The sequence below is a fragment of the Halichoerus grypus genome, chromosome 7 (assembly GCF_964656455.1).
Source record: "Halichoerus grypus chromosome 7, mHalGry1.hap1.1, whole genome shotgun sequence".
Classification (NCBI taxonomy): Eukaryota; Metazoa; Chordata; class Mammalia; order Carnivora; family Phocidae; genus Halichoerus; species Halichoerus grypus.
Genome location: NC_135718.1, coordinates 154,011,157 through 154,133,052, shown reverse-complemented (window position 1 = coordinate 154,133,052; position 121,896 = coordinate 154,011,157). Strand labels below are relative to the sequence as shown.

Below are 121,896 nucleotides of genomic sequence, written 5' to 3'. Positions count from 1 at the left end.
AAACAGAGCCCCCCCTTCCACCAGAGCTTCCAGGCCCAGAGGAGGCAGGGGGAGGGCAGGGGCCCTGACGTGTCACTTGGATGGAGCCTCTTCTTTCTGGGTGGTGGGCCAGGGGAGTCCTCACAGGTGGAGGCCTGTCGGGGGGACCCTCAGAAGGGGAGGACTGTCAGGATCTTGCCCTCTGCTGGACCAGGGGTGGTAGTACCAAGCTGGTACCTCTAGTTATTAAAATATAATGATCTTTCCATACAGGTTGGCAAACAGATGTTGCCCAGGTGTCTACTCTCCACAGGCTGGCCCAGCTATTCTGGCCCTTCTGGGGGTTCCCTCTAGACCTCCTGACATCCAGTAGATCCAGTGGAGGTCCCTCTAGACCTCCAGGACCCACTGGACCCACCTGAGTCATGCATGTTGATTAGAATCTCGGGTCATAGACCCAGGCCCTGGCCCAGGGTTGGTACTAAGCGAATAGTTGTTGGATGCATGAATGAACAACAGAGGAGGGGGAATCCGAGATCCAGAGGCATTCAGAAACTAAGAGAGACAACAAGTGAGACAGAGAGGGGAGGCTCCCAGAAGATGCTGGGAGAGCCCAGCCCACTCCTTCTTGCTCTCCCTGGTTCTTCAGCTTATGAGTGCTCTTCCCCTTGTAGGGCCTGTCCAGACCCTGCCTGGACAACCCGGAGTGCCCCCCACTCCCAGACGGTGCCCAGAAAGCAAGCCGCATCCCTGGGGCAGAAGGCTGGGCCTGGGAGGATACCCCAGATAAATTGTCCAAGAATCATTATCCAAAGGCTGCTGACCAGACATCTCCCACCCACCCCCAACCCCTGCAGAAGGGGCTAGAAAACAGCCTTCCTGCTGACCAAGTAGTGATAGAGAGCCTCTGGGCCAAGGGCCAGGGGCCACTGAAGGCCAGAGAGCCTGCTTGGCCTGCTGGGAGCCGAACCACAGAAGCTGACCCCTGCCCTTCCAGGCCTGCTTGGCTGGGCACTGACTTAGGTCAGGAAGCTAGACAGCTAGAATCCAGCTGTCCCCCAGAGTCCACGCTAGGCTGGAGGCTAAAGCCCATGGCAGGAAGGGAAGAGGAGATGAACTGCACAAAAGACAGAAGGGGAAGCAAGGAGGAGGGTCAGGGACTGCACCGTCTCCCCTGTCCCTGCGCATTGCTGGCAGGAGCCCCACTTTGCATCTGCCCTGGGGGGTGGCTGGTCGCTGTGAGCCTAGACAACATCCTCTGGGAATGGTAGCTCTTCCTTCAGACAGGGGTCTGGTACTTCTTTGCAAACACCGAGAAGCCCCTCCCACACAACAGCCCCCTCAGACTAGGCTGGGCAGCAGGGTGGACGGAGGGCTTCCCCTCCCACCAGCCCCACTGAGACACCCCTCAGCTTTTCTTCCTTGAAGCCCCTTGTGGCCCGCAGGTGTCAGAACCAATAGTGCCAGGGTCTTCCAGCCGTGAGAGCCCTCCAGGGGCCCCACGCGCACGGGGTAGAGGCCACGCACCTCAGCAGCGCTTTCAAGGCCTTTCTAGACTCCCCCCGCCCCAGCTTCAGTCCCTGAACACACCGGACACTCCCATGGCAGGCTTCTGTCTTTGCAGGTCCCCTTCTTGAAATGTCCCGTCCTCCTTCTTTGCTTGCCCAATTTCTAGGTTGTCCTTCTAGACTGCCTGCAGACACGACCTCCCAGGAAGCAGCTCATGTCTGTGCCCACCTTGATCCCCGCTGCCATGGGTTCTACTGCCTCTCCTCCTGGGCCCCAATGGCCTCTGTACCTCCTAAGGTCACACATTCACCCCACTGCGAATTCAGTTCCCTCCTAGGTGCTGGTCTGCCAACTGCACAGTGGCTCCTGGAGGGAGGGCTCATGTGGTTCATCTCCAAAGCCTGGCTCTCAGTAGGCGTCAGTCAGTCTGTGTCCTTACCGTCTCTCTCTACCTGGACCCCGGCCGACGTAGACCTTGCTCGTGTTACAAGTGGCTCCTGACTCCGGGCCGAGAAGACCCTTCTCCATCCAGCTTCCTTTCTTTCCAGCTGCTGAGGCAGGCCAGGTCTCCTCATACCCATGCAGGCGTGCAGGGAGCCCAGCTCTCAGCCTGGCCAGCTGCTGGGCGTGGTGGGAGGCCTAGGAGGCTTGGGGCCCAGGGGAGAGACTCTGCTGCTGAGGCCGGGTTAATCATCAATGCCTGGACAGCGCCTCTTTACCTCCGTTCTCCATCTGGCTTTTTCAGTTGGGAAAAGATTGAGTAACCCCTCAACTGTCTCTGGTGTTAACCCTGGAGGGGCCAGGCCCAGGCCTTAAACAGCCTCTTATTCCTTGGGAAACACTCTCTAAACTAACACCACGTTTGAGGGGCAGGGTCCTCCCCCATCCCCCCCACTCTCACCAGGTCCCTCAGCTGTGCCCCATCAGGGCAGGTCACAGGCCATCTCCAAGGACCTGTCCCAACCCGAACAGCGCGAGGGCCAGCTGGGCCAAGGGAGACAGGACCTGGGGGTCCTGACGCCCCCTCCCCGCCCGGCCCTTGCCCCACCTCAGGCCTTGGGCCCAGGCCCTCGCCGCCCTGGTTCCGCACCTGCCGGGGCTGAGTCTACGCGTGGGCCTCCGTCCGGCTCCGGGGGTAGGGGCCTGGCTCTGGGGGCGGGGCTGAGCCTCGGCGTGGGGCTGGGTTTGGCCCTGGTGGGCGGGGCCTGGCTGCGGGGGAAGCTGCCCGCCGTGCCCGGGAGCGTCTGCACCGTGCGCCCCGAGCCCGAGCCGGAGCCGCGGACTGGAAGGCCCTGTCCATGGCCGGGTCCGCCCGCCGCGCCGCGGGCCGGCGGCTGCAGCTGCCCCTGCTGTGCCTCCTCCTCCAGGGCGCCACCGCCATCCTCTTTGCGGTCTTCGTCCGCTACAACCACGAAACCGACGCCGCCCTCTGGCGCTGGGGCAACCACAGCAACGCGGACAATGAATTTTACTTTCGCTACCCAAGTGAGTGCGGGTGAGGGCGCGGGGAGCAAAGAGCCCGAGGTGCGCGGTGTCTCGGGGTCTGTATCCACCCCAGGAGGGCACCCCTCTGGCTCCGGGAGGAAGGTGCCCCAGATTTATAATGACAGCCTTTCTCGGTGTCTGCGGTGTCCCGGGCACTGTGCTGAGGGCGGCACATGCATGATCTCACTTAGCCCGTAAAGTAGACAAAGATGGGGAAACCCAGCCGCGAGGAGATTACGAGGCTGGGTAAGGTTCGGGCTGTCGGAGTTGAGGGAGCTGGGATTCAAACCCAGATCTGAGCTTGAAGTGCTCCCCGTCTCGCCTCCCACTTGGCCTAATTGGGCTTTGCAGGGCTGTTCCAGAGACTGCCTTTCGAGGGCCCCCACCCTGATCACAGGAAAGAGAATCCTCCCTGGCAGGGGAGGTAGGGAGTGGTGTGCAGAAAGTGGTAATGGCAGGTACTCGCTATGAAGGCAGCCAAGACTCGTGGCGCTCAGGCATTTCCTCCCCAGCCACTCAAAACGGGCCCTTCTGGAGTCAGAGTCAGAGCACAACCGCAGAGCTTCGGCCCCCGGTCCTGAGAAGGAAGCATGGCAGGGTCATTAGCCCATTTCCTAGGGGAGGAAGCTGAGGCTCAGAGGGCTTGTGACTTGCTCATGATCGCCCACCGCGTGAATGGCAGAACAGGGACTAGGACTCGAGCATCCCAAGCAACATCCCCTGCTGGGGACAGAGCCTCTCCCAAGAGATTGGGGCCCCCCCTTGCAGCTCAGGCCCTGGGCAGCTGGGACCAAAGATACCAGATCTCTAGACTTCATCACCACTGCTGGGCAGGACTTCTCTCAGCCTCAGTGTTCCCCATCAGGGCAATGGGGAGAAGGATGCCTCAGTTTGAGGGATGTACATTCAAACAAGGCCCAGAGTGTGAGTCTCCTATAAAACTCCAGGTTGTCATTACCCTGCTTTCCATATGCTGAGCTGGTGGCAGGCTGTCCCCACTTGACCCTCTCCCAGTCCCAACCCCGATACAATGAGGTTCCCGATGCTGAGGACATAGAGGGTGAGAGGCACTGGGCCTGAGCAAGAAGTGCCAGACCGCCAGACCCCCAGACCCCCAGGCCCCCAGCCGTCCTCGGCAGAGGGTCTGCAGCTCCTCCCTCCCGTGTTTCACGTCAGCCCTGTCTGCACAAGGTAAGCCACAGAGGCTGGGATGGCAGACTCCTGGGGGGTGCATTTGTCCAGACAGGTAGAGAGTTGGGAGGGAACAGCCCCCAGGCTGAGAGAAGTAAGCTCTTGTCCAAGTGTCTGACCTGGCTGCCTGCCAGGACCCCGCATTTGCTCCTGCCCTGGGCCTCACTCAAGGCCTTGGGGCCCTGCTTGTCTCAAGGTTCCCCCGGAAACGCCCCAGGCTGTCGCCCCTCTGCTGCAGCGGGGGGGCTCTCCTGGGACATGCAGCTCTCCCTGGGCTGCAGTAAAGGGAATGGAGTGGGGATCCTACCTCTTTGCTGCACTAGGTTTCTATCCTTGTGGACTTGGGACCCTGGTGTGGGGGAAGGTCGGGGTGGAGGGAAGCGTGAGGTCTCTGGAGCCTGGGGCTTTGATGAGCCGGGTCTTCCCCTGCCCCTGAGTCCAGGGGAAGGGGTCAGGGCCAGAGGGAGGTGTAGCCACGGCCCTTTGGTTCGGGAGATGAAAGGGAGTTCTGCAGCTGGTGTGGGGCTGTGGGACTAGCCAGTGCCAAGGGCACGGCTGCTCTGAGGCTCTGTCTGGCCTCTCACTGCAGGAAGGGCCCTCAGAGCCCATCTGGTCCACTCCCCTCAGATGTGGAGAGACGGCCAGAGAGGTCATGGGGCTAGCCAGCTAGCCAGGCTAGATCCAGGGCTCTTGGCTGCCCAGCTGCGCAAGCCCCTCCTGTCCCATGAGGCAAGTCATGGAAAATAAGAAAGAGGAGAAAAGACAGGTTGACGGGACACAGCAGCAACCATGAGAAAGAGTCTAAGGAAGCAGCATGGACGGGTCCTGCGTCACACGCCTCTGAGACCTTACCTTCGGGGAGAGGGGTTTAGGATAGATGGAATCAGGATCTTCTTGGAAGACGTGGGGGAAGGGGGATGTGACCTCTAATAGGAGAATAGGGCGGAAGGGAGCAGAGTGTGAGAGGAGGCGGCCTCCCCAGCTCACCATTCCCTTTTCTCTGCTCCTCATGTTTATAGCCCCACTTTACAGATGAGGAAACCAAGGCTCAGGAGGTTAAGTGGCTTGTCCGTGGCCACACAATCCAGCTTTAACGGTCCCCTTGTTCCTTGTTATTTTGTTCAGGAGCCATCCAGTGGGTCGGGGAGAGGCAGTAGGGAAGGAGGGAGGGTAATGGGTATCTCTAGGGGACTTTTACCTTCTCTCCAACCAGAAGTGCATGGGTTTGGAGGCCACAGCCGACGGACAGTCTGCGGAATGTTCCCCAGTGAAGGAGATTTCTTAGTGTTTAGACTCCAGTTGAAAGGTCAAGGGACTGAGTTTTGATTGAAAACAAGCCCAGGGTGGGAGATGTAAATATTATTGCCACTTAAGACAAGCTCCAGGGCAGTTTCTGCACGTCAGGGGCCCAGAGCCCGGCAACCCAGCCACCTTGCTGTCCTGCTGTCCTTGGACAAAAGAACTTTACTGTTTGCACAAGAAGAAAAGAAGCCAGACAGCGAGGCCTCAAAGAACTTAGGTTGCAGGCTGACTTATAGGTGATGCTTCTCCTTTTCTGTTGGGTTTTAAGATCTGAGAAGGAAGAGAGAGCTGGGTGATTCGGGAGTGCACAGGGCTGGAGAAGTGGCACGGTGTTGGGGACTTTTAGCAAGGCCAGTGGGCCTCCAGACCCTTATCCCCCATGGCAGCTGAGCTGCAGACCTCCGCTTCCAGCACCAGCCCAACTCTCTGCCAGGGGCTTGCAAACCCGTTCCCTGTCAGCCCACACCCAGCACAAAAAAGCAAAAAGAAGTTTGCGTCTCTTGAAGTTACGGGTCACGTTCTACAGTTCAATAATACATTTTTGGCCTGTCAGTGCTTCTTCAGATGAAACAAAAACCATAATTTTTTTCCCTTTATGATCTGCCTCTTTCTACAAGAGGTTTGAGGTCATTTACAACAAAAAATGTGACGAGTACGAGAAAAGAAAAGCAGGGAAGCAGAACATAAATAATGAAGAACAGTAATGAGTAGTGAGTGCCTCAGTCGTCCCAGCTGCGAGGCCAGTGTGGCTCCGAGCTTCCAGGCAGCCAAGAGAAAAGGGAAATACGATCAATCATGTGTTCTCATCAGAGGCTAGGAAGGCTCGCGTGAGTGGTTCCCTGGGTCCCTGAGGTCTGTGTTGCACGCTCCATGAGGGCAGGGACAGGGGCTGCGGTGACAGCCGTGTCCCCAGGGCCTGGCACTCCAGGTCCTGGTAAAGCTCTGTCGCGGGAATGCGGGGAAAGCCGCTGGGTTTCCTGGGGCAAGTGACATTTGCCAGCACTAAGTTCCAAGAGAAATTTCTCACGTGGAACTACAAAAGGGGGGGTTAGGGTCAGAGTTGACCCTGTTTCTCAATAGCTTATTTACACTGTGACTTCTGACAGCACTCATGAGACTCCTTCTCTAGCATTTCTCAGTTAAAGCCAAAGATACAGCACGGAATTACTCTAGGCAGAGAGCACAGGGCCAGGCGGGCTGAGGGTCTCACTAGGTCACGTCTCAAACCCTATTTACACGGAGGCTGGGGGAGGGGTGCAGAACACACGGACACTGAGGCGAACTCCCTGTACGTATCTCATTTCCAGCATCACCGTAGATGATTTGTATTAGCCTCGTCTATCACGCATACATCCTAGAGAGCAAACAGAAAGGCTCCGATCTCCCTGTCCAGGAACCTCATCGACACTTAAAAAAATTCAACTAATTCATCTATAAAATTAACATATTCAGATTATAGAAAGAAACGCACGGAAAAGCAGAACCCTCCTTCCCAAGCCTCCATATCGCACAAATCCGGGGCTCGCCGATAGCCCGGTGTGCCAACAGCACCTCACCCCCACCCCTCCGTTCCGTTCCCGTCCCCGAGGAAATCTCTGTTCACAATTAGAGCTATTTCCAAAAAAATAAATAAATAAAGCTATTTCACAAATTATTTTTAAAAAGTTTAAAATCCTCAAAATGGAGAGGCATGGATTCTGAAGTCTGATGGATGTTAGACGTGGAGGAGGACTTTCCAGCAGAAACGGAGAATTGGACCAAGCCCGAAGGGGGAGACGATTTGGAGCTTGGAGGGGCAGAGACCGTAGCAGGAGAGAGCTTGGGCAGGACTTCCCGCTGGGCAGGTGTAAGAGACCCAAGGACAGGCCAGAGAAGAGAGCAGAAGGCTTGGCTCCAACATGGGGACAGCAGGGAGAGTCTGGGTCCCGCTGCTCCGAGCCGGCTGGCTCTGCACGGGTGACCCAGGCTGGGAGGCCCTGCCACAGCTGGGGAGTTTCAGAGGCTCTGCTCCAGCCTCCGGGCGGCCCTGGCTGGTGAGAGTTGCCCGCCCCCCTCGGCAGGGTGGCTGATGGGATGGGTGGAGGCCGGAGCAGCCCTGAATGTCCCCTGCAGGTTTCCAGGATGTGCACGTCATGGTCTTCGTGGGCTTCGGCTTCCTCATGGCCTTCCTGCAGCGCTATGGCTTCAGCAGCGTGGGCTTCACCTTCCTCCTGGCCGCCTTTGCCCTGCAGTGGTCCACGCTCGTCCAGGGCTTCTTGCACTCCATGCACCGGGGCCACATCCACGTCGGCGTGGAAAGGTGGGCAGCGGTGGCCTCCCCGGCTCCTCCCCGGCCCTGGGCTGGCTGGGAGGCCCCTGCCCGGCGGGGGGAGCCAGCCCCAGCCCCGTCCGGCGGCTCCCTGACCCGCAGGGCATGTGTCCCAGGCACTGCCCGTTCCCAGGGCCGCCCACACACTCAGCCGCACCTGCCCGTTCCTTTAAGCCCCTTCTTACCCAAGAGCTGTTGGGCGGATGGAGCTTCCTGGAGAAGGATGGGGTTCGGAGGCGCTGGAGGTTCAGGATCTGGTTCTTCCGCCCCCTGTGGGCTTCGCTCTCTGTGTCACAGAACCTCCCTGAAAATGCTTTCCTCTTCCCTGAGCAAGGCAATGTGAGCCCTCCCCGCCTACCAGGGAAGAGCCCGGACGCCTAGGCTCCCTGCCTCCTGCCCTGACCCAGCCCCGCAGAGTCACCCGTGCCCGCCCCTCTTACCCTTCCATCCCGCCTCCCCAGCATGATCAACGCAGACTTCTGTGCTGGGGCTGTGCTCATCTCCTTTGGTGCCGTCCTGGGCAAGACTGGGCCGGCTCAGCTGCTGCTCATGGCCCTGCTGGAGACCGTGCTGTTTGGCATCAACGAGTTTGTGCTCCTCAGTCTCCTGGGGGTGAGTTGGGTGGGGCTGGCGTGAGGGTGGGGACGGTCAGGGCCAGGCCCCGAGCAGGGAGAGCATGGGGCCAGGGGGTGGCGGAGGGCTGCCCCTCCACCTCCGCTCCGTCTCCCCAGGTGAAGGACGCAGGAGGCTCCATGACTATCCACACGTTTGGGGCCTACTTCGGGCTGGTCCTCTCGCGGGTCCTCTACCGGCCCCAGCTGGAGAAAAGCAAGCATCTCCAGGGCTCCGTCTACCATTCCGACCTCTTTGCCATGATTGGTGAGGCCTGCCTGGGTGGGGTGGGGGCGGGGGGCAGAGAGGACCACCTCCAGGCGAGGTCTCGGGGTGCTGCCTACAGTCCTTGGGGTCCCAAGAGCCCCACATCTGTGCTCATCATTGCCAGCAGTTTTTTTGACAGGTTCTTGGAACTCAGCCCTGGGGTATGCACATGCCCCACACCCGTTCCTGGGGGGGCCTTTCTGAACCAAGTCTGACTGCACCAATCCTTGCTTAAAACCCTTCAGCCCCCACCCCAAGTCAGAAGCCAGACTCAGCCGCCCCTGCCATTCTCCCCATCTCCTACCTCCAGGACTCTGCCCCTCTCGCTGCCCCCCAGGCGATTTCCCAGAGGCCCCCACAGGTCCCTCCTGGGAGCAGTTGGGTCTGACCACCCCCAACAACTCTCTCTTCCAAGCATGTGCCCCTACCTGGGCCTCTGCCCCCCTCTCTGCCTTCACAAACGAGGCAGGAAAGGATATTGAGATTTTATTTTTTCATAGGTGGTCCTGAATAATGACCAAAGTGCCCATTCCCACACTAAAAAGAGAGGCTGGTTTTGTATTTCTTGCTCACCTCCAGGTTTTTGGTGAAATGAGGTGGATGTTTTGGCTAGAAGTCCGGGGGCTCCCCAAAGAAGGCGTGCTTCCCCAGGAGGCTTACACCCCAGCTCTCCTCTGTCCCCTCCTTCCAGGCAGGAAGCCCTGCCTCTTCCTCGCTCCTCCTGCTCGCCCCTCAGAGGACACATGTGTGAGTGTGCTGGATTCCACCGCAGACCATGGGGCTGCAGGGAGAAGTGACCTTGCACACCCGAGACCACTCAGGACAGAGGGGCAGTCTCTCAAGCCTCCCGACCCTATGGGGTCCCCAGCCTTCCCCTCACCTTGTCCCTTGGCTCCGCCCCGCCCTCCGGGACCGGCCTGGGAACCCCACACGGGTAGGCAGGACATATGGACCTCGGGTTCTTCCCCCGGCACGCACAGGCCTGTCCATCTGGTGCCCCACAGACAGAGGCCCCCTCCTGCACCTTGCAGGGCCCACCTCCCCAGGGGGTGGGTGAGGCTTTAAAGCACGTTATTTCCCTGATATGAATGTCAAGTTCCCAGTTTGGTGCCTGACATGTCGCGCCCTTGGCCTGTTTTTCTTCCCTGTTCTGATGCTTAACAAGAAAATGTCCGCCGTCTGTGGTCCTCGGGGGAGTGGCTCTTGTCTCAGTACCCCTGGTTGAGCACTTCGTGGCCGCTAGGCCATGGGCTGAGCACTTCCTACACGTCACCTCTGTGGCCCCGGCTCTGGGGGGTGTTAGCCCCACGTCCCAAGTGAGGACACCGAGCACGCTCAGGGCCAACCGGCTGCCTCTCACTCTGCCGGCCTGCCCCTCATTTAGGCACCATCTTCCTGTGGATCTTCTGGCCCAGCTTCAACTCTGCGCCCACCACGCTGGGGGACGGGCAGCACCGAACAGCCCTCAACACATACTACTCCCTGACGGCGAGCACCCTCGGCACTTTTGCCTTGTCGGCCCTGGTTGGGGAGCACGGACGGCTGGACATGGTAGGGGTGGAGGCCGAGGAAAGGCCGAGGGATGGGTCGGGGGAGGAGCGATCTGAGACCCAGGAGGCCCATTTTCCAGGGGAACAGGACAGGGCACAGGCCCGGGGCCCAGATGTGCGGGGTCCTCCCAGGAGGAGACCACGGGACAGCAGGAGAGTTAGAGATCAAATAGCAGAGGGACTTCCAGAAGCAGGAGATGCCGCTGTGGTGGACGGGGTGGGGCCAGACTGGGTGTGCGATCTGGAAGGGCCTCCCATGCCCCCCTCCCCTGTGCTCCCCCAGGTCCACATCCAGAACGCCGCACTGGCCGGAGGGGTTGTGGTGGGGACAGCAGGTGAAATGATGCTGACACCCTTTGGGGCCCTGGCAGCTGGCTTCCTGGCTGGGACAGTCTCCACGCTGGGGTACAAGTTCTTCACGGTATAGACACCTCCCAGGCCCTGGGCAGAGCAGGGGGTCCTCAGCGCCTTTCCTCCCACCTCTCCACCAGCTGGGGGGGAAGGGGGGAGGGGCACTCATGACTGTGTCCTGTCCTCCAGCCCATCCTTGAGGCGAAATTCAAAGTCCAAGACACATGTGGTGTCCACAACCTCCATGGGATGCCTGGGGTCCTGGGAGCCCTCCTGGGGGTCCTCGTGGCTGGGCTGGCCACCCATGAAGCTTATGGAGAAGGGTGAGTCCTCCCCATCCCTGACCCTCCCTGAGGTCATTATCCCCCCGGGGTGACCTCACTCACTCTCATCCTCCTTTTGTGGACCAACACAAAAAGCAGTGTCTATTTTCATTCGTTCATCATGAATAAGGACAGGAAGAGATAACACCCTTAGGATCAGTTTGCACATCGGGGGTCAGAGGAGATGGCAGGCAAAAGTGATCCTCAGACTGAGTCTTGAAAAGCGTTTGGGTGTCTGCGGGCCCATGAGGGTGAAAGGGTGTTCTGGGCTCCCGTGAGTCCTTTGGCCGCTGCGCGAGGAGCGCAGTGCGCTGGTGCGCTGACCCGGTTCTCCAGCCCCGGGTCCCCAGCACCCCCTCTCCCTGCAGCCTAGACAGCGTGTTTCCGCTCGTCGCCGCGGGGCAGCGCACCACCACGTCCCAGGCCATGCACCAACTCTTCGGGCTGTTTGTCACACTGACGTTTGCTTCTGTGGGGGGGGGCCTCGGAGGTGAGTGACCTTGGCTGGCGGTGGGGGGCTGGCAGGAGTTCCGGGGGGCGCAGAAGACAGAGGAGGGTGTGGGGGGGAGGGAAGGGCCACCGGATCCCACCTCCCTGACGTTCATTTGCTCACATAATCATTGAGCACCTGCTTTGTGCCAAGTGTAGGCTGGGGTTGTAGAGTTCAGGGGTAACCTCGTCTGGAAGTGGGCACCTGTTCCCTCTGGTGCGCAGAGGAGGTGGGGGCGCGCTAGGGGCCGAGCTGGGTCCCTCTCGGGATCTGGGCTTCCCTGTACTGCCCGCTCCGCCCACCAGAGGGCAGCCCGACCTCAGGGGAGGCTCTGGAGGGGCGGCTGAGCTCTGTTCCTGGTGGGGGGGGGGGTTGGGAACACAGATCCGTCCACCCACGCAGACTGCCCAGTGATGCCCGGTCAGACAGTCCTTCCCGGTGTCTGGCCTCGCTCCTCGTGGCCTTCAAAATAAAACCTGTGATTCAGTGTCCCCACCCCTCCCTGCTCTCCCCCCCAGATTCTCATTCCCCAACGAGATTGGATTCGTTCCCTCATGTCATTCCTTATTTACTCAGTCAACACTGCCTGCCCCCCTCCTGGGGAGGAGGCCACAGAAAGCTCAGGAACTGTGTTTGCGGCAGCATCACAAGTGGGCCCATGACCGTCTGTAGGAACCGGCGAGGCGCTGGACTTCTCCGGCCTCGTTCCTTCACGGTGACCTGGGGGTCAGGTCCAGCTTGCGGGGCTGCGGTGAGTGCTCAGGAAGGGCCTTGCTGAGCCCTTGGCACAGAGCCCGTGCACAGTAGGTGCTCCCCAAATCCAGCTGTGATTTGTCTGTGGCAGGTGTCCTGTGGAGACCGCATGCCTCCCAGCCCCTCACCCCCTCCCCTACCCCCACCAGGGCTCCTGCTGAGGCTGCCCTTCCTGGGCTCCCCTCCGGACCCCCAGTGCTATGAGGACCAGGTTTACTGGGAGGTGAGCACGCCTGCAGCCCCTCAGACCCGAGCCCTCCCTCCCGGCCTCCCCTCCTAGGATCCCACCTGCCTCTTTCCTTCCGGCTCGCTCAGTCTCCTCTGGGGGACCCCCTCCCCCCCAGCTGTGGTCTTCAGCCCCCCGGGAGCTGCCCCTTCACCTGCTCCCCCACCGCTGCCCTCCAGGTGCCTGGGGAGCATGAGGATGAAGCCCAGGGCCCCCTGAGGGCGGAGGAGCCAGACACCCGGGCCTAACTTGCTTCCAGCCCTCGAGAGAGGACGCTCTCCTTTTAGCAGATGGTACCGGCTACCATAGGGAAGTTCCTTTCTAGCTGCCATCCCTCCTGCTGCAAGAAAGGCTGAGTGTCTGCGGCTCTGGGGGCAGGGCGGTGGAAGGTGGGGAGATGGGGGGCCGCACCTGGCAGAGGTCGGGGGAGAACTCACAGCCCCCCCCCCCACACCACCACCCCTCGGGGCCTGTTTAGCGAGGCATCCGATGTGGCAGTTACAGTGAAGTGCGCCAGGCCCTGCAGTCGGGGTGATAAATACCACCCGCACCAAGGACTCCGACTCCTTTTTGTGCACTGGGAATGTGGGGAGTTCCTCTCTGGCTCTAACGCACAACGTTGGAAACCCGGGTGGGCTCGGGGGCGGGGGGACCTCGGCGCCAACAAGCTCCCGCCTCACTGGGCACATGGTGCTCCCTCGAGAATGCCAAGTTCCACCAGGTGGGTGCCCAGTCTGGGCTTGCTTGCCTCCAGGGACAGGGAGCTCATTCTCTCCCAGAAAGTCTGTCCTGGGACAGCCGCACTGCTGGCGAGGTCCTCCTGCCCCAGAACGGCAGCCGCTCCCACTCCTGACTTGGGCGGGAGCCTGCAGGGGCTGAGAAGGGGAACAGGGGTTGTTTGCCACTGAGTCCCTGGAAGTAGCCGGCCTCCAGGCACGCCTTCTGCCCCTGTGAGTGTGAGGCAAGGGTAGTGGGAAGCGCCAGGAGCCTGGCTGCCGGAGGGAAGGCAGCCCCGGCCGCCTGACGTCTTCTGGCCACCAGAGCGCGCTCCAGCCCCGGCGCAGGGCCCTTGGCCCCGACCCTCCGCCCTCTCCCCAATCCGGCGTCCTTCCCCCTGCTTCCGCTCTGCGGTCCAGCATTCGTGCCCTGGGCCTGGTTGAGTTCCCAGCCCCCCCCCCCCGATGGCAGGCGGGTTCTAGGGCTTCAGGTCTTGTGCAGCACAGAAGCACCCCCCCAGCCTGACCTGCATCCCTCCAGGCTTCTGGCGGGAGCTGGGCCCACCACAGACCTCTCCCTCAAGACCAACAGCCATTCAGACCTAGGGACCTGAGGGGTTGAGGTTCCTGGGGCCTGGCCCTGGGTCAAGGGCAGAGGGCACCCCCAGTGAGGAAGCTTGGGGGACTGAGTTTGGCTGGGGAAGGAGGCCAAGCACAGAGCTGAGGGGAAGGGGAGAAACAGGGAGCACCCCGAGGGACAGGCGCTGCAGGGGCCCCATCCCTGCCCACGAGGCCCATCAGCTTCCTCCTTCCTCCTCAGAGCCCCCCATGGCTGGCCGGGGTGGGTGTGTCGTGGGGAGGCCCCTGAGCTGGGGCAGAAGGGTGACTGCCCAGATGGCAGTAGGGTCTCCTGTCCTGTCAGCCCCTGCGGGGAGGGAGGGGGCTTGGGGGAGAGCCAAGGCCACATACCCCCCTCTGCCCCCTGGGGCCTCAGCAGCTAAACTGGAGCCCCCCCCGCCCCCCCGGCCCCAGCAGTCCTCAAAGGGACCTGAAAACCTGTCAGGAAAGGGAGGCTCAGCGAAAGGACGAGCCCCTCGTGCCCTGGTTCAGTCTGGGCAGAATTCCTGCACGCTGCTGCCACATCTCCTCCAGGCTTGAAAACATGGCCTGCTCTATCCCATCCGCTGCCCCCGCTCGGTGGAGGAGGGCTTCCTGGAGGAAGGGACAACTGAGCCCTCTCTGGAGGAAGGCAGCTAGCCAGCCAGCTTCCAAGAGAGAAACTGTGGGGTGGCCCACCCAGAGGTCCCCGAGAAAGGAGGGGCAGGGCAGGGACCGCCCCACAACAGCACCCTGGGACAGAGGGTTCCGAGCTCCGTCACCCCCACAGAGCCGCCCATGGTCTGGAGACAGTGCTGAGCTTGGCTCAGGGGACTCAGTCCGGGGCTGAGCTTCCCCGAGCCAGAGACCTGGTTTGTCATTGCTTCTCCTCCTCTCCCTCCGGCACTGGGTCCTGAGTGCCAGCAAGCTGCTGGGCACCCTACAGACTGCCATGAAGCCAGCCATCACCTGCGGTTTGGGGATGGGGGCAGGAGGGGGATGGGAGATGGGAGTGATGGGGAACAGGGGTGATGGTACCATCACTGCTGTCAAGCGGGGAGCTCAGAGGGCAGGAAATACAGGTGTGTCTGGAGCTCCTCCTCCATCTTCCCTACAGCCCGGCTCAGCACCTCTGGTCCTCGGCACGGTGGCCCAACCATTCAGGCTGGGTCAACAGGGTGACAATGAGCAGGTCAAGGAGATGGCAGGGACAGGGGCCAAGGGGGCTCTTTCCTCACCCCTTCAGGACAATGAGGCCTCTGCCCCTCAGGAACAGCCCCTCTGATCACCACAATTATTACTCTCAATGCGGGACAATCAGATGCTTGTCCACTCATGAACTCTGTCCAGCCCCAGCGCCTGAGCTCTGGGGACAATGATGGACGAGGACACTGGGCCCTCGCTCTCTCTCCTCCAGGGCCCCACCGATAGGGGAGACTGGCGGCACTGAGGTCAGCGTGGAAGCCCGCAGGGAACTGAGGGAAGGGCTTCTGGAAGTGGCCACTGTCCTGCGTCAGCGGCAAGGGGTACCTGCTAGGTTCCCGGCTGCCTGCGGGCCTCTGACCTCTGGAGGACCTGGCCTGCACCGCACCGCCTGGGAAAGGCCTGAGCTGCGCCGTTGGGATTCACATCACGGCGCGCGGCTCCGGCTCGGGGAGGAATTAGACACGGCCTGGGTGTCCGAAGTGGGGGTCGGTGGCTGCACCGGGGCAGACGGACTCGGCAGGCGCCCCGCCTCACCCCGATATTTCTCTCCCACCGTCAGGACCCCTACCCGCCGCCTCCCGGCTCTGCGCCCCGGCCCCTTTGTCTGGCCCCGCCGCCCGCCCCGCGCCCCGGCCCGTGCTCACCGCCGCCAGCGCCGGCGGGAACAATGCGGGCCAATGTCTCGGGCGGGCGAGCGGCTATGCAAATGCTCGCGGCCGTGAGAATTCCCCTCGGCCGCCGGCTTCCGCCGCCTGAAAGGGGCCGCAGCCACTGCACGCGGAGCCGCCGTCCCCAGCGCCCTGGGACAGAGCACCATTGTCTCCAACGTCTGATCGCCAGCCCCGGCCCAAGGCAGGGGTGCCCCAAACCTGTCCCCTCCATATCTACCCTTGCCCCAGAGAGGCTTGACTCGGGGGTCAGACCGAGGCGGGGCCCCAGCTTCCCTCCCCCGCTCACTAGCTTGGCCTGCAGGGGCGCCTTCCCTTGCGGGGCACACCTGGGCCCACGGCTGGTGTTCTTCCCACTCTCCCGACCTGCCCACCGAGCCGCTCTCCCCTATCTCCATCCATTTTCTCACGTCACAGTGGCCCAGTGGACTTGCACAGGTGTTTCTGCAGCCGATTCCTGTCCAGAGCCCCGAGGGAAATGCTCATGGTTTCCCCAAAGCAGGTTACTGGACAGAGACACCCCCAGGGGTCCTCTCTGACCCCCGAGCCCCAGGCCTAGTGCAGGCCTCCCTCTGCTGTCGCCACAGTTAGGGGCCCTGTCTGGCCTGGGAGAAAGGCGCACCATGGCAGGACTGAAAGAAACTTGTCCGATGACGGAGACGCAGTTGTCTCCCACAAGTGAAAGAGGAGCACCCCTCTACCCCCAGCCCAGGGGCCTGCGTCCCACTAACACACGGAACTGGTCAAACCCTGGATTGAAATGCTCGGACAGTGGGGGCGCCTGGCTGGCTCAGACTCTTGATCATGGGGTCCTGAGTTTGAACCCCACGTGGGGTATAGAGTTTACTTAAAAAAATACTCAGACGGTGGGCGAGGGAGCTCTGGGAGCAAAGTCCGTCCCAGTGAGGAGCCTGGAGCCCTGCTCTTGGGCACGTGCTGCTGAGCTCCGGTACGCGGGCTTGAGGCCGGACGAGGTGCAGGGCCCGAGTCCATCTTTCCTGAACCTCAACACAGGTTCATGATTGAGAGCGAATGCGACTCGGGTGAGAAGCTCTTTTAAAGCTGGTGCTGGGTCCTTAAAACAGTGATTCGTCTGGGTCTCCTCAGGCTCTCAGGGCAGAATCGGTCAGGCCAACACCAAAAGGAGAGCTGTCCTAGGAAACCCAGGCCTCCTCTGGTCCCAGGAAGGCAGGAGAGGGCTGGATGGGGGAGGAGGGAGAAGACACTGGCGGAGGGTCCTACCGCCCCCTCCTAGGCCTGTTCCTCTCTGGGCTGGCCCAGCCTTCCGTCTCCAATGCAGCTCTTCCCTTCTGTGCCCCTGGCCTCCCTGGGGAAGCAGGTGCAATGTGCACAGTAACCTCATCCTGGGGGTGTAGGGGGCACCCTGGCCTCCTCGGCTGGCATTTGGGATGCTATTAGATAAGAGGAAAGTCAGGGTCGGGGGACCAGGGCTGGGAGCTGAGGGCTTTCACGGGGCCAGGGAAGCAGCCAGACTTCTGCCCACCCCCAGGCCCCCACCTTTGGAAGTGGGCCCTCCTCAGCTCCTTACCCAGCTGCTCTTTTGTCCGGGTCTCTGGTCCGACCCAGAATCCCTCCAGAGCATTCTGACCTGGGCTGCCCAGCCTCATGGAAACTCCTCTCGCCACCTCGGGAAGAAGGCAAACCCGTGTCCTCACACATCTCCACACGTGGCCGGAGCCCCCACCGGCCCGAACCCCAGAGCACACCTTCCCTCCCACGAGGGTATTTGTGGATGGCGCCCTTGCTTTGGGCAGAGCTCCCCGCCCCAAAGCGGCCCCTTCCCCTCAGCTCGGACTTCCGGGGCTCCCCAGGCCTGCTCGGCTGGTCTCTGGGACCCTGAGCAGGCCCCGCTTGGCTCGGAGGCTGAGAGAGGAAGCGGCTTTGTTGTGCCTGGGCATCGCCTGGGTTCTTAAACTCGCTTTTCCCACCCTGCTCTTCTTGGCAGGAGAGCCGTCAGCTGGAGGGGCTGTCCCCCCCCAGCGTCCCCTCCTTCCCTGCTCACACCATCCACCTCCTCCGTCTCCCCAGAGCGAGGAATGTGGCTCCAGGACACTGTGGGGCTTGTTCCCAATCCCCTTCTAGCTCATTTCACTCGGGCTTTTATAGACTCGCCTTCATCCCACGGGCTGTCGTCTGGTTCTGGCTCTGAAGGCACAGAGGTCTCCCCCCTCCCCGCAATTCCTCACGCTTCATTTTGTCCCAACACCATCTGAGGAGGCTGCCCCACGGGGGGTCAAGGAACCCTGGAGTGCGAGCTGGCGGGGGGCAGGGTCCCCATTCTCCCCGGCTCGGCAGCCGCTCTGGCGGGCTTCTGCCGAGCGGGACCCAGCGCCGATCACGGTGCCTGCCGGCCATCCGTCCACGCCCCGCGAGCCTCGATTATTGGTGGAATTAGCACTGGGCTTCTGGTTGGCAGTTGCTAATTAAGACCATTAATAAACGCGGTTATTGATGCCACCAGCATCCATGTCCTGCGCTGCGGCTGGACGCCGGCTGCCTCCATCTTGGGCTGCTCCATTTCACCGCCCATGACCTCGCCTCGGGCCCCTCGAGCAGGTGCTGGTGGCCACAGAGGCTTGGAGGGGGTTAGCTGGGCCTTCCAGAGGAATGGAGGGGCAACCTTCACTCCAGGGAGCCCCAGGACTGGAACCAGGGCGGCCACTGTGTGTGTGAGAGAGAGAGGAACGGTGTGAGTCACGTGACGTCAGCACCTTTCTTCCCCAGAACATTCGGGGGTGACTTGGGATGGAGGCACGAAGACTCTAACACTTAACGGGCACACGGGCGCCTCTGCGCCCAGCAACCCACAGCCCTCGGTGTCCCCGTTTGCCTTAAACCAGGAGGCACAGTATTTGACTTTCTCCTCCTGTGGCTAGGGGACCATGTCGGGGAGACAGTGAGACCCTGTGAAAGGGGATGATGTGCTTGAGTGCCAGGCCTTCGGGAATGCCCATACTTAAAAGCCGGCCATCTCTTCCAGGGGAGGGTTCCTCACCCCTCCAGACTGCCTGGGGTCTGCCTCCTCTGTAGACCCCCCTCACAGGGTGTTGTAACGAGCTGTTTATAGGTTCACCCCAAATGGACTGTGGGCGGCTCGAGGACAGCGCCTGCCTGGTGCTCTGTAGAGGGACATCCTGGACCCAGTCAGGGGCAGGAGAGCCTGCCGAGCCCTCAGCCAGCACTGGGGGCAGGTGGAAGGTGGCCTGGCAGGCAGGGCTGGGTGCCCCTCTGGCCCGGCCCGGCCTCAGCACCCCCTCCCCGTGCACTCATGCCCTAAGAAGTGGCCCAAGGCAGCCCAGGAGAGCTTGGGAAGAGACCCTCCCCCACACACCTGCTTCCACCCCCATTCTTCTCCACTCGGACTTCAATGTCTTGACTTTTTCCTATAGCTTTTGAAGGAAGGATCCACCAAGACTTTAGTCTGCCCCAACTCAGAAGAAAAGAGGGGGAAAAAGTCCTGAAAACAAAACCCCTACAACAACCTTAAAGTAGGAGAGATTGGCTGCAAGGCTTTTAATCCCTTAATCCCTCTCAGATGGGCCTTGAGACGCTAATGATTTTCCTAATTATTCCCTCCCATTTTCCCATCGCTCTGTAAGGGCTTTCGAGAGGAGTGAAATTCTGAGCAAGGGGGTGGGATGAATGGCGGGCCCACCTCCCCCAAATCAAGCCCCAGTCCAGGCGGCTGGAAAGGTGGGGGAAGGGCCAGGAGGGCTCCAGCTGGGGGCTGGGGCCCCCCTGCCGCTGGGACAATGGGGCGGTGGAGTCGGCCGCCTGAGAGGGCCAGGTGTGGGGCTGGGGTCCCCTCAGTGTGAATGGCCCATTATCCTGCCTAAAGGATGGGAGTTGAGGGTCTCTTTATGTCCCCTAGGAAAGGCCCCTCTGGGTGATAATCACCCTGGGAGGGAGGTGGAGGTGGTGATAAGGGTCTTTAAAGGGGACCAAGCCTCTTCAGAGAACAGTGGCCATTCAAGCTCCGGGCTCCCCTTGTCTCCAGCAGCCTGGGATCCTGTGGCCCATCCATGGGGTGGGGGTGAGGGGCGGACCACGAGCGTGACCGAGCTTGGGGCTCAGCCTCCTCCCCATCACTGCGGCCTGCTATCCGGGGGTAGCCTTGTCTTGGGTGCCCGGAGGTGGGGGGTCTAGTCTCACCTCCACCGAGTCACTGAGTTTCTCTGGGGTCAGACATGCCTGAGAGCTGGCCCTGGCCCTGCCGCGAGGCCGCACTTTTGGTAAACCCTCTCAGGGAAACACACTCCACCCGCTCCTCCAGACTCCCTGTGGGATCAGGAACCAGCCCCCTTTCACAGCCGGCAAAACTGAGGTTCTGAGCAGTTAGGAGACTCGTGAAATGCTACACAGCCCCTGAAATTGGAGCTGCTCTTCCACATCCCAGGCTCATGGCTCCAGGCTTGCTGTCCCTCTGCCTGGAGCACCCGCCTCCCCAGTGGCCCCGTGGTGCCTCCCATTGCCCTGCTGCTTCAGCTCAAACCACACCGTCTGTGAAGGGAGAGGCGTGGGGTGTCCTTCAAAACCTCGGGTCTGAGCCTAACCTGGGAGCTGGGGGGTGTGGGGAGTAGGTGCCGAGGGGAGCCTTGGGGTCCCCACACTGCCCTGCACAGTTTCGTGTTTATGGACAATTTTTCACAAGACAAAGTTGAACAAAATCTGGCCTGGCCTTCCCTAAGCACCTTATTTCAACTTGCGATTTACCTCCTGACCCCGGCCCTTCTGGTCGCTCCCCTTTTCCTGCTCTATTTTTCTCCAGATCCTTTATGACCAGTGGATGCAGGACGCATCTCACCTATTCGTTTGGGTTCTTGTCAGTCTCCCGCACTGGCCTCAGGAGGCCCGAGGTGCTGGGGGCTGGGTGCGCCAGCCAGGGCCCCCCCATCACGACCCAGGTTTGCATCTGCAGGCTCTTCGCCCCGCCGAGGCCGAGAAAGGGCGGCCTGCCGCTGCGGGGTCCTCAAGCACCTGGGGCCAGAGCCAGAGGGTCCTTCCTGGCGCCCCCCAGCCTGGGCGAAGCCCCCAAGGGTCCCATTATGCACATTCACTTCCCACTTTGTGGGGCCTTTTGTCAGTGGGCCTGGGAGTGTGAGGGGCTATTACCACGGCCTCATTATTCCCAGCCGGAGCAGTAATGAGGGGTCCCCTCCACCGGCTCGCGCAGTGCGCAGGGTCCCTCCCATTTAATAACGGCAATGACAGCCGTCGCGGAGCCCCCCGCCCGGGCCGTGCGGTGCCAGGCACTCCACATCCACTACCGCAGTTAACCCCCAACCCCGCCCTGGCGGAGTGCTACCCTCTGCAGCCCCATTTTCCAGACGAGAGTGCGGAGGCTCCGGGGCCAGACCCCCTTTCCCCTCAGCGCAGCCGCCCCGGGAGAGGAAGGGCAGGGATGCGCCCAGGCCCCGGAAGGAACACAGATGTGCGGGGAGGCCAAGTGGGCCCACGGCAGGCTGGCAGGGCCCACGCCGGCCAGGCGGCAGCGACGGGGGCGGGGGGCAGGGCCGGGAGCCACCAGGCCACCACTGTCCCCTCACAGGGCCGGTGCCAGCCCAGGGAGCCCAGGTACCTGGAGCTAGTGAGAGTCCAGGCTCCGCCGTCCACGCCAACTGGCTAGGGAGGGGGTGCCGCCGCTCCGGGGGCCAGTCCTGAAAGGCCCTGGGGGGACCCAGGCAGAGCACAGGGCACACTGACCAGGCCCAGGCACCCCGGGGGGAAGCAGGCGGAGGCCGGAGGAAGGGAGAGGCACACAGAAGGAACTGAAATCCCACTCTTGCCTCCCAAATGAGGCGTCTCGGGCTTTGCTTATGCTCTGGCCTTTGGGGTGAGACGCTATCCTTCCCCAGCCTTTCAAAAAGATGCAATAATTAATATTTTAAGTTTAATTGTTTCTGAATAATTCCTTCACTACACTTTGGAGGCACAAAAGGGTAAACTATATAGCACACAGTTTCCCTCGTGCCTCAGTTTCCACCCCAGGTCCTGTTCCAGAAACAACCATATCCCTGGTTGCTCAGGATCCTCCCAGAGCTACTCCGGGCCAGGCCCTTCAGTTTCTAGAAGTAAACACCATCCCTGTGTTTCCTGAATGTGTGTAACACCCTCTCAGCCAGAGATAACCCTCAACTGAGGGGAGCCTGGGGATGGAGGGGAGAGGAAGACCTCTCAGAAGGGCAGAAAAGGAGTGGAGGGGGCGCCTGGGGGGCTCAGTCAGTTGGGCATCTGCCTTCGGCTCAGGTCGTGATCCCAGGGTCCTGGGATCCAGCCCTGCATCGGGCTCTCTGCTCAGTGGGGAGCCTGCTTCTCCCTCTCCCTCTGCCCCTCTCCCCTCCTTGTGCTCGCTCTCTCTCTCACACTCTCTCAAATAAATAAAGTCTTTAAAAAAATAAAAAAAGGAGCAGAAGGGCTGGCCCTCCAGGAGCAGAGCAGCATGTGCGAGGGCTCAGCTCTGTGGCACCTTCCATGCCCATGTTTCTTTTTGCACGAGAGTCAGGGGAGGAGGCTGGGCCCCCATAGCAGGGGTTCGGGGGCTGCACCCTGCACGCTTGGACCCTCAGCCTGGGGTCTCTCAGAGTCTGGAGAGGCTTTGTCCCTCTGTCCCTTCCTGGAAAGGACGGGTCTGAAGGGAGCGGCCCCTGGTCGGTGGGACCCCCAGCTCCGGAGTCTCATCCTGAGGGGGACATGGCTTTACTGTGGTTGCGAGGATTATACATGTTTGTAAAGTACTTAGTACAATGCTTGACAGAGTCCACCCTAACCATCCCCTGTCTTAGGGGCTCCTTTCTGTCGGGCCCTAAGTACCCCCTTTGCTCATTCCTGGCCCAAAAACCCTTCTCGTGCCCCCAAAGCCCCGTGATGCTGCTTCATCTTGGGTCCTTGGGGAGGGCAGCAGGGGGTCTCTGTGGTGTAACCCTGGGGCTGGGGTGTTCAGCGTGAGGCCCCGCCCCTCCTGGCCCCTGCACTCCGCCTCTTCCCGCCCGCCCCTCGAAGAACCCACCCCCGCTCATTAGAGCCCCGCTAAAGCGCTGGTGCAAGGCGGCAATTAGATCGTTAGCACCAGCCCCAACCCACCTGCTCGGTCTGCAAACGCCTTTTAATTGTAATCCCTTAATCTCCCTCAGATGGCTAGCGAGGCTGGCTCTAGGGCTTTTGCCCCAACAGCCCCTTCCCCCCCCAGTTCCCCCAATTAAGGGGTCCTCTAGGCAGAGAGCGCCTTTCCCAGGCCTGGGAGGAGCAACATCCCGCCCTGTCTCCCCGCCGGTGAGAAGTGGCCCCAGATGGCGGCCGGCCCACCTGAAGTTCCCATAGGTGTAGCTGAACCCCCTTGGGCTGCCTCCTGCCCGCCCCCCCCCGCCCCTTCACAGTGAGGTCTCCTTTCCTGTCCACTCAGCCCTGCCCGCCGCCAGGCCAGCCGGCTCCCCTGCAATCCCGCGCGGGGGCCGCAGGCTCTGCTGCGGGTGGAACCTGCGTCCCCCCTGGGGGCAGAGCTGGAGGGACCCCCGGCTGCCCTCCGCAGAGCACGGCCTCGCCCCCAGCCTCCTGCCCACTCCGGGTTCTGGCACCCTCGGCCGCAGAGGGGCTGGCAGAACACGGGGCCAGCCTCTGTGCCTGAGCTCTGAGCAGGGCAGAGACAGGAGGAGGGACAAGATGACCCAGCATGGGGCCCAGTCTGAAGCTGAGCCTGGATGAGGCTCTTTCCTGGGAAAGTTCTGTCACTAATTGACTTGCAAATGCCTTGTTTGTCCCCAGATTCATAATTAGTGCGAAGGATTTCTAGGGCCCCATCCTGAAGGGGCTTTTTTGGGGCAGCCTGCCCCTCTCCCCTCTCTGAGGTCGGCTGGGCTGGGGGTGGGCAGAGCCGGGCACCGGTGCCCAGCTGCCGCCCAGCGTTCCCACGGCCCTGGTGCCAGTATGTGAAAGGGGAGGCGCGGGAGGCGCTGGGCCTGGGGCTCCCCGCCATCCTCCAGCCGGGCCTGGGGCCAAAGCCCCGAGGCTCCAGGAAACGACCGAGCTGGGGAGTGGGCAGCGGCGGCGGGTGGGGGCCGACTGGCACCCCCAGGAAGGAGAGCCCAGCCGGTGCCGGGGGCTGGCATTGGTGGAGCCTCCGGCAAGATGAACAGGCCAACAAGGGGCCTCTCTTCCCCGCGGCTTCCCCACAAAGGCCTTGGCTACACCACTGGATGTGGGGGGCCGGGGGCCACCGGAGGAAGAGGAGAGGCTATTCTCAAAGACACCCCCACTCTAGGCCTCTGCACTCCCAGGAAGGGGCCGTGGGCTGGGGGCCTGGTGCCCTGGGGTTCAGGCCCAGCTGGGACTTGGATCTGCTGAGGGAGGAGGGCAACCCTCCCAATCTCCTGGCCTCAGTTTCCCCCACTGCGTTAACCCTGGCATCCTTCCCCACCCTGATGTCCCCCTCCTGGTATCTGTCCTCTCTGCTGCTCCCAGCAGCCCGCCCCACCCTCTGCTGCCAGTTCCCAGTAATTCCCAGCCAGGGCCCCTGCGCCAGACACAGCCCCGACCCCGAACACCTCTCACCCTCCCTCAGGGTAGGAGGAGCTGTCCCGGGTCGGCCTGCCTGGAAGGAGGGGGAAGGTTCTAAGCTGCCGCAGAGCTGGATAGGCCAGGGCCCTGCCATTTGCAAACAGGGGGTCCTGCACGTTTCCGTCAGCCTGGGGGTCCTCCCTGTCTGTGAAAGGCTTACAGGGCGACGGGCAGGAGCCGAGGGGACCCAGTGGGCCTGGCACAGAGTGGATGCCCAGCCCCCAGTCCAAGCTCTTCCTCTCGCTGCCTCACTCCCAGCTTTCTGCCGGCCTGCCTGTTCCCCTCTGGCTGTGTTCTGTCATGGTCCGCCCCCATCTTTTTTGGCTGGCTTGCCCCGCCGCCCCTCTACATTCCCCATTTCCTCTCCAGCTCCTTTCCCAGAACAGCCCATTTTCCTTGGGTAAGTCCTTCCCGAAGTCTAACCTTCTGTGGCAGGTTGCCTCTCCCCAGCCGGGCCACTTCCCAGGCTGCCCTGCAGCTGGGGCCCTGAGGGAGGGGGTGGGGTGGGCTCTATGGTAACCCTGGGAAGAGAATGCCCTTTCTCCTCATCTGCATACAGACGGCCTCATCTGCATACAGACGGGCTCATCTGCATACGCTCAGTGGGACTCTGAGAGCACATTCCGGAGTGTCCCGCCTGGCCCCTCCCAGCCCAGTGCTGGCATCCCGGCGAGGGAGGGCCCCCACCCCTCTGCCCCCGTCTGGGTCTGGGTCTTTCTGCTTCCAAACGGCAGCCCACCCTCCATGGCCCCTGTCACCCCCGCTGTGCCGTGCCCTGCCCTTCCTTCCTGTGCCGAGCCTGTCCCAGCACCTGCACCAGGAGCCTCCTTTCCAGGCTGGGGGGCCACCGGTGCAGGCGCAGGGCTGACCCCAGTCACTGGCTGCCTCCCCCACCCAGGCCCCCAAAACCCAGAAGGGAAGGAGGCTGTGAAGACTGATGCTCAGGCCGGCGGGTGGGCAGACCCCCAGCAGCTTCCTTCATGCTGACCCCAGGCCCAGACCCTGTCTCCGTTCACCCCTCCTCCCCAGAGACCGTCCCGGGGGTGGGGGTGCTGCGGGGGGTCCTTGCAAGGCCAGACAGCAGGAAGGGTCCTGAAAGGAGGGCTGGGAACCTTAGAAGCGCTGGCCAGGCATGGGGAGCCCAGGCTCAGTCTCAGGCTCTTCAATAAGCCACATCATGGTACAAATGGAATGGCCTCTTCTTGGCTGCGTCCTGGGCCTTGGTCAGCCCTCTGAGACCCTGTCCTCGCAGGAGGCCCTGGGCTCCTTGGTGCATGTGGGCGGGGGCGGGGGTGGGGGCTCCACCATGCTGAGGGTCCTGGCCATAGCCCTTCTCCTCTCTGGCGTCCATTTCCTCTGTACAATGAAGAGCGGGACTAGACCAGGTGGTTTTCATGTGTCCCTTCTTCCTGGAAACAGTGTCCAGGTGCCTAGCCAGGATTCTGTATGCAATTTCCGCAGCTGCCAGCGTCCCCTGAGGTTCATCTTGACCTCAGGCTAGGAGCCCTGGTCTAGGAAGCTGAATATGCTGTGGTCAGTGTTGAGATGGAAGGGGGGTTGTAGACATATGTGCATACATGCATATGGAGTATCTCAGGGAGGACACGGGGACCGGTGGTTGCCTTTTGGAGAGGAGGTGGGTGGCTGGGGACGGGGTGGGCAGGAGACATACTTTCCCTTTTGTGCTGTTGGAAGTGTACCATGCTTCCTATCTTAAGCCTTTTTATTTAGAAAGATTCCAGGTTTCAGACTATAATTCCATGGAGGGGCTGTGGTTAGATGGAGGAAGAACTTCCTAGAGGGTGATAGAGATCTCAGAAGGTGCTGATAGTCTGGACTCTAACGCTTTATAGGAGGAGCTCTGTAGAGTGAGAGGGGCCCATCTTTGGGGAGAGCACATTGGATATAGACACATCATGGGGGAAATGGGGTCAAGAGCACAGGCCCAACTCCTTTTTACTGCGGGTCCCCTGCCCTCGGGTTCCCACCAAGGTCTTGTTGGGAAGTCCTACCTGCTGTCTAACCTGAGTCCCTTTTGCTAAGTATATTCCTCCCCTTCTGTGTCTACTGAGGAGGGACAGAGGAAGCAGAGTGGGTGCTCTTTCTCTGTGATTTGTCCAAACACAGGAGGACGTTTGTGAAGAAGGGCCCCTTTGTGGGGGAGACAGAGGGCCACCCAGGGACCCCTGGCACAGGCACTCTGGGCAGCAAGCCCAGCCTCTCCCACTCTCTTGGTCCTTGCGGTGGTAGCTCCTCAGCTGGGAGCATCTGCCCATCGCTCTGAGTTAGGACTGGCCAGAGCCTGGGTGGCATTGCCCGGAGCCTTGGGGCCGCTGGGAGAGGTGGAAGCAGCCAAGGAAGTCTTTCGTCCCCACCCCACCCCCACAGGTGGGATCTGTGTCTTCCCGAGGCTTCCCTCTTCTGCTGTAACGGTGGCCCCCACAGCAAGGGTCTCTCCGGGAGCCCTCCCAGCCCTGCCCAGGTATATCACGACCACCAGGACTGGTTCAGCGTTCAGGAGTCTTTATTAGACATGAGATGGGACCTCCATCTCAGAGGACTGTCAGCTCAGACGACATAGGAGGGATCGGGATGGGCCAGGGGGATAGCTGCAGACACGGGAGCATGGTGGATCCAGGGGGGATAGGCAGCCCAGGCTGGAGCCAGGGCCTGGCCACGTCCATCCTGCTCAGGGGCCTCCTGGAGCAGCCAGCCAATTGCTAGAGTGTAGCCTCATCTTGGGTCAATCCAGGAGGGCTTCTCAGAGGGCGCCCACGCCAACTGGGGGAAATAGGTCCTTCTTTTGGTCTGAAAAGAAGAAGTGTCAAGAGTGAAGAAGGTTCTCTTTGGATGGAGACCTTGGCAGGAGGCAGAGGACAGAATTCCAGGGAGTTCGTCCAGCGGCCCTCGGGGCTCCCCTCCACCAGAAAGGCAAGGGCTGGGAGGCTCCATGATAAAGGGCTGAGTCTAGGCATCTCTTCCAGGAGCTCTGCCCAGGGCCATGACAGGACGGGGAACTCAGATCCCCAGCAGGTGAGAGATGAGGCGGTGGCCCAGGGGACTTGGCCGAAGGTGGGGAACATGCTTCCCTTGGCCGGGGACCAACCTGGGAGAATTCCAGTGGCTTCCGCAGCATCTGTAGCCTCTTCCCCGGTCCTGTCTTCACCCCCAAGGACGGTGTTAGCATCCCTCCGGTCGTACCTGAACACGGGCTGCTAGGCCTCCGCCCATCTGCTCCTACCTCTCAGTCGCTCCCAGTGTGTTAGGAACCTGTTCCACGGGAGCCACAGGGGAGGGAGGCAGCGTGTGCAGAGGACCCACCAGGCCTCATCTGAAGCCCCAGCCCAGCTTACTAACCCCTGACGCTGGGCAAGTCACATGTCCTTCGTCAGGCCTCGACTGCCCCTTTGCAAAGTGCGGGACAGTACAAGCCAGTTTCCAGGCCTGTTGGAAGACTGATGGAGAACATGGCTGAGCGAGGGGGCTCGCATGAGCAAGCGGGTGCCGAATCCAGGTGGGCCCTGGTATCAGGAGCACCTCTGTGGGCACGCGTCCCTCTCCTTCCCCGCAGGACTTGGGAGCCAGCAGCTTTAGGAGTCCCTGAAGTTCACCCATCTGACTTCTCCAAGGGCTTTGAAATCTGAAGAGAGAATCTCCGGAAGAAGAAGGGATCTGAGCCATGCCCCAACACAACGTACCTCTGCTCAGATCAGATGGTCCAGCCTTAGTCCCCCCTGCCCTCAGTTCTCCACCCCATGACCCCAAACCTGGCCTTTACAGGCCACTAACCTTGACTTGGGCCGTACTGTGGAGGGGTGTGATTGGGGTCTGCCTCACCCATCACACTGGACTCAGTCTCCCTCAAACCTGGGCTCCTCGAGGCCCTGACTTCCCTTGGCCCTCATCCTGCCCTGGCTCCCAGAGGCCCTGAGGTGAGCCGGCCGCCCCTCAGCACCCCAGCTGAGTCTGCTGGCCTCTCCCTCCAGGGCTCCCGGTTGGCTTCCTGGTCCCAGATCCTCAGCCGGCCTGGGAGCCCCATGAGCCCCAGGCTGGCCGGATTTGGGGGCCAACAGAAGGGAAGGTGTGTTGGGGTCTGGGGAGGGGTAATGGGTGAAGCTCAGAGGAGGGGAGGAGGGGTCCAGATGGAGCAGCCTCACCCTCCCACCCAGACACAGATAGCCAGCATCTCCTAGCAACCGTCCAGTAGTGGGGGGCGGGGAAACAATGATGTCGTAAATCATCCCCAGCCCCTCCCTGCCAGCCCACCCTGCCTCAGTGGAGAATGGCCTCCTTTCTCTCTCTCCACCTGCCCCTCATTCAGGATTCCCCCGGCAAAGCTAGACCCTGCTCAGTGCCCCTTCGGGATGCCCCTCTGGGTCAAGGTGACCATCCTCTGCCTTCTGCTTGAGCTCCAGAGGGAGGGAGTCCTCACCATCTCAGGATCTCTCAGGGACCCTGTCAGAACCTCCCAAACGCTGGGAGCAGGGAGACTGCCTTCCTAGGGGACCCCCCCGCCGACCCTGAGGGCCTGGGACACTATCACTTTCCAGTGGCCTCTGGTTCGGGCTTCTGTCTTCGGGTGGGGATGGGGGCAAGGGGAATTTCAAAGCATTTTGTGACACAGACTCCCCTTGTCTAAGCAAGATTTTATTTATTATTATTATTATTATTATTATTGTAAGTAGGCTCCACGCCCAATGTGGGGCTTGAACTCACGACCCTGAGATTGAGAGCCACACGTTCTACAGACTGAGCCAGCCGGGCGCCCCTCTAAACAACAGATCTTAGACTTGGGTCCCCAAGTCTCGAAGGGGCTCTGGGACCTCACCAAGCTGGCCAAGTGCCAACAGCTGGAGTCCAGGAAGCCCCGTGAAGTGACTGCCTCTGTGTGGCTGTGTGTTCCTCGCTCTTCAAAGTAGCCATGTCAAGCCAAGGGTCGAAGAACAGGTGCTTGGGCACAGATCGGGGCCAGACACGGGCAAGGACTTCCCAAGACAGGAATGTGCAGGATCATGGAATCTCCTGCTGGAGAGAGGAAAAGCCCATCACAGAAATAAGAAACTGGGTGGGAACCGTTTCCATTGATCACGTGAGTGCTTCCTCGGCCATATTACATAACACACGGGGAGCATTCAGCACAGAGCCTGACATACCGCTGGCCTCCATCTTGGCTATTTTTAAAAAATCATATGTTAACATTAATTTTTATGGGACGGCTAGCAGGAGGAAGGGATCCATCCCTGGAGACCTATCTCCCATCCTCCGGGAACCCCATGGGAAGATCCAGACAGGAGGTACTGCCCTGAGTCAAGATGGCAGCCAATTGCTATGGCAACAGCAGCAGGAGGAGTACGGGGGGTTGTGGGGGCAGCGCTGGAAAGCCAGCTGGTGCCAGATGGACAAAGCCGGCAGAAGGTAGCCCTGGCCGGGTGAGGCTCATGCCCCCGTGCCCAGGGCTGTCCCTCCATATGCCAGCCTCAGCCTGGCCCTTCCCTGCAGGCTCCAGGCCCCACGGATATCTGTGGGGATGATACCACACCACTCCCCCTCCTAGCTCCTGCTTGTACCACAAGGAGTGACCGCTTAGAGACAAAAGACCCTGCTGCTCAGAGGCTTGCGGGCCCATGGGCTGAGGGATCTAGAGAAGTCTGGACTGAGCTCACTCCTGGCAACGCTGAGTAGCATCGGGGACCGGAGAGAGTCTGGTGCAGCAGGCTTGGAGGCGGCTCTTGGACACACTCACTGAGGGGCACGGTGTCTGGCGAACGTGCCCTCTGGAGAACCCCACCGTGAGGGCCGCAGGGCTAGGGCAATGTGGGGGAACTTCAGCCCTGCTCCCCCCAGGCCTGCGGGTCAGTGTTTACACAGGGCCAGAGGGAAGGGTGAAAGAAGCTGCCGTCACGGGGTCCACCGTCTAGGTGTTAAAGATGCTCGGCGGCTGGAGGCCACGAGAGCTGCCGCCACGCTCCTCAGACAGGCCTCCACCACGGACTGCACCCAGTCCCTCACCCTCCGCCCCGGCGATCGCACCCTCACTTCCAAGCCATGGAAGCCTTCCCTGACTGTTCCCACCTACCTGCAACGGCCCTTCTAACTCTGCATCCCTTTTAGAATTAGCGCTGGACATCTGCATACAACCTTACAAAACACCCTCATTCACACGGACCCATCTGGTCCCTCAGGACAGCTGTGGAAGTTAGGATCCAAAGACCTTAAGTGACTTGCCTAAGGTCACCTAGCTTGTAAGGGAGGGAAGCCAGGGTTTGCATCCTGACCAGCCTGTCCAATTTCAGGGTCAACAACCGAAACCTCCTGTTGTCCATCCAGTGGATGGAGCCCTTCTACAGAATGTGTGAGCAAGCTGCAAGCTGACATCCTGCCTGCTGTTGGCACCCCAAACCCAAACATTTATGAGAAGGAACGGTGTGCACAATGAGGCAGGGGCGGTAGGGACGGTCTATCCATGCTGCTGGTCAGCAATAAGTGACACGGAGACCAGGCAAGGAGAGAAACCTCCCCCAGGGACGGCAAGACTGGGTGGAGTCTCAGGCAGCCTCGGGACTCTCTTCTTTCCACCCTCCCCACGCAACCCTCCCTGGGGGGGTCCCTGTGCAGGAGCTGGGGAGCACCATGGAAGGGAAGCTATGGCTTGGGGAAGGGAGGCTGGGGGGGCTGGCAGGATGGGGAGCTGCAGCGGGGAAGAAGGCCAGCAGCAAGGCCTCCATGCGGGGACCCTGGAGAGGAGCCTGTCCTGAGCCTGTCACTGTGAGAGCCTGGCCAGATCTCAGCTTCTCCATTTCCTTCCTGGGTCTGGTTAAAGCTTGAGCTACCCCTCAGTCCTCCCCTCCTCCAACACCCTTGCACCCTCCCCCACCCGTGGGCTCTGGGAGCTAAGCCCCCTCACCTGACAGGGCCCCTTCCATGGCCACTCACAGAGAAGCCTTTGTGCAGAGGCTGGGCCTGGGGGCAGGGTGGGGCCGCACCCCTACTTCCCTTCCCCCGCAGTGGCCAGCAGCAGCGCCTCACCTCCACAGCTGCCTCCCCAGCCTCCCACAGCCTTTCTCCAGGAGGGACCCCCTCAGAGCCCTGGCCCACCCCCTACAACCCACCCTGTCCCTCACCCCCTCTGCCAGGGATTTCCCAGGACCCAGTGTCTTCTCTGCTCTTCACTCCAGTCCCCAGCTGCCCGTCTTCTTTGCTGACCTTGGGGCACCGCTGCTGGGCACCAGCCCTGGCTTCTCCACCTCTCTTCCCAGAGAGCTCCCACAAGCCTACCCATGTGCATGTGGATGGTGGGGCAAGGCCGGGGGCAGAGGCAGAGACCCCTCCTCAGGTGGCTCCCAGGCCTTAAACATGTTCCTTCATCTGCAGACCTAACCAGGAGCTCGTGAAGCATCCAGCTGGGCACTGGGCTGAGTAGGCAGCTGGACGCACGTCCTGCTCCCTTCTGGGAGTGGTCATGTGCTGCCCCTCAGCTATACCCCCGCTCCCAGCATCCCTGAGGCTGTCAGCCAGCTCCCCAGTACCCCGTCACATCCAGCCTCCCTGGTGGGGTCCATGTCCCATCTCCTCCTGGCCCAGAGTCCCCCTAACGGACACCCCGACCCTGCCTGTCTACTCTCCACCACCCACTTCCTCAGACTTTGGACTTGATGACACTCTGTCTACCTTTTATCACCTTCACCCCCCATGTCACCACCTCGCCTCTGGCCCCTCCAGGAGGCCCTCCCTAACTGCAGCACCAGCGAGGTCTTCCCCGTCCTGTGAATCCTGTGTGTCTGCCCTCCCTGCCGGACCATTAGCTCCTCAGAGCAGTCCTGGGTCCCACCTTCGTCTTTGGCACGACCCCGGCACATAATAAGCAGGCAGTAAATGCCTGTTGATGGGATGAGCGGACGTGGAGGCCCAGTGAAGGGAGAGGAAGGTGTGGGTGTGAGGGGCACTACAAAGGGGGGAGATGGGTCCTGGTGTGAGTGGTGTGGAGGGGGAGGGCCTGCTCCCGATGGGACCTGAGGGCCTAGGAGTTTGGTGGGGGCAGGAGCCCGGCCAGACCGTAAGCAGGGCTGAACCTGTGAGCATCTGGACTCTGGACCACGTCTGGGGAGCGGCAAGCAGGGGAGCCCTCCCGGCCCTCCTTGCAGCTCGGGCCTGGGCATCCATGATGCGGGTGCACCCCTCCAACCTCTGCCCCGGGAGCTAAGGGCGGGAGCACAGAGAGCAGGTAGGGGAATGGATCTGGAGTTCAGAGAGGCCAGAATGAGCAAAGTGGGAGAGCGTCTGGAACCCCACGATGGCTGATGGGATACACTAGCAGGGCTGCAGAACCCTGGGGAGCACTCATGATGGAGACCTGGCCAACCCGGACGGAGGACCGAATGAGCAGAAGCCAGAACGCATAAGCAAGGATGTAACAGGACAGCCAAAGGCCACGGGAGCAGACAGGATGATGCCAGCAGGAAATGCTCTGTAGGGGTCGCCCAGCCTGAGCAGGGACGGTGGGCAGAGAAGACTCAAAGCTTCACCTCAAGTACACAGCAACCTGGCAGGTGGTCCTGCCTACCCACCACTTACCCTCTCCTTCCTCCTGCTGAGATGCCCAGTTTGACCCCTCCAGGATTTTTACATTACCCGCAGTCCATCAGATCCTCGGCCAGGTCCTCTGACTGCCGGGCTCACCAGGGGTCTGGAAGGAAACGGGAGGCCTCTCTACCAGCCCTGCCCCTATGCCAAGCTCATGCCCCTCTGGGGTTGCCATGCCTCATCCCTCCTGCCTTCCCTCTCTCCCATCCTCTCTTCCCAATTCCAGGAGCGGGAACACTCAACCACGTTCTGGTCAGCCAGCCAAGTGCTTCCTGTGGCCTCACCCCCGTCCCCCCCTCCATGTCCATCCACCTGTCAGAGGTGGACATCTTAGGGGCTCTAGCTGCCTAAGATGGCGGCCTCCCTCTCCCTCTGCTTCCGTTCCCACAGCATTGCCTCCTACCCCTGTCTCTCTCTTTCTGAAGCCTGAGCCCAACAAGGTGGGGGGCCAGGCTGGGGAGCCAAGCCCGGAGGAAGCAAGACAAAAAAGGACAGAAAAGCCGGCCCCTTGGCATCTCTCTTTGGCATCTGAGTCCAGCTCAGGGAGGGACGGCAGAAGGGAAGAAAGAAAGTAGTGTGAGTTTTTATTTCTGTCCTCTTCCTGCCACCTCCCCCCCACACACACTTTGATGAAAACAAAATCTCTCCCCTTTTCTCTCTTCTCCAACCCCTCCCCTTTTTTCCTGGCTCCTACCATGAGCCTCCTGGAATGCAAATGAGTTGTATTATGCAAATATATGCAAATCAGGCTTAACGAGCGGAAGGAGGGGGCAGAATGCCTAATGAGTAATGGCGGAGGGTGCAGATGGAGGGTGGCAGAAATGACCCCCTCCTCTTCTCCTGTTCCCACAGCCTGGAGGCTTGCTGGGGGTAGCAGGGTGTCCCTCACTTCTGGGAAATACTAGAAGGTCAAGGCCTCTGTCACCTGAGCTGAGAAGGCCCAGGATGGCCTGGGCTGTAGGTGAGGGACAGGAGAGCTTGAGGGGAGAGGGTTAAGTACAAGGGAGTCCTGCTCACTCGCACAACCTTCCCAGCGTCTCTGGATGCACCAGCCTCTCTGCCTGCACAGCTCGGCTCCAGGGCTGAAAAGAGCGTGATGCTCATGCATGCCAAGGCGTGTGCATCAGAAAGGAGGATTCCCAAGGGAAGATTCCCAACCAGACCCAGGTTCTTCCTGGGGGTGGGGGTGAAAGCTGTCTCTCTTTGTGCTTAGGAAGGTGGGGGTTGGGGCGGTTGCCATGGCAACGTAGCATGGAACACCCACCTCTCCAACATCCAGCCCCAGAGGACCTAAGAGTTGAGGGGGGGGGATAATAGGTTGACACCCCCTGATGCCCCCACCACCTGGCACTGCCAGCCGGAGATGGAGGCATCACATCCTAGAGAGAATGGCCCCTTTGTTTCTGGGCTCCCGGTGTTGGAGAAGCAGGCCTGGGCACACAGAAGGGCCTTTCCCAGGCCCTGTTCCAGTTTGCGTGACTCTTGCTGGCCTCTGGAGACTCCTTGTGGCCATCCGCTGGCCTCTGTGCCCTGGCAGATGGTTGCCCCCTTGCCTTTTCTCCCATGGGCTTACCAGCTACTGCTCGGTATGCCTTCCCCTGTGCTTCTGTCCGAGGCCTCCCCCCAAACCTCCACGGACAGAGAGAGAAGTTGGCCCCACCTCTTCCTGGCTTGTGTGGACACCTCACATGTCCACGCATGCCTCCTGTCTTTTTTTGTGCAAGGACAACCTGTGAACGTTCTCTACCAGCATCGGCATCCCAACAAAGGCAGGGAGGCCCCACAGGATATATCAGACACGGTGGGCAGGGCCAGGCTGGAGTTCAGGAGGCTTCATCTTGGCATTTCCACTACCCCGCTGAGTGACCTTGGTCATAACTCCTCCACTCTCTTGGGAATCTGTAAAATGAGGGATATAGGGCGGAGGCTTATTCTAGCTCTACCTGATCTCACAAGAGCTTCAGTTAAATCCTTCCTGAAATCTAACTCTCATCCTTCCTGCTGCGGCAGCGGCCCCTCACTCAGACTCCCCAAAGAGGACAAACACGGTTTCCTGAAGATGGAATGCCAACTGCCCTCAGCCTTTTCCTCTTCCCGAGACTCCACGGCTGCCCACAAACAAATCCCACAGATTACACAATCTAGAGACAGATAGAAGGACCCCCTCCTCACCCTCCCAGAGGGGGCCTGCACGGCCGGCTTACTCACCACCCGGGAGCTGTCCGTGGTGCTGGATGCGGCTCTGGCTCACGCGTGGAGGAAAGAGGGCGGGAGGGTGGTGGAGCACCCACCCGCCCCAGGTGAGAAGCTAAAGGGAAGAGAAGAAGCAGAAACATTTTGGAAACTTGTAAGCAAAGGGGCAGATAATGCAGAAGAAAGTTTCTCCTCTCTGAAGATATCCCAATTGCCAAAAGGACTTGGGGGGGAGGAAGAGCCCAAGAGCCAGTGCAACTCTGAACCTCACACCCCTTCATCCCTAAGGATGTAAGAGCCCTAGATTAGCTCAGTCTTCATCTGGATCCTGTTTGGAAATCCACAGGGAGATAGAGTCATAGTTCCTGCCCTTGGGGAAGAGCTCAGGTTGAGGTAGTTGATGGGGTGCACACCTCTACATTCCACCCTAAATTCTACGGTTCCCACAAGGAATTTAGTAATAAAGATGAGACAGATACTCAGGTGCCCAACAGTATTACAGATACGGAGAGCTGGAGAGGAAAAGTAGGGAAGGTAAGAAAGGGCACAGGTCTGCCTGGGTGCCTCTGTGTGTGTGCGTGTGTGTGTGTGTGTGTGTGTGTGTGTGTGTGTGTCCCAGGCAGAAGGGTAAGCCAGCCTCAGCGGTTTTTAACCCTAGTTGCATATTAGAAATATCCAGAGAACTTTCCTAGATACTCTGATTTCATCAGTCTGGAACTAGACCCAAACATCAGTATTTTTTTTAAAGCTCCCCAGGTGATTTCAGTGCATAACCAAGTCAAGAATCACTGGCCTGGAAGAAAGCACCTAAGAAAAAGTACAGGGGTTAAGCCTGATCAGCCAGAGGAAGAGACAAAGCTAGGGCCCTTGAAGAAGTAGGGAATGAATAGGGAAGAGAAGGACAAGCATCTAACTTCCCTCTCCTGGGAACTCTTGGTGGCCCCAGGCCCCATCTGGATGGGAGACTGACTCAGGTGTTGGGCTTGTCTCTTCTGTGTTGTGGAAGCTCAAACCATCCCAATGACATCAGGCAATGAGATGAACTGTCTCCCCAGCACAGTCCCTTGTGCAGAGACAGGGCATGGGTGCAGTAACCCTGAGGGCATGCTGCTCCCCTTCACCCAGAAGGTCCCCAGGGAGGCAGTTGTAGAAGGTAAACAGCAACAATGGTCTCTTTCAGTGTCCAGATTCCAACCCTTCAGTCCAATTAGCAGACACGGCAAACAGCAATTCAGCTGCCTTCAGCCGCTGTCATAACAAACTCAGAGCAGCCTTAATGGGGGGATTAGGGCAGGAGGAGGGGGGTGTCACTCTGAGCCTTGGGAGAGCCTGGGTGGCAAGGAAGGGTTCCCCTTTTCTCTCACCTCTCTCCTATCTAAATATGCACCTACGCACCTTTACCTTCCATAACCCTGCTTCTCATTTTCCTCAAAGCTCTGAGAATGTTTTCATAGTTTTGTCTACTCCTTCTTTTCAATGATTTTAAAGCATTAACCTAAATGCATTTTTCTCCTAAGGAAGTTGGCACACCCTGCCTCTGGATGAGATCGTGCCATAACCCCCCAAGATCTCTGAGGTCTCGATAGCAAAGGAAGGAAAGAAGGTGAAAAGGTCAATCTGTACCCAGAGCACTAAGGTGGGAATGAAGTGAAGAAATAAGTGTCAGAATATTCCAGTTCCCAAACCCTGGGAAGGGCAGACTTCAAGTAGGACTTCTAGACCCAGAAGAACACAGAGGGGCCTGTGTTTCTCTGGCGGGTTACTAACCTGGGGAATTGATTTGGCAGTCAGAGAGGTGGGAGGTTGGGAGGCAAGAGGAGAGAAAACACCCCTTCTTAAAGTTGCTCCGTGCTGAAGAAAAGTCTGCACGCTGATAGGCAGGTCTCCATTTTGGTCTGTTTATTATACCCACTGCCTAACGGGTCCTTTACCTAAATAAACTGTGTTTTTAGTAATTCTAGAAACTTAATGGAATAAGCTTGGAATTATCATCTACTCATGCCATATTTCTCTATCTACATAAGTCAGTTTACCAATCGTAAGTACTCTACCAATAGGTGATAAGATCTGTTGAGAAGAGAAAATACGATGGCCCTTCTGTCCCAAGGGCTCTAGGCTCTTCCCTGAATGGGCTGTTCATCCTCTCACCAGCCTTCAGACACTGCCTACCCAGGTCCCCAGCAGTCCCTCCTCTACTCCAAAGCTGGGAAAGAAGGAAGGAACTTCCTCAAGTTGAAATGTCTTGAGATCCTCAGTCAAGAACATACCAAAGAGCTGTCCTTTTTTGCATTCTGAGATCGATCATATGCTTTCAGATCGTTGTTCTGAACTGTAGCAAAAAAATGACTCTTTGCCCATGGATATGATAACATATTACAAGATCTTTTACATAGAATTCTTTGTTTGCTCCATGTAACAAACCTGGGGGCATACATTCGTCTCTCCTTTATATAAACATCCTGCTGAGGCTCAGAGATGTTGCAGCTGGTAAGTGATACACCCAAGCACAGACCTTGGTCCAGTCACATATGCTCTTTGCATTTCTGTCCCTCCCCAGGCTTGCTGACGGTGATGACGTTTATGACTGGGGAAACCTTTCAATGCCCTGAATTGGGGAAAATCTGACCCAGGGTGAGGGTGTGAGTGATAATCAAAACTTGAGTCAGATATTTAGGAGAAAATTGCCTTTGAACTCCTGGACTCAGAATCCAATAGGAAGGCACTGGAATGAGGGTGAGGGAGGAAAATGGGTGAAGAAACCAGCTTAGAAACCATACGAGTAGAAATAGGTGGATGTCGCAAGATCAGAAGAATAAAACTAAAAACTCGTGAACACAGAGGTGTGATGATACCAAGCCAGAAATTCGCTAACTGGTAATGGGTGAAGCCCTTGCGAGCCCCTTCAAGCCAGCCTCCCTGCACCCCTACCCGATCAGTTTGCCTAGTGGGCTCAGCTGGAGGAGGTTTCATCCGGAATAAAAGTTGGGGGAGGCGGGTGGCAGGACTCAATGGTATCACTGTGATGTCTGCATTTGGTAAACCCTCCCCAACCCCAGAGTGTCTGTTCCTCTACTGGATTTACAGTTATGCCTAGTCAGGCATCCCTGATCGGACAGCCAGGCCTCCTGCCCACCGTGGATCCATCACACACACACACACACGTCCAGCGTCACGTCGGGTCACTCAGTTTCTCACCCTCGCGAGCAGACACAGACAGCTCCCAGCACAGGCTCCCATCGTTCTCCTGACAGCCCTGCCCACAAGCCCACGCTCACCGGCCACGTACACAGAAGGCAGCACACCCCCCCACACACATCCCTCCCGGCCTCTACCCGCCCCCGGAGGAGGTGTTTGTTCTGTGTAGGGTGTAAGCCCTCCACCCAGCCGCTCCCTCAGGCCCTCTAGTCTCCTTGGGAGACCCAGCGGTCAGATGTGCTCATGGGGCCCCACAATAACAATATAAACCCACTGTGGTTAAAATATAAGTTCTAAGTCTTATGTGGATGAGTCTCAGCAGATCCCAAACATGCATTTCCAACCAGCTGCATGAAGAGTTAAAACAAACAAACAAACAAACAAAAAATGGGAGGGGCGCCTGTGTGGTTCAGCCGGTTAAGCATCTGCCTTGGCTCAGGTCATGATCCCCGGGCCGGGATGGAGCCCACCCTGCATCATCAGGCTCCCTGCTCAGCCTCTCCAGCTCCCCCCCTGCTTGTGTTCCTTTTCACTGTCAAATAAATAAATAAAATCTTCAAAAAAAAGAAAAAAAGCCTGTCTTTCTTGGTGCTCCTCCTCCTCCCCCTCCTCCTCCTCCTCGGATCACAACCAGGCCTAAGGCTCTCATCTCTCCTGGACCTTACCTTTCCCCTGATGCCCCATCCCCTCCCTTCTCACTCATCCTTCATCCGCAACTTAGTCTCCCCACCTTACCCTCTAGTCCTTCCCCCAAGGTTTGAAACTATTCAGGGGCATTAGCTTCCCACTGGGGTCTGTGGTTCCTCATCTGTAAAATGGGGTTAATAGCAGCCACTTCCCAGTGTCAGAGGATCAAAGAGAAGCACGTAGACAGAGGCTGTTACCAGGGGGTACGGTGTTAGGGAGTCTTAGTCCCTGCCCAAACCTGCTCCCTTTCTTCCTAATCCTGTCTCCACTGCCCCCCTCCAAAAATACCAAATTCCGAACAGCTGAAAAAAGTGAGAGGCAGCTAATCTCTCCTTCCTCCAAACCTGTGAAGGGAGGAAACGTGTGTGCTCTAGGCTCTCTGAAGCCTGACTGTTTTAGTTTGGATTCCCCAATATTTCTCCCACATAATATATAATTGAATCATAATCTCCTCGCTGTAAAAATCAGTTCCTGGAGGAAACTGTAAATTTACACAGGGAACTGGAGTCTGTGCAAGGTCATTTTGTCCAGTTGTCCCGCCCTTTTTCTCTCCCTGCACTCTGGACTGCCAGCCGGGTGGGGGGGAGGGAACGGGGAGAGGGAGTAAGTGCAGCGGGGCTACTTCTAGCTTTGTTACATTTACTTTTATTTTACCAAGTGACTCTGGACCATCCTTCTCCCAACTGCACCGAAACATTTTTGCTTAAAATATTTAGGTCAGGCCAGATAAACGGATTCTTTTAGGAAAGGCCCTGATTAATCTCTCTAATTCTTTGCTTTCTCTGGGCAGCATAAGTACTAAGCTACAAATTCCTTTGTGTTTGAGCTCCTTGAGGCCATTTGCTCTTGGAGATGATTTCTAAGAGAGTGAGGATGGGATAGCAAGGTAAGGTGTCTTGAAAGACCCCAACTCAGCCCATCTGGTCAGTGAAGACAGAGCTTCCATGAGTAGCTTTTCAAGACATCAGACTGAGGTCCTGAGCGGAAAGAGGAAAGAATATGGAACAAGGGAGCTGAGAAACACTCTGCACGCCCCTGCCCCAGAACCCAGCCTGTGTCTCCAGGTCTACCCCCACTTGTCTCCACTCTCATTCTCAGCTCCAGCTCAGCTGGGCAGACCTACAGGGCTTCAGGGAGTGGATGAAAGCAAAAACCCCAGGTGGGGTCTTTGCTCTTTCCTTTTCTCCTTGAGAGGAGGTCTGGGGGGGGGGAGGTACTCCCCCAAAGCCTCTCACCCCAGCAAGAGCTGTGCAGAGCCTGCGGGAAGCTGTTCACCAGCGCCCACGGGAGACGCCTGGGCCGGGAGCCCTAGGCACTGTCCCAAATAACCCTGCAGCTAGATGTCAACGGATCTCTGCCTCGGAGCAGCTTCCCCCGCAGGGGCCCACTCCGCATTCTGCCCGGAAAGGCCCCATCCTGAGGAGGAACCACCCTTCCCCTTTCTCGCCTCCTCCCAGCTCATAGGGAGCACCTGGCTACCGTGAGCCCGGGCGGCGCCTCCTACCTGCCTGGCCCCGGGCTGGGGTTCGGTCTTGAGGCCCGCGGGCCACCGGCATCTCTTCTCGCCCGCGCGGCCCTGGGGTCCTCGCGCCCCCAGCCCCTCGTGTATGCCTCCCCCGCCCGCCCATGCGGCCGGCTTTCCCGGGACCCTCTGCGCAGTGTATGGGGTTATTTTTACTTTCGGTTATCTAGCTTTATGAAGACTCCACACCACTCATACAGCTAGATAACCAAAGATAACAACCAACCCCGCCTCCTGGCTGCCGCCGCCGCCTCTTCCACGCAGCCTCCCGGCCGCCGCCGCCGCTGCCGCCCGCCGGTGGAGGTGGGAGAGGGCACAGGGGTGGAGGTGGGGGCGGAGAGAGAAACGGAGTCCAAGACGGAAGGGACCCCGAGTACAGGACACAGACACCACAGAGACCGAAAAGGGCGTGGGAAGGACGCGAAGGCCGGCGGCGTCGAGGTCCGGGGATGGCTCCCGGGCCCCAGGAGCTCCGAGCGCCTCGATTCCCGCTCCCATCTGAGCCAGAAGCGGCGGCTCCGCGGGTCCTTCCGCAGGAAGAGGGACTCGCGGGCTTTTCGCGCCAGCCGGGACGACCGCAGGGACGGCGGCGGAGGCCTCGACAGCCCCACGGGGTCCCCACCGCCCTCCTCTGGAAGCTGCAGGGCGCGCCAGACAGCCCAAGCCTCTGCGTGGGAGCCGCGGGGACCCCCTGCTCGCGAAGGGCTGGAACAAGGGCGCTGACTAAAGCCGGGGGCGAGCAGCGAATCGTGGGGGAAAACCCCCGGCGGCGTCCTGGCAGGGAACAGGAAATCCTGGCAACCCGGAGGGAGGCAAGCCGGTGCGGGGTGGGCGCCCCAGGGCCTCCCCGGCGCGTCTCGGGGAGAGAAGGAGAGGGCGAAGACCCCACCCGGGCGGGGTTCCGGGAGACCCCCCACGAGATGGGGCAGGCGGTGCAGGTGAGGCGAGTCCCAGGCCCCGCGGGACCCCCAGAGAAACGGCTTTGTACAAAGAGGTCCACAAAGCACCCAAGGCTGTGAAAATGGTCGGGGGTCCGAAGCGAGAGGGGCTCTAGGGCTTGGCTGGGATTCCGATCGGCAACGGGAGTCGACACGGAGGTCCCGGCAGCCCGGAGGAGGGTCTCGGCCGGCCCCTCCGGGCGGACGCGCAGGCACGCTGGACGCCGAGGCGCTCGCCCACCTGCTGCCCCGAGCCGGCCAGGCCACTTACATCGAGCCCAGGGCGCCCATCGTGCTCTCCAGCGCGGTCCTCCCGGCGCGCTCCCGCTACGGAGAGCCGTGGCCCGGGGTCTGGGGTGCCAGGGCTCAGCGGGCGCCGCGGTGCGGGCGCCCGCCGGATCTCAGCCTCCGCCGAGCCGCGGTGAGCGGGGCCGAGCGGGCCTCGCCTCTCCAGCTCCCTCCTCCGCCGCGGCCGCCGCTCTGGCCCGGGCGCGCTCCGGCTCCGGACTTTTCATTCATCCTTTCACGCTCCCTCCCCAGGCCAGCCTCCGATTGGCTCCGCAAAGTCTGACGTCACCGCCTCTTCTCCCCGCCGGCCCGCCCCTCCCCTTCCAGGGAAGAGCTGGAGCGCGCAATTGGGGCGCCCCTCCCCCCCAGGAGCGGGGTTGGGGAGGAACTACCACGTCTGTGTGCTGACCCCCAGCCTCCTGCTGCCTCGCCCACCCCGAGGCTCGCCTGCCGTCTCCCGCCATTGCCATTTGTGGTTTTAATCTCCATCCTCACTCTTTGTAGGCCCTACATTTTCCATTTGGGCCCTAGGTATGTTGCGCCAGGGTACGGGGCGGGGGGGGGGGGGACTCAGAGATATCAAAAAGAATCAGATAACGAGATTCTGCCCCTACCTGCCTCCTCTCCTCAGGATATTCTTTGTGCTTGTCGTGTTCTGATCCCTTCCAGACTGGGATCCTAACCTTTTAGGATGGGCGGGAATCTCGCTCTTGTTGGTTTCCAACCCAAAACAGTGAGGGAAAGATTCTGGAAGTTAGGGACTCCTACTGGGAGACGCGGGGTCCGATCGAGGCTGGGCCTCCCTAGTCGCGGAGCAGAGACGGGAATATCTCTTGACCCTGCTCCCTACACCAAGGTTGGGGGTGGGGAGGCTGGTGGATCTCAGCTGGAATTAACCTGGGCAGTATCCGCACATTCCACTCAGCCACGGAGGCCGGCCCCGCGCGCCTCCACCCCGGCTCCGTCTCCAGTGACGCTGGAGAGCTGGGCTCAGAGGGAGAAGGATCGCTCTCAGCAAGGTTTTCAGTTCCGGGCTTTCCTGACCTGGCTCCCCATCTGCCCCGAGAATCAGAGTCCAGTAATGCCGCTTCCCAACCCCGGCAGCTCGCGCCTCCCCGCAAGCGGGATTCGGATTCTCGCTGCCTGGCGGCACTCTCCCAGAGAGAGCTGTGGGCCCCTGGCTGAGCCTCAGTGTCTGCCAGGGAGCAGTCCCCAGTCCCCAGGTACCCCGTCCCTCCAACCGCCCTACTCTCAGCCCCTTTTCTGAAAAATCCTACAACCTAGATACCTAGAGCCTGGGTGCCTGCTTAATACCGGCCGATTCCTATCACCTGGGATCCTCGAACACTGTGCCAACAGAGGTGCGCCCCTCAGTTGCCAGCAGGCCCAGCCAGACTGTTTTATCCACTTGGGGGGGTCGCCTCTCTGCACCTTCTAGGACAAAGCCGAACCTGGATGCTCTTCCCCCTGGTTAGATGCAAGCCCATGGCCAATGGGTTTCATTTTATGCACCCCCTTAAAGACTGGAGAATGTCTGAATAGTTGCTACACTATTGTGAGGTGGGGGACACTTTGAAATAGGACAAAGCCCTGGGGCCTGCATTTCCCCAGGAGAACAGCAGTGTGGAGCCTGGCTTCCCCAGTCTCAGGGTCTTCTCAGGGCTGTGCTTGGCACAGCTCCCGCCCCCCCTCCGTCAGCTTCCAGAGGGTCTCAGGACCTTTACCCAAGGGAAAGGCTTTCTAGAAGCTTCCACAGCATCCATTCTTTACCCTCTCAGAGCTGGGAGCACACCAGCCGAGGCTGTAGGGAAGGAAGGAAAGAGACAAAGTGTCCGCTGCCTACTTTGTTCCCGCCCCTCCCGCCCCTACAGCTCAGAACGGAGCCATGGGGGAGCACTGGGGTCTCTGTTGCCCCAGTTCAGATGCAGAAAAGTGGAATCCTCCCCAAACACTCTCACAGACAGACTTACCCTACTGGCACGCTGCTAAATGCATTCTCTAAAGGCACCCTCCATACCAGGCCCGGGAGAAATGATAGGCCCCTCCAGCCTTTCAGCTTCCTGCCTACAAACCTCCTCAAATAATTCCAGGTACTCGACTTCGTACCTCTTTATACGAAACCCAACACCCTGCAGACATTCCAGCAACCCTAGATAGGGCCTATACTTCTCCACACACACCACCAACTTCCCCTACAAATATTCCCCCATTTGCCCCCCCACATGATCCCTTAAAAGCACCTGAAGGGCACTTTCGCCCCCTCCTTCCTCCCCCTCACCCAGCGCCTGGGAGGCTGGGGCCAGCAGGTGGGGAAGAGCTGGCCCATCCTGCTAGCCAATACCCTCCGCTTTCTTCCGTCACCAATCCCAGCCAAGTCCCCTACTCTCAGTGGGCCCAAGCTCGTCTCCACAACCCCTGACCCTGGAGCCACCCAGTGAGCACAGTGAGAGGCAGTGGGGACCAGCGTGAACCTTCCTCCCCTTTCAGCCCCTGCTGTATTTTTGCTGGGGAGGGTTAGACACAGAAAGGCTTCTTTGCCCAGTGGAGACACTCCCACCCCTATGGGCCAAAATCAGACTCAGCTGGACCTTCTCAAAAACTGGGGTCTGGAAAGAAATGGGTACATTTCCAAAATCCCCCCCCCGCCCCCCGCGAATAGCTAGATAAGGAGCTGGGTCCTCTGCTCCTTGTTGCGGCTTTGGGCGCTGCAGAGCTTCCGGAGCCTAAGCAGTGCCCAGTGTCCGAGGTAAGGAGGCCCCTACAGCAGAACCTGGAGGTGAGTTTGCTTTGGAATCACCCTCTCTAGCCAGATTCCGGATGGGGCCATTTTTTGTTGGTTTTGTCTGGGCAGACTTGACAACCTGACCTCCCAGGGCTCCTGCTCAGGGATGGAGGTGAGTGGGGCCTCTGTCTCCATTCCTACGGGCGTGGAGGGTTAAGCCGGGAAAGAAGCAGAAAACTCCCCACCAGCACCTTAACTGGGCTTGCTTTGTATATGAGGCCATGCTACTCTGGTTTCCAGAAGGAGAGTGCGTGGAGGGGAGCAAATGAGACAGCCCTCCAGGGCAGAGGCAGCGTCACACATATTGGGGCCTAGGGGATCTAATACTACGCTGAAAACAAGGTGGGTGCCCAGGAAAGAGTGGGTTAACAAGGGTATGTGCGTGCCCGGCTGAATTTGCCCTCATGTGCACTGAGCGCGAATGGGTGGAGAGGGAGGGTGTTGACCAAGTGTGGGTCCCGCATGGGATCTGCATGGGAGGGGAGGGGAGAGGCGTAGCGACCGCGCTGCGTGTTAGTGACTATTCGGCAGTTCCTTTGACCACAAGAGACCCTTCCACTATCTAGAATTGGAAACAGCAGGCCAGAGAGAGGCTGCCAGCTGGAGCAAAATGGGTGCATTAGGTCCCCCCTGTGCTTGGCCTGCCAGCCTCAGTCTCCCCAGGAAGGCCTCCGCTGGAGCCCCCAGTACTCTGGGCTGAGGTCGGTGTTCTATAGAGCCATGGCCTGCAGACCCCACCCCGAGTCCTTCCAGGGAAATTCTGGGGTACCTTGGGGAGAGCCCCCCAAGTCCCCAGTATAGATCTGAGTCTGCAAGTGTCTTCATTAGCTCAGAGCCTGCCTTCTTTGCCCGTGCCTGTCCCCACCCCCATCCCTCCGGTCCTGATGCCCACCATTGTCTGTGCCTGAAGAGGCCCATGTATAGAAAAACATGGCCTGAATGAGGCTCTCTGGATGCAGCTTTTGGACAGATTTTTATAATTTGGGTCCAAAATACATTTTGGCATTAGGCCACTCTCTTGAAACATTCAGGTAATTAAATAAAAGGCGTATTTTTTCTTTGTTTCAATTATCGGATTAATTTGCCTTGAAGTTAATACAGATGAAAGCTGCATTTGGAAGAAGGTGGGTTCAGGTATTTATTTCTGCCTTCTAAGTGCATCATTATTATGAACATTACCACACATTATTCTTTTGCTATAGAATATTTGCATTGTCTGTGGGATAGTGACACATAAAAGCAAGAATTGGCAAAAAAAAAAAAATGCTGAAGCAGTGACAAAACAAATCTGTCTATCTCCATAGGGGCAGAGGAGGTTAGAGGGCATGGGGACAACATGGAAGATTTTGTCCCCGGGGATGCCACCCTTCCCTCCCCATGAGGGTGGTTTTCTCCTGTCGAGAGGCCAGCCTGAGAATCCTTGGGCCTCGCCGATCACTGCCTCCCTGGCCGCTCCCAGTTCTTAGATCCGTAGCTGAGCTGAGCGCCTGCCTCAGAGCCCTGTGGAGTCGGGGAGGTGAGGACAAGGTGACGACGGAGACGGGAGAGGGCCCACCCTCAGCGAGTGGCCTCCTTGGGGGCAAACGCACGGGTGGGCAAGGGTGCTGAGCACGCACACCCGCGTGCAGACGTGACCCTATGCACCAAGACGAATGCCACCATCTGTGTCCACGGCACTCCCGGCCAGGGCCTCCGACGCTCCCGGGGGCTCAGCCCGCACACACCCTCAGGGCGTGCGTGCCTCCCGACCCCTGCTCCCCACGCCCCACGCTGCTCTCCTTTCTCACCTCTGTGGCCCCGCTCTGCAGCCACCCGCCTGCCTCCCGGGGTCAGCCGCTGCCGCCCAGCCCCCGGGAGCGTCTGAGAGAAGAGGAAGCGTCCCCTGACGCCCCAGGGCCTCTCCTCCCTGTCACAGAGCTGGGTGCGGGGGTCTCTCGTTCCCACCACTAACGGCTCCACAGGTCTTACTACCATCAGAGGGGAGCACAGTCAGGGCCCCAAAGCTAGAAGAGGCCGGGTGGGGAGAACAGGAGGCACGGAGGGGATGCGGGATGCAGGGCCAGCTCCGCCCCCGCCCCCCCGCCCCCGCCATCAAAGCAAACAAATAAGAAAATAAATACCCTAAAAGCCAAGGTGGCCCCCCACGATGACACCAGAAGCGGGGGCTGCTGCTTCTTGGATGCCCGGCCCTGTCAAGGAGGAGAATGTGAAGGTTAAAGTGGTTCCAGTTCTCTCCCGCGCATCCCCCTCTCCCTGCCGCCCGCCCTCCTCGGTCCGTCCCTCCTCCACAGGCCAGGCTGCCCTCTTCCCTTGCAGGGCTCCAGGCAGCACCAGCAGCCGCGGGGAGAGAGCAGCCCGGATGCCTGGACGTGCAGGCGGGCAGGGCCCCCGCCAGCCCCACGCTGCCCGGACGACGGCGCCAACTCAGCCCCCGCTCACAGCCCGCGCTGCCTCCGGCCTCCAGCCGAAGCTAAGGGCCCCTGGCTTGAACCTGGAGGAGTAGTCCCTCGCCCAGTGGACACCCTCTCCTCACGGCTCCCGGCTGCTCAGGGCAGAATGAGGGATCTGGGGGCAAGGAGACATGTTTGTCTGTCTAGATCTAACTGCAGCGTATCTGTAAAGTCCTCGGCACTGAAGATACGGCCAACCCTGCTAGGTCTCTAGCTTTCTCACCCTTCCATCCAGGAGAGCAGATCCTGGAGCTGCCCAACGTTCCCCTGGTCCTCTCCTTCTCTGTCTCACAGACACAAAAGGTGAGAATACAAAGCAGTTTTTTAAATGTTAATGTTGGGTGTGGAACCTAGTCTCAATATTTTATAGTCTCACCTTCCCAGTATTTTGCTTTCAGGCTAATTTTGATTTAGGGGAATGACGTGGGTGACCCAGCTCCTGATATACCAGGAGAAGTGTATTCACGCGTGTGTATGCGGGCGTATTCGTGTGCGTGCGCGCATGTGTGTGTTGGGGCAAGGTGGTGAATCCTTCTACCTCAAACTCAATCCACAACTACTCCACCTTCTTTCTTTAATCAGGAAGATAATCTGCCTTAATGCAGAGGAAATCATAAACAGGCAGGGCTGGGGAGCAGGGATGAGCCTCCCATCCCAGCCCGATTTCTAGGAGGGGTGCTTGGAACGCCCTGCCCCACTTCTCAGGGCCACAAATGCCCACTCGCCTCCCAGCCTTGGCTCTGCCAGCCCACCCGTTCATAAAGGACTGTCTCGGTCTGAAATGGTCCTCACACCAAAGAGGGGCCAACCCCCACAACTTGCAGACTGGCTAGAAAATGGACACAAACACAGCTGGGGGACCTTTGGCTCCTGCTTTCCCCCCATCGCAAAGGGGCGTGGGGTCCCTGGAGCAGCAATGGCTCTCCCTGCGGAGCCCTGCCCTGCACCCCCCACACACACCGTGCGGGGAGAGGGGAGCATGGTGACAAGGACCACGCCCCAGGAGGCACGGAGCATGTTTGGTGACTGGCAGCCTCAGCCTCTCCCAGAAATCTGGCCTCTGGGGGACCAGAAATAGTCTGCGGGGCCTCCAGCCCCCATTGCCCCACAGGGGTCCCAGCCTGTCGCCCAGGGTGGGGACAGGAGTGAGAATTGTGCCTTCTCTCTATTCCCCCGGCCCTTCTTGAAAAGCAAGAAATAAAAACGAGCATCAGATGGGGCTGGTGAGAGCTGCAGTGGGGCTCCTGCCCCTTCTGGAACCTAAGCATCTGACCCCAACACCTCACTGGCCTTTCAGCTCCCCTGAGCCCCGTTCCCACCTGCCAGCTCATGGGAAAAGCAGGGAAGAAGAGGAATTAGATTAATCTAAAGTCTATAAAATGCTTTGGGGTTTTTTCCTAATTCTGGTCCCCACCTGTTTGGGAATGTGGTTCCTCCCCACGCCTCCAGCCCCAGGCCCCAGCTCCTCAGACCTTGTCCTCCCCTAAGAGCTGAAGTCCCCGGGGCAGAGAGGAAAGAGGTCAGGAGTCCAAATACAGAACCATCTTTCTCTTCCCTCCCATCCCCGCTAGTCTTCCTCCCTGCCCCTCCTCTGGTACAAGCATTAAGATGTTGGCCGTCTGCTGGAGCGAGGGAGGGGCGGATTAACAGGATCAGTAGTACCGTGACCCTAAAGCCCCCGAATCCCATTGACAAACTTGGTGAGCTGTCTCCCGTGGGCCAGGCTGGGGAAGGAGGGGACCAGGAGGCGCTCCGGGCTCTGGTGGCGGGGCAGGGCCACTGCCTCAGCTCCCTGCTGCTGCCCTGGGCGCCCCGGAAGCAGGAGGGGAGACCCCGCTCTGCCGACTCCCCCTCCACACTCACGCCCCACCCCTGTGGGTCACCCCTACAGCTTTCATCAGCCCTTCCTTTCTGGGATTGTTGCGTCTGCCTCCTAATACTAGCCCGTGGGCGAAGTAGGGCGCCCCGACTGGTTTTAGGGGATCCCATCCCACCCCGGCCCAGGTGCCTGAGGGAGGGAGGCCCGTCCAGAATGGCCACTCACCCGGCTTCTGTGAGGAGCAGAGCCGCTCAGCGGCCCCAGCGCTGGGCTGCCTCTCTCCAGCTCCTTCTCGGGGCGGCTCCAGTGACGTAGCATCTGTCTGTCCATTCAGGAATTCCGCTCGCCTCTCTCTCTCTCTCTCTGGCTGCTCTCCCTGGAAGGCAGCAAAGAGGGGGTGCTGCCCCTGTCTGGAGACACCGCGACCACCAAAATGACAGCCCGCCTGGAGGAAGCCCCCTCCCCTCCCGCTCTGAGGCCGGTGTGGGAAGGGGTCTTTGTCATCTCCTCTGTTCCCCACCTCCTTCTCCGGCCTTCTCCAACCTGAGGCAGGAAGAGGGGGCTCAGGAAAGCTATTGTTCCCCCAGGCCACCCGTATCCCCCAAGGAAGCGCGAGAAAGGGTGTGACAGACACGCACCGTCCCCAGGCTCCTGCCCGGTCCAGCTGACCTTCGGACTTGAGAGCGCGGCTAGACGACGCGCGTCCAGGGTGGGGAGCGGAGTGGAGAAGGAGGCACAGAAAGAGGACACTTCGCCATTTCGGGGTGTCCCCGAGCCCCCTTCCCAAGCCTCCCCCAGCCCCGGGCCCTGTCAGCTCCACAAATCACAAATCCACATCCTAGCTGTGCAGGAGAAAGTGACCCTTGGGAGACACTGCACCCACGGTGGGGACGGGAAGGCCAGCGCTTGGAAGGCTAGACGGGAGACGGGAGGGGTGGGACCACGGATTCAAAGTGGGCGATAAATTATCTCGTTCTCAGAGAAGGGAGAGCCATTTGGGGGCTGGTTTCCAGGGCTGGGGTCCCGAGATTTGCTGGACGCTGGGGCCCAGAATGGCACAATGGCCGGTCCTCTCCGTCACCCCCACCCCGCCCCTCCCTCCCCTCCCTCCCGCTCTTCCTGGCCGGCCTGGGAACTCAGTCTGAGCTCGACGTGACAGACAGCAGGCCTGCATGCTAATGAAGTTTGTCCCAAGTTCATTGTCAAAGCCCCCCCTTCCCCAAGGCCCCCTCCCCTCCTCTCTCATACACAAATCTCCCTCCAACTTTTGTCCCACAGACCTGGAGGCCACTTGAGTCCCTGCCGGCTCCCTCTCTCCCCCTCCCCCACTGCTTTCAGTGTCCCCCTGCCCATTACCTCCCTCAGCTAGGGCGGGGGCTCTCTCCTGTCCCCGGTGCCTTCCTAGCCACCTTCCGGGCCCGCGTCCCCGAGCTCTGAAAGGGGGATTCTGAGGGCTTGGGTCAGAGTCCACGGGCCTGATGCTTCCTTCCGTACCCCGGAGTAGGGGGACCAGGGGGAGGTGGGGAAGGCCAGACTGCCCCCCACTCCAGCCTCGGCTCCCCTCCCCTCATCCCTCCCATTATGATTATTTTGCTCTCCCCTTGATTACATCTGCTTCACTAGCTCAGAAATAAAGATCCTTTGAGACTAATTTTGCGCCCCCAGCTCCCCACCCCTTCCCTCCTCCTTCCCTCTAGGCCTGGGCTCCCTTTAGCTCCTTTCTCACCGGCTGGAAGACATTGAGCTCCTTGTCTGGGGGCTGGGGGGCTGATGGGAGGGGTGCCAGGGGGATGGAGGGGGTCTCTCCAACTCTGGGACGTGTCCAGCAATCCAAACCTGTCCTCCCTTTGTTCCTGCAAAGCTCTTCACACTGTCCCCACCCTCTGGAGTCTGCCTTTCTCCCAGTAACCAGGGGCTAGGGGAGGCAGGGGAGGAGGACCCTGAACTCACTCCACCCCTCAATTCCAGGGGAAGGGGGGGGAGAAAAGGGAGAAAAAAAATCGAATCCCCCCCTCATTAGCCAGAAAGGAAGCGAAAGGGGATAATTATAATTAAAAGCAGACAGCTGTGGATCTCATCTTTTATGTTGCTCCAGGCCTCCTCCCACCTCTGCCACCATCCCCCAAACATCTGCACGGCTCCCAGAGCCCGGAGCAGGCGAGGAGGCTGAGGTGTGGGGGCAGCTTTGGGGAAGGGGGCCCCATAGCCAGCACTTTCTTAAACATCTCAACAGGCCCAGCGTAGGGAGGTGGCCTCTTCCCGTGCCCCAACCTGCACCCCAAAGTCCGGGCCCATCCGAGGTGAGGGCATTCAGGCAATAACTAATTGAATGATTTGGGGGAAATCTTTGATTTTCCTAAAACCAGTAATAATTTATTCATAATAATATCAATACAAAAAATTACATATAACCCAGAATATTTTCTCATTCAGGCCGGTCTTTCCTCCTCCCCCGTCTCCGAACACTGGGGGGGCAGCCGAGAGCCGAGAGCCGGAAGAGCTAAGGGCTCCCAGGGCCATGTTATAACAAAGAGAAGCTTGTGGATTTAGGGGACACATAGATGCACACAGACACATACTTTATAATTTGGGGTGGTGTTGCTAGGCCTCGCTCTGCTATCCATGTATTTATAGAACTTGATCATAGGCCAGAACAGCAGGGTAATTATAGCATTATTAGCATATATGCAAATCAAGTAACCTATATACACTGAATGGAAGCAAATTATTATTTATTTCTCTCCCCCTCTCCTTCCCTCGTATCAGCTCGGGCTCCTCAGAGCGGCACACCAGCAATTATCTGACGCTGGCGGAGGGGGCCGCAGTCCTAGAGGAGGGGGCCGAGGGAGTGGGACACTTTGCTTGGTGTCATTCTGGGAAGGGTGGAGAGGGGCTCCGGGAGAAGTCTCTTAATTCACAAAGGGGGGGTGGGGAGAGCGTGGAGAGACAGAGACCTGAGGACAGAGGCAGCAAAGCTGTGAAGAGTGACAGAGACAGGGAGACGGACCCCCAGGGCCCAGGAGCCGAGAAGCAGCAGGGCCGGGGCGTGGGGTGGGGGCGGGGGGGGGATGGCGGGGGGGGGCGGGGCGCGAAGGAATCCAGGCTGGGAGAGAACACCCCCGCCGGCTTCTCTGGAGGGAGGGGGCAGCATGGGCTCTGCAGGTGCGTTCGGTCGCGGGCATGGGGCCGGCCGCTGTCCCTGCTGCCACCCTGCCGGGAGCGCACCCCACCCCCAAGCCCTCCGCCCTGCTTGCACCACCTAGTAAATAGTCACAGGATCCACGCAGAGGCGTTTGTCCCTGGTGTCATATTCCCGCTGCTGCCTGGTGAGCGCACACGGGGGGGGGGGGGGAGGGGGGAAGGGGGGACAGAGGCGGACTCCAGCCCCTTCCCCTCCCCCTGGGTGTCTGTCACTGTCTTCACTGTTGGGCTCTCCACCTAGATGTCGCCAGGTGCCTGGGGCTCCCTTCTCACACCCTGCCTTCTCTTACCCAGACGTTATTTCCGCCACATCTGGGGGTGGGAAGTGGGACCTGACAGGACTAATTGCTTTTCCTTCATATTCTTCGCAGGACTTGCCCTGCTGACTTGGGTCCCTCTTCCCCTGCCTGGCCAGGTGGGATTGCACTGGCCCTTGGCCGCGGGTTTTAGAGCCTCACCCATGCCCTTCCCTCTGTTCCACTCAGAAGAGGCCTCCAGCCCCTCCCCTGTTCTGTTCGAGGGGCCCCACAGGCCTTGTCATGTCCTTAGAGATACTTGCCTCCCCACCAAGTTGCCAACGTCTCCCTCCAGGCACTGCTCCCAGGGGGGCCCTCCAGCCGTCTCAGCCTCAGTAAAGCGTTGCCCACCTGGGGCAAACTTCACTGAAGGCCATACTGGGGGGCAGGAGGGTTACCGACAGAAACTGCGGCCAAGTCCAAGGGCCCAGACTGTTCTTGAGTGGTATAATGAAGAAGGGGAAGGGTCCTTGAGAGACAGAGAGAGACCCCCCTGAGAGACAGTAGCCGAAGGACTGAAAGAAAACAAACTTTCAAGGCTGTACTTGGATTTTTGCACAAACATGAAAATGCGCTATCACATAAATACACAGACACCAGCAAGAGGATGGGCTTTATCACCAGTGACCTCCACATCCCCAGAAGACGTTCGTGCTTCTATCTGCTCCTGGGTCCGGCAGAGTTTCTCTGTGGCCCTATAATACAGAAGAGTAACGCACTGAAAGGCAGCCAGAGAGAGGGACCGAGAGAGGCCGAGAGCGAGATCTACAAGAAAGGCACTGGGAACCCAGTCAAGGACAAGAGAGTGACAGCCAGCCAATCCCAGGGGCCAAGCCTGCCCTTCTCTATCCCACCCAAGAGACCTGGGACGTGGCCCTTCCTCCTCCCTGTTTCTCCTCCAGGCTCAGTCCAGAAATCAGTGAACGGTGAACGGATCTGCAGCTGCATCAGGCACATCCCCCCTGCATGCATCTGATGATGTTTGGACAATGGATTCCGCACCCCCCCCATACCCCAGGGCTGCCCCGGGGAGACCCGGCTTCAGGCAGGGACTCCCTGGGATTTCTCTTTCTCTATGCACTTCCCCACTTCTGTGGCTCTCACGTACAAGAACTGAGCTCCAAACCTAGGGAGTCCTGTGTGTGCACATAAACATCTCCTAGCCCATCTTCTCTCTTACAAAATCAATGTCCCTGGCAATCCAGATGGACATCTGCAACCACACACTGCCTGCCTCGTGCCCGGTATGGTTGTCGGCAGCTGCGTGTGGAGCAGGTCCGGGTGTGACTTGATCTCATCGGGTTTGTGTTTCCATCCTGCACGGTCTTCGTGGACCGACACCTGCCTGTGGTCAGGCTCCGTCGTCCGCCACATGCTGCCGCAGCTGGGAGCGCCTTCCAGACCCAGGACTTCTGGGGCACAGCCCCGCTGGTCTTTTACCCTAGAGCTCATCCCCAACGCTGCCAAAATATCCCTTTTGTGTGTGTGATTTGAAAATAGATCTGATACATATGGTTTCCCCACAAACCAGCCTTTCCCCTCAGAGCTCCCATGGCACCCATCCCATCTGCCCTGGAAAGAGCCCCAGCCCTGGCCGCAGAGGTTCGGGCTAGCGTGCCCGTCGTGAGCTGGAGACAGAGTTTCTACTTTCCATCCCCCTAGGTGTGTATTGGTACCTATATTTGTATACATATGTTACTTTTATTCCTAGAACCACACACATCTTTTCTGCTCCTTTTCACACAATGATGGTCTCTAAGTGGGCAGCTGGCCGACACCAGCCCTGTGCGTGGTACATGCGGCTGGGAATCCTCCCTGGCATTCGGATCGCGTGCCTGATACTCTAACGCGGTGCCATTTTCTGGGTGCCGCGCTGGCTTCAGTCCTCCGGGGCTGATGCTCATTTCTGGGGCTCCCGCTCTCAGATTTAGGCCGGATCCCTTAGCTACACAAGCACCAGTGTTCCCACCTTGGGAGCCCCTACAGCCTTAGTGGAGGCAGAGGTGCTGAACTCCCATGGCTGCGCATCCGGCCAGGCTGCGCCCGCGGGGGACACCAGGCAGGCCCCCTTCCCACTGCGATGTGGCTGCGGAGGGTCACACTGCGATGGGCCGAGTTAGCGCTGAAATCCCCCTGAGCTGCCGAGTGCGTGCAAGTAGGTTCGTGCGCCTGAGTCCTGTCTATCTGCAGCGTGCAGTGATGTGCGCGCTGGCTGGTGCGCGCCTACCGGTCCCTTCTGCGTCCATTATGTGCCCGCTCCGCGAGGGTGGTGTGTTCTTGTGCTTTGAGGCTGCGCGGGTGACATTGGTTGATCTCGGTGTTTGCCCGTGCGTGTCTAGGGGCCCCTGAGTGCCGGCGTGAACCGTGGGCCTGTCCTCCCCGCCTGCCCGGGGCCAGGCCGGGCCAGCCCAGGCGGGAGCACGCCGCGCGCCCCTGCTCCAGTCGCGCTCTCCGGGCGCCGGCGGCTCGGCTCCCGCTTCCCACCAAGTCCCGGCCCTGGGGCTCCGCGCGGGGGCGGGGCGCGCGGTGGGGCGCCGCTCTTTCTGGGGCGCACGGCCGCGGGCGCCCGCGGAGGACGGGACAGCCGAGGCGACCTGGGAGCGGAGAAAGAGAAAGGGAATCGGAAACAGAGAAGGAGGAGAACAAAATCCATTTGAAAAGGAAGCAAACGTTAAAACAAAAGGGATAAAATAACACTAAATGAAATAAAAGGGAAACATAACAAAGATCTTTAAAACGTTAAATTAAATGATAGGAAGGGCAAGGTAATAAAATGGAAAAGAAAAGGCTTCAAGGCGCCCGAGGGGAGGGGCCGAGACGCGGCGAGGTGGCGTTGGAGTTGGGGGGCTGGGGGAAGAGGGGGAGGGTGGTGGCACGGGATCCGGGGGGCTGCAGGAAGCCGGGGAGCGTGGGAAGCGGGGGGCACGGGATCCGGGGGGGAGCTGTAGGAAACCGAGGGGCGCGGGAAGCGGGGGGCTGCAGGGTCGGGGGGTTGCAGGACCCGGGGGCTGCGGGAATCTGGGGACGCGGGAGTTTGGGGGCTGCAAGAAGCCAGGGGTCGCGGGAAGCGGGGCGGGGGCGGGGCACAGGATCCGGGGCCGCGGAATCTGGGAGACTGCAGGAAGGGGGGTGCTCGGGAAAAGGGGGCCGCGGGCAGCCGGGGTAGGGGGGATTCAGGGACGGGGGCGCCTACGGATTCGTGGGGAGCGGGAACTGCTGCGGGAAGCGGGGGGGCACGGGATGGGGAGCCGCGGGAAGTGGGGTGGATGCAGGATGGGAGTGCTGCGGGATTCGGGGCACTGCGGGAAGGAGGAGGCACGGGATCCGAGGCGCTGCAGGAACCGAGGGTCCCGGGGTCCCCGGAGCCGTGGGAAGTGGTTGCCGCGGGGTCTCCTCCGCTGGCCGCCCGCTCCCCGGACCCGGCTCGGGCGAACAGCCGGCTGGAGGCCGTGCAGTGCCTCCTCCCCTCCCCCCACCTCCGCCGCCGAGCCCATCCCCGGGGGGAATAAAGCCTAGCACGACCTCCCTCCTCCACTGCCAACCCCCAGGCTCAGTCCTCCCTCGAATTCGAGTTTTTGGCCGCCAGGCCCTTGTAGACGCTGTCTCCGGATTCACGGCGCCAAGCGGAGGCTCGCGAAGCCGGGTTCCGTGGGGCGCTTGGAGGCCGGGGGCCGTGGCAGCCCCAGTCCCCACCCGGCCCCGTTGGCCGTCAGCCCCAGGCGGGAAGGCCCGGCCGCGGTGCGGGGTCGGGAGGCTGAGGAATCGGTCACCGGAGAAGCTGGGGCAACGCGGGAGCCTGGCAAGCCGAGGCCGAGGAAGACCAGCCGGACAGAGCCAGGGGAGAAGGGGGCCCAAGAACCAGCGGCCAGGGGAGGAAGAGAGGCGGAGAGAAGGAGATCCAGGGAAATACGACGGAGGAGAGAGGGACCCGACCAAGGCGGTGGAAGGGCGCTGGGCCCCTCCCGGAGTCTGGCCAGAGGCCTTGCAACCCTCCCCCTTCTCCAGCGGCTCTGGGGGCCCCTTCCCTTTTCTTCCAAAGCTGCCCAGTTCTGCCCCTAGACCCAGGTTTCCAAGGGCGGAGGGAGCCAGGCGTAGACCACGTGGACCCTGTCTGTGGTTCTCCGGAGCAGGGAAGGGGATAGAGAGCCGGTGCTTTGCAGAAGCTCTAACATTCCAGGGCACAGAGCAGGGACCTAAGCGGGGACAGCCAGCCCAAGCCTCCAGACTGACGTGCAGGGCGTTCTTGGCAACTGAGAGGCTGGCTCAGTCCAGAGCTTCGCAACCTAACTAAGCCCCAGCTGACCTCAGTGTCAGGTGGCCACCTGGCTCTCGGTACACCTGGATAAATGCCTCCCAGCAGTCTCCTCCGCCTCCACCTCTGTGGGCTGCGGAGGGAGGGAGAGGGGCTGGGAGGGGTGGTGATGACCAGCCCAGCGGCCTTGGCCACACCATTGCGTCCACCCCTTTCCTCCTTGATGAAGGAAGGGTTCTTCCAGTGCAAAGGTGACCAGAGCCAGGAGGGAATGAGCCCAACTCAGATCTGGTGGGTCAGTCCTATTCCAGATTATTTTGGACTTCATCAGTAAATGGATTGTGTCTTAATTTGGGGCAGAGGATGAGCTAACCCGAGAGAAAACCCTTACCCCTTACCCGTGGGGGTGGGAGGTGAGGAGTGGGGTGCTCCCATGGGAGAAACCGGGGAGACCAGGGAGCGGGAGGGCCTCCCTGGAGAGTCCCTGCCGCGAGGTGAATATGCAAGCATTCTGGGGGAGGATCGATGTGAAGGCCAGGGGGCTCGGTGGAGGGGTGCAGGCTGTTAGGGGGAGCGTAGTCTGCAATGCCAGCCCCACCACTTAACTGGCCGTGTGACGCTAAGCCGGTTCCCTAAACTCCCGGATCCTCTCTTCCTAACAGGTACCGTGGAGAACAGGAAGCCTATTTCCCTGGGCTGTGAACTCAGTGAATGAATGTGCCCGCTGTATGCCCGCTTGGCCCTTCGCAGACAGTCAAGGAATTGTAGCTTTCCTCCAATTCGGGATTGTCCCGTCCACTTTGCGATTGTTGTACCGGGGGCAGAGGACAGTGGAGAGGGGGATGGGTGGTGGCAGCTTGCTACCTCTCCACTCTGCCTTCCTGGTTTAAGCAGTCTGCAAACCCCGGCGTCAGCTCAAGCTATCTCAAAAAATAAATAAATACATACATACGTTAGGGGCGCCTGGCTGGCTCAGTTGGTAGAGCAGGGGACTCTTGATCTCAGGTTCAAGCCCCACGATGGGCGTAGAGATAACTTTAAAAACAAAGTTGAAAAAATACACACATTACAAAGTGTCCATTTGTAAAAAATGTTAAAATAAAGTAAAATATATCTTAATACATTGGAATAGTCTGAAATAAAATATTGTACAAGTCGAATTCCTCCCGGAACCGCCCCCCCAAGTCACCTGCTTCATCTCTTACAGTTGAAGTTAATACGCTCAGAGGTGTTGGAATTTGTATTTGGAGTTGAGTGACTACCCTTCTACCTGTCCACCCTCCGGCTCCCCTCATGTATGTGCTTATTTTCAAAGAATTGTGGCTTCTGTGTATGGAAAAATGCATGTTTTGATTGTTTGTGTTTGAGCTTTGGATTCCCCCAAATTAAGTCTATGAATCTGTTACAGTTGCAATCAGACACCTGTTCAAGAACTACTGAAAGTTCTGGACACGACTGAAGTGTTGAAATGAATGAACAAGGTGTGCGGTAGTTAAACACTTCACGCATTTACCAACGTGCGCCGACCCCCTGGTACACTGAGCTTGAGTTTCAGTCCGGGCTCTGTCCGCACTGACCTGGGGCCCTCAGCAAGTCACCGACCCTGTCTACACCTGCTTTCCAAGTTTTCCGATGCCCTCCTCATTCGGTTGTTCGGAGATCCAAACGACCACTCTGAACATCCAAGTTTCTTTAGAAACTGCAGCTTACCATGGGGACGAAGATGTAGCACACAGGGCAGACAGCTTCTACGACCTGAGCTGCTGCACCAGCCCTCGCACGGACGAGGGCTCCCATATGCCCCCACCTCCACAGCCCAGATTCTCCAGATGGAGGGGCTCCTAGGCCTGGAGGCACTTGGGCTCTGGGGGACCGAGGTGAGTGAAGAGGGTGGAGGGCTGGGCGGAGTGGTTCATTATCACCCTATCTCCCCTTTCACATTTCTCCCCTCCCCAGCCCCTACTCCCCGCAGCGGCCTCCCATCCCCCTCTCTGGCCCAGGCTCTGCCCGGCTTCCCAGGGTGTGGAGCAGAGGGGTCCTCCTGGGCTGTGGGGCTGGGAGTGGGCAACAGACTGGAAATCCAGTGGGAGGGATACAGTTTGGATTCTAAGAAGAATTTCCTGCCCTTCCAAGGTGGGAGAGTTCATATCTTTCTCTTCACAAGGAAGAGTCGCCTTGAGCACCCTGGGAGTGGAAAGGGTCGGGGGGTGGGCAGGGGGTGGTAGCCAGGACCCTTCAGCCATCTCCTGAGGAGGGAGGAGGGAGACCGAGAGTAAGGAGCTCTGAGAGAGCACAGGGAGAGTTCTGATTTCTGTGCTCTCTCAAGAGGAGAGGGGCTGGCGCCGTGCAGCTAACGAACTCCTTCCCAAATTCTCTGTGCGGGGTTGGGCTGCTCCCAGAGGGGGGTCCTTTCTAACAAGGTGCCCCTGGGCCCTGCCCCTCCCTCCCCAGGAGCTGAAGCCGCCAAAGGTTCGTGGAATATAATGGATCATTTTCCAATTTACCAGGGTCTTAGAGATTACGCCGCTAATCCCATCAAAGACCATCTGCTTACATTGTCCCTCCTGAGCCAAAATAAATAGATCCTTTACTCCCTGCACTTCAACTCCTCTGGGGTATTGTCGCGGGAGAAAGTTCGACAAGGCCCATCCCATTTCCCCCTCCCTCCTGCTGCGGGATGGACAGAAAAGGAGAAAACAAACTTAGCTTGTCTGAAGGGTGAAAGGTCACGTATGCTCCTGAGCCGCATTCTTCTCGGGAGCCTGCGACGCTGGGAATCCGGGCGAGGGGCGGCAGGCCCGGGCCTCCGGGGATCAGCCCCCTGCCGGGTGTGGGACGAGTCGCTCAGCGCCCCCCCCCAACTCAGCCCCGACCCATTTTTGGTCTCTTTGAGTCTCTCCCACCTGGGACTGCTGGGGAGTCGTTACTGCAACGTAGCCTTCACCCCTCCCTGCAGAAGTGTGGGGACAGGACGTGAAGATGCACGTAAACACCAGTCGGAATCCAGCGAAAAGTCATTTATTCTATAGGCTTTTCACATTTAATGTCTTGTTGGTTATTACTCTGTCGCTGAAGGGGGCTTCACAAATGGGGGAGAGAGGCTTCAGGGGAGCCTGGCGGGGAGCTGTCGGCTGGAACCGGGAGGGCGTGCACGGCACATCCGGCTGGAGGCTTCAGACACCCAGGGAGACGCTGCCCCAGACCGTAAATGAGACGCGAAACAGGGTGAGGGAGCCAGGGCGGGGCTTCCCAAAAAGGTGGCATCTGAGCAAAGACTTACAGGTGAGAGGGTTCTTCAGGAGGGGTTGGGGAGAATGAATCATGCACGCAAGGAACAGCAGTGTCCGCCCACGGGTTCCCCTGCCTTGGCCACTGCCACCCCATCCTGTCCCTCAACCACCACTTTTAGCTGGTTTGTAACCCACTCAAGAACCTCAAGGGGCTATTACTTAAAAAAAAAAAAGAGTCTTCTCTCCTATTTGGGGGCACCTGGCTGCCTCCATCCGTAGAGTGCACGACTCTTGATCTTGGGGTCTTGAGTTCAAGCCCCACGTTGGGCGTAGAGCTTACTTTAAAAGGGGTGGGGGGGTAAAAGAACCTACAGCAGCCACCAGCAGCCCTGTCCTAAACTCCTAAGCTCCGCAGGGCCGTCTGCAGGTCTCCCCAGCTCTGCCAAACAGCTACCTGATTGGGACCGCTGCCCCAGACACACTCGGTCTCCAGAAGGGCACGTGCTTTGCTGTCGAAAAGCAGCAGGGTGACAGAAACAACACAGTCAGAGCCAGGCCCAGCTCTGCTGCTCGCGAGCGGGGTGGCCCTGGGTCTGGAGCCTCCAGTCCCTCATCTGGGAAACAGACGTGATGCCCACCTCACAGGACTGCTGCAAGCGTTCAGCGGGACAGCACACCGCTCCTGGCAGGTGCTCTGCTCGAAACACAGAGCAGGACTGAGCCCAGCGCCACAGAAAGCCTTTGCTCAAGAAATTCTGCAGCGGTGTATAAAGTATGTACACGCGTAGGGACAAAATATTCATTTCCTAGTTATAAGATTTGCTCACTTGGCAAGTGTTTGCTGGATAGCTGCACGTACAAAGCACTAAGGGACCCAAGGGGAAATGAGGAACAGGCCCTGATTAAAGAGTGCAGACAAGGACACAAATTGCTGGCATGCAGGACGTGATAGGTGCTCGGAAAATAAAACAGAAATTCTATGGAGAGAGAAAGAGATAACGTTCAGTTGGGGTGGTGTGGAATCAGGGCAGGTTTCATGAAGGAGGTGGTCCTCGAAGGATGCCTAGGCTCCCAGGGTGCAGAACATGCAGAACGTAGGGGAGAGCAGGGGACAGGAGCGAGCGCTCCTCACGAGAATGTGGACCAGGAAGACCTGAACTTTGCGTAAACACAAGCACATCATGATCCAGTGGCTTCTTGGAACTGCTAAAAGCTAATGTGATATCCTTGGCTCTAGTAGGGGAGAATCACATCCAAATCCAGAAAGATGAAGAGTGTCACCATACTTCGGACTGAGCTCACCTTAAACGAGCTACCAGCATGCAAGAGCCTGGAAAACAGACAGGGGGCTCTGCCATGTGTGAGGGGGCGACCTGGGGAGGTTTCCCCCTCCTCAGTAAAGTGCAGGGGATAATGACTGCACAGCAAGTGAGGCTTACCTGAGCTGCCCGAGCGGAGATACCCTAAAATCATTCTTTTAAAAAAGGAACTAACTCTCAAAAGCAAAGCTTTGTGAAGAAACTGCTGGAGACAGATGGTGGTCTCTCTCTGTTGGTGGGGTGTGACGCCAAAGAGGGGTGACTCAGTTAAAGGTGCAGGAGAATCAGGGAATGCAGAGAAGGAGAGAATAAGCACATTAGGTTCGGCATGAGGAAGAATGTTCAAATGGCTGGAAAAGACCAAAGATAGAGAATGTTTGGTCGAGAATGACCACCCAGGGAAGATGTAGAAGGAATTTCTGGTCTTGGTAAGTGATTGTATTAGCTGGTTTCTAACATTCTTTCCAACGCCAAGATCCTGACACAAAGCAGCGCAAAGGTGTCAGCTGACATTGGAAACCACAAGCTTCCTTGAAAGCTCCATGAAGGCAGGGCCTGTGTCCATGTGCCCGGAAGAGTGACAGGCATGTAACAGGTGTTTGATGAATATTTGTTGAATGAATGAATGAATGAGTGGATGGATGAATTAGACAATGCAGGTGAAAGTTCTTGGGGCGCCTGGGTGGCTCAGTTGTTAAGCGTCTGCCTTCGGCTCAGGTCATGATCCCGGGGGTCCTGGGATCGAGCCCGGCATCAGGATCCCTGCTCAGCGGGGAACCTGCTTCTCCCTCTCCCACTCCCCCTGCTTGTGTTCCCTCTCTCGCTGTGTCTCTCTCTGTCAAATAAATAAATAAAATCTTAAAAAAAAAAGAAAGTTCTTATAAACTGTAAAATACTGCAGATAGTTGGAAATAGCAATGATAATCATTGACATTGAGTTGTGTTTCAAGTGCTTTATATGCATTGTTATAAAGACAGTGTTACATCAGTTTGGTCAAAGGAGAAGCATGGGAAGAAGTGAGGTCTGGAGGAACCAGGGAGGACCGGGGAGGGACAGGGGAGGACCAGGGAGGGACCGGGGAGGATGGGGGAGGACCGGGGAGGATCAGGGAGGGTGGGGAAGAATGAGAGGACCGGGGAGGACTGCGGAGTCCCAGCCCACAGACAGAGAAGACAGGATGAGGTGGTGGTCTTGGCTCTATTGTGCTCAAGGAAATTGGGAGGGGTACCGCTGGGCTTCAGGGCCACGATGACTCCACTAATTAAGAGATTGAGCTGAGCAGTAGGAGGAGTGGAAATGATCCAGAAAGGGGATTTCATTTCGGAGTTACAAAAGCAAGCAGAGTGAGGCCAAGGAGAAGGTGGCATCTTGCACTGGGACCATGTCCCCCCCACCCCAGAACACTTGCCCAGGTGGCATGGTGGCACGGTCAACTCCCTGCTTCGTGTCTCAGAAGCCTTTCCGGATGTCCTGGCTGAGATGGGGTTTTCTCAAGTGTCCCTGGCTTTTGGTAGAACAAAGAACCAATACTTGATGGAAAGATAAAAATGAAGAGTTTCCATGAACTACGTGCCTGATTTCTGCTTTGCTGGGAAAGGTTATGGGCTCTCTGTCTCTGAGGAAACTGGAGGAGAGATGTCTGAGGATCCTGGGGCAGGAAAGGGTGAGGTAATAATGTTCTCAGGACATCACTATTTTATTAAAAAAAAAAAAAAAAAGGATTCCTGCAACCAGTTCTTTTCCGGATCAGTCTAGGTTGGGGAGTCCTATCCAGATGCCCCCTTACCCTAATCCAGATTTCTCATGCAGCTTTCCAAACTTCCCCTTGTTTGTACCCTTTTGAAAGCTGGAAAACGAAGCCTAGGGGCTGACAACAACCCTGGAGAGTGGGCATTGGGCTCTCCGGGTCTGCTCTCCCCGGCCTGCTCGGGGTCCTTACCACGCGTGGGGCGGGACGCGGTGCCTGCAGTCGGAGCGCGGTCGGGGTGCCCCTCGCGTCGGAGCGGCCAGAGAGAGGCTGACGCCCCGCGGTCTGTGGCCTCGTGCTGCCACCTAGTGTCCCCAGACCTCGGAGTACCTTACCCGGGGAGGGGCGTTTGTGCGCCGGCCCACGCGCGCACATTCATGTCCACGTGCGCGCGTGCCTTGGCTCGGGCCCCCAGCAGGATGCTCTCAGCCTCCCCCGCGGCCAGCTGCGGAGCCGCCCGCCGCCCCCGTTGGTTTCTGTCCTTCTCTCCCGGGCGACAGAGCCACCTCGGGACGGCCCGGGGAACGTGAGTTCCCGGCCCTCTGGCTGCGGCTGGCCGAGCAGGCGTGGAGGGCCAGGAACCCCCGCGGGCACTGAGTTCCCCACCCCGGCCCAGGGTCGGCGGGGCAGAGCAGTCGCCGAAAAGGCAGCGGGAGCGAGAAATGACACAGTCCGAGGTCAGACAGGGCACACCCCGGGGGCACTCCGTAGTTCGTAGTGTCGGGTCCCGCGGGCTGCTTGGCGTTCACAGCAGCCCCCCGGCGCTCACGGGGCAGCGGGCGGAGCCCCTCTCACAGGGGAGGAGAGCCGAGCTGTTGGCTAGTCGGCGGCGACGCCGGGGAGGGGGTCCCGGGCCTCGGGGCTCCAGAGACGGCCGTGGGCAAGAGGCGCGGGGAGACCCGCAGGCAGAGAGCCCCCTGCGCGCCCGGAACGGGGGCGGGGCCGTGGCTGCGGCGGTCACGGCGCTCACGTCGGTCACGAGACCGCAGCGTGCTGCGGCCGAGCGCGTGCCCCGGGGGTGTCCGCGGCGCGGGAACACGCGCGCAGGCGCTTTCCCGCGGCACGCGCGCGCCTCCTGGTGGCCACGGCGGGTACTGTCCCCTCCCCAGGGAGAGTGAGGAGCGCGAAGGAAGAGCCGGGGACGGCGGGGCTGGGCTGCGCGGGAGGCCAGAAGGGGCCTTCATGCGCCCTGACGCGGGTTCCCGGGAAAGCAGACACATTCGTCCTAAAATGGAAACAGATAAAACCCATTCTGAATGTGTTTGATGTATTGCTACCGTTAGTGCGACACCTAACATTCCCGGACTCGGAATCGGCCGGCCCTGTTCTGCGTAACGCTCCCCGTGTCTTGTGCTGAATCCTCACACCTCCGTGTGCCGAGCCGTCCTTGCAGCGCTGGGCCCGGGCTGGGGCCACACCCGGCTGCCCCCAGGCCCGCACTCCCCGCACAACTAACTGTGGGAAGGCGGGCGAGCCGTAGTCAGGTCAGAATCCAGCGGAAAGAGTCATCTCTCTTCTTGGGTATCTCTGATCTCTTCCAGCCTCCGGGAATGACTCCGTCCTCGAAGGCATTTTAGTGGAGGAACAGCTCACCTGACAGACCCTGGAACCCGGACGCTGAAGCCAAACTAACATTTATAGCCAACACCTGCCTCCTCCGGACGCTGCCTGGTGGTGGGGGATAGGGTGGGAGGGACAGGGCGCTAAGCAACGGTCCGTATCCTCCGAAAATGTAAGAGACTAGTCAAGGAGACAGACATTGACAAAAATCTCTGAGACCAGGAAAAATAGGATAAAGAAAAGCAAAAAATACTAAGGGTGGGGGTGGGAAGAGGTAGAACTCAATGTGTCGGAGAGTTTGAAGGTTTATGGAGAAGCCGCATCTGATGGGGGCATCTGATGGGGACGGGGGTTCGGTAAGGAAGAAGGGACCGGAGAAGGAAGCAAGAGGGAGGACGGACGGGGTGGGGGAGGGCAGGTGCGTCCAGGGCTCATGCTCTGGGCTGGACGGAGCTCACGCACACAAAGGGCACTGGGAGGACGAAAGGCTGGCGTCAGAGGGGAGCCCTGGAGGCCGAGCTAACAGGGTAGACCGTGCCCAGCACCGAGAGCCATTTAGGCTCTTCACTTGCGAGCAGCGGTGTACTTAAAACCGTGCTTTAGAATACAGTCTGTGGTTGCTGATGAGGGCTTGCTCGTTTCCAGGCCAAGGCAACCAAAGCTGACCGAGGGGGTTGGTGGGCACGCGGAGGGTGGGCGCACCGTGAACACGCGGAGACCGGCTGCAGGTGGCACAGAGGAGCAGAGAGACGACACGGCGAAATACCCCCCAGAGGCCTCAGCGCAACCAGGCTCACGGAGTGCGACCGCTCTCCACTGGTCTCCTCATAGCCGGCTCGGAACAGTTAAGTCAGCCTCACGTGAGGGCCGCACCCGGCCTGTCGCAGGGGCACGACGCGGAGGGCAGAGCCACGCGGCCAGGACACAGCCTCGCCACGGCGGCGAGGGCACCGCCCGTCACAAGCTACTGACTGGAGGGAGGGGGAGAGACTCGGCCGCCCACTAGCTTTGAGGATGCTTGGGCCCCTGAACACTGTGGTTTCAGGAGAGAAGACGGGGCTGGAACGCAGACAGGCAGATGAGGATCGACAGACACCTCCCGACTCCTCTTGGGAGAAGTTTGATGGCAAAGGAAGAAGAAGGCAGCAGTTTGAGAGGGGAAGGGGGGTGACAGGAGATATCCTTTCCCGGGATAGGAGAGATTGGGGTATGTCTGCTTGTTGGGAAAGGGAAGAGAGTACCACGGTTCCCGGAGCGGGCGCGGGCCAAACACAAAGGTTCCAGAGGGGAGGGCAGCACCCCGGCGTTCCTGGAGGGTCAGCCGGAACAAGCAGCGAGGAAAAACTTCCTTCCCGAGGCAGGGAGTTAGGAAACTAGGGAGATTAGGGAAGATCCCCAAGAGTCACCAGAAAAGAAAGCCCTGTGCACAAGAGTAGCAAAAGTGGGACAAGAGCCTAAGCAAAGAGTGGAAGACTGAGAATCGTCCTATGGGAACCCGGGTGTTACCTTCCCCTCTGCCCTCCAAGTAAGCTGTGTCCCCAGGGCAATTGTGGGACCACAGAAGGAAATTGGGGGCATTGGGCAGAAAGATGGGGGCTAAGAGCTGGAGGCTCAGATATAATTTACTAAATTAGAAAGCATAAAAATATTAATATCCAATGCTAGCAAAGGTACAGGCAGAGTGGACCATATACTGCTGGGACAATTTTCTAGAAGGCCAATTTGGCAATATGTATTAAAAGCTTTTCAAATGTCACACTCCTTTGTCCTCTTTTCAGTTTTAAGTGTTAAATCTAAGGAAATCGAAGATATGTACAGATATGTTCAGTGCTATGTATAATATAAAAAAGGAAACAATTTTTTCTTTTTAATAACTATTTGCTTTAAAAAAATTTTTTTTAAGATTTTATTTCTCGGGGCGCACCTGGGTGGCTCAGTTGTTAAGCGTCTGCCTTCGGCTCAGGTCATGATCCCAGGGTCCTGGGATCGAGCCCCGCATCGGGCTCCCTGCTCCACGGGAAGCCTGCTTCTCACTCTGCCTCTGCTTGTGTTCCCTCTCTCGCTGTGTCTGTCAAATAAATAAATAAAGTCTTAAAAAAAAAAAAAAAGGATTTTATTTCTTGGGGCGCCTGGGTGGCTCAGTCGTTAAGTGTCTGCCTTGGGCTCAGGTCATGATCCCGGGGTCCTGGGATCGAGCCCGCATCGGACTCCCTGCTCCACGGGAAGCCTGCTTCTCCCTCTCCCACTCCCCCTGCTTGTGTTCCCTGTCTGGCTGTCTCTCTCTCTGTCAGATAAATAAATAAAATCTTAAAAATAAATAAATAAATAAATAAATAAATAAATAAATAAATAATAAAAAAAATTTTATTTATTTGAGAGAGAGAGAGCACAAGCAGGCGGAGCAGCAGAGGGGGAGGGAGAAAAAGGCTCCCCGCTGAGCAGGAAGCCCGACGTGGGACTTGATCCCAGGACCCTGGGATCATGACCTGAGCCGAAGGCAGATGCTTCAGGGACCGAGCCACCCAGGCACCCAGAAAAAAGGGAACAATTTTCAAGGCAGTAGACTTTAGTACGTGTGCAAGAGATAATACTAGGCAGCCACTAAAAATGTAAAAAAAGCATTTATTGACATGATAAAATGATCAGGACAGTAGTAAGTAAAAAAGAAAACACAGTACACAAAATACAAGTATGTTCTTATTCTTTTCAATATCTACCTATACACACGTGGGTGATGGGGGGAGAGGGGCAGGGAGGTGAAAACACGTATCTGGCTTGGACAACTGCAAAATTATTGTGACCATTAGCTGGGATGAAGAATTAAGGAGAAATGACCAGTTTCAGGCATGAAGATATGGAGCCGCCGGTGAAATATGCTGGACACACAGAAGGGAGGCTCAGGAGAGACCTTTCGGTCACAAACATAGAATCAGAGTCACGAGCATGGAGGTGGCTTAAACCTCAGGCACAGACACTTCCCTGACAGGGCGTCATAGAGGGAGGGCAGCCAAAGACAGAGTCCCCAGCAACCGACACAGAGGGAGCAAAAGCAGCACGGCCGAGAGTGAGGGCTCTGAGATGGCCCGAGGTCCCCGTCCAGCCCCGCGGCCCCACGCCTGCAGACGAGCTTGCCCGCATCTCATCGCCGGAAAGCACGGGGCTCTCCCGCCCCAGCGCAGCCCGCGACGCAGTCCAGAGATGATCAGCCCTTCTGCCTGCTTCGGAGACTTCTCACCTGCTGTCCCTTCCCCTCGCTGACCCGTCAGTTCTCTTGCAGCGTCCCCCACGGGCGCTCTCAGCTACCCCTTCTCGCGCACGTTCAGCACGCCGGGGCTTTCTCAATCTCAAGTGGCGCTCACGTCTCCAGTACTCGTGCTCTGTGCCTCTCCCCCCAGCGCCAAACTCCTCTCGTGTGTCATCTGTACACGTGTGCATATCGTCTGTATGTAAGTTTGACCCCCCATCACCCCTGCACAACCCCTTTCTCAGGAACTACAGGAACACATCTCCCAGCTCTCTCTGCTCAAATTGCCCTCAAAAGCTGCCAGCAATTTCCTTTTCTTAAAATCCAGTGGGCTTCATTTGGCCAACACAGACTTTGATCTCTCTGCAAATTTGATGATGCTGACTGTCCTTCTTTCTTGAAAACACATTCTGGTTTGGTTCAATAAACACTGATGGAACACTTCTCGGTTTGGTCATAAAATTTTAAAAAGGACAAGACTCGATCTCTGAGGATGAGGAGTTGAGCCCAGTTGGAGCAGTTCCATGAATTTAGCCAGAGACCTTTGCCCCGGTCAGAAGGGCTTCAGTGGGATGGCGAAGGCTGACTTCAAATGGCACTGAGCGGAGGAACAAAGCCAACTTATGATAGGAAGAGAGGCAGCAGAATACAACTGATTCTGTTCGGCAATCTGTTGGAGAAGGGAAAAGAAAGAACTTTCCAGACAGTCCCTGGAAGGGAGCGTAGAACGGAGCAGGGTTTTTAGGATGTGGAAAGACTTCGCAAGCTTCTAGAGTGAAGGAGATGCAAGGCGAAAGCTGAAGACAGCGTGGGGCTAAGTGGTGGGCTGGCTGGCACGGACATCGGAGCACTGGTGTGGACAGGAACGGGACACTTCCAGTAGAGCTGGACGGAAGCACTCTCGGACCGAGGGTGGGAAGAGCCCCACGGGTACCATGCCACAGAGACCAAGGACCAGGGATTGGAGGTGTGGAGTGGTGTTTTTGTTTTTTTACCAGAGTTTTAAAATAATCTGAATTGGGGCTCAACACTTAAAAATCATGAGATTTCAAATAAAAATCTAGATTTCCAGCTTCATCTCAAGAACTGGAAGAGACAGTGGGCTGGCTCCGGGTGGGCATGGGCTCTGCAGTCGCCACCACCCGTCACACGTGGCAGTGCCCCCCGGCGGGGAGAGCGTGGCTGCCTGGCTCCCCTGGGCATCGGACCTGACACCCACGCTGTTTTTCCTTCCTGCTCCTCAGACTCATCCTTCTACGTCGCTCGCCAAGGCTGCTCCTTCTCCAATTGGATAACCGGGTGTTGCTTCTGTTCTCAGCGCTCTCCGCAGTTTCCCTTCCAACCACGGCTTCTGTAAGCTGCCCGCAACCCCGCACCACGAAATCACTCAACAGTGGGGTTGCAAAGGAATTTAGAGATCAGACGGTTCAGTCTTCTCAATCCACAGAACACAGTCCGATCACAGAACTCTAGAGCCCAAAGGAGTTTTAAGGTTAACTAGCCTCGTTTACAAACAAGGAAACATAGGTGTCAGAGAGATTAAACAATGCTCCTTCTCCTTCACCACACACTCCTGTGCAATTCAACACAAATCTCCTGAGTTCCGACTTCATGCAAGGCACTGCGGGGGACAGGCACTTGGGTCAGCCCCAACTTCCCGCACATGCACACAGACTAAAACACGGGAGTCCCAGCACCACGAACGTATTATGGGACAACGGAAGAAAACAAAGTCCCAGTGATGGAAATCTGTATTTACCTGTATGAGTCGATTTAACTCGTTCCTGAGAAGGGGCTAGGGCACATGCTTTAGTTCTTGTTGTGCGCAGACGTTCTTTAACATAGGAGGAAAAATGCTCAGACAGCTGAAGTGACTTGTCCAAGGTGACAGGCCTAGAAACCGGGTCTCCTAACTCACATTCCGGTGCTCTTTCCCTTCGGCCCTGACTTGTCCGGAGCACTCTCCTTTGGCGTTTCTGAATCACTGCCCATCTATGACCTTGCTTTACCCACTCAGCAGCTCCACCATTCTTCCGGCTGGGATGGGTCAGCGTCTGGCAGCCACGTGCAACACATGCAACAGGACACACCCCTACAACACCCCTCACACCTATTCTGCAACAGCTTTCCCTTCAAACTGTCTTTTATCCAGGCCTTTCTCTGGTGACTGCTTCCACCACTGCGGGGGAGGACCTTATTATCTTAATATGGTCTTGTCTTCCGTCACTGACAAACTCACAGAGCCTTAGAGGGACTTGTATCCAAACTTCGCCCAGAGAGAACACAGCTTCTCTGGGGCTCCTGACCCTGACAGTGGCCAGCCAGCTGCTGTGCGGGCACCCACCTGCCTTCAGGGTAGCTCCCTTCACTACGGGGCACCCACGTAATGAGAAAGTCCAGTCACTCACCTACTCAGCAAGTGCTTACTGACCATGCTCTCTGTCCCAGGCACAGCGCTTGCCACACTGGAGATTAAACCGTGCGGGGCTCCCCACCGGTCTTCTGCACACTCACCTTTCCTGTCTTTGTCCTGCTGGCCTCAGGTTAACTTTCAATTCTGTTTCTTCATCTTGCACATGGAGAGAATTATCTGTTGTGAGAATCAACTGATACAACGTGTAGAAGTGCTCTGGAAACCAAGCGTAACATAGGTAAGGCTTTCTCCTTTTTCTCCAACTGTGTATTTTTTTGGAGGGGAGGTGATGCCACTCTCTCTTTTTTTTTTTTTTTAAGATTTATTTATTTGTTTGTGAGAGAGAATCCCAAGCAGACTCCACGCTGCCCACCGGCCGGATGAGGGGCTCGATCTCACCACCCTGACATCATGACCTGAGCGGGTATCAAGAGTCAGAGGCTTAACCACTGAGCCACCCAGGCGCCCGCCAAGCCCATTTTAAATCATACTGCACACATGCACGAGTAAGCATCCCATGTATTACGCTGAAACCACAGTGAAACACCCATGAACCTACCATTTCACCCAGTTAGGAGAGCGCAGCCAGCGGCAGCCCCCCGTCCCGCCGCGTCCCACCCCCAACCTCTCCAACTACTCAAGAACGCCCTGTTCACCCTTCCTCCGACTTTTCACAGCGTCTTACCACATACACCTAACGCTGTGTTGCTTATTTTTGAAGGTTATACAAATGGTTGCGAACGTCTGCAGCGCTCCGGGATTTCTCCGCTGGTGCCTCCCGGGGCGCCCTGGGGTCCCCGCCAGCGAGCGGACTGGCCCGTGACCGCGGCCTCTGCGCGCAGAGCTGGCCGGGGCTCCTCCCCACGGGGTCCGCTCCGGGCACCGCCGCCCGGCCTCGCGGCGCACGGAGATTCCACCGGGACTCCGCGGCTGAGCGCGCCGCCCGCGCCCCCACTGGGCCATCTCGGTGCCGGTCGCGCAGAAAGGAGGCGGTGCTGGGGTCACGCATGCGCACCCGCCGCTCCAGGCCCGCGCGCGACCAGACACCGCGGTGCGCCCGCGGCGTTTTTCCCCCAATCTCGGACTCAAGCTTTTGTGTACGCATGCGTCTTGTCCGGGCTGCGGTTGGCTGAGGACCCCGTCCGTCATCGGAGTGGCCAACCGAGTGAGGCTCAAGATTCACTTCCCGCCCCACAGTGGGGGCGCTGGGCGGAGCTTTGGGTCTTTGTCCGCGTCCGCGCTAGTGTGGACGAGCCCACTGAGAATGTGTGTGGGCCCAGCCGCCGCTTAACGATTAACGTTGCCTTCGTGGCCGCGTCGTGGCGGGGAGGGGGAGTGGGCGGGTGGCAGGCCGAAGTAAAGGGCACTGGCCGCAGTGGCCACGGGGCAGCTGCCAGTCGGCCGTTTACTGAGCACCTGCTGTGTGCCCGGCGCTGCCCGGCGCGCCTTCCGGCCTCCCCTCGCCCCATCCGCCTGCGGGGAGGCGCCCGGCCCCGGGGGCTTGAGGGGCGGGCCCGGCGCCGCGTGACCTCCCGCTGGGCGGGCCCGGCGCGGCCGCGTCACCGGCTTCTGGGAGGCACGTGGCGGCGGCTGCGCGGGGAGGGCGAGCGGCCCCGGGGCGGCGGGGGGCGCCCTTCGCGGGACGCCGACCCGGCGCCGAGAGGGGCCTGCGAGCGCGGGAAAGCGAGTGTGCGGCGAAGAGGGTCAATGCAGACGGTCCCGTAGCGGTCATCGCGGGGCGCCCAGGCCGATTTGCCCGGCACCTTCCAGCCGGGAACTGCCGGAGGCGCGGTGGAGAGAAGCCCCGAGCCGGCTGTGCCTTTGGGCCCGCGGGTTTCCTAGCTGTGAAGGGTTGGTGGAAGTCTGCGGGCAGAAATAAGCGCTCTGTAGCCACTCCAGTAGGAGCCACTTCGGAGCCTGGGGTTGGTCGCTTGTGACCTTTTCACATCCGCTAGCTGTTCCTGAAACGTTTCCACAATCACAAGGCTGGAGAAGTTACTCAGCCCATGGGACTGAGGAATGAGTCAGAAGAACACGAGCTACGGCGAACTGGCCTGGCCTCCTCCTTGGCTGCAACAATCCGATACCACCCTCTGCTTCCTGCCTCCAAGAGCCACCTCTTCGGGGATGGGAGCCCAGTGGGTGCGACTTCTTCAGTGGCCCCTTAGCTAAGCCCGGGAAGCGAACCCACACCTTTCCTCAGCCCTGTTGATCAGGTGCTCCTTCAGGAGCTTCAGAGCAGAGGAGAAGCTGCAGAAAGTCACCGCACCCTGGAAGAAAAATCCTTCAGCTTTGTAGCACTCTGCAGGGTACAAAGCACACGTTCTCGTCTAGCCTGGCTGAAGGCATACTGCGCCAGGCACTGAGCCAGACAAACACGGATGAGGCAGTGCATTTTAATTTTTTTTAAAGATTTTTATTCATTTATTTGGGGGCTGGGGAGCAAGAACAAGCAGGGGGAGTGCAGGCAGAGGGAGAGGGAGAAGCAGACTCCCCGCTAAGCAGGGCTTGACCAAAGGCAGATGCTTAACTGACTGAGCCACCCAGTGCATTTTTATTTTCATTTTTTTAAAGATTTTATTTATTCATTTGACAGAGACACAGCGAGAGAGGGAACACAAGCAGGGGGACTGGGAGAGGGAGAAGCAGGCTTCCCACCGAGCAGGGAGCCCGATGCAGGGCTTGAACCCTGGACCCTGGGATCATGACCTGAGCTGAAGCAGACGCATAACGACTGAGCCACCCAGGCGCCCCTACCCAGTGCATTTTTAAAAGGAGCTTTCAATCCAGTCGTAGAAAATAGAAAGCAGTACCTCCACGTTGGGTAGGATGAGGTGGGTACTCTAAAGAAGGGGTCATATTCCCAACACTGCTCAGCCAGGGGGGAAGGCAGGGAAGTCAGGAAAAGCTTTATGGAGGGAAATTGTAGGAGTGGGAATCTTGAATGGTAGGACAGGTTTCAAAGGTAGAAATAGGTGTAGAGCTGTTTGGGCCCACAGACCTCCTCTTACCCGAGTAAGTCATCCAGTCTCATGTCTTTGACAAGTAGCAGTAATAAAAATAAGGACTAACACTTACCGAGCCCTTAGTATGGATCAAGAATGGTTTTTGTTCCTCTGGCGTATCCTTCAGGTACCTAACTGAGAAGTGTCATCTTCCCTTATCAAAAGAAAGCCAGCAGCCTCTAAGGTTGCACTGGGTGTCCCTATGAAGGAACAGTTGGGCCTTTAGAACCAGATACCTCTTCCTTAGGTTCCCATTCCCCTGACCACTGTGACGAGCCCTGCAGCCACTCCTGGGGGCAGAGCACCTGTATCCCCCTCCCCGCCCCTTGACGCCCCCAGAGAACGCACCAGTGAGTGTTCCCTTGTTCAAGATCAGCACAAGGCTAGGGGCACGTGGCTGGCTGAGTCAGGAGAGCGTGCGACTGTTGACCTCAGGGTGGTAAGTGGGAGCCCCATATTGGATATAGACATTATTAAAAAAATAATAATAAACTTAAAAAAAAAATTAGCATAAGACTAGTGAGTCAAGCAAGGCTTTGGTAAAGGCAGGAGATCACAGGAACTACATTTGTGGTTCATTTCACCTACACCACACCAATACCCGTGTGCAGCTCAGGGCCTAGACGTGGCCCTCTTCTTGCCCGGCCCCCAGCCTCCCTTCATGGTCCTTGGAGTTCCCATGTCCTGAGGTGGACTTCATGGGTGACCAACACCATGAATAACTTCCCTCTTCAGAAAAACCTCCCTACGCACCGGGTGATGTACCCGCAGGCCTGAACAGGATGACCATCTACCAATGCCGCGAATGGCTTCCGTGCGTGCCTCTAACTCAGTCTGAAAACCTCCCCTGCAGACGGACCCGGGGCTGCAGCGCCACCGCCCAGTCGGAATTCCAAGCATGAGTGTGGGAGCCACTGATCCTCCTTCCTTTCCTTCCTCCTCTGCCTTCACCAGGCATTTTCCAAGTCCTATAATTCTACCTCTAATCTTTACCAAGAGGTGCCCGGCTGGCTCAGTCCTGGAGTGTGCAACTCTTGATCTTGGAATTGTGGGTTGTGAGTTTGAGCCCCAAGTTGGTTGTAGAGATTACTTAAAAACAAAATCTTTAAAATTTAATAATATTTGCGGGGTGCCTGGGTGGCTCAATTGGTTGAGCGGCTGCCTTCGGCTCAGGTCATGATCTCAGGGTCCTGGGATCGAGCCCCACATCGGGCTCCCTGCTCCACGGGAAGCCTGCTTCTCCCTCTCCCTCTCCCCCTGCTTGTGTTCCCTCTCTCGCTGTGTCTCTCTCTGTCAAATAAATAAATAAATAATCTTTAAAAATAAAATAAAATAAAATTTAATAATATTTGCTAAATTCACCCTCTCACTTGTAAAGGATCCTGACTGGTCCTCCCACACCATGCCTCCGCGTCCCCCCACTGGCCCTCCCGCTGGTCCTCCCGGCCCTCAGCACCACTGCCTCTGCGTCCCCCCACTGGTCCCCCCACTGGCCCTCCGCACCACTGTGGGAAGGAGCTTGCGCTGGCAGGAGCTTTCTGAAATGCAGATCTGACCAAGTCCCTCTTCTACTTAAAATCCATTTGAAGACCAAACATCTGCAGAATAAAGCCCAAACCATGGCAATAAGGCCCTTCACGGTGAGGCTTCTGCCTCCCTCCTCTGCTTTCCCTGCTGTTCCCTTGACCTGCAGCACAATCTGAGGTCTCCTGAGCACACCACATGCTCTTCCTGCCAGCAGGAATGTCTTCCCTGTCCATGCTGGCCCAGGAACACCTACTGTCTTCAAACCCAGAAGCCTCCCCTGGCGTCGCCTAGCTTGGATTTGGGTGTGCCTCAAGTCTGATCCCGCAGTGCACTCATCTCCTTCCTATGTGACATTTACTGCAGACCGCTGACTCAAGGGTCAGCTGTTGCTTCACTTGGCTCTTGTCTAAGCTGTGAGCTGCCTGGCCTTCTCTCTGTTTCCAGGGCCTAACAGAGGGTTCCCACAGAGTAGGTGCTTAATGCACGTTTGCTGCATTTCGGACGGAAAGAGAGCAGGAGCAGAGAACCGAATGATCCGTCAGGACGCGGAGTGGGCTGCCTGGCTGGTCTAGGGCCCAAGGGATGCGCCGCAGGACACAGAGACGACGCCTGAACAGGAGGTCGTGTTGGCTCTTTGAAGGCCCTGGGAGCCAAGCCGGGGAGTTTGCACGCTGCCATGTCAGATGAGCAGAGCTGCCCCCCAGTGGGGAGGACGGGCCGCGGAAGGGCAGGCCTACAGCAGCTTGGGGAGACTGCCCACGGCCGGCCGCACAACCACGCAGGGGCAGAACCAGCGGGCCAACCAGTTCCGGACTACATCCCGTGCAGAGATCCCGGCGCCCCCCGCAGGGGCGCAGCAGTGAACGGGGCGCCCAGGTTGTGCGGCTGTGGGTGGGCCCTCCACCAGTCTGGAGAGGCGAGGCTCTGTTGCAGACACCATCTCTGTGGAGATCTCTGTGAATCTCTGGGGCTTATTTTCTGTTCACACGAAGTCCACGGTGGTAACACCTGGAGGCAGCTTAGTGACCCGGGCCCTCTGATGGCTTCGGCCACTCACACAGCAGGGACAGCACTCGGACAGCCACGCACCAGTTTGCTCTCGGGAGGGACGCGCCTGACTTGCCCTGACAGTGTGGCATGCCCACACGGTGACTGGGCAGCAGTGTGCACGTGCAGGAAGGGGAAGAGGACAGAAGTACCGGGGGGCAACAGTAACGCCCACCCAGCACACGGAGCAGGGACCGAGATCGAGGGACAAGGGAGGGGGCTTCTGCTGGGGACTCGGTGTCGCGTCAGGGCGCCTCACGGGCACGGGGGCGTCCTGCGAGTGGGGGGCGCCCTGGCCGTGTCTGGGGAGGCATGGACCTCTATGGAGGGCTGTGGATGGGAGGCCTCTGCTCTGTCCCCTAGGCCTCTCCTCAGAGCTGCTTCCGTGCCACAGCGTGGCCCCTGGCGTCCCCCAAAATGATGAGAGGGACCCCGCCGCAGAAGTGCCCTGCCTTCCGCCCTGCCGGCCGGGCTTCCTTGCACACACGTGCCCACCACGCGTCGGTGTGAGGGAGGACCCCGCCAGGGCCAGGCTGGGGTACCCGGAGGCCGTCTCTCCAAGGGGCGAGCGCAGGGCAGCCGGGGCGGGGGCGCATCTGGAGGACGGGGAAGCCCTTCTGCGCCTCCTTTCTCTCTGCCGCAGCTGAGGGAGCAGCGAGGTGCGGTCCGCGGTGGCCCCGGGAGGGAGGCCGGTACAAATCGCTGCATCGTACAGACAGGAAGCCGGGGCGCCAGCACCGGGACTGGCCGACCCCCACGACCCCCGCGACCCCGCCACAGGGGGACTTCCCGCACTTGGAGACGCCCCCGCGTCCCTCTGTGCTTCAGCAGCGCCGGCCTGTGCACACCCTGCTGGGGCCGAGCCAGACGCCGCATTTGACCCTCCGGCAGGGCGGCACCAGGTTGGGGGGCCCTCGGGGGTGCCCTCGGAGAGCAGGGAGAGGCTCCCTGGCACCGTTAAAGCACCCTGAAGGGATAAGAGGGCGGCCCGCGTCAGCAGGATCCACGGTGAGTTCTTGATGGTGGCTGGAGCCCTGCCCTCCATGACCCTGCTCCTGACCTGGCCTAGGGCACTGCTTCTCTGCCTCTCGAGCTCCAGGAACCCCCGTGTGGCTTCCCCCAGGACAACCCCGGCCCGTGGGGCGGCCTCTGCTTCTGACAGCACCTGGAGGAACCGCCCACCTGAGACCTGGGAGCACCCCTCACCCCCCGCCACCATGCTGAGCGGACCCTCGGGCCACCCGGTCCTCTCCTCCGACCGCGCCAAAGAAACCAGAACCCAAGCCCAAGTATCAGAAACGTGTATTCTTTTTCTTTTAATAGTAAACCTCTTTACAACAAATATAGTGAAAGAGTTTTCAAACAAAACTCATAAGAATCCCGAGGACTTTGTCTTCTTATTGTGTAGAATACTAAGAAAGCATCACCATACAGCACGGAAAGAAATATTGAAAACAAATCAACAGCCACACACTTGGACTCGCCCTGCCCAGGACCCAGGAGCAGCCCCAGGAGTGTGGGTGATTGTCAGGTTTGGGGGGGCACCTCCATGCCTCCCTCCCTCTCCCCCTTCCCTCTGGGACCTGAATGGGGAAGACAAAGAGAATCCAGATTCTCCATAGAACATTCGAGCCCCCTGCCCCCACACAAATCCCACGCCTTCCACCATCGCTTAGGGGGTGGACAGAGGTGGCAGAGGAGAGGACAAGAGTTCCCAGGCTCCAGGTCTCCTCTCCTCTACGAAAGCCTAAATTCACCCCCACCCCACCCCAGGGGATTCCAAAGAGTCAGTTAAAAATATATAGATATAGATATTTCTAGATACACTTTTACATCATTTCTGTCTCTCCAAACAAATAAATAATCATCAAGAGAAGGTGCATTAATTCCTTCCTGTCCAAGGTGGGGAGGGCTGGGTAAAGGTCGGGGGTCAGTCTTGCTGCATTGAGAGCACTGCTGGGGAGGGGGGAATGGTGCGTCCCAGTGGAATGGGAGGGTCCTCTTGCCCACTGTCCCTGGAAGCTGTGGGAAGGCTGGGGAAGGGAGGGGCATGGGATGACTCCAGTGATTACTTTGGCAAACGCCCAGTTCTTAGGAGGAAGGAGTAGGTGGAGGCAAATTTGGCTTTGCGAGAGGAAGAAATGAAGCCCCCCCCCTTGAGGTCTGGGTTCCCAGGGACCCATGCGTCTGGCCAGCCAGGAGCCCCTACCCCCAAGAGAAACCTTGGGATACTGAATTGCAGAAATGTCACATATTCATTCACAGACCCACCCCCTGCCCCCAGGGAGAGAGGAAGGACACACACACACACACACACACACACACACACACACACACACACACGGTAATCAAAAGCCAGGTTTGCCATTACAAGGCAGAGGGCAAAACTGGTGAATATTGCACCGTGAACCGCAGGGGCTCTCGTCCCCACCGTGTGTCTAGTGGCGGCCAAGCCCAGCTTCCAAAGGTGGGCGGACTGCTGCCAGGAACAGCCTGAGAAGGGAAAGCCAGTCACTCGAGCTTTATTGAGCACCTATCGCTCACCCATTCGGCATTTACTGTGCACCAACTACGTGCCAGACACTGGGCAAGGCTCTGGGGACGCATGCATGCGCAAGCCTATACCCTGGCGTACTTCAAGGCCCTGATGGAGTCTCGTCGACTCTTCAAACTCCCTCTAGGAACCCACGGAGTAGGTTGGGACATGCTGTGTGCCCAATCAGCAGGTGGGGCTTAAACTCTGAGTAAGGAAGGATCACGGCCCAAAGAAGAAGCTTCAAGAAGGAAGAGAATCATGAGTGTCACCCTGAAAGCAGGACTGGGGTGGGGGAAGAGCAGGAAGGGCAGCTGCGTGTGTGCAAAGGACCGGGGACCGGGTGGCCACTTGTGCGTGGAGCCCAGGAGAGGCAGGGCCCCAGGGAGAGGCAAAGGGGGCAACTGCCGGATCCCCCCAACTGTGGTCCAAACCTGTCAAAGCGGAGGGTGGACTGGGGCAGGGGCCAAGCTGGAGGGGTGTGGAGCTGGAAGCCAGGGCTGTGCGGCCCAGCGGCCACTGTCCCTCCACAAACACCAGGCACGTGCACACACGGACATGCCCTCGGAGCTCGATTCACACAGATCCGTGGATAGGCCCAGATGGGCTCAGAGACACACACCGGTACGTCCACGCCACCATACACACACACAGATACCGGATGCCCTCACGAACACGCTCAGGTGCACGTGTGGTCACATACACCCCTGCTTCTGGTTCCCTCCCTGCGTCAAGTGTCGGGATACTGCAAGCGGCTGGGTCGCAGGGGCAGGACCGCAAAGCTGGGCCTTGTCTACCGTCTACTGTCCTACTGGGATGACACCCCCAGGGAGCGATGCGCCCCTGGGGCAGAGGAGCTGGGTGCAGGGGAAGGACTGGGGCAGACCCCCTGTCCGCCTGCACACGCCACCTGCCCACTCGGGCCAGCCCCCTCCGGATGGCAGGCTGGGGGCCTGCCCCCTCCCGTCTGATCTGGGGTCCAGCCTGAGGTCCCAGCAGAGAGGGGCGGGGCGGGGAGCAAGAACAACAGCAGAAGAGTCTCATCTGTACAGTACGGGCCGCTTGAGTCATTATTATTACAATATACTTTGACAAAAATAGAATCTCATTTCATATCAATACAACAACAACAAAAAAAACAGTTTCCTGGACTGTTACACTGCTAACGTTTTCCAAAGGTTGCTATTTACAGTTACAGTAGCCAAGAGGGAAGGTGGGCTGCCGGGGGTGGTGGGGCAGGAGGTAGGCGACCAGGGAGGTGGGATCGGGGCGGGAGGAGCTGGGAGGGGGCTGGGGAGGGCCCAGGAGGAAAGGAGGCAGGCGGGCCTCCCACCCTCACGCCACCCCAGTGTCCCTCCTTTGGGGATGTGTCCGTGCAAGGAAGAGAGAGCCCCCACTCACACTTGCCCCTGGACGCCGGGGCGCCGGTCCTGCTGAGCCACCTCACTGGAGCTGTCCCCCCGCCCCGTCCTCCCTGCACTTTGTGGCCTGCTTTCGGGGGCTGGTGTCAGCCCAGGGACGGGGAGCTATTGCACTGTATATCTTAGAGAAACTACCAGGGACAGAAGGGGGCCCCGAGTCACCCCTCACCCCAGCTCTCGGCCCGTCCTCATGGCTCTCCGTCTTTCTCTCCAAATGTGCTTCCGAGGGGCCCCCTACCTCAAACCCTGCCCCCGGCCTCCGAATCCCAGGCAGCCTTCCCAGCCCAGAGGCTCGGCCAGCACCCCCACACCTTGGGGGTGCAGCTCATGCATGAATCCGTGAGAGTGTCGTGTGTGTGCAGGGGCACTGGGGGGCCAAGCTTGGGCATTTCACCCCATGTGCCTGTGGCCACGGGAATAGCCCAGACGCAGAGACCCTTTTCAGAACCTGGGCTCACTTGCCCCCTGAAACACAAACCCACCCATCAGGCCGACTTTGGGGTTTCAGTATATTATAAGGGGTTTTGTGGCCTGGTAGGTTTTTTGGTTATCTCCCTCTATCTGGGGGTGGGGTGGGAGGGCTCCGCATGCAGGGCTTGGCACCCGTCCTGTCCCAAAGGCCTGTCGGGCTCCCCACCCCCTCCTGCAGCATATGTGTACAACGTGCAAAGTGTCCCCCTTCCCGCAAAAAAGAGCCCCCCCAGCCAGTAAAATGGCGGGGGGTGCAGAAAGAGGGGACAGGAGCATCCTCCTCTCCAAAGCGAGAATCCAAATTAAAAAAAATATAATAATAATAATAATAATATAATAATTATACACAAATGTAACCGTCAACAGGACACGGAGCACAAAAGGAAGTGGGGGTCGAGCGGGAGGAGCCCAGGGCCGGGAGGGGTGGGCGGTGAGATTGTCAACTCTTCGTCAGGGAGGCTGAGAGGAGGGGGCTGGGAATCGTCACTTTAATGTCTGCAGAGAGAGGAGATGGAGAGCGGGGTGTCAGGGCCCTGGCCGCGGGCTGGGCGTCCCCCACGCCCCTCTCCCCGCAGGGCCAGGGCCTGCAGCGGGGGGGGCTGTGGAGGTGGCCCAGAGGCCTCCCGGGTGGGGGCTCGGGGTGAGGGTGGTCCCGGGGTGCAGCACACACTGGTGGGCGGGAGGGGTGACACTACAGTACCCAGGTGTCGAGCCGCATCCTCTTCACGGCGGGGCCCTCAGCCTCGGGCTCCTGGGCTGGGCGCAGCAGGCCCAGCGTGGGCCCGAAGTCCCCCCGTCCGTCGTCCCGGTCCCCGGTCTCGTAGGAGCTGCTGGCCGGGCTGCTGAGGCCATCGCCAGGCTCCGGGCGGGTGGCCGCTGGGAACCCAGCTGGAGGGGGCGGCGCGGGGCTGCGCTCGCGGCTGGGGGACACCGGCTCCGACTTGATGCTGATGTGGGGGTGGGTGGTGACTGTGAGGGCGGCCCCCACGTGAGGCAGAGGGCTGCCCGGGCTGGGCACCGGGACAGAAACAGAGGAGGTGCGGGACACAGAAGGGATGGGGGGCCCGGCAGGGAGAGGGAGGAGGTGGGGCGGGGAGGGACACGGACAGAGAGGAGCCGGGAGGAGGGGGGCCAAGTGAGGGAAGAGGGGAAAGAAGGGAAGCAGCCACGTTAGTTTTCTGTTCCCGCGTCCCCCACGGCTTCCTGGTGCTCCAGGCTGGCTGGGGAGGGGCTCCCAGGCCGCCGTAGTAGCCCATGTCCCGTGCTGTCCACTGGTGACAGAGCACCTCGAGAGGGCCACCCCGCTCCCTCCCGACAGGAGCCTCCTCTTCCCACCCTCAGCTCTGCCTTCCCCAAGCCTCCCGCGCCCCCCCCCCCCCAACCGCGCCTCGGGACTCACATCAGGCTGCTGAGAGACACGGGGACCAGATGGGGCTGCGGCTGGGGCGGCTGCTGGGGCTGCTGGGGCGGCGGCTGGGGCGGCTGGGGCGGCTGCGGCTGGGGCGGCTGGGGCGGCTGCGCGGGCTGAGGCCAGGCGGTGACACTGCCCAGCGACAGCCCCCCGGGCGAGCTGAAGGTTGGGAGGGAGGAGAGCTCGGCGCTGCTCAGCTGGTAATCTGCAGGGGGGGGGTGAGAGGAAGGACGCACTCAGCAGGGCCCCCCGCTAAGGGAACGCACGTGGACACAGGCAGCAGGTGCCGCTTCTCAGCAGGATGAAGAGAGGTGTGTTTTTAAAATAGCGTTAACTTTCTTTTTTGGGACCACGTGTAGATATCACTTTCAGAATGTCAACTCAAGAAAGAAGGGGAAAGAAGTCAGGAGGGTCTAATACACGTCTGTCATCTCTTCAACTGCCAGGTCCTTTCTGAGACAGGGGCGTCGTGGGGCCGCGAGAGGGATGGCGCACGGAGGCTCAGTGCTGTCACCACCCCGCGGCTCGTCTCCAAACCGTCAGCGCGGCAAGGGTTCGAGCCGCCGCGCCCGCACACCAACCCGACGGACGGACGCGCGTGCGCCCCTGCTGGGCCCGCAGAGCCTCGTGGGGCTCCGCGCACCGGGCCAGGATTCCGGCACATTCCCCGCGAGGCGGTGCCCCTTGCTCTCGACCATTCCCGTCTTAGTGAAGAAGCTGATGTTTGCACAACCGACACCAGGCTGGGGCGTTCCAGGCTGCAGCCAGTCTGGGGCAGCTTAGTAAAGGCCCCCCGAGGAGCCCAGGGCGATGGCGCTGTGGGGGCGCACGGGCGCACCCCGCGTGGTCCCACCACCGAGCTCACTCAAGGGATCGCGGGCTGCAGCTCCCGTCTCTGCAGGGACGACGGCACCGCCGCGCAACCGAGCAGGAAGGTGTAGGGCGAGGGCGAGGCCTCCCGAGGCCCCGTGACCCGGGGCAAGCGGCAGCGGCGGCGGCAGAGGAGCCCCGCCTGTACCCCCCGGCCGCGAGACCGCGGAGCGGCGAACGCACACGGGGCGCGCACAACCGCGTCGGGCAGCGGGACGTCTCCGCAGGCTGGCCTGGCGCTGTTACTGATCCACAAACGAGGCAACCGCAGCCTCCAGCGTGGGGCGCCCCGGGTCCCAGAGCCAGTGGAGGAGCTAAGACAAGACCCCGCGCCCCTCGCTTACCCGTAAGCCTGGCCTAGAGATGGTCCCTGCTTGCCTCTGGTCTCTAGCCAGCAGCTTTGAGCCATTCTTAGAAAAAGCAGAGCGAGGGCAGGAAGGAGCCCCTCGGACTCGTTTTACAGACAAGGATGCCCACGCTCGAAGAGCGTACAACCTCGCCCGCCACCCCTCTGCACCCGAGGGGCAGGGGCTCCCGCATGTTGCCACCACACTCCAGCCCCGTCTACGCGGAGGCCCGGGGCGTCCTGGACGGGAGGAACGTGGCCCACGGGCCGCCTGGCAGCCCACCCACAGCCACCAGACCTCTGCAGCCGGTGTCAGCAGGGGGCCAGGCCTGTCCCTTACCCAGGACGTCACCAGAGCCAGACCGCCCGCAGCCGGAACTTGGACCGGGGCCAAGGACTACGAGCGGTGAACAGCGAAACAGCAGCGTGTTGTTTATGTACGTAGGGGCACCTGAACACACCCGCTGTCGAAACTGAGGCCTGCTGACACACTGCAGCAGCAGGACGAACCGGAGCCCCGGCTCCTGGGAGGATGTGAGGAAGCCCACACTTCCCAGCAGGGCCCCAAGGGCAGGCCCAGGGTCAGAACCTGCTTTCACACCAGACTGACAAAATAGTCTCAAGTCTGGCCTTGCCGGGCGCCTGTCCCAGCTTCCCGGACGCCCGCCAGCCTCCCGTCCTGCTTTAAGAGGCCTGCAAGGGCCAGAGAGGATGGCAGGAAACCACCACCACATTTTGGGATTCCCAAACATGGTGGCTCCTGAACAGTGGTCTGCGCTGCCCTCTGCCAAACTCCCCGCCTGCCCACGACTCCCAGAGGACACTGGCCCCCAGGGGCACGGCCATCTGAGGCGGCCCGAGGACCCCATGCATGAACGGGACGAGGGACTGCCCGCACCACACCTGGGTGGGAAAACCTGGACGGGGACACGCACGGCAGGGTCTGGCCCCTCTCCACAGTGGGGCAGCTCCAGCTCTTTCCTGCCCCCAGGGCTTCCCTGTGTCCGAGCCTGGGCTCTAGATTTTTACCCAGGGAAGAGGTAGGATCGTGAGAGGATCTGTATGGGTGTCTGGAATGGAGGCTTGGGGAGGAGGAAGAAGTTTAGGGGCCTTTTGATCTAGTCTGATCTCATCACAAACAGCCCCAGCACAAGCCAGTCAGGGGTGAGGGACCGTGAGGGGTGGCTGAGGTCTCGGCAGTGGGATTTCCCCACGGGGAAGTCCTTCCTGACACGACAGTGTGGAGTGCGGGCCAGGATGGCCCAGAGTGTCACCGACTGGTCCTGGGAGGGGCAGTGGGTACCCAGGACGGCCTGGGCACTGGGTGTCCTGTCTGAATTCTTCGACCCAGACACCTCTCCCGTGTCTCTGAGCAGCTCTCCACCTTCACACCCCTCCCCGACCTTCATCGGTCCCCCCACTCCTCTCCCCTCCCCATCACCCCGCCATGGAGCCACCACCAGGGTGAGGGGCCCTGTCCTCCCTCCTCCCCCTGCCCCTCTTGGCTTTCCCGGGAGGCTGGGTAAACCTTCCTGACAGGCTTTCTCTCTCTGGCCTCCTCTACCTGTCTTCTCTCCCTTACTCCTTTCTCCTCTTCCTCCTCCAGGAAGCCTTGCTGAACCCGACCATGCCCCCTCCTCTCTCCCCAGCCCTGGGCTGCTGGAATCATCTGCTCAGCCCACCTCTGGCCCGGCTCCTCCTCAGTCCCTAAGGGCGGGGACTCTTTTCTCCATTAGGTCCTATATTAAAAATGGAGAATACCTACTTATTAATTTGAATTTCAGACAAAACAATGAATAATTTTTTAACATTTCAGCAGAAGAACGTCTTTGACGCATTATTTATCCTAAAAAATTATTCATTGTTTTATTTGAAATTCAAATTTCAGTGGGCATCCTGTTTCTATTTGCTGGCGACCTTCATCAGGTGGGGGCTCCCCCCAATCCACTGGAGCACCCCCCAGGACCATCTCCTGCTCCCCCTCTGGTCCCACCCCCGCCCCAAGGCCAAGCAGCTACAGGGGGGCTGAGGGGCTTGAGGACTCACCTGTGTTGTAGGCAGTGGGCATGGAGGAGAAGGGGAGGCCCTGGCTGAGTAAACTCGGTGTTGCCACGGAAACCACTGGCGTGGTGAGTGAGTGGGTAGACTGGGAGGCCCCAAGGCGCTGGGCATTGTTCTGCAGGAGGAAAGGGTCTGTCACCAGGTGGCAGGAGGGTGGCCTGCGTTCCCCTGGCCCTCCACGGCAAGGCCCAGCTGGGGCCCCTGCCCCCCGCGGCCCAGGGGGGACGGCTGGGCACAGCGGCGCCCGCAGACACACACGAGCGCTGGTGCACCCCCAGAGAGGCTGCGGGCCGGGGAGGGGGCGTGCACAGGTGCACGGAGGACCGCACGCCGGCCCGGGGCCGAGCGAGAGCAGGCTGCCGGAGCACGCCGGCATGTGCGCGGGAGCGAGGGGCCCGGTGCGCGTGTGCCTGCGTGCACACACGTGTGTGGGGCTGTCAGCTCCATCTGCCGCTGAGTCACTTGTTTATTCCAGCTCCGCGATGGGGCCGAAACTGCCGCCGTGTTGGCCGCCAAAGCCCGCCTGCCTTTTCCAGCCTCTCTGGCCGCCCGTCAGGGAGCTGGGGAGGGAGGAGCCCCCGCCCCACGCCTGGCTGAGGGCGAGTACGCGAGTGTGACAGCGCGTGCGCGGCGGCGTGTGTCTGAGCGCGTGTGAGGCGGGCTGTGCGGGGCTGAGCACACGGGGAGGCGGAGAGGCGGCGGCGGGCCCCGGCCACGGGCAGCTCTGGCCTCTCCTTGGGCCTCAGCCGCCTCGGGGGACGTGCTGTCCCGGTCCGGCTGGCTCTCCTCCTAAGGAGGCCCCTGGCCCGGGTTCCAGGCGTGCTCCGTGGGACTGAGCCAGAGGGCAAGTCCGGTCCAGCCCCCCTAACGCAGGCATCCGGGGGCACATCCAGACGGGGCCCCTGAGGCCTGGGGCTGGCCCCCGCGGCATGCACACGCGTGCGCGCACACACACACGCACAGAAAGGGGTGTCTGCGTGAACACAGCGTCACATCAAGACGTCCACGTACACACAGCTACACACATGCACGTCTAACCCCTGACCCCCGCCCCATTCACCTCTGTACCCCGTCTGGCACTGAGCACGGCTCCTGGCCGATAACCAAACAACACACACCACGCCCGCTGGGGGAGGGACAGGGCGCGCTCCATGCTGTGGCGCAGAGCCACGGGCGGACCCAGGCCTTCAAGCCACCGCACACGTCTCAGGGCCTCACTTACCAGATCTAAATGGTCCTCAGTCTGGGAGCGGAAATAAAACCAAGGGGGCGGTTCAGTCTGCGGCCTCTGCCCTCCCCTCACAGCCCGGCGCCCACAGCCGCCCATCTAGCTCTTCACACACGAGCAGGACGGCCGTCCAGCCTGGGACAGAGCTCTTCCCTGTCCAGACCGACTCCAGAAAATGCCACATCCCAACATGCACCCGTTAGGAAACCTTCATCCTTCCGCTGTGGTGGCAAAGCCCTCCCGCCCTCCTCCCCAGCACAGAACCTTCTCTCCCACCTCCTGTCCCTTCCTCCTGCCCTTGCGCGTGGCACGTCCACGTTCCAACCTCTCACGAGGCCCTCTGGGGAGAAAGAGCTCACGAGAAGTCCGGCTCCTACGGTCTCCCTCCGGCAGTCCCACCTATTGGCTAGCCCGCATCTCTCCTGCTGGGGGTTGGCTCTTCCCCGGCCCCGGCCCCTCAGTGCAGACACCCACTCACCAAGTGATGCATCAACCCCTTTCCTCCCTGGGAAGTGATGACCCTCAGGTCGGGCTTGCGGCTGGGGGCTCCAAGCTGGGCGCTGTGGGTGGGCGGGGGCGGAGACTTGGCAGGGATGCCCTTGTTGAGACTGTTGCCGTTGGCCACGGGGAGGAGACCGGGGGAAGCCCGGGCACTGACGTAGCCATTTCCTGAGAGGAGGAGATGGGGTCAAAGGTCAGACACGGACCCAGCCCCCAGCCCGTGTGCCAGGACTCCATACTCAGACTCCGATCTTCGCCAAAGACCACCCTGTCCTGGGAGAAGGGGGGAAGGCCCCTCACTCGGGAATTACTGGTTATTCTCCTGCCTCTAAGTGACGTGTGCCGGAGCAGGGGTGGGGGGCCACTGGAGCTGGACGCCACAGTGGCCTCGCCTCGCCCCCTTCCCTCCTTCTGGTCTCACAGACAGGGCGTCCAGCACCTTCCGATCCCACAACCTGCCCCGACCGATCACAGGGACCCGGCTGCAGACGGGGAGGGCAGCCTGGGACTTGGGCCTCCACGAGGACCCCCAAGGCACCTCGACCACTCAGACTGCAGCTCTGGCCAGGAGACGGGGGCCCATGACAGGATGCCCGCGGCTCTGGGGAAGATGAGCCATCCGCCGGTGGTGGTGCTGTCACTGGTCACAGGGGCCCGATAACACAGCCACCACCACGATGAGACCTGCGGCAACCAGTGTCATAACAACCTTGAGCATTTGCGCCACGATCCACACAGGGCCTCCACGTGCACACGATCTCATTTAACCCTCACGCTAACTGTGCGGCGAGGCAGACAGGACGTGGGTCAGCCCCGGTCACAAAGCAGCAAACTCGAGGCCTGGTTGGCAGAGGCACAATGACTTGCCCAGGGCGACGCAGCTGGCGGGAAGCCATGCCAGGCCCCACCCGCGCTCCGCATGCTGGGCCTGAGCGCCTGGAAGGACCGTCACGGCCTGAAGTCTGCAGGTGCTTCTCCAGCCCTCCGCAGAGAGGAAAGGGCGGCCACCATCCCTTCCACTCCCCGACCCCAGTGCACAATCACTGCCATGAGGCATTAGGTGGTGCCTAGGGCTGAACTGGGGGTTCTGAAGCCCAGAGAAGCGGGGCCGACCACAGTCCCCAGTGTCACCTTGCTCTGTCCCCTGGGAGCACACTGTTCCCCTGGAAGTGTGGGGCTGCCCTCATCCCAATTCCCGGATCACTCCGGGAATGGCAGGAATGTCAGCGTGACGTCAATGGTGACATTTGAAGTCACAGTCACCGGCCGGACAAAAGCACAGGGCAGGGGAGAGGCCGTCGGCGGCCGGGGGTCTGTGTGGGAGCGCGTCGGCAACACCGTGCACACCCTCCAGATCCCACCCAGATGCCCCCACTCGATGGAGAAGACTTGCATCCTCTCCCCTAGCTGGAAATGTTGGTCCCTTCTTCCAGCTTGCCCAGGATTCCCTGGGCCCAGATCTCTGATGATTGCCCACACCCATCAGGGCTGCAGACAAGCCTCAGGCTCGACTCGGGCCCTGGGACCTTCCTCCCATCTCACTGGGGTCCCTCTTGGTCCCTGGGCCCGCAAAGCCGCTGAGAAGGCAGGCGGGCAGCCGCACTCACCAACAGGGCTGGGGCAGGCTCCGTTAGCACTGTTGAGGTCTCCCCCCAGCATGGCCCCTGGGGACAAACAGAACCACGGTGAGCTGGCAGGACGGCGCCTTCCACGGCAGGTCCCCAGACCGAACAGCGGGAGGAGCCCTGGTCCTTCCCTCAGGAGCCACACAAGTGAGCGGCAGAATGCCATGTGGGGCGAAGGGAGACGGAATCCCCAAGTCCCCAGCACACCTCATCCCCACCTCACCTGCGCTGGCCGGCCGCTGGGGCAGGCCCGGAGACACGCTGTTCCTCTGCAGCGCTGGCTGCTGGGGGGACAGGAGCCGCGGGTCCGTGAGGGATGATGTCACCAGGGAAGGGGTGACCAGAGAGCCGCTGGGATTGCTGAACTGCAGTGAGCTCTGACTGGACACGGGCACCGTGACGGGCATGGCAAAGTTGGGGGCCGGCACAGCTGACTAGACAGAGGATGGCGAGGCGGGGTCAGGCCAGGCAACGCCCCCACCCTGGACCCACTGTGCCCGAGAGAGGGCAGGCATGGGTTCCTCTGGTCTCTGGGCTGTGTGTCTGAGGGCCCGCAGCTCGACCTCTCTGCCCCGGGCCCTCTCGGAGGAAGTTCGCTGGAGGGAATGCTTTGGGATCGAGCTCTGGCCCAGAGAATGAGAACAGGCTCTGCTCACGGCAGATGGGACCGGGGACCCCCGAGGCCCCCAGTGGAGGTGGGTTAGTCCTCAGCCAGGCAGGACACACGGGGAGCAGGTTAGAGGGCCTGAATACAGACCCACGTGCACCCACGCAGCTGGGGAAGGCCTGCACCGAGGGTCTCGGGCCGGGGGTGGCCACGTAGGCCCCTGGGGACTCTGCCCCGAGAAGACCTGGACAAAGAACACGACCCCTACTCTCCTGCCGTCTAAAGCCCTCACGTCATCTACACATGCCTTGCTGGCGAGAGGGGCGCTCTGGGCCTCTCCCGGCCCTGCTCCGTCCGGAAGGAGTCCACAACCCAGGTCAGCGGTGCCTCGGTGGTCACCGCCAGCCCCGCACGGCTCAGCGTGGGACGTGCGTCAGGGGCGGCCGGGGGCCGGCGCGAAGCCACACCATGCACCACGGGGAGACCGCTCCATGCGACTACTCACGGCCAGTCTATAACTCTGCATCATTTTATCAAACTCCTCGTCTATCTTTTTATACTTCTCCTCCGTCTGGGGGGTCAGGGCAAACACCTCGTCCACCTCGGGGCTCTCACACTCCCTGTGCTTCTTGTGCAGCGCCTGGGGGGGGCCGGGAGGGGCCGACAGAGACACGGTGAGTGAGCTCACCCCGTAGCGCCGGAAGAGCCCGTCCAGCTCCTCGCTGGCGCGCCGGTACTTGTCCTCCAGCAGGGGGCTCTGCTCCAGGGAGTCCTCCCCGTCGGGCTCGGGGCTGTCACAGCCGTTGAAGCCCTTCTTCCTCAGGGTCTGCAACCGCACCAGGGCGTCAGCCAGCCGTCGGCAGGGGAGGGGCAGGGGCAGGGTCCCCGCCGCCCCCCTACGTTCTCCCCACCTCCTTCCTCTGGGTCCCCAGCATTTCCCGGCCACCCCCGTTCCCCGTCCTGCCGCACCATGTGAACACGTGCTGGGCGGGGAGGCACGGGGTGGGGGGGTTGGGGGGGCCTCAGGCCAAGGCCCACCGCAGGGAATGCGCAACGCACTTAGCACAGACCCCTGCTTCCAAGGTGGCAGGTGGGGAGGGGCCCTGGGGGGATGGGCTGGGGGCTGAGACCCAGTGGTAGCTCCAGGGGGCAAGGCAGTCCGGGCTGGTGCTGCCCAGCCTGGTCCCTGGGCTCTGCTCACAGGAAGAGGGGGAGAGAAGCAGAGATGGAGACAGAGGGAGAGGAAGGAGGGGGAGAAAGGCCCAGAGGAAACTGGTGTTTACAGAGCTCCTGCTGCTGTCCTTGCCCAGGGGTCCACGCCACATTGGGGCACTCCTGGTAGGTCTGGAGTAGACCCCAAACTTCCCTCTTCCTGCTCAAAACACCTTCACAGATACTTGGTCTGTTTTTAGAATGAATAACAAATGTACGTTTTCCATTCCAGTCTAGAGTAAATCTGTTTTCTCTATTATAACGCTAAGGTAACTTCCTCCAAATCTTGGGAGTTCGAGTCCCTCTCCGGGAAGGCGAGCCTCTGGCTTCCCGGGCACCGGCCTCCCTGGCAGAAGTTCTGTTCCCTGAAAGCACGCACACCCCCATGTGAGAAGCAAGAACCGGGCTGTCTTGTTCAAGTCCCACCACACCCTTCAAAGCTCACACTGGCCCCATTTCGTGGAGGTAGGCACCATGGCCCAAGGCCACGTGGCCACTAAAGGCCACCACTGGATTCCAAAGCCCGTGTCCTTCAACAGCTTGTAATGCTTTTTTTGAAACAGAAGATTGAGCCCCAGGGATCCATAAAGGGACAGAGGCAGAGCAGGAGAGATGGAAACAAAGAGGGAGACAGAGACAGAGAGTCAGATGCAGGAACAGACCAAGGATGGACAAGGAGAGAAAAAGACAGAGAGAGAACCGGAGGGAAGACAGAGCAGAGGATGTCCCGCCAGCCTGACAAGCATGAGCAAAGACGCAGCGGGCTGGGTGGACACTGGACTGGGTGGGCAGCGGGCTGGGGTGGGCAGCGGGCTGGGGGATGGGCACCGGGCTGGGGTGGGCACCAGACTGGGTGGGCAGCGGGCCGGGTTGGGGAGCGGGCCGGGGCGGGGAGCGGCGGTGGGAAACGACACCAAGCCGGGTGGGCAGCGGGCCGGGGTGGACACTGGACTGGGTGGGGAGCGGGCCGGGGTGGGCAACAGGCTGGGGGGTGGGCACCGGGATGGGGTGGGCACCGGACTGGGTGGGGAGCAGGCCGGGGTGGGCAACGGGCTGGGGGATGGGCACCGGGCTGGGGTGGGCACCAGACTGGGTGGGCAGCGGGCCGGGGTGGACACCAGGCCAGGGTGGGGAGCGGGCAGGGGTGGGCAACGGGCTGGGGGGTGGGCACCGGGCCGGGTGGGCGTGCACGTGCTGCGTGGGCCCACCTCGATGATGTCGGCGTTGGTGCGGCTCTCGTGCGGCTCGTTGTACTCCGTGTACTTGAGCAGCACCTTGTCCATGTCGGTGCTCGCATACTGGAACAGCTTGTTGGAGTGGTTGAAGATGATGAGCGCGATCTCACAGTCACAGAGCACGCTCAGCTCGTACGCCTTCTTCATCAGTCCGAACTTGCGCTTGGTGAATGTCACCTGCAGGCGGTGGAGGGGGGTGGCCCGGTCTGGCTCAGTCAAAGCCCGTCCCGGAGCCCCTGGCCCGGGGAGAGACAGGCCAGCACCTCTCTGCCAACGTACGGCCAAGATGCAGCCTAGAGCGGCCTCACTGAAGGGAGAGGATGGATGGACAGAATTCCACACCTCTGTGCCAGGGGCTGTGAAGGGGTCGGGAAGGAAAACAGAAGGGCTTCCTGGATCCTCCCCTGGGGGAGAATGAGGTGGAGAATTCATCTTGGGGAACAGGGCGTGCCCAGGCATGGCCTGAGGCTTATGTATGGTTCCTGGGTGGGAAGTGGGCGGGGGTTGGGGGTGGGGGACACACAGGTGCACCTTCTTACAGCAGCAGATAAGCCTTAGAGTTCTGGGGTACAGGGCTCCAAGAGCTGCAGGGAGGTGGGGGTTCCTCTCTTCCCAACTCAGTCCTTCCCCTTCCATAATAGCCTTTAGAGGCCCCCTCCTCCAGGAAGCCCTCTTGGACTGGCAGGAAGGAGTGGAGGCAGAGGCCAGCTCCCTGCCCTCACCCACTCTACGTGGCTCCAAGACCTCCTCACCTGTCGGTTCCGCTCATCAGTGATTCGCTGGATCTGAATCTTTTTCCTCCCCATCTTCTCTGGGGGTCCTCAGTGCTAGGGAGGGGAGGGGATTGCTGGGCGGCAGGTCTCGGCACGCGTCACACTGTGCTCATGAACGGCCTGGAACCAGGGCTCAGTTCATGGTCTGCAGGACACCTGCACAGCGTCCTGGGAAAGTGGGGTCAGGAGAGGACTGTCAGCCCCGGTGGCCACCAGCACACAGGCCAGGCTCACAGCAGCCCTGGGGCGGGCTGAAGGTGTCCACCCCATCCTCAAGATGAGGAGATGGGGGTGCCCTGAGGCAACGGCAGGCCCAGGCCCCGGTCCAGGCTCTTTCCGCACCAACTCTGCTGCTCTCGGGTTCTAGATCACGCAGAGCTGGCTTCCAAGGGTCTCGGGCCTGGAGAACGCCCCAGGCCCTTTCCTCTCCCCAGAATCTGCCTGGAGTAGAGACATCTGGGTCCGCCAGCTGCCCCTCTGGCCTAGGATGGAACTTTCGGTCCTGGCGCCCGGTGCGGAGAGCACCCACCGAGGCCGCACACGGTTTCCACGGGGTACCTGGTGCCAGGAGGGGCGTGCTCTGGTGGCCGGGGCTCAGGAACACAGGGAAGGCTAGAGCCTGGGGGCCCAGAGCTCTCCCCCGCCCCCCAGGGCTGCTCCACACCCGTTTCACTCGGTGGGCCTCCGCCTCAAAGTTTTGTCAAAGTTTTGTTTGAAGAGACGGTTCTGCTGCTTAAAATAAATAAATAAACACACCACCCTTGCAGAGCAGAGTCTGCGAACTTTTTCAGTAAGGGGGTCGATGCCTCTCTCGGGCCTCGCGGGCCATTCGCTCTGGACAGCTCCTCGACGGCTGCTGCCGACAGCACGTAAACACGGAAGGCTGGCGGAGCTGTAACAGCCGGCCCTGAGGTCACGGTCGGCCGACTCCCGCTCGGGGGCACGCGCCGCGTCCAGGACCCGAGCTCAGGCTGGGCCGCCCTTCCCAGCCTGGTTCACCTGGAAGCCCGGAGCACGTACCGAGCCACTGGCGTGCACCGAGGAGGCTTCCGGCAGCCGGGCGGAGGCGGGCGCCAGGCAGAGGCCTCCCCCCCCATGCACCTATGAACGGGCCAGGCTCCACAGCCAGGACGGCCGCCAGAGCCCCCGCACCACACGCGTCCAGGATGGGAGGGCGCGTGGGGTCGGAAGCCCAGCCTGACCCAGGAAATGCCCGCGCTCAACTGTGGGCAGTGCCCCAACAGGCTGGGTGAGCCCTCGGGGACTGGAAGGGCCCGGGGTGGGATGGAGGCACACGATGACCCCATGGCCCCTTGGGCTCTGTGAATCCAGGAGAATCAGAGGTGGAGCCTTCCAGGAGAAGGGGAGGGGGACAGCGAGCAGGAGACCAGGCTTTCTAAAGCCACTCTGGGTCCCAGGAAGAGCCTTGTTCACAGAATCCAGCCCGCCCCTCGAGACACCCCCATCCACAGAGGTCCAGACAGAGACCCTGCTGCAGAGTACAGGGAGGTGGGCTCTCACTGCCCCCCACTGGGGAGAGGGGAAAGGCACATCTATCATTTGGAACCCCCTCCCCAGCCCCCACTTCCAGGGGCTGCTCAGTTTTCCTGGAGCCTTTCCAGCCCCGCTCAACCACGGCCCCCAAGCTACCACAGTAGATGCTAAAGTTCAACCTTGGCCTCTCGGCCACAGGGGCCAAGGAAGAGGGGAAGCAGGGAATCTGTGGACTTGGGAGGAGCCAGGAATACCCCTTCCCACCCTGCCCCATCACCAGGGCTGTCCCTCAGGCTCTCCCTAGCCCAGCCGGGAAGAGAGTTTCTGCTCTGTCCTGAGATCTTCAGGAAACAATGCCGCTCCCTGACAACTACAGGGATCCTCCACCCCCCTCTCCCCCCAGAGAGGGGTCCCAGAACCTCTCCCTCTCTTCCTTGTCCTCAAGGTGCTCCATGGGCCCTGGGCCTCCTACTGTCCCCCCTCACACACCCCTGGGACAACACCAACACAGCCCAGGCAGCCCCGAGTGGTCCAGCAGCCACCCCATTCCTGCCTAAACCCCTATGTCTGCCAAAGCCCCACTTGGAAGCCCCCAGCCTGAGGACTTCAGCCCCCCGCTTCCCAGTGCAACCCCAAAGCTGTGTTTTTCAGAGCCACGGTGGTCTGGGCTCCCAGGGAGGGTGGAGAGGGCACGCAGAGGACAAGGGGGCTCCGAAGACGGCGTTTTCACGGAGTCTCTCTGGCCTGGCCTTGTGTGAGGGCTTCCACTGCCGCACGCCCGTGCAGAGCATCCGCCTTCCCTCCGTCACCCAGTTTCCTAGCTCCCTCTCGCCGCCTTTTGTGCAGAAGCAAATTCTTGCTGAGATGTGGCCTCTATCAGCTTCGGGCCACTTCTGTCTCTTCCTCCAAGTGGGGAGAGAGAACCCTCTCTGTGCCCTCGTGGCCCCTGCAAAGTCATTCCTGCAGTCCGACCTTGTTCCCTTGGTTCTCAGGGCACCCTGTCCTTTCCCTTCTAGCACTTACCACCACCGTACACTGGCTATGACTCTGCGCTTCTACTCAATGCCTGGCTCCCCAAGAGCCGGAGCTTCACGAGGGCAGGGTCCACATCTGCCCTTTGCACCACTCCACCCCCTGTGAGGAGGAGCTCGGGAAATGTCTGCTCCAAGAAGGGGCTTGTGGCCTAACTCGGGTCAGTCCCACTGCAGGACCCACATCCTGTCCCTCTGCCCCTGAACTTGGACGTTTGGACACCACTGACCCTCCAAGCAGGCCTGCCTCTCCAGGCCAGGCCTCAACCCTCCCCATCCTTGGGCTGCCTGGTGCAGAGGGTGAGACTCTAAAGTCTACGGAGCAGCCCAGAGCACATGGAGATGGAGAGGATGGGGTTGCTTAGGCAACTGTCTCCTGGCAACCGGCTCCCTGGCTGATCTCCTACACCCCCCCACCCCCGCTTCATGCTGGGGGAGCTGGGATGCGAGAGGGATCAGGACTGAGGAGACAGGGAAGCCACAGAGACACCCCCCCTCCCCGCCCCCAGCATCCTCTGACCAGAGGGGACTCAGGGGTAAACAGACCCGCCTGTCCATCCCAGTCTCTGCCAGGGTAGCCCCCGAGCGCTTTCCTAACTCCACGTTTCCCAGGCCCCCTGCCCACCACTGCTCCCTACCTCTGTGCCGGCACTACCAGAGGACGAGATGCCCCTGCCTTGGGCAGTCCCTCCTCCTACCTAACCAGGAGCCCTCCTACAGAGCAGGCCGAGCCTGCAATAATCTCTCTCGCCTTCTATCCATTCTACCCACTCTACAGAGCTGCAGCGTCGGAGAGCCCCGGGGCGAGAACAGGAACTCACCACTGACTTTTGAAAAGGGCGGCTGAGGCCTGGGTGGGCACAGAGGACCCTATACTGACCCTGTCCAAGCTGTGGAGGCCCATCCCGTCCCACTTCCCTCCTACTCAATTAGGAAGATCCTAATGAACACCTGGACCTCCTTAATTAGCCCCCTGCCTAATGACCTAACCAACTGCCCAGAGCCAGAGGCCTGGGCATCTGTTCTGCAGACGTGCACCTTTTGCCCCTGGCCTGGCCTGCCCCCATCCCTCTTCTCCTTTCCGGCCCTCTCCTCCTCTAGGAAGCCCTCCCAGACCTGACTTTTGGCTGTCTCTCCAGGGCTGAGGGGGCTTAGCAAGATGCCATGGACATGGGGGGTTGGCTAGGATGGCTTTCCGGCTCCGCCCGACCTCAGGCCACAGCTATGACTCCTGGGGCTGGTGGCATGTGTGTCACCCAGTGTAGCCCCTGGAAGGCTCCGGCAGCTTCTGCTTCTCCCACTCAAGGCAGTGCCAGCCGGACAGAGCTGGGCAGGGTGGGCCTCCTGGGGGCAGGGAGTGGGGACAGAGAGAGCAGAGGGGCTGGGGGGAGGGCAGCTGGGCCAGACCCACCTTCTTTAGGGAAGGGTGGTGGCAGAGAAGCCTCAGCAAATGGAGAACAGAGAGGACACAGGGCTGGAGAGGCTCATCTGACAACACCCTTGACAAGGAGGAGGGGCTGAGGGAACCAGACATGGTGGGAAATCCAGAGCGACCCCGTGGACAGCCATTTGTCCAAGCTGGGATCCAGACCCAAGAGGAACCTGTGGGTTGTATTCACATGCAAATGAGGCGCAAACACTATGCAAAATTACCCTAAAGGGGGTCTCAGGCTGGACCGGGCATGGGAGAAAAAAAACAGGCCCCTGCCTCCCCCAATTTAACACCTCTTGGTACCTGAGCAATATTCAAACCATTCTCGGGTTTCAGAATGATGCTATCTCAGTTCCTGTGAGGGCGGCCTGGGGCCAGTGGGGAGAGTGCGGGGCCGGCGGTCAGGGTGGCCTCCTGGAGCTGCAGCTGTGGCCGGGCTGCCCTTCCTGGGGAGCCCAGAGTGTCTCCCAGCTCCTCTCCTACCTCCCCGCGGCCCCCACACCCTCCCACCCACACCTGCCAGCCGGCGCCCAGCGGCTCCCGGTGCCCAGGAACTGGAGGGCATCTGGGGCCAGAGCTGCCCTACCCGTGCAGGTCAAAACTGAGCAGGGGCCCAGAGAGGCTGAGCGAGCAGCCTCCCACCGCAGAGCACCGGGCTTCCACCCCGCTCTCTGCACGGCGAGAGAGGCAGCCCTCATTAGGCAGGCCCTCCATCCCTTCCTCTCAGGCTGCTCCAGGCCGCGGGCTGGGGACTGGAGGGGAAGGCAGGAGGCGCCGGAGACAGCTGTCAGCCCTCCTCCGCCCCTTCCCCGTGGCTGGGCTGCAGGGCATGAAATAAGCAGCAGGCGCTGGGGGAGGGGGTGACAAGCCAATCCACCTGTCACCCCCACAGTCAGGCGGCCTCAAGCAGCCTGCTCACTAACGAGGGAGGAGGCGTGGGTGAGGCAGACACAGAGGAGGCTGGTAGAGGGGGACAGACAGACGGGCGAGAAAGAGAGGCCAAGAGGCCAAGAGGAAGGCCGAGTGTGGGGCGGAGGCAGAGACAGACAAGGAGAGGGCCAGAGCAGAGAGGGCGAGGCCCGGAGCCCAGACTCAGAGGCAGCCCGACTGCGCCCCAACGCTGGGCTGGGAGCGCGGCACGACCGGTGGGACGCCAGGCCTGCCCTCCGAATACCTGCAGTCCAGCCAAGAGACAGACCGGGGGAGGGCAGGTCCCACCAAGGGCGAGGGCATGCGGGCTCCTGAGGGCGGGCAGGCCCCCACAGTGGGCAGAGGGGGAGCCCAGGAGCCCTCTCGGTCCCCCCCACCCTAGCCTGGGGTTCACAGCCTGCAGCCTCTCCCCTCGGCTTCGAGGGGAGCAGAGACACACTGAGATGCACTCTAAAAGATGGGGTGCGAAGGCGAACCCCAACACCAACACGCGGGGCCCAGGCAGAGGGTGCTGGGGTTCACAGCCCCCGGGGTACACACAGGGGGCCTTCCTCTGCAATCTCTGAAGTCCTCGGAAGTGGGGGCAGTGTCCCTCGCCCCCACCCGCCCAGCCCAGTTCTCACGCCCCCAGCCTGCTCCCCCCACTGCTCCCCTGCTCCTCTCTGCTGTCCCTCTTCCGTTCCACCCCCCTCCCCCAGCCCAGGGCAGCCACTTCATTCAACCCAGAGTTCCAGTGTCTGCTTTCAAAGGCACAGGCAATCCCCGTCCCCATCCCCATCCTCCTCCCCTCAAAGTTCTGTTTGGCAGGCTCCCTTCCCAAACCCCTGGTTCCCACCATCTTCCCCTCCCTCGGGAACTCCCCTCCCCCAGCCCAGCAGCCTCAGGGCTGGGCAGGGGCTATTTTTAGCCTGGGCACTGAGCTAATTTTAACTCACCGACAGGGACCTGGGGGCGGGCTGGCGGGCTGGGGGGAGGGGGAGGACCAGTCCAGGAAAAGCTGGACCCAAGGCAGGGGTGGTCTCAGGTCCCAGGTGCCCCAGGAAGGCGAGTGGAGACAGGCCCTGCAGCCTTGGCTGAAGGGACAGGAACGGACTTGCCAGAGGAGCACCCCGCGTGGCCAGCTCGCTGGGCACCCTCCCTGCAGCTTCCGCTGGACACCTCTCCCGAGCCCCACCCCAGGCTTCCCGTCGGGACAAATCCCCTGGGATGGGGTCATCCTGTTCTCTGCCCAGGAGACGCGTCTCCAGTGAGGGTCTGTCTCCTGAGCCTCCTCCACTGTCTCCCCGCCCCAGCTTGTCCTTCCTGTAGTCTAGCTCCCATCCTTCCTGCAGCGGCCAGAGCGTGTCCAGTGCCCCACAGAGGCGGCAGCCAGCCCACCCCCCAGGCTCGGGCACCGCCTGCCGCAGCTCTGGCCTTCCCCTGGCGGCCTCTGGGCCGGCTCCTAGGAACCACCCCTCACCCCAAATCCTCCCAAGTTTCTGGAGCCACCGGGCCTGATCTCAGGAAGAATCTGGGGTAACGGGAGATTGAATCCTAGCAGAAAAGGGGTGGGTGTGGTTGGGCAACAAACAGCCCAGGGAAGCATGGGATCTTTGGGCAGGGCTTCTGGATGCCTGGGTTCTGGTGCTTGCTCTGGTCCTAAATGACTGTGTGACCATGAATAAGTCACTGTCCTGCTAGGTGTTACCCCACTGGTCAGTACGATGGGTGGGTGGAGGGGAGCAGATACCCGGGTGCCCTTCCAGCCAGGACATTTGGTTCCTGTGCTCCTTAGAGAGGCCCAAAAGGAAGGGAGGTCAGGAGCGGGTTCCTCCATGGGGAGGTAACAGAAGACACGGCCTGGTTGGGTCCACTGTCCTCCAGCCTAGGGGGAAGGGCAGTGTGGGGACCAGAAGGCAGGAGGGATGGATGGGGCTGATAAAGACGGAAGGTGCTTTCTGAACAGTAACCCTCGTAACAGATGGCAGAGGGTTGAGAGAGGCTCATGGTCAGCCAGGGCGGGTACCAGGTGGGGCACACCAGGGCTCTGGCTGCAGAGATTCAGCCACCCCAACCCCAAACACACCTGGAATGCCTATAAGACCCAGGGCTTGGGTAGTGACTGCCCCCCGAGGTCACGGTCATGGTCATTAGTGGGGCTGGTTCTGGAACCGAAGCCTGAGCCTTGCTTCACGCTCTACCCGGCAGACTGATCCGTAATGACTCACTACCACCATTTGCATGGGGATTTGCATAGTGTCTCTGACCTTATTCCATGAGGCTCAACTTCCCATTCCAGGAACTGGGCCACCCCCACCCAGCACACCTAGGCACTTAGGATGGAGTTCCCGGCACCTTGTCTAGAAAGCATCCCTGAACCAATAAAGAATCCCCGTGGTACTGTCTAAGCTCTCAGTCCCATGGGGCCCTCCGCTCTTGTCCCTCCTCTGAGTGGGGTGGGGGTGTGACCCTGAGACGGAAGCAAGCATCGGAGATTCATGGTGGCTCCCTGGGGGCTCCCTGGGGGCTTTTTCCCAGGAAAAAGAGCCCAGCTCTTAGTGTCCAGACTGGGGCAGCAGGAGGACGGGCTGGTTGTCCTTTACTTCTACCTCTATTCTCATTTCTAAAATCCACTTCCAACCCTCCAAATGAGAGGAGACGGCCTCGTGCAGCAGACAAGACACGTGCTAGGCTCAGAGAGGACTTCCCAGGGCTGCACTTTTGGCCTCAAAGTCGTCTCTGGGGCTCAAATTCGCTTTGTTAGAAGTCACCCAACCAAGCAGGGGCAGCTGGTAAGGTCTCAGGGAGCACGGAGGCCCCAGCACAACACTCCAACCAACGGGGACTGGAAGGCAACCCGTCCCCTGGCCGCCTCGAGGAGGTCTTATCTGCCTGTCCAGTCAGAGCAGCGCCCTCGGCAGCCCTGCCCTGGCCTAGTGGTCCGCTCTCCCGGGAAGGCCTTCCTGCCCTCCCACTGCAGCCAGTCCTTCCACTCGGCTCATCCAGATGAGAGTGGTGGCCGGGGGCCCCCTGGCCACCCGAAGCGGTTGGGACGGTTAGCGTGTCACCTTCTACCTCCCCACCCAACTTCCCTCTGGGGTCTCAGGAGACAGAAGTGAAAGTGGCAGCTGGGGCCTTGGGGGCGGGTCAGCTTCAGAGCCGTTGGGTGAGCATAATGCCACCAGTGCTGTGTCTGGGCCGCCTGCCACGGCAAGCGGGTGGGCTGATGGTTAGAGCAGGGGAGGGACTTCCCATGGAAGTGAGGGCACGGGGTAACTATGGAGTGCAGGCCCCCGGGCGAAGGAAGAGCAGGCTGAGAAGGAAAAAGTGGACAACAGGGCAGGAGACGGTCTCCGAAGGACGCTCTTCCAGGGTGGTGGTGGGACCCTTCCTTCCCGCGCACAGAGCAGAGGCAGGTGGTGGGGTCTGGGCCCTGGCTGCCAGAACAGGAAGGCGAGGAGAGAGGACACAAGGCCCGAGGCCCGGGCCCTCACACGGGGCAGCACCCAGCCTGACGACAGGGCAGCTGGATGGTCAGGCTGTGAGTGTCCACCTACAGTCACAGACGGGGCCCAAAAGAGGCCAATCCAATCAGAGGAAGCAAATCCTCCTAGAGACATCATGACCTCAGGGAGCCACCGAGGATTTAAAGGGGCCGCTTAGGGCAGTGGCTGGGTCTCCTCCTGACTCGAAGGACAGTCCTCTAAGCCCCTGGCAGGGGAGGGCGGGCAGGGTGGCTGCGTGGGCCTGCCGAGGCGGCCAGCCAGGCAACTCTTACAGGATTAGCTCGCTGCTTTCAGGAAAGGTGCCAGGTGAGGCTAAGATGCCCAGCCAGATGGACGGGGCCCAGGCGGGTGGGGGGGTACCTCTACGCAGCTACACAAACCCTTGCCCCCAGATTCAATTCACAGCCCTCCCTTTCGTGAGTGGACTGTGCGAAGACCCCTGGCTATCAACCAGCTTTCTCTGATCCGGCACCATCCTGGCTCCGAGTGGCGAAGTCCTGCCCACTGTCCACTCTCAATCCTTCTGCCACACTTTACAACAAGCGACCCCCACCCCACCCCCACCGAGCCCCAGGGAGCAGGTGAGGGGACCAAGGGGTTCCTACTCTCCCCTGCTGGCCAGCCCCTCACCCTTCACCCCCTGGGCTGACAGGTGGGAGAAACAAGAGGGAGCAGCTGGGCCAGGACACCTGTCCCCACCCGGTCAGTCCGGGCCCCATGGGCCTGCCCTGGGGGGTGCAGAGGGGAGTGGGCAGAGAGGCAAGCAGCTGTGGGGGCCGAAGGAAAGGAGCTCAAAGGTCAAGGAGAGATGTGACTAGAAGGCCTAAAGCCCCTCTTTCAGGCTCAGCCCTTCCTCCAGGGCCACCCCCAACCACTGTCCCTCACGTCACAGAACACACGCATGCTTTAAGGGGAAAAACTCGAGGTCCGAGGTCATCTGCACCATCCCCTTGCCTCCATGTTACTTGATCCAACTAGAGCCTGGAGCAGGAAGACTCCAGAAACGAGACAGACCACTCCCCTCCCCACCCACCCCCACTGAATGTTTTCTCTCGAGGTTTGGGGATGAGCTCTCTTACTCCTTGTTCTCCCAACCCTCAACCCCAAGCATTTGCTGGCGGGGGTGGGGCGGGGAAATCATGAGGAATAAGGAAGCCAGCAGCCAGGGGATCTGCTAAGACTCAGGGGGAGGTGGAGGTGGAGGGAAGGCTCTGAGGCAAGGAGACAGCTGGCTGGGGAGTGTCCCCGGCCCATGCCCGCTCAGACTGAGCCCCTGGCCTGGAGGCCCCCCGCAGGGCCCGCTCAGGCAGCTCCCACACACCAGGTCCCCGCCGGGACACTGCCTGCCCCCACCCCACCTTCTGGGCGGCTGCCTGAGCCGGCAAGTCCGGGGCCAGGCTGGAGCTGGGGTCTAGAAGAAAGGAGGCACTCACTTTCCAAGCACCTGCTCTCGAGGGCCCCACGTTTTCCCCACGGACCCTCCTTCCTTTCCCAGGGGAGGCGGCTCTTTCTGTCACCAGCAATGAGGAGCAGAGGTGGGCTCACCGCATGACGGGGCTTCCCTCCCTCCCCCTGGAGTTCGAGCAATTCCTTCCAGACGGTCCCAAACTTCGGGGCCTGGGCAGGCTCCCGTCACCCTCTCGCCTTCAGACCAGCCTGAGCTCCTGTGGCCACGCATTACAGCCAGCTCGAGAGGGGACTGGCAGGCGTCACTTGGTCCCTTTTCTGGGCGCTTTCTCCCATGGCACTCCATCGGGGGACGATACCTTCTCAGGAAACCACAGCAACATCTCCCTCAGCTGCCCTCAGCCAGGGACTCCTACGGGTTCGCACTTCCCTCCACGCCCCGTCCTCGTGCCCCTCGTCCTCCTCCCAGGTCTCCCTGGGTCTCCTGCTCCCCTGGGCCCTTCCCTTAACGGCAGACAAAGCCCCTAACGCCTCCTAACCGGGGAAGAGGGGCCGTGAGGTCTTCCCGCTCCCGCTGGATCACGTGACGTGGAGGCAAGGGATGGAGTGGATGACCCTCTAAGCAAATCACTTAAGTCCCTGACTCGGTTCCCCAGTTATAAAAAACAGTTATGCCAGGAAACCAACGAGTCTTCATACGTTCCCGGCACAGAGCCTGGCACACGGGGCGCGACGAACAGAAGCTTCCTTGCTCCAGTCCGCAGGGATCTCAAGAGCTTTAGTGTCAGGTCTCCAAAGGAAGAGTGAATGGGGTACTGCCCACGGCGAAGGTCCCCGGATCAGAGGACAAAAACATCTCCTTTTCTATATGCTTCCCTGGTCTGCCCAGCTCCCCGGGGAGTGGCCAGAGCACCCAGCCAGAGGCACCAAGCCAAGGTCAGTGACCAGGCCTAGAGCCCAGAGCCTCCTGGGAGGGTGAGTTTAAATGAGTAAATATGGTCCCGCCTGGGTGTGGCCAGCAGCAGGCCGAGCTCTGGACAAGCCCCTCCCCTCCCAGCCTACAGCAGAAGGCAGAGAGCTCGCCCAGCAGCACAGCGGCCTCCCCAGCCCTGCGAAGGCTCTCGGGGTCCTGGGCACAGTCAGTGAGCACATCCTCTGGTCTCCACGCCAGCCAGGACCAGCCAGAAGCACGGCTAGGCTCCCAGGAAGGGGAGGTTGCGGCCACAGCCTCAGGAAAAGGAAAAATCAGATGCCAAGGGCCTTGGGGAACCCCCCCAGGCCAGGGATCTACCCCACAATGCCCGAGGGCTCAGATGCAACCTTGATACATCGGGCGGCCTTGCTCATCAGAATGAGTGGGGAGGGAGACAGAGACTAGCGCAAACCACCAGGCCTCCCAGGTGCTCTGAGGGCCACCAGGCTAGTGCAACTCCTGTCCACCTGGAGAGCTGACTTACCCCAGGGCACGCGGTCCATGGGCGGGGGGGGCCGAGGCGGTGCGAGCCGCGGCCACGGGGAGGGGCCCTGGGGGCGCTGCAGGGGCAGTGATGGGCGTCAGCCAGGGCTCCTCGACTGGCAAAGCCATGCTCTAGGGCTGCCCATCTGTGGTCTAACCTCAATCCCTCCTGCTCCAGTCAGCCCTCCCTCTTCCAAGTTCTTGCAGGCCTCCGCCTCCTCACCCCTGGTCCCCCACCCATCCCCAGCCTCCAATCCCTTAATCATCTTCCCATCCACTAGCCCTCGCCCCCCGCAGGGCAGCAGCTTGCTCCGTGGGCGTCTACACGCCCGTGCGTACGTGCTTGCACACCTTCATGCACACGTGCCACTAAATGCTGGGGGACCTGCCGGGTGCGTCTGTGCACGGCGCTCTGCGCAAGACCCTACCCGGCGCCCCTCGGCGGGCTCCAGGACAAACTCCTCAGCCTCAGGCAGGGGCAGAAGAGAAAATAAATACCCCATCCCCACCAGGCCACTGTTGGAGGCCTTTCAGAAAGCGGAGCCACCAAGAATGGCTAGGGAGAAAGCACTTTGAGATCCCCACGTTTCCTAGGCCGAGTGAGAGCCACCCGTCCCCTCATCTGGCGCCACCGGTAAGTTCTGCCTGAGGTCTGAGCTCCGTCCCCCCGCTGCGGTGGTGGGCAGACGGGCCGGCACCAACCACAACACAGCGAGGTGTCCAGCTTCCCACACACCAACTACTAGCACCTCACGCCTCCCCCTCCCACCATGAGTAAGTCACCAAACTGGGACAGAAGGACAGACGGTTGGCTGGACTCCGGCCCCATGACTGCTCATAAAAGCCACCGGCGATTACAGTGATGCTGAGGTGATGCTGGCCCCTGTCACCTCCTCCCTCCCTGTAAAAAGCCAGGGGCCGCAGGGAGCCCAGAGTCCCAGCCATGGTCCCATGGGGGGGGGAGAGCCCCCCTCCACAGGGCCACATGACCCAGACCCCGACCCCCGATGATGGACTCGAGGCCCACGTCCGACCCGAGGCCAGGCCTCGGTTGCCCACCCCCCACCGCCCCTCTTCTCCAGTGAGGCCCCCACCTTCTGGACCAGAAGGGCACAGACGCCGGAAGCCTGGCTCCAAATACAACCAGCGAAATGCTGGAGCCACCCGTTCGTCCTCGACACGCTTGCTCCCACATAGGCACATCAGTGGGTGGCAAAGTGTCCAACACAGGGCCCACCCACACCAGGCCAGGGGGTAAGCACGGAGATTCTGGACCCGGGGCCGACCAGGGAGGGCAGGTGGCCCAGGTGGCCAGGGGAGAAGGTTCGCAAGACGAGCAGAAGGCCAGGCCTCTCTGGGGGCACAAGGGCTAGGGATGCCCGCAACAGAGACCTGCCCAGGGCAGGGTTGGAGGAGGAGCGTGGGAGAGGCTAGGTCGCAATCGGTGAGGGTCTAACCTAAGGCCTCATCTTCCCTGGGCCCTGGAGGGCCCTCAAGGGCCTCCCCCAGCCTCCTTACCACAGGTACTCCCGAGCCCCCTGGGGACTTTACCCTCCACCTTCCTCCCCCATCACACCTCTCAGGAAAGACGAGGAAAGATTAAAAAAAGAAAGAAAGAAAGAGACAGAGAGAGAGAGAGAAAGAGAGAGAAAAAAGAACACCCTGCAGGAGAAAGATTATATAACAGCAGTCGGAAGCCTACCCTATCTCCCGGTCTGTGTGAAGAGCCTGGAGCCAAGAGGGGCAGAGCTGGGACGCCCAGGCCCCTCCAGCCCAGGAGCGCAGGCAGAGTGCGGTGGACAACGGCAGTGCGTCAGAGCCACGGGTCCTAGTCCTCCACCACTCGGTTCCAGGCACGGGCTACAGGAGACAGAAGCTCCAGCCCAACCTCTCACGCCCATCCCCCAACACAAGGGTCAGGATGCTCTCTCTGCCTGGGGCCTGCTGCTCCCCTTGGACCAGGGGTTCTAAGAGCAAGGATTGTGTCTTCCCTCTCACGGCCTCTCCCCACTATGGAGCCATGCCTGAAGGACTGGCACTTAGACTAAAGCCCTGACACAGATCTGCTGTGTGATTTCAGGTAAAAAGCTCAACCTCTCTGGTCCCTAGAGGAATGTGAGTGAAAACCCTTCCTTTTCCCAGAGAAACCAGAGACCCCTCACTTACGAACGTCCACACACACACACACACACATACACACAGGTACACAAGCACATGCAGAGTATGTTGGGGGGTGGGGAGATACGACAAAGAGAATAGGACCACTGAGACCCAAGGGTCTAAATGCGTGTCCTAGGGCAAACCGGGAAAGAGCCAGACATAAGCTCTAGTGTTCCCCAATCACCCCACGTAAACAGGTCCTCAGCCACCCTCACACGGATCCCACCCCACCCCCATCTCCTGCCCAACACACTGGGAAACCACAGGAAGGAAATTCATTCCCAGGCAGGCCGTGGGAGCTGGGACAGCCAGGCTAAGTCCTGGGGCGGGTGTGACCCAGCGGCCACAGGCAGGCTGGACATCTGTGAACACTGACATGTGTCTTTTCAATGCTCTCCTTGGCTACCAAGACTTCCCTGTTGGGGGTTTGAAGACGAGTGGGAGGTGGACAGCTCCCTAACTTCAAAACACCCAATCTCGAGCTGGCCTGGGCTCCCCTCCTATCTCGAGGCCAGAGCAGCCCAAGGTCACCGCCCCAGACGGCAAACTTCCCATAGTCCAGGCTGGCCCCTGAATTGCCTAGGAGACCCACCGAGGGGATGGGGGAAGGGTGGGGGAGGGCCACCCCCAAACCAAAGAAACCAGGCCAACAAGGAGACCTCAAAAAGGGGACTGGGCACCGGGAAGGTGAGCAGAGGATCCACCCACGGTACCCTCCCCCAAACCACCAACAATGCCCTGTTTAAGAGGAGGTACAGAGAGCCTCCCACTCAGAAGGACAAACCTGGGATAACCTAGTCAGTGGCTCCAAGAGTGCCCACACCCAGGAGCCCTCCCCACATGGGGAGAGACCTCCAGAGGCTTGAACCACTAACGAGAAGGGGCCCTTTCTCCCATCACCCTGAGACCCAAACCTGACAGGAGGGGGCTGCCATGGGGGCGAGACACAAGACCCATCCTGGTCTCCTTGGCCTTACCTCCCCAAAAGCCCCCCAAACACTCCCTCGACCCCCCACTCCCAGGCCAGTTCAGCCCGCCATTGGTGGAGAGAGGGACTGGAGAACTCTTGCCCAGATGTCGAACAGCTGCAAACTTCTGGCCAGGGTTTCTCCAACTGGGGCTGCTGACAAACCAGAGCGGGGGGTCTCGGAATGGGGGTGGGAGGTCCCAAGAAAGGGTCGCGCGCCCACCTCCGTGGTGACTCGGCGTCCTAAGTCCACAGGCACCCGGCAATCGCGGGCCCGGACACACACACACTCACACACCCCAACCCACCACCCCGGTGTCATCTGAACAACGTCCCCCCTCCCTCCCCCGCTTCCCAAACAGCTGCGGCTCCCCCCGCCCCCACCCTCCCGCCGCCCTCCCAGGCCCCCTTCTGCACCATTTCGGGCCAAGGAGGAGTGAACAGGCGGCGCGAGGAGGGAGAGGGAGGGAGGGCCGGCTGTTAAAATGTCAGTCGCTCCCGGCTGTCACCGGAGACCCCCTCTGAGGATGGCGCCCCTTCCCAGACCACTCGCAGGCCGTCGTAACCCCCCGACACCCACAGACGGGCGCGCTCCCAAGCGCGGGTCCCCACCCCGACCCCGACACGCAGGAGAATTAGAGCCCCCTGCACTTGTCCCCCGGCCGAGTCTTCTACACAAACAAGCAGCCCCCCACGTAGTCTCCCACCGACGCCGCACGGGAACAGCCCGCTCCGCGAGTTCCTCCCACCCGGGGGCCACCCCATCCCACCCCTCAGGGGGACGGTCCAGACCACCCTCCACCCCAACCCCAGGACGGGGTGGGGGAGGGGGCCTCTTAAAGCGGCAGGCGCATTATTTTTCCCTACTCACCGGCCCCGCTGGGGGAAGGGGGTGTCACGGCTGGGAGGGGTGGCCCTCGCCCCCGGTCCGGGGGATCTTCAACACCGGGCAGCCGCAGCTCCGGACGGGGGGGAATAACAAATGAGGCCGGCGTCCGCGCGGGCCCTGGGCGGCGCCGGGGGGCCTGGGCCCCCGCCGTGGGCGCGGGGGCGGGCAGGCGCGCGGCGGGCAGAGGGGACCGGGGCCGAGCGCCCGAGACGCCTCGGCGTTGTTGATATTTTGCTTCCTTCCTCCTTTCGGGCTCCAAAGGTAACTCCTCCAGCCCCCGGGAGTCGAGGCCGACGTAGGCACAGCTCAGCCTAGCTTGAGGGGTGGGACCCGGGGCTGATGGACAGGCAGGGGGGCCAATGGGAGGAGCCCGCGCCGGCGGGGCGGGGCCGAAGGGGGCGGGCCTGGCCGCGGCCCCGCCTCGCGCCTCCCGCGGCCGGCCGGGCGGGCCGGGCGCCCCACCCACCGCCCTCCAGGCTAGGCTGCGGCGCCGGGAGCGGCGGATCCCTCCGCCGGCCGGGAGGGGAGGGGAGGGGAGGAAAAAGGCGGGGGGCCGGGCCGGCGGCGCGGAGAGGGGAGGCCAGGCGCCCGCGGAGGGACTGCCCGCGCGAAATGCCCCTCGGTGCTGCTGCCCCCGTGCGCTCCGCGCGGTCCTCCCCGGAGGCTCGGCGGCCGCCGCGCACTGGCACACGCGAGCGCGCCCCCCTTGGCCCCCAAGCCCCCGGGAGAGTTGGTTGTGGCAGTCTAAGTAGACAAATTCAGGGTAGACGCTAAATGGCGACAAGACTCCGTCTCCCCCACTTGGTGTGCGCCGAAGCCCCGCGGAGAGGAGCATGTTCGCGGCCGGGGGTTACCTGGGGAGCTCGCTCGCTCCTCTACCTGTGTCGGGCCCCTCCCCTCCCAGGCCCGGCTCGGCAGACGCCCAGCAATTTAAAGCGACAGCTCATAGTTCTGGGGTGACCTAATCCCCAGTGCCTGCGGCCCCAGAGCACTTACAGCCGAGGGGGGCAATTTAAAGGGGCGGGACCTTAATTTCCCCCAGCACAGGAAACGCCCAAAAGCATCTTACTAAAGAAGCCCTAGTAGCTCTTAAAAAAAAATTAAAATTAAAAAATCCCTAGTTGCCCCGGGGCGTGGTGAACCTTTACGTGCCCTACAACAGGAGTGCGGTGCCATGCCTACCCACTGGCCCATCAGACTTCTCCAGCATCCCTGTTAACCTCCAAAGCCTGCTGCTGTCGACCTGGAGCGTGAGGAAATGATGGAATATGGCTTCGATCTCTAAGAACCTTGCAGAACAGAAGGGTACTCAGTTCTTCACACACCCTGATTTGTATCTGGCTGGGTCTGATTTACTGAACAAAGACTAGATTCTGGCTTAAGTGCTGGGTTAAGTTCTGAGTGAAAACACTACTATGCACAGAGAGAAGCAGCAAGTCATGGTGATTAAAAGCATCAACATGGGAGTAGCCAAGCTGCCTTGGTTCAAATCCCCATTCCACCATGTATTACCTGTGAACACGCGGACCTTACTTAACTTCCCTGTACCTCATGATCCTCATGGGTAAAATGAAGATGGTGATAATAGTACCTAGCTCATAAATTTGGTGTGAAGATTAAGTTAGTTTATGCAGGTAGATTGCTTAGAACAGTGCCTCATGCTACATTATAATACCTTAAGGGCTGGACTGCCAAGACCCCTTTGGGCCCATTATCCCATACAAGCCTCAAAGGAGGCAAAATCAGTGGAACCCGTCTTGCCAATGGTTTGGTGGCTTATCTTGTATGTCCCAAAACGGGAAGCCAGCACGCTCCTATTTCCTTGGCCTCAGTTTCCAACCCTTCCACTTGGCCCCTCCTTCAGGAAACCTGGTTTAAAGTGTCCAGCTTTGTCCCCAAATGTAGCTTCTCAGTTCCCTGTCAGACCTGGGAGATGGGGCCCCAGCACCAGAAGATGTCAGTCTTCCCTGCCAGGCAGGGCTAGCTGGCCCCCAAGTCCTCAGGACAAGAAGGGGAGCCCGTCTGCCCTGTCCCTAGGACAGTGAGAAGAACAGAGCCTTGTGCCAGGACTGGGGCTGGGGCAGTAGCAAGCTGGGAAAGTGCCCCCCCCCACCCAGTGGGGAACCTCCCCTCACTTGTGGCCTCTATTTTTAGTGCTTCCCCAGGCTCTAGCTGGAGAAACCGTTTAGTCATCAGGGTGTTTATTTTCCGGCTGTTTCCGACGTCGGGAAAGCAGAATGTTGAGACTGGAGAGACAGGGCTGCTGGAAAAGACTTCTTAGGAACAGGCCTGGGAACGCAGCCTTCAGACCGCTGGGTCCCAAGATCACAGGAAAAAACCAAAGTGGGCAGGGGGCAGCTAAGCCCCCAGGGGACCAAGAGACATGGGTTCTCAGCCTGCCTCCAGTTTTGAGGCTCTCCAAGCCAGAGATGCCTATGGCCCTAGCTCCCCTTGAAGGATTCTCTCCAAGAACATAAACAGCCCCAGAACAAATTCTTTCCTACGCCGGATTTCCAGAAACCCCCTCCCCAACCTCTGATAGATCTGGGCCGGTGAGCCTCCCGCCAACTACAGCTCCAGCCAATCTCAAGCCAGAGACAGGCTTGCCAGGGCTGCGATTGGCTGGCTAGTACTCCCTGCCTTGGAATGTTGGGTCCTTAACAAAGGAATGAGGAAGGAAGGTGAGTCACCTGGGAGGGCGTTAAAGGGCCAGGAGCTGGAGAGAGAAAGGAGGGAAGATTTCAGTGGGGGAGATGGAGTATCCCGGACCCTGAGATGCTGAATAATTCACTAGAGTACAGAGGAGGAGAGAGTCGCAGAGGCTGACATTACAAGGGGGATAGAATTTGCATATATTTATATTTATAGAGAGAACTTCATGAAAAGGAAAAGTAACAAATATGAGGTCTTGATTTCCATGGAGGACTAAGAAAGGATCTAGGGAGTAACGTTGCTGGAAGTTAGATTATAATAAAGACTTCCTGAAACTGACTCACACCATCTTTTTCTCCTAGCCCTTGCCCTACCTATGCCAGAATCCTCTAGGGCGAAAACACCCTCGTAGCTCAGGTGCCTGGGTTTCGTTTTTCCTTCTGCCCCTCTGGTTCCCAGCCCATCTTTTGTAGAGAAAAGTCATCTTACAGCCCAAAGGTGCTATAAAATCCCTGAGGAATTAGATGGGTGCCCCCAAAGTCCTAAGACGTGGGTAACTCCTCTGTACAGTATCATCTTCACAGTTTCTACAGCAAAGGGCACCAACAGCTCCCTTTATTCACATCTCCCCAAGCACCCTAGTCCATCTTTACTCGGAAAGGTCTTCCCCACCCCCAAGAGCTGCTTCTCTTCCTGCCTGCTGTTCCAGCCTCTGCCTGACTGCTCCATTGACCCCTCTAGCCTTCCTCACAGCCCTCTGGACCATCCCTACCCCACTCCCACTCTGTCCATCCCGTCCCTTATACTGGGCTGATCATTCTTCCTCCCAGTTTTTCAGTCTCTCCCCATGCCTTCCACCTGGTTTGTGAGGGCAGGGGCCGTCAGCACGTGCATGGTGGTCCCTCTGTGTGCACATTCTCCGGGTGGGCTTCTGCATCATCCTGCACCCCTCTTTGTGCAAAGTGCTCTTGACTCCAAATGGCTACCTCATCAGTACACACCAGACTGGACTGACATTTTTGGTTTCCAGTTTATTCTTCACCAGATCCTGAGCTCCTGGAGGGCACCAGATCCTTGAGGGCAACAGTTCAATCAGATTTGGGATTTCAGGGCCTTGCTAGGCCTGGAGTGGAATGCACTCGGCAAATGTCTGTTATGTGAATCTGTGCATATCTTTGTATCTTAGTTAACATTATAAAAGCTTTATTGACTATCTCCTCTATTCGTCCATTGATAACTCTGTGCTAGCCCAGGGATGAGGCTCTGATCTGGGGCCTAGACAAGTCCAGCTCTGGGCCAGAAAGGGGGGGGGGGGCGGAGTTAAGCAGAGAGCTGTCCTAGGCTGGGCTGGCAGAGCTGTGCCCCAAGCTCAGTGCCAGGGTGCCTGGGGCCAGGCCCGGGGCAAAGGGCAGAGGCCCCACCCTGGATCTGAAGGGGGCAGGAAAGGGGTGCCAAAGCTGGGTCCACTGTCCGTGCCCCCCCCCACAAGAGTTCCCTGCCCCAGGCTGGGCAGGATGTGGTGGCAGCTGCAAGAGGGTGGGCAGGATGTGGGGGTGGGGGCAGCTGAAACGAAGCCTGACATTCGCCTCCCCAGCTCCTCCCTTCTTCCCTCTCCCCCCCATCCGCCCCCTCCAGGTCACGTGCTTCCAGCCCGGGCACCGACGGACTATTTCTCCCTTTCCGCGGAAGGACATAATTGACATCGTAAACTCAAGTCACCTTCGACTTCAGCCGTACCACGCCTTTTTCTTGCCTCGTAGCCCAGGACAGAAAGTTTGCCAGATACACATTTCTTTAGCTCCCTGACCACTAATTCGGGAGTGGCCCCTTTAAATGCAAATGAACCGCCTTCTCGCTCTCGCCCCCCCACCCCCATCCCAACTTCGCTCCTCGTGCCCAGACTCCGCCAGCTGCCATTGACGTCACGCGTGCGTCAGCGTCGCCAGCCCAACCAGACGGCACGTGGGGGGAAGAAGGTGGCCTTAAAGGGCCAGACGCCTTTGGCTTGCCGGGTTGCTGTTCTGAGTTTGGCCTTGAGAAAGAGGAATGAGATGAGAAGTGGGGAAATCTATTGGAACAGGAAGAAATGCAGGATAGACGTTAGGGAGGACAGGTAGGAGTTCTGCTCCTTCCCAGAGTAGGAGGGCCAGGCCTTTCCTCTAGATTCCCCAGGAGTTTGGGGTTCGCGCCTGGGAGAGCAGAACAACTCTGAAGGTAAAGGAGGCTGGCATTTAAGACTCGCCCGGTTATACCGTCAGCCCTTCCTTCACCCCTGCCCAGCACGCCCACGGTGCACGGACTTCGTTCTCTTCCGTATCTCCGGCACCAAGGGGACAGGTATTTGGTATTTGTAGAAGTGGTGGGATCCGGTGCAAAGCCGCCTCCTTCAGGACGCTTTCCCTGACTGCACCTACCCCCGGAAAGACGTCCTCACTCTCTCGAACACCCACAGCGTTTAACGACCCTGCATATTCCTTCCATGCATTAGGGACCGCAGGGCAGTGCTTAAGCGCACAGGCCTCAGAATCACGGAGACATGGGTTCCAGTTCCATTTATACTGTTTTCTAGCTGAAGGATTTGGGACAAGTCTCTTCATCTTAGTTCTGCTTAGTGTCAAATGGGGCTACTGCTGTTCTGACCATAGACTTCTCTGACGAAGCTCTTGTATGGGATCTGTTTCATGTAAGCACTCCATAGTGGTAGGGAGTAGGTTTCAGGATGCCCATCTCCCCCACTAAACTGTGCTTCTAGAGAGCGAGGCCCTTGCCATTACTAATTTAGTCCCAGAACCAACACCGTGCAAGGCTTATAGCTGGTGACTTTAAAATGTTTGTTGAATGAGTAAACATGAATGAATGAATGATTTCTGTATTTCCTGAGATCTGACCTCCAAACCCACCCCCGAAGTGCTTACCCAAAGGGAGAAAACTTTACAAATGCCCCCTCTGTGCCCCCAGGTTTTTTAGCTCTGTGGCAGAGCCTCAAGGTGGAGTTGGGATGAGGCCCTAGTCACTGTGGTTGAACCAAAAGTATTATGCAAACAAGCCGCAAATGATCGGTCTGCAGTGGAGACCTGAGGGGCCTCCTCACCCCTCCCCAGCCCCAGCTGAGGTGATAGAACCCTGACCCAGGAAGCCGGGGCCGCTAAAAGGGAGCTGGAGGGGGAGAGTTTCTTGCCCCTTCAGGGTTTCTTAGCCCAGACACAAGTCCGTCTTTGGCCTTTTCCTTTCCGGAGCCAAGGCTAATCGGGCGCCAACCCCCCTGCCCTGCTCTGAACTCCCATCGCCCACCCCAGCCTTCCTGGGCCCTGTGGCTTCCCAGTAGTTCTAGTGAGGGGTGAGGGGGAGGGCACGAGACCTCCTACCACCTGATTCCAGCTCGCTGGCCAGAGGAGCAGTAACCACCCCATCCTGGTTCAGCCTGTCTCGCAGCTGCTTATCGATCTGATTTTCAACATCTGTCACCATCTCTGAAGTAGAAGGGCCGACTTCCTCCCCAGGGAGGAGCTCTGAGCAGGAGGCGCTGGGAGCCCCCTCCTTCCTTGCAGACCAGGGAAGAAGTGATGAGACCCTCCTGTGCTTGAGAGCAACCCTGTCAACTCAGGAACCCTGAGGGACCCGGTGGGTCCCCACAGGAATCTCCCATCAGCCTCGGTGCTGGCTCCGCCCCCTGCAGGGGTAGGGTGCTGCCCAGGAGCACTCTGTGTTCCAGAAAACCCCAAAATAACCCAACTTTGCTGTCCAGCTGCTATTTCTGTCCATCTTGTTTAATTATTCAAACCCAAGTTGGGGAGTGAACTATAAAAAGCTCTCCTACTCGGGGACCCAGGAGAGCCGGGAGGCTCGCCAGCTTGCAATAGGAGCAGACCACATGGTTTGGGTGAGGTCACTTGGTCCGGCCTCCGGCCTGAAAGTTCCATCTGCTGTTGGCCTGATTCGTCTGCTAGAAGGCGGACTCCAGGCCTCCCTCCCTGAGCCTCCCTCCAGCCCTCATCTCTGCACCCCTCCCAGCCTGTCCCGCCTGGGAGCTGGGCCCCACCCGCCTTCCTGTAACTCTGGAAGTGTTTCCTCTCAGCCAACCCTTCGCTGACTGCTTCCTAGTCCTGGTTCTTATCCCACAGATCCTATTATCAGACCCCAGCGTCCGGGACTGGGGGGGGGGGCAGGAAGTGCAGGTAAAGAGGTCAAGCCAGGTGGACACAGACAGGAAGATGGATACCGTGCCCTCAGAGGGCACTCCGTCAGCGGGGGCTGGGGGGCTTTTCTGCTTTTCTGGGAGAGGCAGGCTCCTGACTGTCCCAGGGGCTGAGCCTCTTCAGGGCTTCTCTTGGGGACTTTGACATTGTGGCTGAAGGGACAGAGGGAAGGCAGCAGGAAGGACTTTCATTTTCTGGGCCTAATCATCTTCTGGTTGGCTGCAAGTTCAGCGCTAGTTTCCATTGAAACTGAAGTCCAGGGCAGGTGAATGTGGAAGCTAGGTGCCCCTGGGGGCCTGTTCTGTGACCCTCCCTCCCAGCACAGGCCTTTCCTAGAAAGGTGATAACAGGGGGCGGGGCCACGGTTGCTATAGCAACCCAGGGAGCGAGGGGATTGGCGCCTGAGACAGAGGCCGGCGGAGGCGGGGTCACAGGATGGACCAGAGGACAAGGGCTTTGAGCCCCGCCAGAGGAGGAGACCGCAGGGGCAGACGCAGAGACCCAGGGCAGAACTGGGGGCGGGGGGACGTCCAGTGTGGGAGGGGACGCAGCCGGCTGGCAGGCGCTGGGCCAGGACTTTCCAGGAGTCAGTGCGGGACCTCAGTGTTCACAGAGGACCCCGGGCTTCACATTCGGCCTATTTTGGGGCTTGTTCCCACACGTTCCCTGGCGGCGGCTCCTGTGAAGTCCAGGCTGCCCCCCCAGCCCCGCCCCTGCCACGGCTCTGCCCGAGCTACCGGGGCCGTTGCTGAGCAACCAGAGGCTGTGCACCTGGAGGGCACGGGAGGGGGCCCGGGCGGGGACAGTAGGGGCGGGGGAGGCAGGGACACCGCGAAGACGCCGGGCCGACAGAGCTCAAGGCTCCTTCTCCCACCCTCCTCATGCCAGTGGCCGAGGAGGGATGTACTCGTTACCCAGTAAGTGTGTTGATGGATGTGTACATGTGCGGTCCTTCTCCGCGATGCTGTGACCACGTAGCCCCCGCGGGACTATCTCTGAGGACAGGCGGGGGCGGGGCGGGGCGGGGCAAGAAGGACAGGTTAAGCATCTTTCACTGGTCATGGGAGGGGTGAGGGCTTGCCCTGCGCAGGACAAGGTAGGGGCCCCTGTGGAAGTGCAGGGGCGCCAGGGGGCAGCTGGGTGGGGAGGGGACCTCCACCAGCCTCCGGTGAGAGAGGGGCTCCCCGAGGAGAGACTGCCTGCAAGTCCGAGTGTTCTCAAGGCTGACGTTCTCCACCGTATTTCATTATTTTTATTCTGTTATTTTCCGTATATTTTAGGTGGACTGGAGTCTGACAGAGGCAGCCATCAATAGGAACGACTCTGTTCTTTGTGCTTGGAGCCCTGCTCCCCATCCGGCTGCATCTCTGCCAGGCTGAGGAAGCTGCTCGGGCCGTCCGCAGTGTCGACACGGGGCTGTCACCACTCTTGCCCCGTGGCTCTGCCATCGGCTCAGCTCCCATCCAGAAAGAGCACCTTCGTGGGGCGAGCGTTTGTGCACCTGTGACGGGGCCCTGGGGAGGTGGCCCGGGGTGGGCACTGCGCATGCTGCACATACGGGTTGGGAACCCTTGCTGTCTATCCTGGCGTGGTCCCCGAATTCTGCAGGGAACCTCTCCGTAAAGGCTGGGAAGTTGCCAGCCACCCACCTCCCACACCCCAGACTTGCCCCCGACAGCCGTGTTGCTGGGAAGACACAGGGGCCTCCTGATTGCTGACCCGGGAGAAAGAGAGGAAACGGGGATAAAGGGTACAAGCTTGGCTTGTTTTCATCTCTGTATCATGCCAGACACTCTGGAAGGCCCGAGATGCACTCTTGCCATCGTCATACAACGAACTGTCCATTGGTCACAGAATTCTCACCCTCCTTGTACAGATGATGGAACAGAAGCTCAGAGAGGTTAAAGAGCATGTTCGTAGTCACACAGCAAGAAGGGGCTCTGGGTTTGAAGCCAGGCCTGTCTGTTGCCCTGACTATGGGGTCACAGGGACACTGGAGGGGCCCAGGAGTCCACACGGAGGGGAAGCCCCAGAGCACAGTTAGTACCCTCACGGACTCAGTGTTCCAAGTGCTAATAAAGAAGAAGAGGGCCCTCAGAACCCCGTGTGCTCACACAGCGACCTCAGAGTTGCTCAGGCTTAGAGAAAGCCAGCAGAGAAGGCCGGGTCAGGCAGACCTGAGGTCCCGTCCCAGCTCAGCCATTTCTAGCTGTGTGACCTTCGGCAAGCCACTGACCCTCTCTGAGCCTGGCTTTCCGCAGTGATAGTGGGAAGCTGATACTCCTAGTTTACAATAGAAAAGGCAAACAACGTGTATTTGATACCTTGCAACAAAGCCCCTCTCCTTCCATCCCTCCAGAAGGCGAAGATCCCCTGTGACCAAGGGCAAGTTGCAGGGCCCATGCAAACTTGGCGGAGCACCAGCTGTGCTCTGGGGGAGCCCGAGCCTCGCCACGGTTTGTGGAAGGTCTCTGAGGTGTCTTCCTCCCTCGTGGCCGAGGGGAAGTCACGCGTGGAGCCAGTTATCAAGAAAGGGCCAAAAAAGTGTCCTCTGCTGGAGAGGTAATGACAACAGGTGACCGAGGGGACAATTGCTAGGACTTCTTCCCGTTCCTCCCGTAAGACAGATATTCAAAGTGGAGACCAGAGAATGGGAGTTCTAGAACAGTTAGAATAGCATCCCCACCCGCTCGTTCATGGCTTCCTGTGTGCACCGTGGGGAGCTCGGCTGCAGACCCCTAGTTTGTAGCCCGTCGCGGTGGCCTTGCCTGGTCTGGGAGGCATTTTGTTTTTTTTTATTTCTTTTTGTTATTTAAAGATTTTATTTATTTGACAGAGAGAGAGAGTACAAGCAGGGGGAGCAGCAGGCTCCCCGCTCAACAGGGACCCCAGTGCGGGGCTCGATCCCAGGACGCCAGGATCATGACCTGAGCCGAAGGCAGATGCTTAACTGCCTGAGCCACCCAGGTGCCCCCCGGGAGGCATTTTGGAGAAAGAAGTACCAAGACTGAAGGGGAGAACAGGAGGCTCCAGGGGAACTAGGGGAGCTAGATACTCACAGCTCCAGGCTGAGCCTCACTACAGTTTTGGAAGGTCAGAGAAGAAGGCGGGAGCGGGCTGGGGGTGGCCGGCCCCCAACCACTCGGGCACGCGCAGGCCCAGCCAGCAGGCGGCCGGAACCGCCCAGAAGCACAGCTCGCGTCCACCGAATGCACAGGTGATCTGAATGTACATTCGGGACCGAGAAGCACCTCTCGTCACCGGAGCGACGGTTAGTAACTGTGGGGTCATGGCTGGACTACTGGTGGTGACCATTTCACGGCACACACGAGTATCGAGTTCCTTACGTCCCACCCCTGCAGCCGGTACGCGGTTATACGTCAGTTCCATCTCAAATAGAAGGGAAGGGAGGACAGACCGAGCACTGCTGCGGTGCGCTGTGCACGGACCCTGTGCCCAGGAGCGGGATCTTTAAAGGTGTCATCGGGAGCTAGGAGCGCCTCAAGGGCCCTGCCTCTAGGAAGGTTAGTGAGGAGCGGGGCGTGCGGGGCCCTGAAGTTCCTCTCATGTGACACGGTGGGCTTCCACGTAAGCCTTCCTTTGAAGACCCAGCCCCGGACAAAAGAAACCCTCTGTGCTCTGTTACGGGATGTCTCTGCTGTGGAATGCCGCACAGCCCTACAAAGCAAGACGTGCGGCCGGCCCTGGGACACACAGCGGTCGGAGACATTGTCCAACGAAAAAGCAAGCCTCTCGGGGCGCCTGGGTGGCTGAGTCGTGAAGCATCTGCCTTCGGCTCAGGTCGTGATCCCAGGGTCCTGGGATCGAGCCCCGCATCGGGCTCCCTGCTCCACGGGAAGCCTGCTTCTCCCTCTCCCACTCCCCCTGCTTGTGTTCCCTCTCTCGCTGTGTCTTTCTGTCAAAAAAAAAAAAAATTGGGGCGCCTGGGTGGCTCAGATGGTTAAGCGTCTGCCTTTGGCTCAGGTCATGATCTCAGGGTCCTGGGATCGAGTCCCACATCGGGCTTCTGGCTCAGCAGGGAGCCTGCTTCTCCCTCTGCCTCTCCCCCTGCTCATGCTCTCTCTCTCTGTATCTCTGTGTCTCAAATGAATAAATAAAATCTTAAAAAAAAAAATCTTTAAAAAAAAAAAGAAAAGAGGGGCGCCTGGGTGGCTCAGTCGTTAAGCATCTGCTTTCGGCTCAGGTCATGATCCCAGGGTCCTGGGATCGAGTCCCGCGTCAGGCGCCCTGCTCTGCGGGAAGCCTGCTTCTCCCTCTGCCTCTGCCTGCTTATGTTCCCTCTCTGTCAAATAAATAAAAAATCTTTTAAAAAAAGAAAGAAAAGAAAAAACAAGCCTCAGGGGTACCCGGCAGGCTCAGTCGGTAGAGCATGCGGCTCTTGATCTTGGGGTTGTGAGTTCGAGTCCCACGTTGGGCGTGGAGCCTACTTAAAGAAAAAAAACGCCAGTCTCCGAGCAATCTCCGTTACAGCAGGCCACTTGTGCAAACTAGCATGTGTGAGTAACCATGTGGGTAACCATTATCTCTGTAAACTTACCAGCTTGGAACAACAACTATCTCATGTTAACTTGTGGGTTCAGGGAGTGATTGGGTTCCGCTGGGTGGTTTTCACTCAGGATCTCGGGCTGCTGCGTTCTGACGGGGTTGGGGGTGAAGGTGTCCCCAAGTGTCTGGCACTTGGGCTGGGAACACTCGAACAGGTGGGGTCCAGAAAAGCTATGATCATGTCTCTCCGTAGTCCCTCTTTGTGCTCTTTCTGGCCCGGGGGCTTCCGGGGAGCCAGAATTCTTACGAGGTGGCATAGGACTCCGGAAGTTATGTGTCCTACATAGAGAGCCAAGGGGGATCAGTATTGCTTCTTAGGACCTAACCTTGGGAGTGACCCCACATCTTTTCTGTCACACCCTCGTGAGGCAGTCTCGGGGCCTGCCCAGGGGGCCCACAGAGCCTCCACCTGGTGGGGCACAGCAAGGTGTTGGAAGAGCACGTGGGCCAGGACATATGCCCATCTGTGGAATGTACATTCTGCCACAGTATGTTTGTACACATGAAGGTAAATATATAGAAGAAAGTCCCAGAAGGATCTACACCAAAATACCACGGGCTTCCCCGTGGAGAAGATGGGCACAGGTGTGTTTTACCTGCTTTTGTATGTATGACTTGAGTCCTTGGAGATGATATATGCATTATTCTGTTTAGTGAAAAGGGAGAGAAGAAAAAAGGAAGAGAAGCCAAGTAAAACTTTGCTGTAAGCCCTTCATAATAAAAGGTTTGATAGATTGGTATTTCTGGAGAATATCGCCCAATGCACCTGCATTTCATGAACCCATTTAATTAAGTTGGTTATATTTTATTTTATTTATTATTTAATTTTAATTTTTTTAAGTTTACTTTTTTAAGTAATCTCTACACCCTATGTGGGGCTCGAACTCACAACCCCAAGATCAAGAATCGAGTCACATGCTCTTCCAACAGAGACAGCCAGGTGCCCCACGTTGGTTATATTTTAAGTAAGATGCAGAAATGTGGACAGAGTTATGATTATTTTTCCAAATTTATTGAGATATAACTGACATATAACATTATGTAAAATTAAGGTATACAATGTAATGATTTGATATATATGTATATATATCAAATATATATAGAGAGAGAGAGAGAAAGAAAGAGAAATGATTACTACGATAGGGTTAGGTAACCCCTCCATCACCTCAGATAAGTACCATGTTCGCACTTGTGTGTGGTGAGGACATTTAGGATCTGCTCTCAGCATCTTTCAAGTATGTGATACAGTGTTGATGTAACTATAGTTACCACGCTGTGCCAATATTATGTCTCCAGAACGTACGCCTCTTTATTTTTTTTTTTAAAGATTTCATTTATGCATTTGAGACACAGAGATAGAGAGAGAGCATGAGCAGGGGAGAGGCAGAGGGAGAGGGAGAAGCAGGCTCCCCGCTGAGCCAGGAGCCCGATGCGGGGCTCGATCCCAGGACCCTGGGATCACGACCTGAGCCGAAGGCAGACGCTTAACGACTGAGCCACCCAGGCGCCCTAGAACTTACTCCTCTTATAACTGGAAGTTTGTGACCTTTGACCAACGTCCCCCATTTCCACCCCCGCCCCCCGAGGACAGCATTATTCCTTCATTTAACAAGTATGTCTTGAACACCTGCTGAATGTTAGTTGAACAATTATAGTCGGAACATGTTCATAATCTGCGTCAGCTTTGAGGGGCCTCTCCGCTGGTTCCATCCATGGCCTTGTCCTGTTTTCACACTTTTATGTGGAAAGAGAAAAGGCGGCCCTGTCAGGGGTCACTATAGTCAAGGAGGTGGCATCACGGTGTGACAAGACTTCAAGGGATTAGATAAAAATGGGGGCGCCCGGCCGGCTCAGTCACTGGAGCGTGAGATTCTTGATCTCAGGGTTGTGGGTTTGAGCCCACATTGGGTGGAGAGGTTACTTAAAAATAAAATCTTTAAAAATATATATTACATAAAAATAGTGAAGGTGTTCAGCTTTACCCTTACAATTATGTATTGTTACATAATAAACCACCTTAAAACTTAGTGGCTCAAGGGGCACCTGGGTGGCTCGGTTGGTGAAGCGTCCACTTGTGATTTCGGCTCAGGTTGTGATCTTAGGGTCATGGGATTGAGCCCCGTGTTGGGCTCTGTGCTCAGCGGGGAGTTGGCTTGAGGTTCTCTCTCTTCCTCTGTCCCTCCCCTCCCTCTCTAAAACAAAATATAAATCTAAAAGAACCCACTTATGACTCAAAACAGCAATAACAACGCGATGATTCTGATTGTGGTTCTGGCCCTGGCTGAGCTCAGTGGCTGGAGACCCTGCAGAGCCGCCCTCACCTGGCCAGGTGAGAGTGGGGGCGTCAGCTGCATATGTCACAAGGACACCGACGCCTGACTTCTCCACGAGACCTGCGTGTCCTCACGGCATGAGAGCAGGCTTCCGAAAGCAGACGTCCCAGGACCAGCGGAAGTCCCAGCATTGTTTATGACGTCACTATAGAAGTCATGTAACCTCGGGGCGCCTGGGTGGCTCAGTTGTTGGGCGTCTGCCTTCGGCTCAGGTCCTGGGATCGAGCCCCGCGTCGGGCTCCCTGTTCGGCGGGAAGCCTGCTTCTCCCTCTCCCACTCCCCCTGCTTGTGTTCCCTCTCTCGCTGTGTCTCTCTCTGTCAAATAAATAAATAAAATCTTAAAAAAAAAAAAAGTCATGTAACCTCGCTGTCACTAATTATCGACCTGCCCAGATTCGAGGGGAGGGACATAGATGTCACCTCTCAATGGCGGGAATGCCAATGTCATGATAAGAGCATGGGGAAGGGGGATTGTGTTATGTCCATCTTAGAGAATACAGTCTGCTACATTCATTAATCATCAAATAAATGAAAACTAAACAACGAAAAATACAGTGCATGTATTTTTCAAATTTATAATCACGTTAATTTGTATCGCGTCCTTCTGTATCAGGCCAGGAGCTAAGCTGCCCGGATGGGCACCCCCGAACCTCAGAGCAAGAGTCTCAGTGCCGGGGGCGCCCCGCTGCCTCAGCCAGAAAAGCGTGCCACTCAATCTCGGGGTCATGAGTTTGAGCCCCATGTTGGGTGTAGAGATTACTAAAAACAAATAAATAGATCAACTGAGAAAACGCAGTCTCAGTGCTGGACTGAGGCTGTCTGCGTCGGCTGCTGGCAGCGGGTGGCTCAGCTCAGGACGTATGTCACACCGGGTTAGTAGGGAAAACTCTGCTGCACAGAGTGACCCGGGGCCCCGGCTGATGGAGGCCCTGCCGTCTCCTCACCCCGCTCCCTCTGGAACAGACAGCACACCAGGGACAGGAAGACTAGGGAACCACATACGGGACTGTTGACGCCCGAGCCTGGAAGCAACGCGCTGTGCTCCTACTCAGTGCTCACGTTCCCTCGGCCCAGCTGGGCCCGTCTGCCGGCAAGGGTCTGGCAGCCGAGCCAACGGCCTTGGGGCAGTGTTGGGTGGCCTCTGCCCCATCTCGCTGGGCACCTAGAAGGCCATGCACGGGGTGTCCTTCTGCCTTCCCCGTCA

The 121,896-nt window shown here is 59.5% G+C and overlaps 3 protein-coding genes and 3 long non-coding RNA genes across 31 annotated transcripts; 2 read left to right on the top strand and 4 right to left on the bottom strand.

Moving 5' to 3' along the window:
* The first annotated feature begins 880 nt into the window (after positions 1-880).
* Positions 881-12,896, top strand: RHBG (Rh family B glycoprotein). Of its 3 annotated transcripts, XM_078078532.1 has the most exons (11): positions 881-2,623; positions 2,856-2,973; positions 7,579-7,765; positions 8,236-8,386; positions 8,506-8,653; positions 10,038-10,204; positions 10,487-10,624; positions 10,744-10,877; positions 11,246-11,367; positions 12,270-12,343; positions 12,526-12,896. In XM_078078532.1, the coding sequence occupies exons 3-11, from the start codon at positions 7,599-7,601 to the stop codon at positions 12,592-12,594; spliced, it is 1,170 nt and encodes a 389-aa protein (XP_077934658.1). In that variant the 5' UTR covers positions 881-2,623; positions 2,856-2,973; positions 7,579-7,598; the 3' UTR covers positions 12,595-12,896. The 3 variants fall into 3 exon arrangements, with proteins under 3 accessions (XP_077934658.1, XP_035926108.1, XP_035926195.2); XM_036070215.2 differs by lacking the exon at positions 881-2,623 and having other exon boundaries at positions 2,703-2,973; XM_036070302.2 differs by lacking the exons at positions 881-2,623; positions 10,487-10,624 and having other exon boundaries at positions 2,703-2,973.
* On the bottom strand, positions 7,561-17,130 carry LOC118522447 (uncharacterized). Its single transcript, XR_013450031.1, has 4 exons — positions 17,083-17,130; positions 8,215-8,380; positions 7,960-8,060; positions 7,561-7,691 (listed from the first exon to the last, which is right to left on the bottom strand). It is a non-coding gene; the product is annotated as an uncharacterized LOC118522447 (long non-coding RNA).
* Positions 17,131-26,610: 9,480 nt separating this feature from the next.
* On the bottom strand, positions 26,611-49,929 carry LOC144382641 (uncharacterized). 21 transcript variants are annotated; one of them, XR_013450010.1, is made up of 7 exons: positions 49,915-49,929; positions 49,197-49,247; positions 48,784-48,968; positions 46,410-46,478; positions 34,893-34,992; positions 28,933-29,129; positions 26,611-26,912 (listed from the first exon to the last, which is right to left on the bottom strand). XR_013450010.1 is itself a non-coding variant. In XM_078078531.1 (4 exons), the coding sequence occupies exons 1-4, from the start codon at positions 48,886-48,888 to the stop codon at positions 26,866-26,868; spliced, it is 321 nt and encodes a 106-aa protein (XP_077934657.1). In that variant the 5' UTR covers positions 48,889-48,939; the 3' UTR covers positions 26,611-26,865. The 21 variants fall into 21 exon arrangements, 1 of the variants encoding a protein (XP_077934657.1); XR_013450011.1 differs by having other exon boundaries at positions 48,784-48,934; XR_013450016.1 differs by lacking the exon at positions 49,915-49,929 and adding an exon at positions 34,345-34,583 and having other exon boundaries at positions 49,197-49,211.
* A 2,815-nt stretch (positions 49,930-52,744) lies between these two features.
* Positions 52,745-57,248, top strand: LOC144382640 (uncharacterized). Its single transcript, XR_013450008.1, has 2 exons — positions 52,745-54,210; positions 56,970-57,248. It is a non-coding gene; the product is annotated as an uncharacterized LOC144382640 (long non-coding RNA).
* Positions 57,249-66,769: 9,521 nt separating this feature from the next.
* LOC118523151 (uncharacterized) lies at positions 66,770-71,340 on the bottom strand. Of its 2 annotated transcripts, none has more exons than XR_013450007.1 (4): positions 70,507-71,340; positions 69,923-70,037; positions 69,168-69,462; positions 66,770-68,877 (listed from the first exon to the last, which is right to left on the bottom strand). It is a non-coding gene; the product is annotated as an uncharacterized LOC118523151 (long non-coding RNA). The 2 variants fall into 2 exon arrangements; XR_013450006.1 differs by having other exon boundaries at positions 69,168-69,242; positions 70,507-70,908.
* A 5,350-nt stretch (positions 71,341-76,690) lies between these two features.
* On the bottom strand, positions 76,691-107,263 carry MEF2D (myocyte enhancer factor 2D). Of its 3 annotated transcripts, none has more exons than XM_036118274.2 (12): positions 106,928-107,263; positions 91,674-91,862; positions 90,895-91,098; positions 89,163-89,300; positions 88,091-88,301; positions 87,850-87,906; positions 86,220-86,410; positions 85,736-85,756; positions 84,499-84,628; positions 81,225-81,441; positions 80,526-80,835; positions 76,691-80,320 (listed from the first exon to the last, which is right to left on the bottom strand). In XM_036118274.2, the coding sequence occupies exons 2-12, from the start codon at positions 91,725-91,727 to the stop codon at positions 80,309-80,311; spliced, it is 1,545 nt and encodes a 514-aa protein (XP_035974167.1). In that variant the 5' UTR covers positions 91,728-91,862; positions 106,928-107,263; the 3' UTR covers positions 76,691-80,308. The 3 variants fall into 3 exon arrangements, with proteins under 3 accessions (XP_035974167.1, XP_035974168.1, XP_035974170.1); XM_036118275.2 differs by lacking the exon at positions 106,928-107,263 and adding an exon at positions 104,632-105,248; XM_036118277.2 differs by lacking the exon at positions 85,736-85,756 and having other exon boundaries at positions 106,928-107,262.
* Positions 107,264-121,896: the final 14,633 nt, after the last annotated feature.

What these genes read in the sequence shown, in the direction of transcription:
- RHBG (XM_036070215.2), top strand. Translation starts at nt 2,787, where the DNA reads ATGGCCGGGTCCGCCCGCCGCGCCGCGGGCCGGCGGCTGCAGCTGCCC. An exon ending in TGCTCCTCAGTCTCCTGGGG is followed by an intron (nt 8,387 to 8,505) that starts GTGAGTTGGGTG and finishes CCGTCTCCCCAG; the next exon opens with GTGAAGGACGCAGGAGGCTC. An exon ending in TGTGGGGGGGGGCCTCGGAG is followed by an intron (nt 11,368 to 12,269) that starts GTGAGTGACCTT and finishes TACCCCCACCAG; the next exon opens with GGCTCCTGCTGAGGCTGCCC.
- LOC144382641 (XM_078078531.1), bottom strand. Translation starts at nt 48,888, where the DNA reads ATGGACAGACAGATGCTACGTCACTGGAGCCGCCCCGAGAAGGAGCTG. An exon ending in CTGCTCCTCACAGAAGCCGG is followed by an intron (nt 46,479 to 48,783) that starts GTGAGTGGCCAT and finishes CCTCCTTGACAG; the next exon opens with GGCCGGGCATCCAAGAAGCA. An exon ending in CCACGGACAGCTCCCGGGTG is followed by an intron (nt 26,913 to 34,892) that starts GTGAGTAAGCCG and finishes TCTTCTTTTCAG; the next exon opens with ACCAAAAGAAGGACCTATTT.
- MEF2D (XM_036118274.2), bottom strand. Translation starts at nt 91,727, where the DNA reads ATGGGGAGGAAAAAGATTCAGATCCAGCGAATCACTGATGAGCGGAAC. An exon ending in GGCTCTTCCGGCGCTACGGG is followed by an intron (nt 88,302 to 89,162) that starts GTGAGCTCACTC and finishes TCCTCTGTCTAG; the next exon opens with TCAGCTGTGCCGGCCCCCAA. An exon ending in GTGTCTCTCAGCAGCCTGAT is followed by an intron (nt 80,836 to 81,224) that starts GTGAGTCCCGAG and finishes CCCGGTGCCCAG; the next exon opens with CCCGGGCAGCCCTCTGCCTC.